Below are 139,008 nucleotides of genomic sequence, written 5' to 3'. Positions count from 1 at the left end.
CTAACAGCCCCCCTACAGGCCTGAGCAGTGGAGGTATACTCCTCTTTGGAGATTACCCCCCCACCCTCCACCGGGTGTACACTGCCTTTTTGGCAACCAGGCATTCCCAGATGTCCTTGGTGAGCCAGGGGGGGCTTTTGGGCACTCTTGCCCCCTTTGCTTCTTGTTGGGATTGTCACCCCTTGGGCCCTGAGTATCGTCTCCTTAAGGAACGACCAGTCATCTTGGGCACTGAGTTCCTCTGCCCTCGAGAACCCCAGCGCCTCTCCCACCAATCTCCTCAACTCGTTGAAGTTGGCCCTCTTGAAGTCTAGGGCTACTGCCTTGCTGCAGGCCCTTGACACCCTGCGCTGGATGATGAATTCCAGCAAGTGATGATTGCTATCACCCAGGTGGTCGTGGACCTGGAGCCCCCTTACCAGATTATTGCCTGTGGCCAGGACCAGGTCCAACAGGGCATTTTCTGTGGTGGGACTGTGCACCTCCTGGGTTAAGTGGAGGTCCTGTATCTTGGCCAGGAACCTCCTGGAACGGTCCGACCTGTCTGACTGCTTCTCCTAGCAGATGTCCGGTGTGGAAATAAGTTTAACCAGGCCTCTTACTTGACTGCCTTGTTTTGTCTGCGTGCAGATGTTAACCTCCTCCTTGCCAGGAACCAAAAAAACCCCTACCCGCAACACTGATAGCTGTTCCCAAAACACAACGTGTTTGCTGAAAAAGTAAACTTCTTACGTGTGACAAACGAATGATCAGCATCTTTCTGTTTCTCTCAAGGTTGCTTTGTCTGAACCCTGCATCTTTTCTCACTGTCTAAAGTATAAATACGCTTGTAGAGGTCAGAGTTCCTTGTGATCACTTGTAGAGCTTTAAATAAACCTAGATGGCTCTGCCAATTCTAATACAACCACAACGCAAAGTTTGATTTCTTCCACACCGGGTAATTTAGATGACCCATGACAACTACATCCGTTGCCTTAAGTGCCTCTGCAAGCTGGCCCGAAAATTCCTGGTCCAGCTCCTCCCCTTGGTTGGGGGGTCTGTAGTAGACCCCCACCATTAAATCTCCCTCCCCATGACACCCATGTATCTTGACCCAGAGCGCTTCAGCTTGCCCCTTCTCCGACCCCATTTTGCTGGCAGAGGATGTGTATTGCTCTTTGACATAGAGCGCCACACCCCCTCCCTTCCTTGAGGAAGGAGGATTGAAGAGGACACCACCTGCACCCCCAGACCCTCTAGCCCTGCTCCCAAATCCCTGTAGAACTTCATGACCCGGCTGGGAGCGCTCCAAGCCATGTCATGCGTGCCCACATGGATGAGGAGCATGGGGTAGTGGTCTGTGGGCTGGAGGAGCTGAGGGATCTTCTCCGCAATGTCTTGGATGCGGGCCCCTAGGAAGCAGCAGACTTCCCCAGCTAAGGCATCGGGGTGGCAGATTGCCCCCTCTGTCCCCCTCAGGATGGAGTCTCCCATGGCAAGGTTAGCTTTGACATCTGGTGTGACCACCAGACTTCTTAGTGTGTCCTGCAGAGCCCCTGCATTACCTGGAATCTTTTTTTTTTACCCCCTATGTATTTAAAAAAGGACTTCTTATTGTCCTTGATCCCAGTTCCATCTTTGCCTTACCCTTCCTAACAGCCCACCTACAAACCCCAGCAATGGCTGTATAGTCCTCCTTGGTGATGGCCCCTCCCTTCCGTTGGGTGTACGTCTCCTTTTTATCCTTGAGACATTCCTGGATGCTTTTTGTTAGCCAAGGGGGCTTTTGAACACTCTTGCTCCCTTTGACCCTTGCTGTGCTGACAAGAAGGGAGTTCCCCAGCCTGTAGGTCTGCTGCTGGGTCTTCTTCCCCAGGCGCAGCACCTTGCACTTGTCAGTGTTGAAACCCATCCTATTCTCATCCGCCCACACCTGTGACATCCCAGTACCAGGTCATGAATAGAGTAATGGAGCTAGACGGGTTCAGTAGCTCAGTGAGGGGCTGGGAGCAGACGCATCCCAGTGACCTGCTTGGAATAGGATGGGACCAATGAGTGGGTGGGAAAGTGGAGGACCAGAAGGGTCCAGGGTGAGAGACTAAAGGGGCTGGCATCCCAGAGAGTGCCTGGGAATGAGACCAAGGGGCCTGGTAGCCCAGAGAGATGTTGTCTGAGGGCCCAAATTGGGGCGAAAGGACACACTGAGGAGTCTGGCATCCCAGGAAGGGTCTTTGCAGAGAGGTTGAGGGCTCCGAGGGCCCAGAGTTGGCTGAGGGAGGCTGAGGGGCTGGTAGGCCCAGATTGGGGCTGCATAAGCCACGGGTAGAACATCACTGAGGATGCTATCTGTGAGGTTTGGGGCATGATGTAGGGGTGGAGCAGAGCCATGCAATTGGCCCCTAAGGCCTTGACTATGGGTTCACTCTGCCCTGAGCCAGATTCGGAAGCAACTCTAATAGGTTTCAGAGATGGTCCCTCCTATCTCTGCCCCCGGCTTGCCCTCTCCCATGCCTGGGGAAGCCCAAGCCCTGCCTGCAGCTTCCTTGGCCTAATCTAAGACAGACTGGCCTCCTAGGTGCTCTTGCCCCTCCCACATCTCTGCTGACCCCAACCAGGTCTGTCTGTGCCATTGAGGACAGGGCCATGGCTGCTGTAGCCAATGGCAAGGCTGTGGCTCCACATCCGGATGTGCTTGGCCGCCCCCGTCTGTGGTTGAGGCTACTTCTGCTTCTGTCTGATGCATCTCTGCTGCTGGGTCATGCAGCACCAGCTCCAGTGGCAAAGGATCTCCTCCAATAGGTCCACAGCCAGGATGGGTGAGAGTGTGATGTACGCAGAGCTGCGGTTCTCCAAGGCCCGCTCAGGACAGAGTGTGACACCCCAGGCACAGGGTGCAGGTAGGAACCAGCACTCTTACACCATCTGCTTCTACTCCTGTCCCAAACCCTGGCTAGCCCCTTTGTTTGCACCCCCTCAGCCCTGGGTGAGGCAGATGGCACCTATGAGACCCTCCAGCTGGACCCAGTGGGCCAGGGACCAGCCAGAAATGGAGTCCAACAGTTCAGCGGTGAGTTTGAGGACATCCCCTGACCTCTCCAGGGCTCCCCAGCAGGGATGGAGAGAGCTCCCAGGGGTGCACAGCTAGCCCGGGTGTGTAACAGGACTGCAGGGGCTGAGATCAGATGTCGGAGGGGCAGGGGATGGAGGAGCTGTCCTGCTCCAGGGCTGAGGGGTGGCTTTGCTTGCTATGCCTGGGCTCCACGGCAGAGTGGGGTGTGTGGCTGCCCCAGGCTCCAGGGCTTTGCTGGTGGCCACATGGGCCAGGAAGGAGTGTCCCCTCTCCCTGGTTGCTGCAGGCATCAGGGTTTCCGTTGCAGCCCTCAGAGATGCTGGGTGCTGACTGCAGAGAGGTGCTGGGCTGCGTGGGTCTGAGCCCAGGGAGGGCTGGAGGCACCATGCACACTTTCTTGTTCAGACACACTCACATACTAATTCATAGACAGCAGCTTCCTGTGTCCGATGCTGCCACCTTCCCTGCAGCCCAGGCCGGGGCGGAGGACGGGGCTGTGCCAATGCTCCTGCTGGGACCAGCCACGCAGGGTCCAGGCTAGAGCATCTTGCCCCTGCGCTCAGGCTCAGCCCAGGACTGCAGTGGGGGCAGGAAGGGCTGGGTCAGGTGTGGGGGGAGGATCTTGTTGCTCCCCAGCCCCTTCCTGCCCTTGCAGAGTTGTTTATTTCCACTGTTGGGGGTAGGGAGGTGTCCCAGGGCTGGGCTGACATAGCTCTTGCCCCACTCCCTGAGACCATCCCCCACCAGGTCTTTCTGTGCCGGGGAAGGCAGGCTTGCAGCTGCTGGAGTCAATGACAGGGCCATGGCCCCGCATCCCACTGAGCTTGGCTGCCCCCCCACCTATGATTGAAGCCATAGTTGTAGGGGCAGCATGGGGTGCAGGTGCCCATGGCTGGTCCCATGTCACCTTGTGTCTTGCAGAGCCTTGGTGGAGCATGCAACCGCTGCCCCTGGGTCTACTGGCAGCCTGTCTGGCCCTGCTGGCCACCACCATCGCCCTGGGGGTCTGCTGTGAGTAGGGCCCTGCCGGGCTGGCAGGAAGTGCAGGGATGGGGAGATGGACAGAGGAAGGGGCAGCAAGGAGGACACAGGGGTTTCCTGGGCCTGGGGGCAGGGGTGCAAACTGTCCCTGGGCCAGGCCAGCTGGAGGAATGGGCAGATATCTGAGCCAAGGAGGAGCCATAGTGACTCTGGAGATGCACTACAGTGTGACTTGCACAGGGTGGGGATATCTGGGCAGAACCAGAGCAGGGATCAGTACGTGTGGGGGCAGCAATGCAGAAGGGCCCTGGCTGGTGCCCTGGAGCCCACCTGGCCCCTGTACCTGGCACCCTGCAGGTGCCCACCCCACTCCTACCAGCCTGTTCTCATGCCCTGACACTGCTTTGGGAGGTCCCACAGCCTGCACCATCCCAATGGCCCCAAGGAGTTGGGTGTAAGTGTGAGCACAGAAGGGGCCTGCTCTTGTCCCGCCATGACTGCAGCACCCAGTCTGGGGTGTCAGGCCCTGGCCCTGGATCTCACAGCCCCATGTCCACAGACTGGCAGCAGGGGCAGCAGCTGCAGCAGGCTCAACTGGAGCTTGCATGGGCACAGCAGGAGGGGAACCACAGCCAGAAGGAGCTGCACAGCAAGGATATGAAGCTGAAGGAAGCCCTAGAACAGTTGACACAGGTGCAACAGGAAGCCCAAGGCCTTCAGAAGAAGCTGAACACATCTGAGAGAACCCTGGCCAATGCTCAAATCTGCCAGATCACAGGTACCCCAGGGCAGGGCATGGTGGGGAGCTGGACACCCCTAGGGCTGGCTTTTCAGGCAGGACAGCCCTTCCCCCTGGGCAGCACTGTGTCCAGTCCCTGTGGGGAGTGCTTGGGGACATCGCTGCTTTAGGAAACCCCAGTTTCCTGGCCTGTTTCCACTGGACCTTTCACCCTCCCCTTCCCCTGCTGCCCCATTGCCTGGGCATCGCCTGGCTCCCACCACGTCTGTCCCAGGGCTGGGATGAGGGCAGAGCTGATGGCTTCTGGGTGGGCCCACATCCCTGGGGCCCTGGCACTGGCTCAGACAGCAGCATGGGTGTGAACAAATGCCTGTGCTCAGATTGCTGACCCAAGACCTGGGTGCTGCACGGCAGGAAGTGCCTGTTCCTCTCCAAGGCAAAGAAGACCTGGAAGGAAAGCCAAGAGGCGTGTGGAGAGGAATTCTCCCGGCTCCTCACTCCCCAGGGCTGGAACAGCACAACCATGCTGGTACGGGGCCATTGGACCTGGGGGGAAAGCAGGAAGGTGGTGCCTGGTGGACATGGGGATTGGATAACTGCCTGGGAGTGAGATGCTCGGGGCAGGATAGGGCAGCCTCCCTAGGGGTATTTCCCTGAGGCTGGGCATAGACAAAGCAATCTGGTTGGTGGGGTGGGGGGAGTCAGGGTCCTGTGCTTGCTGCTGGATTGGCCTTTCTCTGCCATTTCTGGCCCCTGGCTGAAGTTGTCCTTGCAAGGGACTGCAGCCATGACCACCTGGAGTAGATATAGGTGCCCTTGATGTGTGTAGTCACCTGGGGGCAGGTGCAGGACCTCGCGGGGTGGGGGGGTACTATGGGCAGCTCTGACCTTCCTGTTCCCCTCCTGCTGCCCTCCATGGGGAGGTCCCATGGCCCCAGCTGCCCCCTGTCCTCTGGCTCTGGGCTAGGCCTGGGGCCGTTTCTGAGTGGTTGCTCCCTCCCCAGATCTTTCTTGCCAAAATGGACACCTTATACTGGATTGGGCTTCGGAAATATAGGGACAATGGGGACTGGACTTGGATTGACGGGACTCCATACCAAGAGTGAGCTGCGCTACAATTCCTCAGTCTGGGAACCCCGTTCAGCTCATATCACACGTATCATTGGGGGGGGGGGGGGGGGGGGTCAGAGCAGGAGCCGTGCTGGGTGCGCACAGGGGAGGCTGTCAGGACCCTTGATCCCAGGCTGTGTCTGTGCCTGGAGCTGCCTGCATGGAGTAGGCATGGCTCTGGCAGCCCCGCTGCAGCCTGGCCAGGAGCAAGGGGCTGCTCACCAGCCATGTGGGCTGGGGGACGGGGCTGTGGCCCAGGCAGGGCACTGCAGGGGTCAGACTGGCCAGACTGGGGCCTGGGATCTGGCTGCAGCTGGATGGGTGGGGCCTTGTCTGGGGGCCCTGACATGGCCTCTGTCTTTGCAGAGGTCAGAAACTACAAGGTAATGGTCTTTATGGAGCAACTAAAAGGGGCAGCATACAGATAGCAAACTCATATGATTCTCTTCGTTGGGTGTGTGAGAAGCCATTCTGCTGTAGAGACCATCCTTGGGCTGTGAAGACATGAGGCTCTGTAAGTACACAACCAGGTGCCCATGCTGGGCGCTCTCACTGTACCCCAGTGCCCAGGCACTTGTGTGCCCTTCCCCTCCTCTGGCAGCTGGAGCCCTGTGCCCCTATGCAGGAGCATGGCCGGGGGAGAGGGCCTGTGCTCTGCCCCTCAAAAGCCCCAGCTCACCCAGCCCCTTGCCTTCCAGCTCCCTCTACTCCAGCATGGCCCACCTGGCATGCCTCGCTCCATGCTCCCAGCATGCAGCACTGCCTGCTCTCCTGGCCCTGCCCCAGCCTGGCTGCCCTTGCCCAGACACCTCCACCTCCAGCACCTTCATACCACCTGTCCCACAGCCCAGACCCATGCAGGCTTCTTCGTGCATCTGCAACACGCTGTGGACTGCTCCTTGAACCTGTGACCTCCCGAGATGCCCAGGTCCTTCACCGTACCACTGCCCCCAACCTTATTTCCCCCGCTCCGTCCCCATGTTCATGATCCCTTCTCCTGAGGGCAGCACGGTGCACTTGTCCACACTGAACTGCATCCTGTTGGCTCCAGCCCAGCTTTCCAGTCTGTCTACATGCGTCTGCACTGTTCTCACGCACTCCAGCATGTTCACAGCCCTCACAGGGTTGTGTTGAAGATGAAGTTGTGTGGGTTGTCACTGCATCTCACTGGGCCGTGACTCTGCTGAGGGGAAGTTTTCTGTTGCTCCTGGTTGTGTGCCTGAAGTTGCACATTGCTGTGCTCAATAAATGCTCTCTTCAGAGAACAGACTGGTCTCGTTCAAGCATCTAAGAATTCAGTGTCATGACCAAAAGCCTGATGTTCAGTCTGGTAACACAGGCATGTGTAGACAACACGGGTGTTAATGTAGAGCGCCTGAAAATTTTAACGCAGGTTTCTGGATTCTTTTGGTACGATGCATTTTTTGTTTGCATGGCACTGCATTCATGTTTGCACAAACGGTGCTTTTGAGTGAGTTAAGCCCCATGTACCATTCCCTGCCAATGTCAGTAGGGGAGTCAAATACCAATTTGCCTCTTTTAATATCTTTCTTAATGTATTACAGCAGGGGGCACATGTAAACCGCCTGGGCTCCCCAGGCCCCACCCCCAGGCTATCACTGGCCAGTCCTGACTCTCACTGAGGCTCCCCTGGGCACAGTCATGGTCACCCCCACATCCTTGTCACTTGCACCTGCCTGTGCTTGGTTGCTCTGGTCAGTACACGATCCCAAAGACCCCATCTGGAGCAGGGCACTAAGATGTGCCTGCTCCTTACGGCTGAAGAAGCCTGGCCAGGGAGCTCAGCAGGCCAAGCAGAGCTCCCCAGCTGCAGGTTGCCAGGGTAACAGCCTAAGGGAGTAAAGGGCCACACCTGCTGACATCACCTGACCAGCAGGAGGCAGGTGCAGGGTTCGGGGATACAAAAGCAGACCCGTGCGGTCTGGTAAGTAGGAAGGAAGGAAGGAGTTTTTGCCTGTTGAAGCTATCTGAGAGTTGATGTTACCTGTTCTGCTACCTAGGTGCTCCAAGACTGCAGGGAGTCTCCAGGTACCTAGATTAGGGGCATGTTACTCTGGGTGGAAGTCTGTCTCCTTAAAGGGGCAGAGCATTGTTGTTGTTGCTAGTATGTCAGTGATAGCTTAGGGACTTGTGTTTGTGTTCGTGTTCATGTTTACCCCTGGAGGATTGGGATGGGGCTAAAAAGGGAGGTTTGGAGGCTTCATTGGTTCCTGGGGAGAGAGAGAGAGAGAGGGCATATGGCTTGGTATATTCCAGTGTCTGGCACAGTGAGCATAGTGCCAGGGGGGGCACAGTGATCCCAGAGCACCAGGGGATACAGCCCTGGGGGTACAGTGATCCCAGAGCATGAGGGGGGCACAGTTGGAAGGGCTCAGTGAGACCATAGTGCCAGAAGGGCGCAGGTACAGGGTTGGGGATAGTCCGTAGTGGGTCTGTTTTTTGGTTTTGTTGTTCATTGTTTGTTTGTTTGTTTGTTTTGTTTTTAATAGGCCCCCCCACAGCCCTGCCAGAGGGGACCCCCAGCTGCCAGGGCTGTGGGGCCAGGGATCCAGGTCTGCAGCTGCAGCAGAAAGAGCACTAGCTGGCCCCCCCACTACTGCTTGCCTGCTGTGGGCTTGGGCAGGGCCGGCTCCCAGCAGCAGCATGCATTCCCAGGGTTAAGGGTGTGCCCCTCAGATGTGGGCAGGGGAAGGCTGGGTATGCACTGTGGGCTTGTGTTCCTGGCCCTGCTGCCTTCCCCCAGGGCCTCGGCAGGGCACGGTGGGACTGTACAGGAAAGTTGCTTGCAGCAGCTCCCCCCCCCCCCCTGCACCAGGATGCAGGTCCAACTGTGGCTGTGTGTCCATATCTCTCCCACCCTGCTCTGTAGATATGAGCAGTGCTGAGCCCTGCAGTTCTGCTCCCTGCACCTGTTGGCAGCAATAAGGGCTGGGTTCAAGTTTTAAGAGGTCTCAAATAAGTTTAGCTTTGGCTCTAGCCCCCATCCAGAAACCTGGGACAACTGGATTTAAACTGGATGAACAAACTCCCTTGCAAGCAATGTATCAACAAAAGCCAGGTTCCTTACCAGACAAAGGGGAAAGTTACTCTGGGATGCTAAAATACAGCTGCAGCATTCCAGCCACACTTTCTGCTTTCAGACATTAATGCTGAGCACTGAGAAGAACCCCAGATGTGGAAAGAAGTTTCACCAAACAACTGAATTCATAGTCAGTTGCAGGAGAATCGCTGCATGTTTTGCCAGGTTGGGGATGTGGTCTTCAACAGCTATCCAGAACTGCATAGGATCCTCAGAATCTGCAAACCCATCTTTCACAGTCCCTAAATACACTGGCCTTTCCATATTGCACTTGCTGGGCAGCTGATTTCAGCATTTCATAATCTGTACAAACAAAACCAACTTCTTCAGGATCCAGTTCTTGAACAGTGCAGAGAAAATCAAGTACTGGCTGCTTACTCTTCATGCTGTACTGTTTGCTTATCAGCAGCACTGAGCAGCTGTGGATCTTTTCACACTTCAGCTGCTAAGACAAGATGCCCCAACCATGCAATTAAATCCACAACAGTGTTGTACACTTCATGCACTTGGCATTTCTGGGACTCTAAAAAGTCCAGTGGTGTCACCAGGTGTCCACAGTTCTCTGCAACATACTTCACATCATTGTGCAGGTCTGCTCCTGTGAACAGGCTGGCCAGTTCCTGCAGAAGAGCTGTATCCCCTTGTTCTGTTTGTTCAAGTTTCACAAACCCATGGGAGAGCTAGGAGTACTGTGCATGGTACTTGATGCTATTGAACTACGTGTCCCTCCGGTCACAGCTGGTTCTGGTGGATGTGCTGGTGAATCAACAGTCTGATACTCCAGGTACTTTAAGAGCCATGCACGATGAGCTGGAGCTTTTACTAAAAGGGACTTCATTAAAGTTACAAAGCGATTCACTTACTTGAAGGTCTCTCACCAAGTAGTTCCTGCCAAAGCAACTATGTTAGCATAGCAATGAATATGTACACAGTTTGACCACAGACCACAAAGTACATTGTTCCAAACCTTCACCACGTAGTGCACATTGTCCGTTACAAATGCTAATATTCGCTCTAGTGGGACAGCAAATTCCATCAGACAAGAAATCCAGGCTTGTGCAATGGTGGCATGCTTAAATTTCCACAGGCCCACTGGCTTTACTAGCTGTGGTGCGGGAATGTTCGGATGGTTAGGAGGCTGTACCTCGAGCACCTGAAACAAAATGTCGAGAACTGGTCTGTTCTGGAAGTCAGTTGTTTCATCAGCTATCGTGGCAATGAAGTTTCCCCCAAAATCTTTAAGAAGGCACTGTTTTTTCATGTTCAAAAAGAGCTGGTAGGTGGGAATACAATTGGACTGACTTGGGAATGGCACCACTTCCATTAATGTACTTGCTCAAAAAATCCCTGATGACAGGTACATCCATTTTATGCAGAGGAATGTCTGCTTTTAAACATATTCAAATAAAATCCGAAGTGATGGTGTCACGTGGGCTTTGGCAGCTACAGAACACTTGAATGCTGCAGTCACAGCACTTTGGTTCTTTGATGGCCCTCCTTTTTCTGTATCTGCTCTTCATCTCTTTTCATCCTGTTTATGCTTAGCACTTTGCATGTGTTTCATAATCATCTGCCTTTGAATGTGATCTACAGCCTTATTGCATGTAGTGCAGAACAGCACAGTGCCGTCAGTGTGAAACTTATCCTCAGCAACACGGTCCTTAGGTGCGAGTTTCACAGTCTTTAGCATCTTTTCTGGACTAGAATCCGATAGTTGGAGACTGAAGTAAAATTTGAGATGCATCAAACACACAAGCCCTTATACGTAGGGACTAACTCAATTCGTAGTTGTGCTTTTCACGCTTTAATCTTTTTTTTTTTTTTTATACTTATTTCCATGAAAGAAAGCAAGCGAACCCTGCATTTTTGTTGGTGCTGGGAAAACAAAAAGGACTCCCTCATTCTAAACAGAAAAGGTAGGAAGGCTTTGCCACCTACAGCAAAATGTGGCAAGCTCTAATGTAGCCTTGAAATGCAGGGGCAGGGGTCTGGAGGCAGCACAATGGAGGGGTGGGGGCGGGGAGGACTGCCAGGTGCCGGCAGGCACTGCCTGTGGGGCTTGGCCCAGTGCAGCCAGTCAGCAGCAGCTGCTGTGAGACTCCAAGCTGAGGCCATTGCCCCCACTGCAGAGGAAGCAACCCCCCATGGTCTGTACCAGTCTGACCAGGGCAAGTTCATTCCTGACCCACAGCTTCAGTCCGACTCTGAGCCAGATGGGCAAGACCCTGTAGCTAGGACCATCCAGGGTTGAGTGGCAGGAGGAGTATTGGCACATCCCTGAATGGTGGCAGACCAACCTCTTCTTGAGCACCTCCAGTGCAGGAGAGTTCACAGCTTTTATGGGTGTCTGTTCCATTGCCCCCTGCTTCAACTGGGAGTCAAACTGGAACTGAACCAAAACCGAAGAACTGGTTAGAACTGGTGTTTGATTTGGCCCTGAACCATCAACATTTGCCCTGTCCTACTGAACCACAGTGGGAAACAAGCCACCAAAAATCACTGGGGTCACCAGTTAACCTTGTCTCACTGGTTAGAACAGGGTTACTGGTTAAATGGAGGTCAGTAGTTACCCCGCAAGGCAGGTTGAAGTGACCAATTCAGTCTTCACTAAAACTGCCAATAACAATTTATTTAAACTATAAAAACACTGGCTCACATGAAAACACACACAGATAAAATGATATACTCACTGTTACCACAAAGATTCATCTCACTGCTCTACTGCAAATCCTGGGATTTTCTGATTTTGCAATTTCTATCATACTTCTCTTTCACTCCTTTAGTCTATATGCTTTACATACATTTAACTCCATTCTCTGTTAACAGCTGTAAATAAATAGTACTGTTTTCTTAGGAGACTCTTGTTCTTAAATCTTACAAGTACTTAAGGCCAACTAGTTCAAATGCCCACTTCCAAAGCCTGCTTAACACTGTATGCATTTGTAACATGTAGGCAATGGAGAGGGATGGGGGCAGACAGGCTTCAAGGAGCAGTGGAGAGCAATGGGATATGGAGGACATGCTTGCTGTGAAGCATGAGAGAAGGTACGCAAGGTGAAGCATGCCTGCTGTAGGCTGCGGAGAAGTCCCCAGGCAGTCCCACAGGGTGTGAGGGGGCTGGGGCCGCAGCTGAGTACGGTAGGAGTTGCACAAGTTCTTCAGGTCCATTTTCCATTATTCTAGCCCTCCTCCTGGTTGCTGGCCATTTGCTAACGAGCATATTATGGAATTGCAATTAGAGGATTGTTGCTTGTCACAAATGTGGAGGCTTTCTTCTTGGCTGCTGCCCAAGACCTCCAGCAAATTCCCTCCCGGGGTCCGGGTAGTAGGCCCAGGCCTGCAGGGTCTTCGCCCCGCTTTCTCACCTCTGCCTTATGCCTCTCCATTGCACCCTTGTAACTTTGGAATCATTGCTGGCCACAAAGAAAGCTATGCTCGGGAGCTATGACCGCTGCAGTGGCAAAGGGCTCGGGGCACAGGTGGGGCCTTCCACAAAGGAAGCTGAGGCTTGAGTTTCTTTTCTGAATTGTGGAGGCTTTCTTCTTGGCTGCTGGCCAAGACCTCTGGGCTCTGGGTAGTAGGTCCAGGCCTGTGGGCTCTTCACCCTACTAGCCTACCTCTGCTTTACACCTCTCTATTGCTCTGTTGCACCCGAGTAACTTTTGAATCATTGCTGGCCACAAAGGAAACTGAGCTTTCTTTGCTGGCTTTGACCTGAGCCATCAGCTTGATTTGCACAAGTTTTGCAGGCCCATTTCATAGTCTTCTCACCCTCCTCCTGGTTACTGTCCATGTCCCAGGAAATTTGGACTGAGGTACGTATCTTTTGACACCCACCCACCACTCTGTCTGCCCTAGGGGACTGCGCCTGGAGGCCCCTACCTGAGGGGGCCCCTCCTTGCCTGACTAAGCTTTGTGGGTGGGTTTGTTTAGTCTTTTTCTTGCAAGAAATGCTGGCTGCACACTAGCACTGGCCAAACATTCAAACTCCCTCCATCCGATAACAGTCCACCCTACAACTTTCCTGTAATGCCAGGACTCCATAAAAGTTGTGCAGTCATAATCGCTCCAAAAAGCACCCCACCCACCCCACATTGGACATACATGCTATATAGACCAAAAATAAAACACTGCTGGGACACAGTCAGTAGCCAAGAAGAGCCAGTAACCAGGCTGGCTGGCTGCCTGCCTGCCCCCCTCTCTCTCACCCTCTCACCATGCAGCCCTCCATCCATCCATAGCATATCAAGGGATTTCTCAAGGGGCCCTGGGAGCATATTGTGAATTGGTGTTTTATAGAGCTGTGCAAAATTTCGCTGGCTTTTTCATTTTGATGCTGTTTCAACTCTTTTTGAGCTTGACACAGTGAAATCAAAATGAAATGAAGGTCTTTGAAACAGCCTTGAAACAAGATGAAGGCAGTTGAAATGTGTGGAAAGTTTTGAAATGTTTTGAGTTTCAAAGCTGAAGCTGGGCTTGCCTGCAGGGAACCATAAAGTAAGGAGAGGGAGGGAGAAAGTGGGGAAGGACTGCTCTCATTGACTGTGTGTAGCCAGCCAGTGACTCTCATCCTTCCCTGAGGTCCCTTCCAATCCCAATGCTCTGGGGGAGGGATAGAAAAACAGCACAAAAGGCAGCATTGTTTGAACTCCCCTGCTTTCTGCCACCCATGTCATGAGTTTTGCTTGCCAGCAGCCTGAGGTGCAGTATCCCAGAAACTCCTGCACCTATCTCTTGGAAAGCTTGCAAGCTTCATGGCATCAGCAAGAGCCACCATCCCTGCAGTTTTCACCCCACTTCGCCTTAACACACACAGTGTCACCCATGGCACGAGTTTTGCTTCTCAGCAGCCTGAGGTGCAGTTTCTCAGAAACCCTACATCTCTCTCCTTGAAACTTGACAGGCTTTGTGGCCTCAGCAGGGGCTAGTGTACCTGCAATTTTCACCCCACTGTGCCTTAACACACACGTGACATCAGTTTTGCCTTCAAGAATTTGAGGTGCAGTTTCCCAGAAACCACTGCACCTATCTGCTTGGAACTTGATCAGCAACATACCCTCAAAAAGAGCTACCATTCCAGCAAGTTTCATTCAAATCACACATGAACTGACAAAGTTATAGGCAGGTCCCCATTATAGCCTATGGTGAAACTTCGAAAGGGAGAAACTGTTTCCACAAAACGAAACAGAACAGTGGTTTTGAAACCAAACGAGACTCTAAACAAAGCACTGTCCCGTCAAAATGGAACTCGAAATGAAACAGCACTGTTTCACACGGCCCTAATTCTCAGTGGTGGCAGAAGACAAAACACTTGTTCTTAGTGGTTGCAGATGACAGACAAGGTACAATGGTCTCAAGTTGTGGCAAGGCAAGTTTAGGATAGATATTAGGAAAAAACTTTCTGATGAGGAGGGTAAAGCACTGGAACAGGCTCCGCAGAGAGGTGGTGGACTCTCCATGCTTGGAGGTTTCAAAAACCTGGCTCAGCAAAGCCCAGGCTGAAATCACCTAGTTGGGGATGGTCCTGTTTTTAAAAGGGGGCTGGACTAGATGACTCCTGGGGTTCATTCCAACCCTGCTTTTCCCATGATTCCGTACATTGCCTCTCCCACTTTTTTTGTTTTGTAAACACACACACGTGTGTGCACGTGAACAGGTTTGTATAGATGCATGTTAGTGGTTTGCTATTGTCTATAACAAGTACTAGGCATTTTACTTTAACACAAATTAAACCGTATAGTTTCAGCTGCGTGATACTTTATAGGCATTAGGGCTGGAAGGCATCTTGCAAGATCATCAGGTCTAGCACCCTGCTCAAGCGGCAGGAAGTCAGCTGGGGTCAGATCACCCCAGCAAGATAAGCATCCAAGTGTTTCTTAAAGGGATCCAGAGCAGGTGCTTGCGCCACTTCTGGGGGGGGGGGGGGGGGGTGTCTATTCCAGACTCTGGAAACACAGACAGTAAGAAGTTTTTCCTTATGTCAAGTCTAAAACAGTCTTCCAGCAAGGTGTGACCATTACACCTTGCCTTCCCTTGGGGTGCCCTGGTGAATAGACCTTCTCCCAGTTCCTGATGCACACCCCTGATATACTTCTAGGCTGTCACCAATTCCCCCTGAACCTTCACTTCTCCAAGCTGAAGAATCCCATGCCCCTTAGCCTCTCCTCATAAGGCCTGCTCTCTTGTCCTCTAATCATGTGTGTGGCTGTCCTCTGGACTCTCTCAAGCTTCTCCACATCCTTCCTAAATTGCAGAGCCCAGTACTGGATGCAGTACTCCAGCTGCAGCTTCACCAAGGCTGAGTGAAGTGGGAGGAGGACTTCTCGAGTGTTGCTTGAGTTGCATTGGGAGATGCAAGCTGGAGTTTTATTTGCTTTGCTGGCTGCACCATCGCACTGGTGGCTCATGATCATCTTGTGGTCAATCATAACCCCCAAGACTCTTTTGGCCATAGTGCTAGTGACTGTAGCACTGCCAAGCCTACAAGTATGATGCAGGGTTTTTCTCCTAAGGTGGAGCACCTTGCATTTCTCTGTGTTGAATGTCATCAGGTTTTGATCCACCCACTTTGTGAGCCTGTCCAAGTCAGCCTGAATTGCCAGCCTATCCTTTAGCATGACTGCACTTCCCCATAATTTGGTGTCATCTGCAAACATAGCCAGTCTGCTTTTGACACCCATCATTACAGAATATATTAAAGAGTAGTGGTCCGAGTACTGAGCTCTAGGGGTTGCCACTGGTCACCATGCACCATGTTGACTAGGTTTCATCAACTATCACTCTCTGGGTCTGACCATGGAGCCAGTTCCCCAGCCATCATGTAGCAGGACCTGGACTAATGTAGCTGATGTTAACGTAGAGTGTAACAGTCAAATGTAACCAGTCTTGTGTAACAGTCAAATGTAACCAGTCTTGTCCTGTAAGCAACTTGAAAACCCCTTTTTGTATCCTTCTGCTTAACATATGTGAATGAACTCTGCCTAGCTTTTATGTACGAGTGTGTGTAAAAGGGTGAATGGTGAGAGAATGGCGCAGAGACGGGAGAAGAAGATTTAACTGTTTACGTAAGCAACAAGGCGCCACATGTAAGTCACCAGTCAGTTAACTAATTTATGAATGGCTGAAGAATCCCTTTCAGGCCTCGGGCACAAAGAAGATAACTAGGAGCAGGGACGCACCCACCCTGTCCGACTGGCAGTAAGAACACTCCAAGGCTGAGATAAGCTGAAGACAGAAGAAGAACAATGGTAAAAACAGAAGCCAGGTATGGAGAAGCCCCGAAGCACGAAAGCAAAGGATGCCAATCCTTATAAAAGAAGACTTAAAAAAAAATGCCAAGTTGGGTGAGTCTCTCTCTCAACTCCTGTTTCATCAGAGCACAGACATGTCTGTGTCACCCCGCTCCAAACTGTTATCTACAGGATCTTTCTCTCATCATAACCACCCTACCTGCTATCTGCATCTTCTCTCAATAAGGCCGGGGCGGCCACCCAGTGCTATTATTGAACAACTGCTGTTGGTAACTATAATATCTGAATGGAATGGTTGTTTTGTGTTTGTGAATGCCTGTGTGTAAGTTTTGTACATGATGATTTCTGTGTGTTTATATGAGTGGTGTGTCTGGACATCTATGTCTAATTCATGTAATCAATTAAGGGCACATTTTGCCTTATCCCCCTTTATAAGTTCTCGCTCATGATTTGAGCAATTGGCAATTTGTGTAACAATCAGACCATAAGGTTGTTGAGGCCACAGTTCCCCAATTTTACCATGAGGACATCATGGGAGACCAAGTCAAAGGCTTCTTGAAATCTAAATACATGACAACAATCTCTTCTCCTTTGTCCAGGTGATGTGTCACCTGGTCATGGAAGGAAATGAGGTTGGCCAAGCAGGTCATACCCACAATGAAGCCATGTTGGTGATCTCTCTGAACGCTGCCTTCCATTAGTCTGTTGTTGATTCATAGATTCATAGATTCATAGATGTTAGGGTCAGAAGGGACCTCAATAGATCATCAAGTCCGACCCCCTGCATAGGCAGGAAAGAGTGCTGGGTCTAGATGACCCCAGCTAGATACTCGTCTAATCTCCTCTTGAAGACCCCCAGGGTAGGGGAGAGCACCACCTCCCTTGGGAGCCCGTTCCAGACCTTGGCCACTCGAACTGTGAAGAAGTTCTTCCTAATGTCCAGTCTAAATCTGCTCTCTGCTAGCTTGTGGCCATTGTTTCTTGTAACCCCCGGGGGCGCCTTGGTGAATAAATCCTCACCAATTCCCTTCTGTGCCCCCGTGATGAACTTATAGGCAGCCACAAGGTCGCCTCTCAACCTTCTCTTGCGGAGGCTGAAAAGGTCCAGTTTCTCTAGTCTCTCCTCGTAGGGCTTGGTCTGCAGGCCCTTGACCATACGAGTGGCCCTTCTCTGGACCCTCTCCAGGTTATCCGCATCCTTCTTGAAGTGCGGCGCCCAGAATTGCACGCAGTACTCCAACTGCGGTCTGACCAGCGCCCGATAGAGGGGAAGTATCACCTCCCTGGACCTATTTGTCATGCATCTGCTGATGCACGATAAAGTGCCATTGGCTTTTCTGATGGCTTCGTCACACTGCCGGCTCATGTTCAACTTGGAGTCCACTAGGACTCCAAGATCCCTTTCCACCTCTGTGCCACCCAGCAGGTCATTCCCTAGGCTGTAGGTGTGCTGGACATTTTTCCTCCCTAGGTGCAGCACTTTGCATTTCTCCTTGTTGAACTGCATCCTGTTGTTTTCTGCCCACTTGTCCAGCCTGTCCAGGTCTGCCTGCAGCTGTTCCCTGCCCTCCGGCGTGTCCACTTCTCCCCATAGCTTTGTGTCATCTGCAAACTTGGACAGAGTACATTTCACTCCCACATCCAAGTCGCTGATGAAGACGTTAAAGAGTATTGGTCCAAGGACCGAACCCTGCGGGACCCCACTGCCCATACCCTTCCAGGTCGAGACCGACCCATCTACCACGACTCTTTGGGTGCGACCCTCCAGCCAATTCGCCACCCACCGGACTGTGTAGTCATCCAAGTCACAGCCTCTTAACTTGTTCACCAGTCTGGGGTGGGATACCGTATCGAAGGCCTTCCTGAAGTCTAAGTATACGACATCCACCCCTCCTCCTGTGTCCAGGCGTTTCGTAACCTGGTCATAGAAAGAGACTAGGTTGGTCAGGCACGATCTGCCCGCCACAAACCCATGATGGATTCTTTGATGATTTTGCCCAAGATCTTTCCAGGGATGGAAGTCAAACCGATTGGTCTGTAGTTCCCTGGATCTTCCTTCCTTCCTTTCTTGAAGAAAGGCACCACGTTGGCCATCTTCCAATCTTCAGGAACATTTCTCGAGTGCCATGAGTTCTCAAATATCTGCTCCATTGCCCATGTTATGATTTCAGCCAACACTTTTAGCACTCTTGGGTGCACTCCACCCAGGCCAACTGACTTATGGATGTCCAGCCTCTTAAGTTGTTCCCTCACAAGATCTTTTCCAATTATAGGCATATGATCACCCTTACCTCAGTAGCCCTGTGTCCTGTTAGGCAGGGAGATCCCCTTGGGCTGGTGGAAAACTGACACAACGTAATTGTTGAGGAGATTAGCTTTTTCCTGGGTGTCCCTTGTCAGCTGCCTTATTTGGCTCATCAAGGGTCCAGTAGTGGGTTTTTCTGCAGATGTTTTTTCTTTCTTGATTTCCCTCATATTTGAAGAAGGACTTTTTATTGTCCTTGATTCCCATAGCCAGTTTGAGTTCTTATAACCCCCACTTCCCCCACCCCCCAATTACCTCAGCTGCAGGCTGCTCCTCAGGCTACCTCCTCTCTCTAAGTCAGAGGAGCTCCAAGTGCCTTTCACAGTCTGTGTGAACTTGGGTCATCTGTGCATGACCAATATCATCTCCTTCTACAACCAGGTGACATATCACCTGGACAAGGGAGAAGAGATTGATATCATATATCTTGATTAAAAAAAAAAAAAAAAGCTTTCGATCTGGTATCCCATGATCATCTCACAAAAAACAAACAAACAAACAAAAACTGGCCAGCTGTGGCCTCGGCTACATCACAGTCTAATGGCTGGGGAATTGTCTCTGAGGCCAGAACCAGAGAGTGGTAGTCAACAGAAGTCTATCATCATGGTGCGCCGTAACCAGTATGGTCCCCCAAGGGTCTGTCCTTGGGCCTCTATACTCTTTTACATCTTCATTAATGATCCAGACATTGGTATCAAAAGCGGACTGGCCAAGTTCACCGATGACACCAAACTTTGGGGTAAAGCGTCCACACCCAAGGACAGGATGGTGATCTAGGCCAACCCCGACAGGCTCAGAAAATGGGCAGATAAAACGTGACAGTGTTCAACACCAAAAAAATGCAAGGTACTCCACCTTGGGAAGAAAAACCCGCAGCATGCTTATAGGCTCGGCAGTGCTACGCTTGCTAGCATGATGGCCGAAAGGGACCTGGGGGTCATCATTGACCACAAGATGAACATAAGCCACCAATGTGATGTTGCAGCTGGTAAAGTGAGCAAAACTCTGGCTTGCATCCACAGATACTTCTCAAGCAAATCCCGGGATGTCATCCTCCCACTGTACTCGGCCTTGGTGAGGCTGCAGCTACAGTACTGCATTCAGTTTGGGGCTCCACAATTTAAAGAGGATGTGGAGAAGCTCGAGAGAGTCCAGAGAAGCCACACACATGATCAGAGAGCAGGAGAACAGGCCTTATGATGAGAGGCTGAGAACCATGGGACTCTTCAGCCTGGAAAAGCGCAGGTTCATGGGGGACCTGGTGGCTGCCTATAAGTATATAACAGGTGTGCACCAGGATCTGGGGGAACATCTGTTCACCAGAGTGCCCCAAGGGATGACAAGGTCAAACAGTCACAAACTCCTACAAGACTGTTTTAGGCTGGACATAAGGAAGAACTTCTTTACTGTCTGAGCCCCCAAGGCCTGGTGTTGCCGTAGGTGGTGCAAGCACCTACTCTGGACTCCTTTAAGAGACAATTGTACATTTATCTTGCTGGGATCCTATGAGCACAGCTGACTTCCTGCCCCTGGGGAAGGGGACTGGACTTGATGATCTCCCAAGGTCCCTTCCAGCCCTAATGTCTATGTGTCACAGGGCACTTAGGTGCCTGCTCCTAGATGAGCAGAAACTGCCTGGGAAGAGCCAGACAGGAGCCCAGATGCAGGTTGCAATGGCAGCTAGCTAATGAGGAAATTAGCTTGCACCTGCACCTGGCCAGCTGGCTGGAAGGGGCAGAGCCTGGGCCCATATAAACCCCAGGATGAGGACTAGTGAGTCAGTTCTCTGCTGGCAGGCAAAGGGGAAGGAGCCCTCCTGGAGTGAGTGAAGGGAAGAGGCCTAAGTTATGCTCCTAGTAATGTAAAGGGGCAGAACACACATTATGCAGCTTGTGTTAAGTTATAGCCCAGGGGCTTATGTTTGATTGTTGTTTTATAATATCAGTGGTTTGGGAGAGGCTATCGGGGAAGGAGGATGCCTCATTGGGGCTCTGCTATAGTGTGGGGACTCTGGCACCAGAGAGGGCATAGTATTTGGGGTGTATAGACCCTGGCGCTAGAAAGGATGTGGTATTTGGAGTGTACAGACCCTGGCGCCAGACAGGGCACAGTATTTGGGTGGCAGAGAGCCCAATGCCAGAATGGACACGGAGACAGGGCTGCAGAGAGCCCAGGACTGAAGGGCACAGAGACAGGGCTGCGGAGACCCCAGTGAGGACAAGGGACCGAGTTACAGCAAGGCCTGGGAGAGACAATGGCAATACCATCTGTGAGGCTTGGGGCATGGTAGAGGGGCAGTTTTGGAGCCACACATATAGCCCATAAGGCTGGGGTGTCCAGTGACATCTATTTTGAAACGGGACCCACAAGGGGTCTGGGAACCCACAGGGTTCAGGGAAGGCCGTCCGGACCGTGTCCAACCAGACATGAAGGCAGCCTCCCTATATTATATTTACATCAAGACTTGGCAGATGAGAATAGAGGGTGCCCATCGGGCCGAATTGGCATGGTTGAGGGGCCCTAGGGGTTACATGGCCATCCTTGATGACCCCATCCTGTGACACTATGAAATCTCTGAGCCTGTAAATCTTGGGCACCAAGACCTGAGCTCTGGGGGACAGCTCTTCCCCTGCCCCTCCTCTGAGTCCAGCACCACGGAGCTCCAGCTCGCTCTGCTCTGATGGGCTTTGTTCTGCCAGGGAGTGAGATCCCAGCAGCAAAAACCCATGGGGCAGGAAGCTGCCCTCAGCGCTTCACTGAGCAGGACTTGAGGTCAGCAGGGCCATTTCTGGGCCCTCCCATGTCTGGAAAATCCCTGGTGGGCCTGGTCCCTGCCCTCCCAGCAAGCACTTTCTCAGCTGGGTGTAAACCCAAACCAGGGCAGGATGTTGGTGATGCTCAGAAGTCCTCTTGGAAATGGGTGGGTTGATCTAAGCCTGTTCAGCTTAGAGAAGAGACTTTTGAGTGGGGACATGACCATTGTATATGATACTGTTTCCTTCAATGGAGATGTGCTGGGTGCCTAAGAAAACCATAAGCACATAAGAGCTGCCCCGGACTGGGTCGGATCCAGGTCCCTCTTGACTGGTCTCCTTTGTCACACGGCGGCAGAGGGCAGATGCTGGAAGGGAGTGTGACCAGGGTCTGAGCAAGGATTTTCCCCTGTTCCTCTCTCCCTTTCAGCCTCCAGCACTGAAGGTCCAGGCACTTCTAATGTGGAGCCAAAGCCCCTCACTCCCTGCCTAGTAGCGACTTTATTACCAGACTTAACATTAGCCTTTAGGTCTTGACACTGAATTCATAGATGCTTGAACAAGAACAAGAACCGTCTGTGCTCTGAAGAAAGCATGTATTGAGCACAGCAGTCTGCAACTTGCAGCTCACGGCCAAGTACAACAGAAACATCCCCTAAGCTGAGACACATCCCAGTGAGATGCAGTGAGAACACACACAGCTTTTTCTGACCAAAAATGTACTATAAGAAATCACAAATACAACTGAAAGCCTCGCATAGGTCTCAGGTCATCCTGAGGACAGAACGTGCACAAACATCTTTGCTTCCCCATCAGGTCTTCTCCTCCTTGGAGAAGAACAGGCACTTCCCACGGTGCAGCACCCAGGTCTCCGGGCAGCAGTCTGGGCACAGGCAGCTGTTCACACCTGCACCACTGTCAGAGCAGGTGCCAGGGTCATGGACTTCTGCAAGGGATGCAATGGAGCCCCAGGGATGTGGACCCTTCCAGGAGCCATTGGCTCTGCCACCATGCCAGCTCTGGGGTGCACCTGGTGGGAGTCAGACAGTGCCCAGGACTTAGGCAAGGAGGGAGGAACAGGACAGAAGATCTGGGGAAACCAGACTAGGACATTGGGGTTCCCTTGTGCAGCAATGTCCCCACCCGCTCCCAAAGGCCCTGGGCCCAGCACTGCCAGGGAGAAGAAGAGCTGTTCTGCCCAAAATGGACTCTGTGGGGTGTTGCACCCCTCTCCTCTACCCCACTTTGGGGTACCTGTGACCTGGGGGAGGGGGTTAAGGCAGTGTCCAGGGCTCTTGAAATCTTGTTCAGCTGTGACTGCAGGCCCGGACTTCATCTTTCACCTACACTAGCTCCACTTGACCCTGCCCCATGCACTGCCCCTGCTGCCAGTCTGCAGGGATAGTGTTGGCAGTGGTAGGGGCAGGACCCAGCAGCCTCAGCTAGCTGCTGCGGCTCCAGGAGGGGCAAGAACCCCCTGTGCTAACACCTCCACCCAACCCTCCTGAGGTGCAAGAACACTGCAGCCAGCTGGAGCCTGATGACACCAACTTATGGGGAAGTGCAGTCAGCCTAGAGGATAGGCTGGCAATTCACGCTGATCCGGACAGGCTCGCAAGGTAGGTGGATCAAAACCTGATGACATTCAACACAAATAAATGCAAGGTGTTCCACCTTGAGAGGTAAAAAATCACATCATACTTATAGGCTTGGCAGTGCTACAGTTACTAGCACTATGACCAAAATAGACCTGGGGGTCACGATTGACCACAAGATGAGCATGAGCCACCAATGCTATGGCGCAGCCAGTAAAGCAAATAAAACTCCAGCTTGCATCTACCAATGCAACTCAAGCAACACTCGAGAAGTCCTCCTCCCACTTTACTCAGCCTTGGTGAGGCTGCAGCTGGAGTACTGCATCCAGTACTGGGCTCTGCAATTTAGAAAGGCTGTGGAGAAGCTTGAGAGAGTCCAGAGGAGAGCCACACACGATTAGAGGACAAGAGATCAGGCCTTATGAGGAGAGGCTGAGAGGCATGGGATTCTTCAGCCCAGAGAAGTATGAAAAGGGGCTGGGTCTGATTCTTTGGGGAGATGGGATATCTTTTATTAGACCAACAGAGTAGTTGGAAAAAAAGTTATTTGCAAGCTTTCAGGTGCAGTCACCCTTCTTTAGGCCTGGGATTCTCTGCTCTTTTGAGAGTCCAAGGAATGAAAGAAGCAAACAGTGTGACAGGATGTGAGTGAGAATGTAAATAGGTAGAAATTAGGAAAACAAAAGTTAGAGCAGGGGAAGGAGGAAGAGGAAAAATGGGAGGGGAGCAGAACAAGCCAAGGTGAGTAAGCGAGACTTCACAGTAGTTGTAATTCAAGGTAGAAATGAGGCTGTCTATGAAAAAGGAAATTGCTGGAAACTAGGAAGACAAAGGGCAGAAAAAAGAAGGGAGGGGAAAAAAGGGGGGCAGGGAGAAGTGTAAGAAGTCATGTCTGGCATGTACCTGGTGAATCTGATGTCAAGTAGGTTGTGATTTGTCTTAAGTCCAATATCTATATTGAGTCCATGATATTTTGTAACCAGTAGATTTATGAAGTGAAGTTCGTAAGCTCATCTACAAAAGGTGTTTTATAAGTTCTGTTTGAGGATTAGAACCAAGAGGAAAACTGTCTCACTCTTGACACACAAAAAATGACAGGAATGGGAGGAAAGGAAACAAGACCAAGAAATCCGTGGCCTGACACTCCCTTTCACTGCCATGTGTATGCCAGAGAGTCTGTGCATACCAGATGCATGCCAGAGAGTCTCTGGCTCTAGAATTGGCCTTCTTACACATCAGTGATTCACTTCACTTGATCCATGGGAGTGATCATCCTCAACTGTGAGGAACTGCTGCAACTGATGACAAGGTTGGGTAGTCCAGTACCAGGATGATAAGAATAGATCAGGAACACGTAGGTCAGAATATAGAAGAAGCCCCTGGTACGGGGTGGTTTGAGACAACCAAAATAAAGGTGGAATGCAATACACCATTTGTTTTGATCAGAGTAAAAAGGGAGAAAAGGGAAGCAGGAAAATGTTGTAGTGGCCAATGGGACCCTGCATGATGTTGTGCCAACTACCTTGGTACAGGTACAAATGTCTCAGCTTCTGGTCTGATGTACTTGTTAGTTCAAAAATGCAGCTTACAACTATATCAGGGGAAAGCATCAGGGGCTAGATGGACAACTATTCCCCAAAGTGCCCTAGGAGAAAACCAGGAGCAATGATTATAAACTTCTAGAAGAAGGTTACAGACTGGATAGAAGGAAAAACTTATTCATGTTTCTTGTCACCAGACTCTGGAACGGACTCCCAGCACGGGTGGTGCAGGCACCTACCCTGGAGATCTTCAAAAGGAGACTGGATACACACGTTGCTGGGGTTATTTGGCCCCACAGTCTTTCCTGCCCAGAGCTGGGGGGATGGACACGAGGATCTAATATCTGTGAATCTGTGCTAGGCCCATGCTTGTAGACAATGAACCTGGTCAAATCGTTACCACCAAACTGAACCCGTGGTCATTCTTTATAACAAGGTTGGTGTTGCATCTCCTGACTGTGACTTGTCGAAACCATGGCTCCTAAAACTTCAACACGGACAATGCATCAATAATACCCAGTGAGGCCAACAGCAATGATGACACCAGTAATCCCAGATGACACCTAGGATCTCTTGAGTATATATTGACAACATTTCATAGAAGCAGGGTATTGGCTGCCATGGTTCCCCTACTTTCCCTGTGTAGGTTATTTAGAGGTTAATTAGTCTTAGAGGTTATATTATGGATTTATCTGGGATGGTTTGGACAGGGCTGGCAGGGGTTGGACTAGCTGTGGGTCCCTTCCAGCCCCACTGCTCTCGGATGCTGTGATTCTTCAGGTCCTTTGTAAAATGTGGAGCCCAGAGCTGCACACAATGCTGTAGCTGAGGCCGAATCAGTGCTGAGCAGAGAAGCGCAATCACCTCTGGGCCCTGCACCTAATGCTTCTGGTCCTGCCTCTGATGCCTTTGTACAGCCCAGTCATTGCTAGAAGCCACCTTGATTCTTCCCAGCTTTATATCAGGCCTCCTGGGTTAGATCCAGCTGTCACCCCTGCACATTTGAACCAGGTGCCTGTGGTCCCCATGCTTGGGGCATCTTGCCCATGTCAGTGTTCCTTACTGCAGGGCTGTGACCACATTTAAAGTCCCTTTTATTTCTTCACCTCTCCTTCTTCATCTGTGTTGGCTGCAGGCTTTTATTAGCAGCAGGGCCCTGGCCCTGACTGCACTGTTGAATGTTTATCTAAAGTGGCCGTGCATCCCGTGCGGTCTCGGATCACTCAGCCCTTGTAGCTGTTTCACCACCATTTCCTTTTCTCAGCAGAGGTGCACAGCACATCCAAGACTAAGATCATGTTCCTTCAACAGCTCAGATGCACAGAGTCTGACACCCCCATGCTCAAAGCAGGCTTCCAAGATACATGGTTCCCCACATCCATGCACCTGGGCTGCAAGGTACAACCCAGTCACACACTGGTCTATTTGTCCTCTTCCATCTGAGTGTGGGTGGAAAGTCCATGCTTCTCACATAGAGCAGCACCAGTGTGTCTTTTCTGTGAAGGTTTTCCCTGTATCTGAGTGATCTCAAACTGAGGTATCAAACCCATCTCCAGCTCCATCAAACCCTAACCCTAACACTAACTCTCATCTCCTTTGTTGGCACCACTCTCACAGCAGGATAGTTCAAACAGCTCCTTCCCGCCACCAAAGACCATAACCTTTGGGATCCACAGGCAAGAGAACAGAGCAGCCTGACCACCCCGCAGGGGTGAGGCAAGGCCAGGAGCACCCTGCCCACCCCCAGAGGAAACTGGGCCATGGGACAAATGAGAGGTTAGGAACAATGGGCCAGAAGGACTGATGGCAGCCCAGTCAGGGGCTCTCAGCTGAGAAAGGGGCTGAGCCCTGGGCTCTGCCTCCCACACTCATGAGCCAGGCAAAGGGCAAGTGATAGAGGCAGATCTCCTTTCTGATGCTACCCTGCCTGCATCTTCTAGGGATTTGACGTGGTCCCCAGAAGCACTTGCACCCCTTGCTGTCTGCTGCCTTCTGGAGAGAGCACAGCCTCTCTGCCTGCTCTGGCATGGGCGTGGAGTGCAGCCCTCTCCTGGGGCAGCCAAGCCCAGACCTGTGGGGCAAAGCCCAGCACTAAACTTGAGTCAGATCCACCTGTGACGCTGTAGCCAACAGGGCAAATAATAGCTGGGCATTCATCAATCAGTGCATCTCCAGCAAAAACAAGGACTTGATTCTTTCACCCAACTCAGCATTGGTGAGACCACAGCTGGAGTACTGCATCCAGTTCAGGGCACCACATTTTAACAAGGACATGGTAAAGCTTGAGAGAGTGCAGAGGAGGGACACCCCTGTGATCAGAGACTTGCATGGCAAGCCATATGAGGAAAGGCTGAGGGGTCTGGGACTCTTCAGCCTGGAAAAGAGAGGGCTGAGAGGGGATTTGGTAGCAGCTTACTCAGGGGCTCAGTGAACAACTGTTCACCACGGCACCCTTGAGGAAAACCAGGAGTAACGGATACAAAATCCTGGATAACCGTTTCAGACTCCACATTAGGAAAAACTTCTTCACAGTCAGGGTGTCCAGACTGTGGAATAAGCTCCCTCCAGAGGTGGTGCAATCACCAACCCTGGAAATCTTCAAGAGGAGTGTCACGGCGGGGTCCTATAGGAGGGCCATGATCTCCTTAAGGCCCTCTCTCCGTGCCAATTCGGCCCAAGGGTACCCTCTATTTTCGCCTGCCACGTCTTTGCTGTTTAGTATATGTTGGGAGGCTGTCTTGTGACTCCCTGGGCACGGATAGCTGGGACCTCTGTCCCCGTGTGTTCCCGGACCCCCTGGGGGTCTCCCGGTATGATGGGTGCTCCCCAGGCACCCTAGCCTTATGGGCTATGCGTGGCTCCTACCACCCCTAATACCACGCCCCAAGCCTCGCAGATATCCTAGACGTTGGTCTGTCAACACGCCTGCTTCCTCGGGCCTCCTCTGTAATCTAGCCCACTCTGGGCTCTCTCTAATATACAGCCCCTCACTGGGACTCTCATCGAGCCCACTCTGGGCCTTCTCTAAAATAATCTAGCCAGCTCCAGGACTTGCTCCCGAGTCTCCGGTCCTCTAGGCCCACCGCACTGCTACCCTCTCTTATGCAGGCTCACTGCACTGCTATCCCCTTTTGCCGGGGACCACCACAGTACCTTGCCCGTCTCTTGGGGTGCTGTGCTGCTAACCCCTTTTGTCGGGGTCCACTGCAGCACTCTACCCCTGTCTGAGGTCTACTGCCATGCTAGCCTATAACCGGGCTCGCTACGTCCGTCCTGGGCTTCTCAATCTGGCCCCTCTTGGGCCTCTCGCATATTGCCCCTCTTGGGCCTCGCAATGGTCCCCCTTCTCTGGGACCTTCCAGGCCCCCGCTGGGCTCCTTAATAATACCGCCCCCCCCCCTGTTTGGGGCTCTCTATGCCCACCCTGGGCTTCCTAATAAAATCACCCCTCTCTTGGGACTTGCTGTGCCCACACTGGGCTCTTTAAATGCCCCTCTCTGGGCTGGGGTCTACACACCCTGCAAGTTGCACCCCTACTGGCATCGGGGTCCTCACACTCCTGTGAGCCCCCTATGAGTACTGCGCCCTCACTGGCACTAGGGCCCCCACACCCCTGTGGGGTCCCTATGAGGATAATGCGCCCTCTTGGTGCTAGGGCCCCACCCCTCTGGGGTCCCTATGAGGCCTCCTCCAACCCCTATAGCCTCACCCAAACCACCGGTGTAATGCACTAGAACACAAACATAAACTCGAGCTTCCTGGCTATAACCAAACCCCAAGGCACTGGGCCCTAACAATGTAAGCCTCCTGGCTGTAATTTAACAGCATTGCTCCAGCCTCTGGAGCTCTCGCCAGCTATACTTGCTGTTAGGCTTTTCCACCCATCCTAACTGCAGGAGCTCGAGCTCCCGCTCCCGATCCTCTGGCTGCTAGCAGGGAACTGCTAGCCTGGCCTTGACTCTAGGCTTTATAGGAGCCAGGCCCTGCCCCCTACAGGCAGCTGACTCTTATTAGTTGCCCTGGCAACCCACAGCTGTACTCTTTATGGCTGCTAGGGCTTTTCCCCAGCAGTTTTCCCCTCTCTAGGAGCGGGGCAGCGAGGTGCGCCACGACAAGGAGACTGGACAGTCACTTCTCTGGGGTCACTTGACCGCAGTTGTCTTTCCTGCTTGGTGCAGGGGGATGGACCCAATGATCTTACAAGGTCCCTTCCAGCCCTTACAATCAATGCATCTATGGACCATGCTGATTCCTGTGCACACAGGAGGGTGGAAAGACCCAGGAGAATGAGCAGGGCCAGCTCCTGCAGGGCCATGTCACTGCAAAGTCCTAGGGCACACCTCAGCCTCACGCTGCCTCTAAACACTTCCGATGGCTTCTGCGGGAGCTCAGTGCAAGCAAATGGTGAGAAGAGACAGGAAATGGCCAGAGTCACAGTGGTGACATGTGAAATGGGTGTGAGGTTTCCTTGTTGGAAACCAGGGCTGCCAAGCCACAAAACATTTCTCACTAGCAGTAACCAACTGAGCTGACGAGCATACTCTTCCCTGACACAAGTAGGACATGATGCATGTGTTACCTTTCACATTCATTGGGCTCTGGGTTCAGGTTGCATTCTCTGGGGGGCAGGGTCTGCATTCAGGGGGATCTGTGCAGTGCAGAGACCTGGGCTGGAGGCACCCCGTGATGTTGAACAGAGGCAGAGGCCAGGGGCTGCTCTTGGGAAGGGGAACCCAGATGCACTGTGGCTTGGTACTGGCTAGCTGGCAGTGGCACTGCCGAGAAGAGCCTGTGGTCCATGGGGTCTGACTCAGCAGGCATCAGCCATGGATGGGGCTGCACTGACAGCTACCGCAGTGCTGAGCTGTCAGCACTGAAGCCTTGGGCACAGGAATGTGCAGGCTGCAGCCAAACAGGCCTGGTGCTGCATGTTGTGTGCTCAGGCCCTGGTGCATGACCAGCCTGAGCCCCATGTTGTTGTTCTACAGCTGTTGGCAGAGAAGAGCTGTTTAGCTGAGCCCTGCTGTCTGTTTGCTGCACATTTGGGCCTGGCTTGGGGCCTGGCATGTTTTGGGCCTGGCACAGGTTGTTGCTGTTGTAGCTCTGTGGCATCTAGGCAGTGTGGTTGGCGCTAGTTGCAGGTCAGGATATTTTGCTGTTTCCTGGGTCTTGGAGTTTCTTGGTAGTTTTCTGCTCCAGCAGAGCAGGGATTTGGACGAGGGACTTTGCAGTGCACTCTGTGCAGTACATCCCTCAACCGTGTGGAAGTAGAGATTGGTGCCCTACTGCTTTGCAGGGAACAATGAGGGGCCCCTTGCCCTGTGGAAGGACACATGCCCTCAGACAGCTCCCTGTGGAGCAGTGAACCCAAGGCCCCCCATCTAGCCCATTGCGATAGGGCAGGTAGAGGAGTGCAGGCCCCCAGAACTACATTTTGAGGGAGTCTGGACATGGGGGAAGCCTCCCCAAGAGACTGCAACTTATAGACTACACCTGGAAGCTGGGAGTATTTAAAATTGCATTTGGTGTTTTCCTTTGTTTTCTATAATAAACCTGTCCTCTGTGTACACACTGCTTGGGGGACAGGGTTTGTTTATGGAGGACCCCCTGACAAATTCAGTGGCCCCAGATTTCTGGGTGGGGGTCGAGACATGGTAGATACACATCAGGTATCTAAGATTTGAACCTGTGATTGTTGCTGTCAACTGGGGCCCCACAGAAAGGTTACACCTCTATCCATCAATTGTTTTTTAGATACTTAGGGAGTAAAAGGAAGGCCCAGGGAGGAATAGGACCCCTGCTAAATGGGCAGAAGCAATTGGTGACAGATAGAGGGGACAAGGCTGAACTCCTCAACGAGTTCTTTGCCTCAGTGTCCCTAAGCGAGGGGCACGACAAGTCTCTCACTGGGGTTGTAGAGAGGCAGCAGCAAGGTGCCAGACTTCCATACGTAGATCCTGAGGTGGTGCAGAGTCACTTGGAAGAACTGGATGCCTTTAAGTCGGCAGGCCCGGACGGGCTCCATCCCAGGGTGCTGAAGGCACTGGCTGACGTCATTGCAGAGCCACTGGCGGGAATATTCGAATGCTCATGGCGCACAGGCCAAGTCCCGGAGGACTGGAAAAGGGCTAACGTGGTCCCCATTTTGAAAAAGGGGAGGAAGGAGGACCCGGGCAACTATAGGCCGGTCAGTCTCACCTCCATCCTTGGTAAAGTATTTGAAAAAATTATCAAGGCTCACATTTGTGAGAGCCCGGCAGGACAAATTATGCTGAGGGGAAACCAGCACAGGTTTGTGGCGGGCAGATCGTGCCTGACCAATCTAGTCTCTTTCTATGACCAGGTTACGAAACGCCTGGACACAGGAGGAGGGGTGGATGTCGTATACCTGGACTTCAGGAAGGCCTTCGATATGGTATCCCACCCCATACTGCTGAACAAGTTAAGAGGCTGTGATGTGGATGACTGCACAGTCCGGTGGGTGGAGAATTGGCTAGAGGGTCGCACCCAGAGAGTCGTGGTGGATGGGTCGGTCTCGACCTGGAAGGGTGTGGGCAGTGGGTTCCTGCAGGGTTCGGTCCTTGGACCGATACTCTTTAATGTCTTCATCAGCGACTTGGACGTGGGAGTGAAATGTACTCTGTCCAAGTTTGCAGATGACACAAAGCTATGGGGAGAAGTGGACACGCCGGAGGGCAGGGAACAGCTGCAAGCAGACCTGGATAGGCTGGACAAGTGGGCAGAAAACAACAGGATGCAGTTCAACAAGGAGAAATGCAAAGTGCTGCACCTAGGGAGGAAAAATGTCCAGCACACCTACAGCCTAGGGAATGACCTGCTGGGTGGCACGGAGGTGGAAAGGGATTTTGGAGTCCTAGTGGACTCCAAGTTGAACATGAGCCAGCAGTGTGACGAAGCCATCAGAAAAGCCAATGGCACTTTATCGTGCATCAGCAGATGCATGACAAATAGATCCAAGGAGGTGATACTTCCCCTCTATAGGGCGTTGGTCAGACCGCAGTTGGAGTACGGCGTGCAATTCTGGGCGCCACACTTCAAGAAGGATGCGGATAACCTGGAGAGGGTACAGCGAAGGGCATCTCGTATGGTCAAGGGCCTGCAGACCAAGCCCTACGAGGAGAGACTAGAGAACTGGACCTTTTCAGCCTCCGCAAGAGAAGGTTGAGAGGCGACCTTGTGGCTGCCTATAAGTTCATCACGGGGGCACAGAAGGGAATTGGTGAGGATTTATTCACCAAGGCGCCCCCGGGGGTTACAAGAAACAATGGCCACAAGCTAGCAGAGAGCAGATTTCGACTGGACATTAGGAAGAACTTCTTCACAGTTCGAGTGGCCAAGGTCTGGAACGGGCTCCCAAGGGAGGTGGTGCTCTCCCCTACCCTGGGGGTCTTCAAGAGGAGGTTAGACGAGTATCTAGCCGGGGTCATTTAGACCCAGCACTCTTTCCTGCCCATGCAGGGGGTCGGACTCGATGATCTATTGAGGTCCCTTCCGACCCTAACATCTATGAATCTATGAATCCCCTGCCCCCTCATTCCTGGGGCAGCCCCAGCCCTGCCTGCAGCTTCCTGGGCTGACCTAGCAGAGTCCCCCGGATGCTGTTTGTGGCGGGCCAGTAGGGGGCGCTCCTGCATTGAGCCGCCCACCTCCCTGCACCCGACCACCTTCCAGGCTCCGAGTGCCTCCCTGGGGTGCCTCCCGTCCGGCCGACCCCTTCCCTGGAGCACACCCGCTAGCCTGGGGTCCCGCTGCCACCATCCAAGGCTCTGGACTCACTTCTGGCTCTGCGCGCCTTGGAGAACGCAGGCCTGATCGTCCAATGGGTACTAGATCCAATACAAGCACTTGGGGCACTTCCCCAAGTCAGGGGCTTATTAGGAAAGTCTCCCTTAGTCCACAGACCTAAGGGGCCTCCTTGGCATAATTTAGACCCACCCCTCAATAAGTCTCCCACACCGGTCACAAAGGAGAACTTTATTGATTACAGGGGGTAGGGCGGAAACAGGGTAAAAGGTAGAGCAGTATCATAGAAATCTTACAGGAATATCAAAGGAATCCCATAGAGCAAACCAGGGTGGCTGAGGTAGCCGTTTAAACGCATCTGAGTTACTGAAACTAAATATCTAATCGGATCTTTAGTAGCTTACTCACTCTCATCGTCCAGAGGTGGTTGTTGTTTCCTCTGGAGGCAGGGCACTCTTGGAGCATGCGGTGATGAGGAGAGAGCCAGGCTCAGATTCACCTGGATGACCGCATGGCTAATGGCTGACTGCCCCTTCTTCTTGGACCGAGCCCTTAAATAACCTCTCTGACCTCAGCAGCCCGGTCCAATCGAAGCTGCCAATACTGGCCACAAGCCGACCAATCTCCCCAGCATCCCTGGCTACCTGGGCCCGCGCAGGGCCGGGTCTTTCCTCCCTGCCCAGGAGACCAGAGCATCGCCTCCCAGGCGCCAGGCTTTTGTCATGTAGACCAGGTGGGAGATCCCCACCCTGAGGAATGAAACACCAGCCTCCCAGGCTGGCTGAGACAGGTCTCTGGAGAGGGGCACCCACGGTGGCATTTCTGCCACACTGTTGGCCCCTCACCTCCACAGCCAGCCCCCGCCAGGCCTGTCTGCACTGGAGAGAGCAGGGCCATGGCTGCCAGAGTCAATGGCAGGGCCCTGGCCCACATCCAGCCATGCTTGTCCACCCCTGCCTGTGGTCAAGGCCACGTCTACTTCTGGGAGATGCCACAGCACTTCCTGTGGTCACTCCAGCAGCCCCACGTGGCAGAGCTGCCTGCACCGTGAGCCTCTCCATGCCCCACTGCCGGGATGAATAAGGCCTTATGGTTCTCCAAGCAAGCCCCACCCCGAGGCAGAGCACGACCCACTGGGTGCAAGGGGCAGGTAGGGACCAGTACCCCAGTGACACCCAGTATTGCCCCAGACTCTAACAAGGGCCTGTGTCTGCACCCCCACCTCCCTGGGTGAGCCTGACAGCATCTATAAGACCTTCCAGCTGAGACTGGTGGGCAAGTGTCAGCTGACACAGAGCTCAGCAGCACAGAGGTGAGTGTGAGGAATACCCTGCCCTGCCCAGGGCTCTACAGCAGGGGTGCAGAGAGCTCGCAGGGGCACAGAGATTGCTTGGTTATGCAACAGGACTGTAGAGGCCTGCACAGCACTTACAACCCTATACTATTACCATACAGAGCTAGTATACTTACTCACCCCTCTAGAAAGGTTCACTTTGTATCAACAAATGCCCTGATTAGTCAGGTTCGTGCCCTCAAGTTCCAGTTCCAGGGTGCCAGTCAGCAGTTGCTGGCTCACACATGCAGTTCCTCTAGTCTGAGAGACAGATGTGAGCCTCCTCCTCAGTCCTATGGGGAGAAGCTCCTGAGGCCCTGCTGCGCTGCGTGCATTCAGACCCATCCAGCTCCCTAGGAAAGGGTTTGGGTGAGCTCTGGGGCTGGACAACCCAACTAGCTGGGGAATAGGGGAGACGAGTTGTGGTGCATAGAGTGCCCTTCCTCTGGGTTGGAGAATAAGCCATGGCATCCCCAGCTCAGCACCCAATAAAGCAGAGAGCAGATAAACCACAGGCCGTGGGAGATCTTGAGCCCTTCCTGGGCCAAGAAATATTATGCATTTCCTGGACTATCATGGTGACAGCGATGATCCAGCCCTGCTACAGAAACTGTGATGGTCTCTGGTGACTGCATACACAGACCCATGCTCCGGGTGTGGGTGGTGGAGGGGCCTGTCTGGGGGAGGCTGCCCTGTGCCTAGGCACGCATGAGCAGTAATTGGGTCAGGTCCTGCCTTCAAAGGGTCTTTTACACTCCCTCCCATTCAACAAGGGAGCCCCGGAGCCCCAACATGGCTCAGGAAACCCTGGCATTGCAGCCTGTGCCCTGATGACCTGGACCCTGCTCAATCATGGGGTGAAGACAGCTGCCAGCCCCATGTTTTGCTGCTGCTGGGATCTCGCTCCCTGGAAAGACAAAAATCATGAGAACTGAGCTGGCTGGAGCTCTCTCGGGTTGGAGTCAACATAAGGGTGGAAGAAGAGCTGTGCTTTGAGCTCAGGTCTTGGTGATAAAGGTACTATGGGATCCCTCTACCCCCCGCCAGAACTGGGGACAGCTTCGAGGTGGCTCTGAGATGGTTCTTCCATCCCCTACTCTCCCATGTCTGGGGCAGCCCCAGCCCTGCCTGCAGCTTCCCAGGCTTGAGCTGACCCAGCACGGCCCCCTGGATGCTCTTGCCTCCCCCGCCCACCCAGCCCCCACCAGGCCTGGCCATGCATGAGAAGGTGAGGCCATGGTTGTTGCAGCCAATGGCAGGGCTGTGGCCGTGCATCCGGCTGAGTTTCACGTCCTCTGCCTGTGGTCAAGACCACTTCTGCTTGTAGGTGATGCCGCAGTGTTTCTGCTCACTCCAGCAGCCCTGCATCGCAGAACTGCCTTCACGGTGAGCTGCTCTGTGCCCTGCCACCGGGATCTCTGAGGCCATGAGATTCTTCAAGGCCTCCCCAGGACATAGTGTGACCCCCCGGGAGCAGGGGGAAGGTAGGATCTAGCACCTCTTTCCCATCCAATCCCATCCCAACCCCATACCTTGACATGCCCCTGTGTGTGCACCCCAGGCAGGCCCGCACACGGCTGACAGCACCTACGAGATCTTCCAGCTGAGCCATACTGGCCTGTTGCCAGCTGGGTACAGGGCCAAGCAGTGCAGAGGTGATTGTAAGGGCATCCTCTACCATTTCCAGTGATCTCCCAGCCTTTTCTCTTATACATCCTTGTAAATGGCCTGCCTTAGTGTTTGCTCTGCTAACTTCCTGGGGATTGAGGAGAGGTTGATGGGTTTCTAATTCCCCAGGTTCCCTCTTGTCTTTTCCGGGGGGGGGGGGGGATATTGCCCTTCTCCCATCCTCTGAAACCTGACCTGTGTCCCACCACTTGTTCAGTGTCATTGCTAAGGGTCCTGAGGTCCCCTCTGCCCTGCCCTTTGGTGCCTTGGGGTTCAATTCCTGAGGCCCTGCTGATCTGAGTTTATGCAGACCCGTCAGATGCTGTTGGGGAAGGGGCTTGGTGTAGTGATCTTTTGTTGTGTACTGAGTACATTTTGGGAGACAGACCAGAGGAGCTTTTGGGCCTGAAGGGCCTTTCCTGCAGCTTGGAGATATAGCAGCCAGAGCCTCAGGTCTATCCTAAAGACAAAAGAGTCCAGATTCTTGCAGGGCACTTGGTGTGCCTGCTTCTTTAAGAGGTCAGGCAGCCTGAGGTATACCAGGACCAAGGGTGTCTAGGGGCCCAGGAAGGGGCCAAGGAAAACCAGGATCACATGGATCCAGAGGCCCAGAGAGGCAGGGAAGGGAGGATTAAGACTATGTGAAAGCCCAGACAGGGGCTAAGAGGACCAGGACAAAGTGGGTCCAGAGTTTCAGCAAGACCAGGAAAGGATGAGACCAGAAGTTCCAGTGTCCCAGTGAGGGGCTGTGGCAGGCCAGTAGGGGGCACTCCTGTGTTGAGCCGCCCATCTCCCTGCACCTGACCACCTTCCAGGCTCCCAGTGCCTCCCTGGGGTGCCTCCCTTCTGGCTGACCCCTTCCCTGGAGCACACCCGCTAGCCTGGGGTCCCGCTGCCACCATCCAAGGCTCTGGACCCAATTCTGGCTCTGCGCACCTTGGAGAATGCAGGCCTGATCATCCAATGGGTCCTAGACCCAATACAGGCACTTGGGGCACTTTTCCAAGTCAGGGGCTGATTAAGGAAGCCTCCCTTACTCCTCAGACCTAAGGGGCCTCCTGGGCATAATTTAGACCCACCCCTCAATAAGTCTCCCACACCGGTCACAACGGAGAACTTTATTGATTACAGGGGGTAGGGCGGAAACAGGGTAAAAGGTAGAGCAATATCATAGAAATATCAGAGGAATCCCATAGAGCAAACAAGAATGGCTGAGGTAGCCGTTTAAACACGCATCTGAGTTACTGAAGCTAAATATCTTTCACACGCATCGTCCAGAGGTGGTTGGAGTTTCCTCTGGAGGCAGGGCACTCTTGGAGCATGCGGTGATGAGGAGAGAGCCAGGTTCAGATTCACCTGGATGACCACCTGGCTAATGGCTCCCCTTCTTCCTGGCCCGGGCCTTTTTAAAACCTCTCTGACCTCAGCAGCCCGGTCCAATCAAAGCTGCTAATACTGGCCACAAGCCAACCAATCTCCCAAGCATCCCTGGCTACTTGGGCCCGCGCGCAGGGCCAGGCTTTTCCCCCCTGCCCAGGTGACCAGAGCATCCACCTCCTAGGCCCCAGGCTTTTGTCATGTAGACAAGGGAGGGAGATCCCCACCCTGAGGGATTCAACACAAGCCTCTCAGGCTAGCAGAGACGGGTCTCTGGAGAGGGGCACCGACGGTGGCATTTCTGCCACAGGGGCCAGGACCAGTACAGTGGGAGCAAGCTGGTCCAATGACCCAGCAGATGTCATGAATAGAGTATTGGGACTAGAAGGGTCCAGCAGCTCAGTGAGGGGCTGAGAGTAGAAGCAGCCCAGTGACTAGCTGGGAATAGGACGGGACCAAAGAGTAGGTGGGAAAATGGGTCCAGGATGAGAGAAGACTCCAGGATGAGAGGCCAAAGGTAGGGTTAACTTATGTCTGGGTTTTCCCAAAGATGTCCTCTTTTTTGGACTCCTATGCTGTGTCTGGACAGGTTGTTAAAATAAGAGGAAATATTTTGGTTTTCTGTTCTCCCTGTCTGGCTGCTTGGGGCTGGGATCAGCGGGCAAAGTGATTGGTTGTTGGGGGTCACGTGCTCCCTTCACAGGGCTCTGGCAAGCTCCTAGGTAAAAGAGGGAGAGAGAGAAACAGAGTGTGTGTGGGCATGTGCATATGCAATGCAGGAGCTGCTTGGGCAATAGGGCTGGCGGGGCAGGGGCTGCAGGTTGGGAGTGAGAGGCACTGACAGGGCTGGGGGGCAGGGGCTGGGGGTTGGGAGTGAGGGTCAGTAGCAGGGCTTGGAGGGGCAGGGGCTGCGTGTCAGGAATGAGGGGCACTGGCAGGGCTGGTGGAGGCATGGGCTGCGGGTTGGGAGTGAGGAGCACCAGCAAGGCTAGGGGGCAGGGGGCTGCAGGTCGGGAGTGAAGGGCACCTCCAGGGCTGGGAGGGGGTCAGGTGGCTGCGAACCAGGGGTGAGGGGCATGGGGGATGGGACGGGCGACTGTGGGTTGGGTGTGCAGGGCACTGGCAGCGCCAGGGGGCTGCGGGTAGGGAGTGAAGGATACCAGCAAGGAGTGGGGGGCAAGATACTGCTGCTTGGGAGTGAGGGGCACTGGCAGGACTGTGGTCAGTGTGTCTGGAGTGAGGGGTAGTAGCAGGGCTGGGTGTAGGGGTTGTGGCTTGTCAGTGAGGAGCGACAGATATCACTGCCTCCCCCACCATCATATTCCCCCTTCTGTCCCACCCTCCCTCCCCGCACAATGACAGGTGCCCTCTTTTTTAGACCAGGCAATATTGTAACCCTAGAAGCCTGGCAGCCCAGAGAGTGGCGGAGAGAAAGACCCAGGGGCCTGGTAACCCAGGAGGATTTTGTCTGAGACCAAGGGTGTGAGGGCCAAGAGAGGGGCTGGGTGAGAGACCATGGAGTCTGGCACCCCAGGAAGAGGCTGCATGGAGCGATCGAGAGGTCTGAGGTCCTGAAGTTGGGCTGAGGGATGGCGAGGAGTTGATATGCAATGGTAGAACATCGGTGAGGATGCCATCTGCAAAGGTTGGGCGTGGTGTAGGGGTGGAATGGAGCCATGCGATTGGCTCCCTAGAGCCTTGACCACAAATATGGTGGTCACTTCAGTAAGACCAGGGCAGCCTCCTGTACTCTTCAGAACAAGTAACATCATCACCTGACAGCCCAGGAGACCCTGTAATTGCAGCCTGTGCCCTGCTGACCTGGGCCCTGCTCAGCCAAGGGCTGAGGGCAGCTGCCTGCCCCATGCTTTGCTGCTGCTGGTGGGATCTTGCTCCCCAGGGAAGCAAAGCCCATCAGAGCCAAGCCGGCTGGAACTCCCTGTGGCTGAAGTCATTGGAGGCTCTTGCCGTCTTGATCTCCCAGATGCTCTTGGCCTCACCATATCTCTGTCCACCCTCACCAGACCTGTCTGTGGCATTAAGGGCAGGGCTGTGGCCCCACATCTGTCATTCCTTGGCCACCCTGATCTGTGGTCAAGGACACTTCTGCTTCTGGGTGATGCTTCCCTGCTGCTGGGATGTGCGGTGCCAGCCCCAAAGGCACGGGATCCGCTCCAGAAGCCCCGCAGCTGGGATGGGTGAGAGCATGATTTATGCTGAGCTGCAGTTTTCCAAGGCCCCCCTAGGATAGAGCATGACCCCTCAGTCACAGGGGTTAGATAGAAGCCAGAAGTTACCTGGTCTTGCTCCAGCCCCACACCCTGACCAGCCCCTGTGTCTGCATCCCCTCAGCCCCGGGTGAGGCGGACAGAACCTACGACACCCTCCAGCTGGGCAAGGGATCAGCCGAAGGAACCTACGACACCCTCCAGCTGGGCCAAGGATTGGTCAGACATGGGGCCCAGGAGCACAGAGGTGAGTGCAAGGGCAATTCCTACCCTGCCCGGGGCTCCCCAGAAGGGATGCAGAGAGCTCCCAGGGGTGCACAGCTGGCTTGGGTATGCAACAGGACTGCAGGGGCCAAGATCAGATGATGAAGGGGGCAGGGGATGGAGGGGCTGTCCTGCCCCAGGGCTGAGGGGTGGACTTTGCTTGCTGTGCCCAGGCTGCAGGGCAGAGCAGGGTGTGTGTCTGCCCCAAGCTCTGGGGCTTTGCTGGTGGCCACACGGGCCAGGAAGGAGTGTCCCCCCTTCCCCGGTGGCTGCAGGAGTCAGGGTTTTCTTTGCTGCCTTCAGAGGTGCTGGGTGCCAGATGCAGAGTGGTGCTGCGCTGTGTGTGTCTGCGTGCAGGCAGGGCTGGAGGCACCTTGCACACTCATGTGTTCAGACACACTCATGCACTCATTCATAGACACCAGCTTCCTGTGTGTGATGCTTCCACCTTCCCTGCAGTCCAGGTTGAGACTTGGGATGGGGATATGCCAGTGCTCCTGCTGGGTAACCTGTTCCGGTGCTTACTACCTTCCTCGTGAGAAAATTCTTCCTAATATCTAACCTAAAACATCTCTTGCTGCAACTTGAGCCCGTTGCTCATTGTCTGCCACCGCTGAGAACAGTCCAGCTCCATCCTCCTTCAAATCCCTCTTCAGGTAGTTGAAGGCTGCTATTCAATCCCCCTCGGTCTTCTCTTCTCCAGACTAAATTAGCCAAGTTCCCTCAGCCTGTCATCATAAATCATATATGATGAATACATGATCTATTCTTACAGACCAAGTACATGTCTGGGAGAGAGGCCTGAGGAGCTTTGGGGCTGAGAGGGTCTTTTTTTGGGAGCTGGAGCCATAGCAGCGGCAGCCTCAGTTCAATCCTGAAAACCACAGATACCAGATCAAACGCAGTATACTACAGGGCGAAGAGGAAGTCACTAAGGAATTATTACTGACTGTCTCACACCAGCCAAGAACAAAACCAGGAGAAAGGAAGTTTCAAACTTACAAATGAAAGTTCTTTTTTCCTAGCATGTCATTTAGGTATGGAGCTGATAGCCACCAAATGCGCTGGGAACTGAGGGCACTTGGACATGTACTGGGGATTTAGTGCCCAGGATTTTATTCTATGCCCCCAAAATTGAAACTGTGGGTTTAAATTTTTTCTGTCATTATGTACAAAAGTGATAGCTCTTTAATCTCCTAAATTCCAGTGTGCTATTCACAGTAAATTACAACAGGGGGTGCCACAAAACCACTAATCTATGACACACTGGTTGTTCACGTCTAGCTCATAGGCCACTGACATGTACAGCTGACCAAGACTAGTGGAATTTCATTAATGTAATAAATTTAATTAAGTGGCATTTCAGTAATTTCATTTTTTTTTACATGAATTTTTAAACTTCTGTCACATGGGGGAAGGATCGCTCCCCCCCCCCGCCACAGCAGCTTAAGGCTATCCAACCACTGGCAGCTTGCCCCCTGCACGGTGCAGTGGGTAGGTTCCACCAAAAGCAGGATCGGGCCTCTTGCCATGCTTGTGGCTGGTGAGCCTGGACATCAGCAGAAGGGATGGCCCCTGTGCTCTCCCACCCCCCGCAAAGGGGCTCAGAAAGTGGTTTGGGTTTAGGAAGGCTGTCCCAGGGTCTAGAAAGCCTGGGTGCAGGGAGTGGCTGACAGTGTCCAGCTGTGGAGGGAAGGGAAGGGAAGGTCCAGAAGCTGGAGCACAGTCTCTGAGCCCTAGGGACAGGGTTTCTGCAGCACAGCGTGCTTTGGTCGCACAGGCCCGGAGACAAGGCACAGGGGGTACAAGCTGCAGCCATGTGACATCAGGAAGGGGGTGACTCCAAGAGGGGGTGTCTGCATGAGAGTGCGGTTCTCACAGGCCAAGTCAAGGAGACAGGCAGGGTCAGGCTGGGGTGTGGTGGAGACTGGGCTCCAGCTCTGGAGGATGGTGCTTCTGCTGCTGCCAGCCCAGCTGAGGGGTGCTCAGTGGAAGGGCAGGAGCCCCAGGAAAGCTTGATGGCAGGACAGTCATGCAGCAAGGAAAGGGGCAGTGTGGGCCATGCCAGCTGCCATTCCTCCTGGCAACAGCCCCCCATGGCTGAGAGAAACTGCCCAGCCAGCCCAGCTCCCCAGAGTCATCTCTCTTGTCCCCCAGGGAGCACAGTAGATGGGCCTTTGGCCTGAGGCTGGACCCGTCTGTGAGTGCGAGAGCTTTTCCCCAGTGGGGCTGGGGCAGCAGGGGAGAGGGCAGGCAGAGAGCCGGGGGCTGCCAGCAGGGTGAGCTCCCCTGCCCTTGCCTTCCAGTCCCTGTCGCTCCAGGGGCCAAGTCCAACATCTCCCCAGTTCCTGAGGCAGCTCAGCCCATGCTCGTTCTTGGTTGGTTCAGTTCTGTACAAGGGTTGCATGCGAGGGGAAGCTGCCAAAGCTCTGACTCATGTCAAAAGTCGTTGGCCTCCCCAAACCAGGCTATTGCCCAATATTGCTGTTGTCTGTCTGTTTTGAAGTCCTGGTCCCCAGAGGTGGAGAACATCTCCAGTATCGATCCAGCAGGTTTCCCACAAGGTTGAAGTCTGTGCAATCAAACACTTGTGCTAACAACATTCATTGGAAAAGGTTTTCAAAGGAACCTCAAGACTGGCACTGCTTTCGTTTGCCTCACAGCAGTGTATGATACCACTTGGCACTGGTCTACTCATAAAGGGAGCAAGAGTCCTACCAGCATGCGAGACAGATGTTGAATTGCTTCTCCACCACAGAGGGTTCAGGGTGCACGGGGATGAGAGGACAAGTACTTGAAGAAGGGAAGTGAAAGGACTGCCTCGGGGACCTCTGCTTAGGTCAATCAGTCAGCGTGTGTGAAGGGAAAGCCTCAGGCACAGGGAAAGTCTGCCTCAGGGTTGACCCCTTTTCTTTATCTCTTCTCTCCATTTTTCTTGTTCTGGTTTTGGAGTACAATAATCCCATGGGGGTGTTACTCCCTGTAGCAGATGAGCCAGGGCTAAAGCTTAGCAGCTTTGCTGGTGCACTGTGGCCAGGGCTGACACCCAGCACATTGTAGTTGTGGCTGCAGCTTCTTTTGGTTCCAGCCAAGGGTGCGGCTGAGCCCCAGCAGTGCATCTTGCTAGCAATTTTGGCCAGAATTAAAATCCTGGCAGATCTGAGCCAGGCTTCAAGACAGGGTGGGATAATGACATGGGGTATTAATCCTTGGAGCAAACTGCCCAGGAGTGGAGTCCTGGCAGTTCTGGGCCCACATAGACCTGCCCCCCTTGTTGTCTCATAACTTGTTGCGTCCCAGCTAGGGTTACCACATTTCCAGGTTCAAAAAGGAGGACACCTGTCATGGGGGGGGTACATGCCTCTGCCCATTCTATTGCTCCTCACTGCCAAGCTACCTGCCCCCCCCCCCCCCCCCGCACTGCTGCTGCCCCTCACTCCGGACCCACTGACTCCAGCCATACCACCGCCCCTCACTCCCAAGGAGCAGTATCCTGCCCCCCATGCCTTGTTGGTTCCCCTCACTCCTGACCCACAGCCCCCTGGTGCTGCCAGTGCCCTGCACACCCAATCCACAGTCACCAGTCCCATCCCCCCTCACTCCTGATCTGCAACCCCCTGCCTCCCACCCAGCCCTGGTGGCACCGCTCCCTTACATGCCCTGTCCCCCAGCCCTACCAGTGCCCCTTACTCTTGACCTGCAGCCCCCAGCCCTGCTGGTGCCCCTCACACCCGACTTGCAGACCTCCACCTCCTTCTCCAGCCCTGCTGCCCAAGCAGCTCCTGCACTGCACGTGCACCCACTCTCTCTCTGTCTCCTTACCTTCCTGGAGCCAGCGTGAGGAGTACATAATCCCTGACAGCCAATCGCCTTGCCCACTGCCCCCAGTCACAAGCAGCCAGCCCCAGACAGCAGAGGAACAGAAACAATCCCATACATGTTGCTCTTATTTTTAAAAACCTGCCTGGACACAGCAGAGGGGGCCAAAAAGGAGGACATGTCCGGGAAAACCCAGATGTAAGGTAACTCTAGTCCCAGCAGAGCTGTGTTGCTGAGACTAAATGTCCAGGCTGCAGCTGAGCAACCCTTGCACTGTTTTGCTGTGTGCACAGGCTCCTTTGCAGGGCAGGCTGGGCCCTCCTTTGTTGTTTTGCGGCTGTTGTGTCCCAGCAGAGCTGTGTGGCTGAGCCCTGCTGTACACTCACAGCACATGTAGCAGGCTTGCCTTTTGGAGCTTGGGTTGAGTCCCAGGCTTGAAATATTGCTGTTTTGATTGGTGGAGCCCATCCACCAATCAGGAGGCAGCAAGAGGACTTAAGTCACACCCCTTTCCTGAGGGGAGGGGGAGAGGAGCTCCTGCCCCTGCCAGACCTGGTTGAAGACTGCAACACTCAGGTCTGGAAGACTTCAGGGGCGGAGCCCTGGAGAGTATAAAAGGAGCCCTGTGCCCAGCATCAGGGGAACACATAGGGGACAGAGGACAGAGGAAGGTGGGGTGTAGAAGAGCTGAGGGGAGCTGCTCAGCAGGGCAAAGCAGTAGCCGGGAAATGCCCCTGAAGACTTCTATCAGCAGAGAATGGTGGATGGCTCCAGTAGCACGGCTTTTGGTGTGCAGCATGGTGCATGGCGTCCGGACCCTGGGAGCTGTATGAGGAAGCTCAGGTCTACAACCTCTGGCATGCAGCTAGAGACACGGTGCATAGAGTAGGACCTTTGGAGCGCTTGGGTGGCTCAGGTCCTCAACCCCCAGAACGAGGCTGGGAGCTGGTGCAGGAGGCACTTCGTGGAGGGTCCGGGAGTGGACCAAGCCTGGTGCTGCATGAGGCAGCCCAGGCCTCCGACCCACAGCAAAAGGTTGAGTCCAGGGAGGCAGACAGTGCTCGGGCTGCTGAGCCAGCTGACAGGGCTGAGCCAGAGGCCCCAGAAGCCCTGCACAGTGGAGCCCTGGTCCATGGGAGAGCGACCTCCCCCACCCAAAGCCCACTGCAGGCAAGAGAGCAGCTTGGCACAGAGAACGAGGGCCACCCTCCAGGCCTAGGAGCCGGAAGTTGCAGGGAAAAGAGGATTCCCACAGGGGAGGTGAGCCCCCCCTGGTTAGTTAAGGGCTCCTGAAAGTGTGTGTGTTTATATCCATGTTTCTTTTCCTTGTGAAAAGTGAATGTAAATAAATGTGTATATAGTTAAGTCCCCTGGCTGTCCTGGTTGGTTCTATAGGGACGGAGGGAAACTGAGCGGTCTCCAGTCCCCCCACAGCATACCTGCTGGCTAACAATTTCCTTCAATTGGAGCAGGGGGGTATATACCCAGATTACCTGGGCTACACACCTTAGGGCCTGGCTCGGGGCCTGGCATGTTTTGGACCTGGCACAGGTTGTTGTTCTAACTCTTTGTGGCACCCAAGCAGTGTGGTTGGTACTAGTCACAGGTCAGGCTCTTTTTCTGTTTGCTGGCCCATCTTTGAGCTCCTTTGCAGTTTTGTGCTCCAACACATGAATGACTCATGCCCCGTGGGGTGGCAGGGCACGGTAGTGACAGACCTATTGAGGTCCCTTCCAATCCTAACATCTATAAGGAAGTGTGGCAGAGGGAGCACAGTGGTGGTGAGCGGGGGAACTTCTGCAGACGCCGCCAGCACTGGCAGCGGTGGTGCCGGGGGGTGTGTGGCTAGCACTGACCAAGGGTTGGTGACCAGCCGCAGCAGCCACCAGCAGCATCAGCGGTGGCCTGCGGGGGTTGCGGACTGCCCGCAGACGCTGCCGTCAGTGTCAGCAGTGGGGTAGCAAGTGCCAACTGCCTGCAGGTGCCACTAACAGTCTCAGCACCGCCTTTTTGTAGGGGGTGCGCCCCCATGTTCAGGGAGTGCTCATGCACCTGTGTGTACCCCATACACATTGCCCCTGCTCCAACAGAGCTGGGATTGGAACCAGGGATTTTGGCATGCACTATGCTGGTGGGAGCCATGGTTAACCCCTCAAAAGCCACTGCATAGAATTGGATATTGATGCCCTACAGCTTTATAGGGAGCAATGAGGGGTAACTTGAAAGCCAGAAGGCCCTACGCTATTGAGAAACTTCCTCTAGCACAGGGAACCCAAGAAGCAGGTCACAGGACCCTCTGCTGTGGGTCTAGAGGGCAATTATAGTGGTGTAGGCCCCCAGAACTACCGTTTGGAAGATATCCCAAGTATCAGGCTGCCAGGGCATGCAAGAAACTTCCCCCCGAGAGGGTGCAACCTATAGACTACACCTTGGCAGTTATGGGCCCACATAGACTTGCCCCACCTTGTTCGTAGATCCGTAGATGTTAGGGTCAAAAGGGACATGAACAGATTCATAGATTCATAGATGTTAGGGTCGGAAGGGACCTCAATAGATCGTCGAGTCCGACCCCCTGCATAAGCAGGAAAGAGTGCTGGGTCTAGATGACCCCAGCTAGATACTCGTCTAACCTCCTCTTGAAGACCCCCAGGGTAGGGGAGAGCACCACCTCCCTTGGGAGCCCGTTCCAGACCTTGGCCACTCGAACTGTGAAGAAGTTCTTCCTAATGTCCAATCTAAATCTGCTCTCTGCTAGCTTGTGGCCATTGTTTCTTGTAACCCCCGGGGGCGCCTTGGTGAATAAATACTCACCAATTCCCTTCTGTGCTCCCGTGATGAACTTAAAGGCAGCCACAAGGTCGCCTCTCAACCTTCTCTTGCGGAGGCTGAAAAGGTCCAGTTTCTCTAGTCTCTCCTCGTAGGGCTTGGTGTGCAGGCCCTTGACCATACGAGTTGCCCTTCTCTGGACCCTCTCCAGGTTATCCGCATCCCTCTTGAAGTGTGGCACCCAAAACTGCACGCAGTACTCCAACTGCGGTCTGACCAGCGCCCGATAGAGGGGAAGTATCACCTCCCTGGACCTATTCGTCATGCATCTGCTGATGCACGATAAAGCGCCATTGGCTTTTCTGATGGCTTCGTCACACTGCTGACTCATGTTCATCTTGGAGTCCACTAGGACTCCAAGATCCCTTTCCACCTCTGTGCCACCCAGCAGGTCATTCCCTAGGCTGTAGGTGTGCTGGACATTTTTCCTCCCTAGGTGCAGCACTTTGCATTTCTCCTTGTTGAACTGCATCCTGTTGTTTTCTGCCCACTTGTGCAACCTATCCAGGTCTGCCTGCAGCTGTTCCCTGCCCTCCGGCATGTCCACTTCTCCCCATAGCTTTGTGTCATCTGCAAACTTGGACAGAGTACATTTGACTCCCTCGTCCATGTCGCTGATGAAGACATTAAAGAGTATCGGTCCAAGGACCGAGCCCTGCGGGACCCCACTGCCCACACCCTTCCAGGTCGAGATCGACCCATCCACCACGACTCTCTGGGTGCGACCCTCCAGCCAATTTGCCACCCACCGGACTGTGTAGTCATCCAAGTCGCAGCCTCTTAACTTGTTCACCAGTATGGGGTGGGATACCGTATCGAAGGCCTTCCTGAAGTCTAAGTATACGACATCCACCCCTCCTCCTGTGTCCAGGCGTTTCGTAACCTGGTCATAGAAAGAGACTAGGTTGGTCAGGCACGATCTGCCCGCCACAAACCCGTGCTGGTTTTCCGTCAGCATAATCTGCCCTGCCGGGCTCTCACAAATGTGAGCCTTGATAATTTTTTCAAAGACTTTACCAAGGATGCAGGTGAGACTGACTGGCCTATAGTTGCCCGGGTCCTCCTTCCTCCCCTTTTTGAAAATGGGGACCATGTTAGCCCTTTTCCAGTCCTCCGGGACTTGGCCCATGCACCACGAGCATTCGAATATTCCCGCCAGTGGCTCTGCAATGACGTCGGCCAGTGCCTTCAGCACCCTCGGACGGAGCTCATCCGGGCCTGCCGACTTAGACGCATCCAGTTCTTCCAAGTGACTCTGCACCACCTCAGGATCTACACATGGCAGTCTGGCGCCTTGCTGCTGCCTCTCCACAACCCAGTGAGAGACTTGTCGTGCCCCTCGCTTAGGAACACTGAGGCAAAGAACTCGTTGAGGAGTTCAGCCTTGTCCCCTCTATCTGTCACCAATTGTTTCTGCCCATTTAGCAGGGGTCCTATTCCTCCCTGGGCCTTCCTTTTACTCCCAATATATCTAAAAAACAATTTCTTGTTGTCTTTTACTTGGGTTGCCATCCTCAGCTCCATGGTAGCTTTGGCTCGCCTAACTGCCTCCCTACAAGCACGAGCAGAGGAGGTATATTCATCTTTAGTGATCTCACCCTGTTTCCACTTTTTATGTGCTCCCCTTTTGGCCCTTAGGCTGCCCTGGATTTCTCTGGTCAGCCATGGAAGCCTCCTGGCCCCTTTCACTTTTTTGCCTCGCTCAGGGATCGTCTTGTTTTGTGCCCGAAGGATCGTTTCCTTAAGTCACAGCCACCCTTCTTGGGCTCCCATCCCTTCAAAAGTCCTACTCTGCAGTGCGTCCTTGACTAATCGCCTGAGTGCATTGAGATCAGCTTTCCTAAAGTCTAGCACTTTCACCCTACTAGTTACCTTACCCACTCGACGTCTTATGGTGAATTCTATTATTAGGTGATCACTGTCTCCCAAATGGCTACCGATCTGGAGGTCCCCTATCATGTCATCCCCTGTTGCCAATACCATATCCAGTATGGCATTCCCCCTAGTGGGACCGTGCACCTCCTGTGTCAGGTGAAGGTCCTGTACACAGGTTAGAAACCTGCGTGAGCGATGGGACCTTGCTGTCTGCGTCTCCCAGCAGATGTCCGGGTAGTTTAGGTCCCCCATGACTACCGCCTCTTTAGCTTTTATGGTCTCCGAGAGTTGCCTCAGGAGCCCCGCATCTATTTCTTCCCCTTGGTGTGGGGGTCTGTAGCAGACCCCTACCACCAAATCCCTTTCTCCTTGCCCCCCATGTAGCCTAACCCACAATCCTTCTACTTCCTCAACCTCGGATTCTGTCTTGATGAGGGTTGATGTATATTGCTCACTGACATAAAGTGCAGCCCCCCCCCCCCCTTTCTTCCCCACCCTGTCCTTTCTGTACAATCTATAGCTCTCAATATGTACCGCCCAGATCATCAAGTCCGACCCCCTGCCTGGGCAGGAAAGAGTGCTGGGGTCAGATGATGATTGTTGTTTCACAACTGTTCTGTCCCAGCTAGGGTTACCATATTTCCAGGTCCAAAGAAGAGGACACCTGTCACAGGGAAGGTGGCAGGGGAGTGATATGCTGGTGCCCTGCCCCTGCCCATTCTTTTGCCCCTCACTGACAAGCTACCTCCCCAGCCCTGCTGCTGTCCCTCACTCCCAAACAGCAGTACTCTGCCTCCCACCCCTTGCTGGTGCCCCTCACTCCCAACCTGCAGCCCCCTGGCACTGCCAATGCGGTGCACACCCAATCCACAGTCACTCATCCTGTCCCTCCTGCCCCTCACTCCTGATCTGCAGCCCCCAGCCCTACCTATACCCCTCACTCCCGACCCACAGTCACCTGCCCCCCAGCCCTTCCAGTGCCCCTCATTTCTGACCTGCGGCCCCTGCCCTGCCAGCATTGCCACTGTCCCGCACTCTGGGCCCACAGCCCCTGCCCCCCAGTCCTGCTGATGCCCCTAACTTCCGACCCGCAAACCTCTGCCACCACCCCCCTGCAGCCCAAGCAGCTCCTGCACTGCATGTCTGCCCGCTCTGTCACACACACACACACACACACACACACACACACACACACACACACACACACACACACACACACACAAACACACAAACTCTTTCTCTCTCTCTCTCTCTCTCTTTACCTTGCTGGAGCTAGGGTGGGGAGCACGTGGCCTCCAACAGCCAATCCCATTGCCCGCTGCTCCCAGCCCCAAGCAGCCAGCCCCAGAGAGCAGAGGAACAGAAAAAGACCTGGACAGTTTGCTCTTTTTTAAAAAAACCTACCCGGATGCAGCAGAGGGTACCAAAAAAGAGGACATGTCCAGGAAAACTCGGACATGTGGTAACTCTAGTCCCAGTGGAGCTGTGTTGCTGAGACTAGATGTCCAAGCTGCAGCTGAACAGTCCTTGCACTGTTTTTTTGTGTGCTCAGGGCTTTTTGCAGGACAGGCTGGGCCCTCTTTTATTGTTTTACAGCTGTTGTGTCTCAGCACAGCTGTGTGGCTGAGCCCCGCTGTACGCTCACTGCACGTTTGGGCTTGGCTCGGGGCCTGGCATGTTTTGGACCTAGCACAGGTTGTTGTTGTTGTAGCTCTTTGTGGCACCCAAGCAGCGCTGTTGGCATTAGTTGCAGGTCAGGCTCTTTTTCTGTTTGCTGACCCATCTTTCACCTCCTTTGCAGTTTTATGCTCTAACAGACCTGGGATGGGGACCAGGGATTTTGGCGTGTGCTATGCTGGTGGGAGCCATGGTTAACCCCTCAAAAGCCACTGTGTAGAAGTGGAGATTGATGCCCTACAGCTTTACAGGGAGCAATGAGGGGTAGCTTGAACCCCAGAAGGACCCATGCTGTCAAGAAGCTGCCTGCAGCACAGTGAACTCAATTAGCAGGTCACAGGAGCCTCTGCTATGTGCCTTTCTCCCCCCCCCCCCAGCCCATTGCTAGAGGGCAGTTATAGGGGTACAGGCCCCCAGAACTACCCTTTGGAAGATACCCCAAGTATGGGACTGCCTGGGCAGGGGGGAAGCCTCCCCCAGAGGGTGCAACCTATAGACTACACTTTGTAGCTGGGGATGTTTTAAATTGCATTTGGTGTTGTCCTTTGTTTTCTGTAATAAATCTGTCCTCTGTGTTCACACTGCTTGCAGAGAAGGAGTTTGTTTATGTGGGACCCCCCCAGCCAGATCCAGTGACCCCAGATTTATGGGTGGGGGCTCGAGCCACAGTGAAACCTATAAGGCTCTGGAAATTTGAACCTGGGCCTTGTTGCTGCCGTGCAGTGCCTGACAGAAGGGTCAAACCTCCATCCCCTGCCCCACAGTGCCTGGGGCAGCCCCAACCCTGCCTGCACATTCCTGGCCCTGGGCTGACCCAGCACGGCCTCCTGGATACTCTTGGCCCCACACATCCCTGGCCAGTCCCCAGCAGGGCTCAGCCTTTCTTCCACCACAGGCTTACACAGGCCCTTCCTGAGCAACTGCTCTGGTGACTTCCCGGCTATGCAGGTGAGGAGAACCAGGCTATGGGCCTCCTGTTTGTCCCTTCCAGTAAGGGACAGTGCTCTGGCTCTTCTCCCAGCCTCTGCACCTCGCCCATGTCCCACACCCTGGTCAACATTGTTCCCAGGGGCCAGTTCCTTCAGTCTTGTGGGGGAAGCTCCTGAGGCTCTGCCGAGCTGGATGCATTCAGACCCATCCAGTTGGTGAGGAACGGGCTTGGGGTGGGCGCTGGGGCTGGGCAACCTGTTTATCCGAAGAGAGGGGAGAGGAGCTGTGGCCTCAGCTCTGCACCCAATAAGGCTGAGAGCAGATAAACCGCAGGTCGTGGGAGATCTCATGACCTTCCTGTGCCAGGAAATATACATTTCCGGGACCATTGCAGTCACAGCGGTGCTCCAGCCCTGCTGCAGAAACTGTGATGGTCTTTAGTGACTGTGCGCACAGAGCTGTGCCCTGGGGACAGGAGGATGGTGGTGGGGTCTGTCTGGGGGAGGTTGCCCTGTGCCCTGGCACCTGTGAGCAGTAATGGGGTCAGGTCCTGCCTTTGAGAGGGCCTTTTACACTCCCCTCCCCTTCAGTGATGAGCCCCAGGTCCCAGGAGAGCCCAGCATTGCAGCCTGTGCCCTGCTGACCCAGGCCCTACTCAACCAAGGGGTGGGGAGCTGCCTGCCCCACAGGTTGTTGCTGCTGGGATTGCACTCCTGAGAGGACAAAGCCCACCAGAACTGAGACCACTGCAGCTCTCAGGGACTCGAGTCAGCAGAGGGGCAGGGGGAAGAGCTGTGCCCTGGAGCTCAAGGGGCCGTGGGCTGCCCCAGTCCTGAAGTGGGGGTAACTCGGAGGGGACAAAAAGCTGGTCTCTCCATCTTTTGCTTCCCCATGCGTAGGGCAGCCCCAGCCCTACATGCATCTTCCCAGACTTGAGCTGACCCAGCACAGCCTCCCGGATGCTCTTGGCCCCCCACGCATCTGGCTAGCCCCTACCAGACCGTCTGTGCTGGGGAGGGCAGGGCTATGGCAGTTGCAGCCAACAGCAGGGCTGTGGTTCTGCATCCGTCCCAGCTTCACCACCTTTGTCTGCGGTTGAGGCCACTTCTGGTTCTAGGTAATGCTGCAGCATTTCTTTTGCTCGCTCCAGCCTCCCAACACTGCAGAGCCGCCTGTACCGTGAGCTGCTCTGTGCCCTGCAAGCAGGATGTATGAGGTCCTGCAGTTCTTCAAGGCCTCCCCCCCACCACCCCAGGACAGAGTGTGACCCTTTGGGTGCGGGGGGCAGGTAGGAGCCAGCACCTCTCCCCCACCCAGACCTGCCGTAGCCCCACACCCTGACCAGTGTCTGCACCCCCCAGCCCAGCACAAGGTTGTTGACAACTACAAGACCCTCCAGGTGGGCCTAGTGGGCCAGGGGCCAGCTGGCCATGGGGCCCAGCAGTGCAGAGGTGAGTACAAGGGCATCCTCTACCCTTCCCAGGGTGTTCCCAGCCTTTGCTCTTACACATGCTTGCAAAAGGCCTGCCTTAGCGTGTGCTCGGCTAACTTCTTGGGGATTGAGATGAGATCAATGGGTCTATAATTCCCCAGGTGGCCTGTGTGCTTTCCAGAGAGGGGCAATGTTGCCCACCTTCTTTCCTCTGGAACCTCCCCTGTGTCCCATGACTCAGTCAGTGTCATTGCTAAGGGCCCCAAAGCCCCCTCCTTCCAGCACTTTGGTGCCCTGAGGTGCAGTTCCTGAGGCCCTGATGAGCTGAGTTCATGCAGACCCAACAGATGCTGTCGGGGAAGGGGCTTGGTGGGGCAATCTCTTTTTGTTGGGAGAGGTCAGATGATCTTTTGGGGCCAAAGTGCCTTTCCTGTGGGCTGGACTTATATCAGTCACAGTATCAGCTCAGTGTTGAAGACAGCAGAGACTGGATTCTCACAAAGCACTTTGTGTGCCTGCTGCTTTAAGAGCTCAGGCAACCTAGGGTAGACCAGGACCAGAGGGGTCCAGAGACCTAGAGAGGGGCCAAGAAGACCAGGGCAAAGTGGGTCCAGAGTTTCAGCAAGACCAGCAAAGTGTGGGACCAGAAGTTCCAGTGTCCCAGTGAGGGGCCAGGAGTCGTGCAGTGGGACCAGGAGGGTCCAGTGGCCCAGAGAGGGGTCAGGAATAGAGCAATGGGACTGCAAGGGTCCAGCAGCTCAGTGAGGGGCTCAGAGTAGAAGCAGCCCAGTGAATGGCTGGGAATAGGATGGGAAAGCGGAGAACCAGAAGGGATCAGGATGAGACACCAAAGATACTGGTGGCCCAGAGAGTGGCTGGGTGAGAGAATGAGCGACTTGGTAGCCCAGAGGGATATTGTTTGAGGGCCCAGAGTGGGGACAGAGGAGAGACTGAGGAGTCTGGCAGCCCAGGAAGGGTCTTTGCAGAGAGATTGAGGGGTGTGAGGGCTCAGAGTGGGGCTGAGGGAGGCCAATGGGTCGGGAGGCTGAGATGGCTGCATACGCCATAGGCAGAACATCACTGAGAAGGCCACGTGCCAGGGTTGGGGCGTGGTGCAGGGGTGGAACGGAGCCGTGATATTGGCCCCTAAGGCCTTGACCACAAATACGGTGGCCACTACAACAAGACCAGGGCAGCCTCCTGCACTCTTCAGAACAAGTAACATCACCAGCTAACAGCCCAGGAGACCCAGGCCCTGCTCAGCCGAGGGCTGAGGGTGGCTGCCTGCTCCATGGCTTGTTGCTGCTGGGATCTTGCTTCCCAAGAAAACAAAGCCCATCAGAGCCGAGCCAGCTGGAGCTCCCCATGGCTGGAGTCACCAGAGGGGTGGGGGGAAGAGCTGTGTCCTGGAGCTCAGGTCTTGGTGCCTGAGGGGCCGTAGCTTCACCCTGCCTTGAGCCTGAACTGGGCGCGATTCCCAGAGGTTTCAGAGATAGTCCATCCTACCCCTGCTCCCCATGCCTGGGGCAGCCCCAGCCCTGCCTGCAGCTTCCCAGGACTGCGCTAAGATAGCCTGGCCTCCTGGGTGCTCTTGGCTCCCCACAACACCCAACCACCCCGCCAGGCCTGTCTGTGCTGTGAAGGGCAGAGCCATGGGTGCCGCAGCCAAAGGAATGGCTGTGGCTCCACATCCGGCCCTACTTGGCCACCCCCACCTGTGGTCGAGGCCACTTCTGCTTTTGGCTGTTGCTTCCGTGCTGCTAGGATGTGCAGCACCAGCCCCAGAAGCACAGGAGCCGCTCCAGCTTCCCCATGGCCGGGACGGATGAGAGTGTGACATATGCCCAGCTGAAGTTCCCCAAGCCCCCCCCAGGACAGAGCGTGACACCCCAGGCACAGGGGCCAGGTAGGAACCAGTATCCTTCCACTACCTGGCCCTGTCCAGCCCCACACCCTGACTAGCCCTTGTGTCTGCAACCCTCAGACCTGGGAGAGGCTGACGGCACCTATGAGACGCTCCAGCCAAGTCCAGTGGGCCAGGGAGTGGCCAGACATGGGGTCCAGCAGTGCAGAGGTGAGTGCAAAGCATCCCCTGTCCTGCCCAGGGCTCCCCAGCAGGGATGCAGAGAGCTCCCGGGGTGCACAGCTGGATCTGGTGTGAAACAAGACTGCACAGGCTGAGATCAGAGGATGGAGGGGGCAGGGGATGGAGGGGCTGTCCTGCCCCAGGGCTGAGGGGTGGCTCTGCTTGCTGTGCCCAGGCTGCAGGGCAGAGCAGGGTGTGTGGCTGCCCCAGGCTCGGGGGTTTTGCTGGTGGCCACATGGGCCAGGAGGGCATGTTTCCCCCTCCCCCATTGCTGCAGGCATCAGGGTTTCCTTTGCCACCCTCAGAGGTGCTGGGTGCCGGCTGCAGAGAGGTGCTGGGCTGTGTGGGTCTGAGTGCAGGCAGGACCGGAGGCACTGTACACACTTGCTTGTTCAGACACACTCACGTTCTCGTTCATATAGAAGCAGCCCCCCATGTCCAATGCTGCCACCTTCCCTGCAGCCCAGGCTGGGGATGGGGACAGGGCTGTGCCAATGCTCCTGCTGGGACCAGTCCTGCAGGATCCTGGCTACAGGGTCTTGCCCCTGTGCTCAGGCTCAGCCCCAGGCTGCACTGGGGGAGGAAGGGTTGGGGTGGGTGTGAGGGAAGGATCTCGTTACTCCCCAGTCACTTCCTGCCCTTGCAGAGCTGCTCGCTGGCAGTGCTGTGTCAGGAGGTGTCCCAGGCCTGGGCTGACCCAGCACCGCCTCCTGGATGCTCTTGTCTCCACCTCTTCGGCCATTCCCTGCCAGGCCTGTCTGTGCGGGGAGGGCAGGGCCGTTGCTCACTCAGTCAATGGCCAGGCTGTGCCCCACATCTGGCCGAGCTTGGATGCCCCTGCCTGTGGTCCAGGCCAGTGCTCCTGAACGTTTTTTTGTCCCAGGACCTATTTGTGAACATCAATGTCCAGTCCCAACCTAGTAAATAATTTAAGTAGTAATAATTTTTGGCCCCCAAATACTTATTACACACTTCAAGTTAAAGCAGCTCGAGTGTCTTAATTTGAAAGAGAGAAATCAACATCAACAGAAATCATTAACAGCCATGGCAGCCTGGAGACCTCCATTACTCCCAAGTGACATTCGTCATGGTGCCATTTCTACAATGAAAATTGCTGGTGTCCCTCACTCCTGCCTTACAGTCCCCTGGCCTTGCCTGTGCCCTTCAGTCCCAATTCACAGGCCCCCTCCCCAGCCCTGCTGGTGCCCCTCACTCTTGGCCTGCTGACCCCTGCCCAAGCCCCATCCCCGCAGTGTGTGGGGAAGAGGTGGGGCAGGGGCAGGGGTGTGCATGCACAGCTGACACAGGGCTGCAGCCTGGCCGGACCAGCATGAGCAGGAGCACCTCCACGACCCAGCAGACAGGACCTGGAGAGGGGCTTCAAGACTTGTTGCTGCTGCCACCACCACTGCTGGGACCTCCACGCCAGCCATGACACCAGCAGTGTGAGGAGTAACGGATTGGGGGGCTGTACTTCCATCACCTCCTTCCGCTGCCAGCTGCTTGTGCCCTGGGTCACGGCTCTACCCACACCATGGCCAGGACACCACCACTCTGCTTGGGCCACCTCTGCTTCCTGCCCCCCAGCCCCTCTCCAGGGTAGAGCCCCAGGCTGAGGAAAGCAGTGGTGGTGGGAGGAGGTGAGGGCATTATGACCTCCATCCATTACTCCTTGCACAGTCTCGCTGTCCAGCTCTGCCCTCCTCTGCCCCTGGTCCTGCCTGCTGGGCTGTGGAGGCAGCTCCTTCCTGTGTCCGATCTGGCCAGGCTCTGTGGCAAAAATGCCACGGTCTGTGTCCCTCTCCAGAAACCTGTCCCGGTCAGCTTGGGACACTGGGGTTGAATTCCTGAGGGAGGGGGGATTTTCCTCCCTGTCTACATGACAAAAGCCTGGTGCTGAGGTGTGGTCCCTCTGGTCACCTGAGTGGGGGGAGGGAAAAGCCCCTATTCATCTGCCCAGGTAACCAGTGATGCTTTTTAAATTGATTGGTTAGCTGCCAACACTGCTGGCTTCTATTGGACTGGGCTGCTGAGGTCAGAAAGGCGATATAAAGGGCCTGGGCCAAGAAGAAGGGGGAGAAAAGCCATTTTACCAGCATGGCACAAGCATCAGGACACAGGGAGAGAGTCTGATCCATCTGAAATGCTTTCTCTCTAGAAATTTCCGAGCCAGATCTCTACCATCTTCTGGATGATACTTGTAAGTGTTTCTAGAGAGCTAGTCAGCTCCCAGTGATGCATTTGCATATCAAACGACTACCTCAGCCAGACTGTTTTGCTTAATGGTAATCCCTTGATAGTGCTCTACCTCTTACCCTAGTCTAACCCTACCCTCTGTAACCAATACAGTTCTCCTTTGTACCTGGTGTAGGAGACTTATTGAGGGGTGGGTTTAGTTATGCCTAGGAGGCCCTTTGGGTCTGAGGACTAAGAGAGACTGTCCTTTTTTGGCTCCTGACTTGGTGAGGAGCCCCAAGTGCTTGTATTGGGTCGAGTACCCGTAGGACTATTAGGCCTGTGTTTCCCCGAGAACACAGGACCTAGAAGGTTCCTTCTCAGGGTGGTGGCAGCACGGTACCCCCAGACTCTGCAGTGGGGCTTGACAGGGGGTCTGCCAGGGCTTAGGCGCCCCTGGGGAGACACGTGGAGTTCAGCAGGTGGACGGAAGTGGTGAGAGGCTCGATGCAGGAGCGCCCCCTACTGGCCTGCCACACGTGGTGGTAGGGGTGGGATTTGAATACCCTGCTGTATTAGAGGCATAATTTGGGGAAAGGAATAGAGTTATGGGAAACCCTTGAGCAAACAATTATCAATTTGGTATCAGGTCGACTGGACAGTGTAGATAGCCAGGATGCCTGACAAGTATGTCCAAATGACCTTGCCCGAACTAAGAGAACTGGTAAAAGATAGAGGCCTTCACACAAGGAAGGAGCATAAGAAATAAGACCTGATTATGCTCCTGTGTGATGATGATCAGGCCTCATCATCTCCTCCAAACCTCCAACCAGCAACTGCTGAGGGGTCCGGCAGGCCACCCTCTGAGGGGGAGTTGCGGAGACTCTAGCTGCAGCTAGATTTGCAAAAGATGGATCTGGAGGCCCAGCGTGAGTGCGAGAAGGTACATCTAGAGTTGAAAAGGATGGAGGTAGAGGCCGAGTGCCTGGAGAGAGAGAAGACAGCACAGCGGGAGGTGGAGCGCCAGGAGGCAGAGGCCAAGTGCAAGCACGAACTAGAGGTACTCTGTCTGCGGCCCAACGGGGGAGATGTGAGCCCTCTGCAAGTGCCTGGGGGACACCCCAAACCAAACACCTCAGCCTTCTCTCACTACCGAGTCACAGACAATCCTGACGTATTCCTCAGCATCTTTGAAAAACAAGCCCAACAGTGGAAGGTGCCAGAGGAAGAGTTCATGATGCACATGGATGCTCTGGTAGAAGGCAACATGGCCCTGGTCCTGAATAACCTGCCTATGGAGCAAGCAGGTGACTACCAGACCTTCAAGGAGGCGGTGCAGTTGGGGTTTCACCTGGGCCCAGAGGTCTTCCACAACAGGTTCTGTACTACTGTTCCCCAGACAGGAAAGTCCATGCACGAATTTGCGTCCCTGATATGAGACTCGCTCCAAAAGTGGAGGAAGGGGGCTTCAGCAGATACGGTGGAGAAGATGGACATGTTGATTGTGCTTTTCATAGATTCATAGATATTAGGGTCAGAAGGGACCTCAATAGATCATCGAGTCCGACCCCCTGCATAGGCAGGAAAGAGTGCTGGGTCTAGATGACCCCAGCTAGATACTCATCTAACCTCCTCTTGAAGACCCCCGGGGTAGGGGAGAGCACCACCTCCCTCGGGAGCCCGTTCCAGACCTTGGCCACTCAAACTGTGAAGAAGTTCTTCCTAATGTCCAGTCTAAATCTGCCCTCTGCTAGCTTGTGCCCATTATTTCTTGTAACCCCTGGGGGCGCCTTGGTGAATAAATCCTCACCAATTCCCTTCTGTGCCCCCGTGATGAACTTATAGGCAGCCACAAGGTCGCCTCTCAACCTTCTCTTGCGGAGACTGAAAAGGTCCAGTTTCTCTAGTCTCTCCTCGTAGGGATTGGTCTGCAGGCCCTTGACCATACGAGTGGCCCTTCTCTGGACCCTCTCCAGGTTATCCGCATCCCTCTTGAAGTGCGGCGCCCAGAATTGCATGCAGTACTCCAACTGCGGTCTGACTAGCGCCCGATAGAGGGGAAGTATCACCTCCCTGGACCTATTCATCATGCATCTGCTGATGCACGATAAAGTGCCATTGGCTTTTCTGATGGCTTCGTCACACTGCCGACTCATGTTCATCTTGGAGTCCACTAGGACTCCAAGATCCCTTTCCACCTCTGTGCCCCCCAGCAGGTCATTCCCTAGGCTGTAGGTGTGCTGGACATTTTTCCTCCCTAGGTGCAGCACTTTGCATTTCTCCTTGTTGAACTGCATCCTGTTGTTTTCTGCCCACTTGTCCAACCTGTCCAGGTCTGCCTGCAGCTGTTCCCTGCCCTCCGGCGTGTCCACTTCTCCCCATAGCTTTGTGTCATCTGCAAACTTGGACAGAGTACATTTCACTCCCTCGTCCAAGTCACTGATGAAGACATTAAAGAGTATCGGTCCAAGGACCGAGCCCTGCGGGACCCCACTGCCCACACCCTTCCAGGTCAAGACCGACCCATCCACCACGACTCTTTGGGTGCGACCCTCCAGCCAATTCGCCACCCACCGGACTGTGTAGTCATCCACGTCACAGCCTCTTAACTTGTTCACCAGTCTGGGGTGGGATACCGTATCGAAGGCCTTCCTGAAGTCTAAGTATACGACATCCACCCCTCCTCCTGTGTCCAGGCATTTCGTAACCTGGTCATAAAAAGAAACTAGATTGGTCAGGCACGATCTGCCTGCCACGAACCCGTGCTGGTTTCCCCTCAGCATAATATGTCCTGCCAGGCTCTCACAAATGTGAGCCTTGATAATTGCTGGGACAGCTCTATGTTAAGTGCCCGAGGGAGATTAAAACCCTGGTCCAGGACAGAGGACCTGAAACCCTCTGGGAGGCTGCTAAAATCACAGACCAGCTGTTGCTACACCGACAGGCACAGGGGCTGAACCAGAATCCCTCCTACTTTGGGAAGGAACAGAAAGGGGTCCAAAGAGGGGGGGAAGGAGGTCCTGGTCCAAAAGGGGAAAGAGGGCCACCTGCTGTTGAGGACAAGGCAGCCCCAGATTCGGACAAACCACCCAATTTGGAAAAGAGGGGGTGCTATAACTGTGGGGAGCCGGGCCACATCAAGTCCAACTGCCCAAAGCTAGGCACCAAACCCAAGCCTGTCAGACATGAAACAGCTGTGAGCAGTGAGGGGGAGACCTGAGCCACTCTGAGGGGCATGCCTGTTGCTACAGGATTACAAACCCAGAGGTGACGGCCTTCCACCGGACTGAGATAACGGTAAATGGGAGAACCCTTGTTGGGGAACTGGACACGGGGTCCAGTGTGTCGTTAATCAATGCCAACCTTGTGTCACCTGCAGATACAATCCCGGGGAGGACCCTTACCATTCAAGGGGTGGGGTCCCCACCATTTGAGGTACCAGTAACACGCCCCCCCGTCGAGTGGAGAGGCTGCGGGATGTGCACAGAACTGGGTGTGCTGGAAGGGGCTTCTGTCCCCATCCTGGTGGGACGTGATATTATGGAGCTAGAATACCTGCACAGGGAGGAGGGCCACCTCCCAGAGCTAGAGCCCTACCGGGTTAATGTAGTGACCTGTCAACAGAGCAGAAAGGCTAAGGCGGGAGGAGTGGAAACTTCCCAGGGCCTGGTCACCCAATTGGCTACAGAGGCAGAGGGGGAAGAAGGAGAAACTCTGACTCCCTTTGACTGCAATCAGCCCCTGGCCGTTGAGGAAACCGGCGACCTCGAGTTTGGGTTAAGTGACCCAGGGAGGAGTCTGGTCAGTCAGTGGCAGAGGAAACTGAGACTCCCAAGGAGGAGTCCGAGGAAATCCCTGAGGGTGGGGGTGCACTCCTTGCAGGAGCACCCCAACTCCCTATCGAATGCCTAGCGGGACAAGCAGAGTTCAAGCAGGAGGGTCTAGCAGACCCCAGCTTGGAGGGACTCCGGCAGACGGCTCAGGAGTCAGAGACGGAGTTCACCCCAGAAAAGAGGGAACAGGTGATCTGGGACAAGGGGCTCCTTTATCGGTTGTGGGTACCGAAGAACCAGGCCGAAACCTGGGAGCCCTGTCGCCAGCTCGTAATGCCCCGAAAGTTCAGGCAACAATTGCTTTCCTTGGCTCATGATTTACCTTGTGCTGGTCACATGAGCAGGGAATGGACTTGCCAGCGACTGCAGGTGAACTTCTATTGGCCCAAGATTGCCCAGAGCATGACAGACTACTGCAAATCCTGTGAGACGTGTCAGCGGACGGGCAAGAGTGGGGACAAACAAAGAGTTCCCCTACAGCCCCTCCTGATCATCGAACAACTTTTCTATGGAGTGGGCCCGCTGAGACATCGGACCCGCAGAGGGAAGAAATATATCCTGACTCTGATGAACTTCACAATACGGTACCCGGTGGCAGTTGCCTTAACCTCCCCCGAAGCACCCGTAGTTGCGGATGTCCTGACTAAGATCTTCTGCCAGCTGGGTTTCCCCTCCGAGATCTTGGCTGACAGGAGTAGGAACTTCCGGGCCGAGGTGATGAAGTGCCTGTGGGACTGCTGTGGGGTGAAACACCTTAAGACCACAGCCTACCATCCTCAAACAAATGGGCTGGTGGAAAGGTTCAAAGGGACCTTGAAAGGGATGCTAAAGGCCTATGTGGACTCTAATCCCAATGATGGGGAAGAGAAGTTGCTGCATTTGCTCTTTGCCTACCGGGAGGTGCCCCAGGAGTCCACTGGGTTCTGGCAGATGGCCCTGGACCCGGATGCCGTGGCCAAATCTGCCTTTGCCACACCTGTGGGACTTTATGAGTTTACTGTCTTGCCTTTTGGGATGCGCAACTCCCCTGCGTCTTTCCAAAGACTGATTAACAATTTGCTGAACAGTTGTGAACAGTTCACCATGGCGTACATCGATGACATCGCCATCTATAGTTAGGACTTTGAATCGCACCTGACTCATCTGGCCACTGTGTTAGGTAAGATACAGCAAGCTGGGCTTACCATGAAGGCCAAGAAGTGCCAGCTGGCACTACCTGAGGTGGTTTATCTGTGACATCACATGGGCAGAGGCCATATAGCTCCCTTGTGGGACAAGATTGAGGCTATTAGAGACTGGCCACCCCCGCGAACCAAGAAGCAAGTCAGAGCCTTCCTTGGCCTGGCAGGCTACTACTGGAGATATGTCCCTGGATTTGGAGCAACAGCAGCTCCGCTGCATGAGCTGACCAAGAAGGGCAATCCTGACCCCGTGACCTGGAAACAGGAGTGCCAAGAGGCATTTGATACCCTAAAGGCTGCTCTGATCAAGCAACCGATCCTGAAGGCACCAGTCCACAAGAAACCGTTCTCCGTGGCCACAGATGCTTCTGACATGGGCCTGGGAGCTGTACTTTTACAGCAATATGAGGGAAACAAATACCCCGTGGTTTACTTGAGCAGGAAGTTGATCTCATGGGAGCAGAACCTGTCGTCCGTTGAGAAGGAGTGCCTGGCCATTGTCTGGGCACTGAACAAGCCATGGCCCTACTTGTGGGGGCAGCCGTTCATTGTCCTGTTGGATCATGCCCCGCTTCAATGGTTGCAAACGATGCAGAATACCAACGCCAAGCTCCAGCGATGGGCCTGGCAGCTTCAAGAGTTGAACTTCACCGTTGAACACTTCAAGGGGAGCCAGAACATGATAGCAGATGCCCTGTCATGAAAGGACTCTGGGTAGGGGGTCCCCTGGACTCAGGACTACCGGAGAGACCTCTGGTGATCTCTAGTGTGGGGAATACCCAACGTGTTTTATGGGTTTTGTAGGTTATTGCTATAACTCGGGTCAGGTGTCAGGTATTCTTTTTCTTTAAGTGTCCCATGTGAACTCCCCGACCCAACACACCCGGGCACACAGCCCTGAGAAGCCCTGTGCCCGAGCTTTTCAAGGGGGTGGGGGGGAAGCATGGCAGAAATGCCACCGTCTGTGTCTCCCTCCAGAAACCTGTCCCGGTCAGCTTGGGACACTGGGGTTGAATTCCTAAGGAAGGGGGGATTTGCCTCCCTGCCTACGTGACAAAAGCCTGGTGCTGAGGGTGTGGTCCCTCTGGCCACCTGAGTGGGGGAGGGAAAAGCCCCTGCTCCTCAGCCCAGGTAACCAGTGATGCTTTTTAAATTGCTTGACTACTTGCCAACACTGCTGGCTTCTCTTGGACTGGGCTGCTGAGGTCAGAAAGGCAATATAAGGGCCTGGTCCAAGAAGAAGGAGGAGAAGCCATTTTTCCAGCATGGCACAAGCATCAGGACACAGGGAGAGAGTGTGATCCATCTGAAATGCTCTCTCTCTCTGGAAATTTCTGAGCCAGATCTCTACCATCTCCTGGATGATACTCGTACGTGTTTCTAGAGAGTTAGTCAGCTCCCAGTGATGCATTTGCATATCAAATGGCTACCTCAGCCACACTGTTTTACTCAGCGGTAAGCCCTCAATAGTGCTCTACCTCTTACCCTATTCTCACCCTACCCTTTGTAACCAATACAGTTCTCCTTTGTGACTGGTGTAGGAGACTTATTGATGGGTGGGTTTAGTTATGGACCTCTCTGGACCTCTTCAGCCTCCGCAAGAGAAGGTTGAGAGGCGACCTTGTGGCTGCCTATAAGTTCATCACGGGGGCACAGAAGGGAATTGGTGAGGTTTTATTCAACAAGGCGCCCCCGGGGGTTACAAGAAACAATGGCCACAAGCTAGCAGAGAGCAGATTTCGACTGGACATTAGGAAGAACTTCACAGTTCGAGTGGCCAAGGTCTGGAACGGGCTCCCAAGGGAGGTGGTGCTCTCCCCTACCCTGGGGGTCTTCAAGAGGAGGTTAGACGAGTATCTAGCTGGGGTCATCTAGACCCAGCACTCTTTCCTGCCTATGCAGGGGGTCGGACTCGATGATCTATTGAGGTCCCTTCCGACCCTAACATCTATGAATCTATGAATCTATGCCCAGGGTCACCACAGATACCTGGGAGGGGGGTGGGGGGGCAAGTGTCTCTCTGATGCATCACCTGTGCCCCACTACACATCATCTATGCCCTCCTATGCCCCACAGACTTACCTGTGGGGAGCTGCGGGAGCTGCTCTCACACTGCCTGGCTGCAACATGCATATGTGCAAACACGGGTGTATGTGGGACACCCATCCTGATCACCCTCCTCCCAATCCCCCTGCCCCAAGCAGCCCCAGCCTGCAAGTGGAAGCCCTCTGTATCCTGTGTTTTTCTCCTTTAAAGGAGAATATCCATGATTTTACACCTTTTTCAGTGATTGTTCATAACCCTTTCATATAATCTTGCAGCCTAATTTATGTTGTGAGCCACTAGTTGAGAAACACTGATCAAAGCCACAGGCATGGTGGGACGTGGGAGCTGCAGGTGCCAGGGCTGGTCCCAAGGCAGCTTATCTGTTGCAGAGCCCCGGTGCAGCACGCAGCCCCTGCCCCTGGTCCTGCTGGCAGCCTGCCTTGTCCTACTGGCCACCACCATCGCCCTGGGGGTTTTCTGTGAGTAGGGGCCCACAGGGATGGCAAGGGGTGCGGGGTGGGGGGAGATGGGCAGGCATTGGAGCATCATGGGGACACAGGGTGGCCTTGCCTGGGAGCATGACGTGTGCAGGGGGAAAGGGCAGCTGGGGGGAAGGGGCAGGTCCCCAAGTCAAGGAGGAGTTGTAATGACTCTGGAGATAGCCCTGGTAGGTATTTGCACTGGGGGGGTGTCATCTAGGGACACCCAGTGCTGGGGCCAGTGCCCATGGGAGGGGGCAGCGCAGAGTGGGCCTGGCTGGTGCTCTGGTGCCCGGCTGGCCCTGGTGCCAGGCTGCCTGCAGGTGTCTGCCAGGCTCCCTCAAGCCTCTGCCCGTGCCCTGGCGCTGCCTTGGGAGACTCCCCCTGGCTGCCTGGTATCCATGTCCACAGGGGCTGGGTGGAGGTGTGACCACTGGGGCCCTGCCCATGTCGTGGCCACAGCACCTTTGCCCACAGGCTGGCAGCAGGGGCAGCAGCTGGGGAAGGCAGATGCAGCATTGATGAGGATCCAGAAGCAACAGAAGCAGGCCCAAGCAGGGCAGGAGGGGAACCACAGCCAGGCAGAGCTGCATGAGACCAGGGCGGAGCTGGCGCAGGTGAAGAAGTATGCCCAGGACCTTGAGCACAAGCTGAATGCATCTTCGAGAGCCCTGGCACAGATCTGCCAGGTCACAGGTACCCCAGGGTGGGGCAAGGAGGGGAGTGGGGCACCTCCAGGGATGGAGGTCCAGGCTGCACGGCCCTTCCTCACCTGGGCAGCGCTGAGCCCAGGCCCTGCGAGGAGCGGGTGGGGGCATTGCTGCCAGAGGGAACCTCGGGGTCCTGGCCTGGCTCTCCCAGACCTTCTGTCCTCCCCTCCCCTGCTTCCCTGTGGCCTGGGTGCTGCCTGCCTCCCACCACATCCAACCCACGGCTGGGCTGCGGGCAGTCCCTGGGGCTCCGTGGCACCCTGGCAGCAGCCTGTGGCCCTGGCACTGACAGCGGTGAGGGTGCAAGCAGCTGTGTGTGCACAGACTGCTGCTTGGAGCCCTGGGTGCTGTACTGCGGGAAGTGTCTGCTCCTCTCCAATGAGAAGAAAACCTGGACAGAAAGCCGAGAGGCGTGTACAGGTCAATTCTCCCGGCTCCTCATCTCCCGGGACTGGAACTGCACAACCACGCAGGTATGGGGCCATGGGGTCTGGGGGAACAGTGGGAAGGTGGTGCCTGGTGGAGGCTGGGATTGAAAACCTGCCTGGGAGTGAGATGCTGGGGGCAGGGCAGGGCAGGGCAGGGCAGGGCAGGGCAGGGCAGCCACCCCAGGGGCATTTCCCTGGGTCTGGACACAGCTAAAGCATTATGGAGGAGCTGGTGCAGCGCTGGCTGCTGGGGTGGCCCATCTGTACCACCTCTGTCCATTGGCTGCACTGTGTCCTGCAAGGGGCTGGGGCCAGGAACAGCTGGAGCTGATGCGGGGGTCCTTGATGTGTGCAGTCACCCAGGGCAGGTGCGGGAGCTGCTGCAACCAATGACCCTGCCCTGCTGTTCCCCTCCTGCTGCCCATCCATGGGGAGTATGGCCTCAGCTGCCCCCGTCCTCCAGCCCTGGGCCAGGCCTGGGGCTGTTTCTGACAGGTCACTCCCTTCCCAGAGATTCCCTGGCAGCATATATGCCATGTACTGGATCGGGCTCGAGTACAACAGGTACACTGATAGATGGACTTGGATCGACGGGACTCCATACCTAGGGTGAGCTGCATCCGGGTCCTTGGCCTGCGATAACACTCAGCTCCTCTGACACATGTTGTGCAGGGAGTGGAGTCAGGGCGGGGGCTGCGCTGGGTGGGAGGACAGGACCCGTGCAGTGCGGGCAGGGGGTGCTGCCAGGAGCCTGGATCCCAGGTTGTGCCTGTGCCTGGAGCTGCCCGTATGGACTGGGCTTGGCTCTGGCAGTCCCGCTGCAGCCTGGCTATGATCGGGGGCTGCTCAATGCAGGGGCCATGCAACGCCTTTTGGTTGGGGGCACCAAAGAAACCAACCAACCCCTGATCCCCCCTGGCCCCTCCCCCACAGCTCCCACCGCCGATTTCTTACTTTATGTTTTATGTTTTTTCCTGACGTCCTGAATGAGTTTTTGTGACATTAGCTGGGACATACGCACAGGCAATTTACATAATGACATGCGTCGGTCAGAAATGTCATGTCAGGCACAAACAAAGCAGAAGTATAGCTTGCTATTTAGCTAGCTATGCAGTTAAAAAATAGGTTTACAGTTTTAGCCTGAATGACAAACACACATTTGTGGGTTATATAAATGAACGTGCTAAAGGTTGGCCGGGCCGTGGCTTGGGTGGCCCACCCCGTTCCGTGGCCTATGGCTGAATGGCCCCATGGGCTGGGGGAGTGTGGTCGGACCCAGGCAGGGCGCTGCATGGGTCAGACTGGCTGGAATGGGGCCTGAGCTGTGGCTGCAGCACGATGGGTGGGGACTTGCAGGGGCTGGGATGGTCTGGGGTCCTTACCTGGCCTCTTTCTTTGAAGAGGTGAGAAACTTCAAGGTTATGGTTCTTATGGAGCAATTAAAGGGGGCAACATAGAGAAATCCGGCTGGTCCAGTGAAAAACTCGGTTGGGTGTGTGAGAAGGCAGCCACTTACACCCAGAAAGCTGCAGAGACCGACCGCAGGGTATGAGGACAGGAGGCTCTGTGAGTACGAGAGTGTCTGCCCATGCTGGTGCCCTCACCACACCCTGGCACCCAGGCACTCCTGTGCCTGTCCCCTCCCCTGGCAGCGGGAGCCCTGCGCCCCCACGCAGGAGCGTGGCCGGGGGAGAGGGGCTGCGCTCTGCCTCTCAGCAGCCCCAGCTCACCCTGGCCCTTGCCTTGCAGCTCCCACTGCTCCAGCATGGCCGCACCTGGCGTGCTTCCCTCCACGCTCCCAGCACGCAGCACTGCCCGCTCTCCTGGACCTGTCCCAGACAAGCTGCCCTTACCCAGCCACCTCCTGCCTTCAGCACCTTCATCCTGTCCATCCCACTGCCCAGACCCACATGGGCTTCTTCATTCAGCTGCAGCACACTGCAAACTCCTCTTGAGTCTGGCACTTCCTGAGATGCCCAGGTCCTTCTCTGTAGCGCTGCCCCCAGCCGTGTCACCCACTCTGTGCCTGTGCCCATGATCCTTCCTCCCAAGAGCAGTGATGTGCATGTGTCCGCTCTGACCTGCATCCCGTCAGCTTCAGCCTGGCTTTCCAGTCTTTTTGAGGTCTGTCTGCATTGCACTTGTGTCCTCCAGCATGTTCGCAGCCCTTCCCAACATCATGTCGTCCATAACTTGCTCCAGAAACTTTCTGTGCCGGCATGCAGACCGTGAATGGACACGCTGAGCAGCCCCAGGCTCAGGACAGACCCCTGTGGGGCTGCACTTGAAGCCACCAGCTATCCTGACATGGACCCGGTCAAAACTACCGATCCCTTTGCTGGAGGTGATGGAGCCAGTTGTCTGCCTACCGTATAGGAGTTTCATGCAGCCCACAATTCTCCCCTTGGTTTATGAGGAGGTTGTGCATGAGCTTGTACAAAGGCTTGCTGAATTGCACACACACGACACCCACACACGACACCCACAGCAGGACCTTCATCCACCCCCACAGTTACTCTGTTGTAGCAGGAGATCAAGCTTGTTGGACATGATTTGTTGGTTGAGACCAGCCTTTCCTCTTCCACATGTTTGCATATGGTCTTCCTTAGTGTCTGCCCCCTACCCCTACCCCAGGTAACTTCCTGGGGATCGAGTGGAGGGTGATTGTTACCTTTTTTGTTGGATTTGTGGTTAGGAGAGAGACTGATTGATCAGTGAGGCTGCTGTAGTCTTAACTTGATAGCTGCATTAGCATAAAGATTTACTGGTACTAATGAAGATAATGCTTATGCAGCCTTGGGGTTGGAAAGAGCAGGTGTGCTACCCAGGTCTCTGCTTCTTTGGGGACTCCCACTGAACTGTTTGGTGGGTTTTTTGCTAAGGTATAGGAAACATTCAGTTTGCTGCCCCAGGCCCAATATTTATGAATGGTTGAGTTGACATGTTAATTATTAATCTGTCATTGGCTTATTTAAAAGTCTTTGTTTCACTGGGACCTTTTGAACAGGCTGGAACCAGATTGGAGTGGTCCTGGGAAAGGGGTCAGGGGATCAACTTAGGTAAGGCTCTTTGTTTGTAGGTGTCTGACCCCAGTCTGTTAATCATCTGGTAATCCTTACTGTAATCAAGATAATGTTCATCAATTGTAAAGTATATTTATGAGATAGCAGAAGGACAGATTTCCCATCTCCTTTATGGCTTGCCTTTTGACCCTTGCTCTGTTATCTACTAACTGTGGCCTGACAAGGTGGCTTCACTCTTTCCATCCTCAAGGCTGCCTTTGTGTCTAGGATCATTTGCACATGTTAGCAAAAATACACCCCATATCGCACAATAACTATTAATGCATTTGCTCACCTGAGTTATTCATGTTTTAGGATGTAATTGTAACATGGTGTATATCGGATACAAGCTCTCGGCTTCACATTCCTGAAGCTTTGATTTAGGTTCCCTGAAAACAGCCAAGCCTTCACACTTCCCCTGCAATTTGGTTTTGCTTTGGCTAGCACGTGTTTGATGAAGTAATAGTGCTCTTGGTCCCCCATAGCTCATGCTGCACAGGCCTCTGCCTGACTACAGTGACTGCTCTTTAATCCCCCAGGTCCCTGCTGTGCTTTTTGGTAGATGGGCCCCATGTTGCCCTTCTTGTGTCCTCTGAAACCTCACCTATGTGCCACAACTCTCTCAATGTCATTTCCAAGGCCCCCGAGGTCCCCTCTGCCCAGCCCTTTGGTGTCCTGGGGCGCAGTTCCCGAGGCCCTGCTGACCTGTGCTCATGCACACCCATAAGACACTGTCTGGGATGGGGCTTGGTGGGGCGATCTCTTGTTGTGGACCAAGTCTGTGGCTAGGAGAGAGGCCAGATGAGCTCTTGGTGCCCTTTCCATGGCAGCTGCTGCCCCAGCTCAGTCCTGACAACCATGGAGACCCAACAAACCACAACGTATTGCAGGGGGAAGAGGAAGTCGCGACAGATTTATTACTGCCTCTCTCTCACCAGACACGAAGGAGGGGCACCGAATGAACCCTCAGTCTGGAAGTTGAAAACTGACCCAAGGAAGCTCTTTTCCCCGCAGTGTCTCTTTACCGAGTGGAGCTCGTGGCCCCCAGGTGTGGTGGGAGCTGAGAATGCAGCCAGATTCACCAGGGGAATGGACACGTCCTTGGAGAAAAGGGACATCAGTCGGTGGCAAAGACCTGGCACAATCAAAACACGCGTGTGCTGGAGACAGAGCTAAGGGAGCAGGGCAGGGTCCCAGATGGCTTGGGCTGGGGGACCAAATGTTAGCGGAGAACTACATTTCCATTTGAAGGCAGAAGCTGTAAGAGGTGAGACTGGAGTGTCTGAGAAGAGACAGAGACGCTGAGTGCATGCGAGTGCTGCTCTGCTATAGGGGAGGGCCGTGCTATATGGGACTGTGGTCTGGGCACAGAAGAGGGGAGAAGAGTGTGCGGATTCACCTATAAAACCCCAGGCAGGGAGGATGTCTGTGGGGGACCTATGGACCCCCAGAAGGACTCTCTGATCCCCGGGCTGTGAGGACACCTCTGCCCTTGGGGTTACATGAGACCTATGTGAGGCTTTCTCTTTTCTTTGTGGCTTCCTGTATAGCATTTCCAATCAGACAAAACTGTGTGTGTGGTCACTGTGTCTTGCTGGGCCCTGTCTCAGCTTAACGGACATTTCTATTGTTCTTGGTTGTGGGCTTGAAGTTGCAGGTTGCTGTGCTCAGTGACAGTTCTCTTCAGAGCACGGGCTGCCCTTGTTCACGTATCTATGAATGCAGTGCCATGGCTTAAAGTCTAATGTTAAGTCTGGTAGCTCAATGACTACTGACCAGGGAGTGAGGGCACGGCCTCTGCATCAGACCTGCCCAGACCTGCAGTGCTGGAGGCTGCAAGGGAGAGACGAAGAGGGGAAAACCCTGCTCAGACCTGGTCGTTCTCCCTCCAGCCTCCGCTCTGCTGCTTGGTGACACAGGAGATATGGCAAGATGGACCTGGAGCGTGACCCAGTCCAGGGCAGCTCTGATGCGCTTATGGTTTTCTGAGACACCCAGCACACCACTGTGTAAGGTGCCATTTACAACAGCCACGTGTGCCCTGAATTGTCTCTTCTCTAAGGACAAAAGGCCAAGATAAACCCAGACATTTCCAAGAAAGGTCCACCGTGTTTCATAGTTTCATAGTAGCTAGGATCAGGAGGACCTGAACAGATCATCTAGCCTGACCCCCTGCCACAGGCAGGAATGGATGCTGGGTTCACAAGCCCCCAGACAGGTGATCGTCCAACCTCCTCTAGAATATGCCCATGGTAGGGGCGAGGACCACTTCCCTGGGAAGTTGGTTCCAGATTTTGGCCACCCTAACTGTAAAATATTGCCTTCTGATCTCCAACCTAAACCTATTCTCCTGATATCAGCTTATGACCATTGTTCCTCGTCACCCCAGGTGGTGCTGGGGAGAAAAGGGCTCTGCCTATTTGCTGTTGATCTTCCTGATGAGCTTGTCGGCAGCCACCAGGTCCCCCCTCAGCCTCCTCTTGCGGAGGCTGAACAGGTCCAGGTCCCTCAGTCTCTCCTCGTAGGGCCTGTCCTGCTGCCCTCTCACCAAGCGGGTGGCCTCCTCTGACCCCTCTCCAGGCTGGCCACATCCCTTGTGAAGTGCGGCGCCCAGTACTGGACGCAGCTCCAACTCACGAGAAGGCTGGACATGCACCTGGCCGGGGTCATGTGGCCCCAGCACTCGTTCCTGCCTATGCAGGGCGTCGGACTCGATGATCTGTTGAGGTCCCTTTTGACCCGAGCATCTATAAATCTATGAACTCTTTAATTTAGACCCAAGACAAACTTGTTATTCATGAGTGACACGTTCTACAGAGAATGTCATTAGCTATGCATAGTTACTAATTAATATGTAAAATGTTATCCTGCATCAAGTACGATACCTCAAATGAAGATCAGAGGAGGATGGGATTATGGGGCAAAATACCTCTTGGGGCACCCCAAACTTCTTGTTAATGCACCAGACACTTTCTCTGGTCTGAAAACTCTGGGCTGGCTGCAGTTGTCACCAGAGCTAGCTGGGCTCTCCTCTGTGTATCATCTCTCGTCTGTGGAGTCTATCCACTCGGTCCACCCAACTGTTTCACCAGCAGTGTTAACTATCTTATTCATAGAGTCATTGATGTTTGGGTTGGAAGGGATCTTAGCAGATCTTTGAGTCTGACCCCCTGCCCAGGGCAGGAAAGAGCGCTGGAGTCCGATGACCCCAGCCAGGTGCCTGTCCAGTCTCCTCTTGAAGCCCCCCAAGGATGGGGTGAGCACCACCTCCCTTGGAAGCCTGTTCCAGATTCTGGCCACCCTGACCATGAAGAAGTTTTTCCTGATGTCTGACCTGAATCTGCTCTCCGTCAGTTTGTGGCCGTTGTTCCTAGTTACCCCAAGGGGTGCCCTGGTAAACACAGCATCTTCTGTCTCTTGCTGCCGCACCTGATGAATCTGTAGGTGGCTACAAGATCACCTCTCAGCCTTCTCTTGCGGAGGCTGAAGAGATCCAGGGCCCTCAATCGCTCCTCGTAGGGCTTTGCCTGCAGGCCCCTAACCATACGAGCGTCCGTTCTCTGCACCCTCTCCATGTTGTCCACATCCCCCTTGAACTGCAGCGCCCAGAACTGGATGCAGTACTCCAGCTGCGGCCTGACCAGTGCCACATAGAGGCGAAGCATCACTTCCCTGGACCTGTTCATGATGCACCTGCCAATGCATGATAAAGTGCGGTTAGCTTTACTGATCACTTCATCACATTGACGACTCATGTTCATCTTGGAGTCAACAGCGACTCCGAAATCCCTTTCCATGGCTGTGCTGCTGAGAAGGTCACCCCCAGCCTGGAAGTGTGTTGGTGATTCCTTCTCCCCAGGTGCAGCACTTTGCACTTGTCCTTATTAAATTGCATCCTATTCTGTTCTGCCTCATTTCCAACCTGTCCGGATCCTTCTGGATTCGTTCCTTACCCTCTGGTGTGTTAACTTTACCCCATAATTTGGTACCATCTACAAATTTGGACAGAGTGCTTTCCATGCCCTCATGCAAGTCACTGATGAAGACATTGAGCAGCACTGGCCCAAGGACCGAGCCTTGTGGGACTCCACTGCCCACATCTTTCCATGTCGATACCAACCTGTCCACCATCACTGGCTGGGTGTGACCCTTAAGCCAACATGCCACCCAGCTGACTGTAATCACCTATGTCACAGCCGCTCAGTTGATTTGATGTTCCAGCGCATGGCTCGTGGTGTGTTGATCCTAGGTTCTCTCTTGTGACATTGATCACATTGATGTGCATATTTTCTATCTTAAATACCATGTAGATGATGTCAGCAAATTAACACCGCTCCCGTTGCGTGGTGGAAAGATGAAGATACCTTGACCCCACACTGAGCCGAGTGCAAGGGCGACGGGTGGGAGATGATAATGGGGGTGGGGGAGGGGCCATGGGGGCCTAATGCCTGAGGTGTCTGGTTTCCGTTCAAAGTGTGCGAGTCCCTCAACAGATTTTTTTTTTCCCCACTTTCAGTTAAAAAATATGATGTTCAACTTGCAGCAAGTTGAGCAGGGGGAGGGGAGACAGCAGCCAGGCCCAGCGCCCTTCTCCTGCTTCTGCCTATGGGAGCCGGGCAGGGGCGGGGGGCATGGAGCACAGGGCAGGCGGGGGGAGAAGGCAGAGGTCAGGGTACTGGGAGTGAGAGGGGAGGGGAGCATATGTGTGTGCGTGTGTCTTGAACTCATGGGTTGTGTGTGTGTGTGTGTCCTGGAAGCCTGGGTCCTGTGCAAGTGTGTGTGCATATCAGAGAAGCATGCAGTCTGCATGTGTGTGCATGTGTATGTCTGCATGTGTGGGTGCATGTATGCATGTCTGGGAAGCCTGGGTCTCTGTGTCTGTGTAAGTGGGTCTGTTTGGGTCTGTGTGTACACAAGCATGCAGGTGCTAGAAGCCTGCAGTGTGTGTGTGTGTGTGTGTGTGTGTGTGTGTGTGTGTGTGTGTGTATGCATGCGTGTGTCCTGGAAGATGAGGCTTTGTGTGTGTCAGTGTGAGTCTGCTGAAAGACAGGGTTGTGTGCGTCTGTGTGTCCATGTGTCCTGGAAGACTGGCTTTCATAGATTCATAGATTCATAGATATTAGGGTCAGAAGGGACCTCAATAGATCATGGAGTCCGACCCCCTGCATAGGCAGGAAAGAGTGCTGGGTCTAGATGACCCCAGCTAGATACTCATCTAACCTCCTCTTGAAGACCCCCAGGGTAGGGGAGAGCACCACCTCCCTTGGGAGCCCGTTCCAGACCTTGGCCACTCAAACTGTGAAGAAGTTCTTCCTAATGTCCAGTCTAAATCTGCTCTCTGCTAGCTTGTGGCCATTGTTTCTTGTGACCCCCGGGGCGCCTTGGTGAATAAAACCTCACCAATTCGCTTCTGTGCCCCCGTGATGAACTTAAAGGCAGCCACAAGGTCGCCTCTCAACCTTCTCTTGCGGAGGCTGAAAAGATCCAGTTTCTCTAGTCTCTTCTCGTAGGGCTTGGTCTGCAGGCCCTTGACCATACGAGTTGCCCTTCTCTGGACCCTCTCCAGGTTATCCGCATCCCTCTTGAAGTGTGGCGCCCAGAATTGCACGCAGTACTCCAACTGCGGTCTGACCAGTGCCCGATAGAGGGGAAGTATCACCTCCTTGGACCTATTCGTCATGCATCTGCTGATGCACGATAAAGTGCCATTAGCTTTTCTGATGGCTTCGTCACACTGCCGGCTCATGTTCATCTCGGAGTCCACTAGGACTCCGAGATCCCTTTCCACCTCTGTGCCACCCAGCAGGTCATTCCCTAGGCTGTAGGTGTGCTGGACATTTTTCCTCCCTAGGTGCAGCACTTTGCATTTCTCCTTGTTGAACTGCATCCTGTTGTTTTCTGCCCACTTGTCCAACCTATCCAGGTCTGCCCGCAGCTGTTCCCTGCCCTCTGGCATATCCACTTCTCCCCATAGCTTTGTGTCATCTGCAAACTTGGACAGAGTACATTTCACTCCCACGTCCAAGTCACCGATGAAGACATTAAAGAGTATCGGTCCAAGGACCGAGCCCTGCGGGACCCCACTGCCCACACCCTTCCAGGTCGAGACCGACCCATCCACCACGACTCTCTGGGTGCGACCCTCTAGCCAATTCGCCACCCACCGGACCGTGCAGTCATCCACATCACAGCCTCTTAATTTGTTCACCAGTATGGGGTGGGATACCGTATCGAAGGCCTTCCTGAAGTCTAAGTATACGACATCCACCCCTCCTCCTGTGTCCAGGCGTTTCGTAACCTGGTCATAGAAAGAGACTAGGTTGTTCAGGCACGATCTGCCCGCCACAAACCCGTGCTGGTTTCCCCTCAGCATAATCCGCCCTGCCGGGCTCTCACAAATGTGAGCCTTGATAATTTTTTCAAAGACTTTACCAAGGATGGAGGTGAGACTGACTGGCCTCTAGTTGCCCGGGTCCTCCTTCCTCCCCTTTTTCAAAATGGGGACCACGTTAGCCCTTTTCCAGTCCTCCGGGACTTGGCCTGTGCGCCACGAGCGTTCGAATATTCCCGCCAGTGGCTCTGCAATGATGTCGGCCAGTGCCTTCAGCACCCTCGGATGGAGCTCATCCGGGCCTGCAGACTTAAAGGCATCCAGTTCTTCCAAGTGACTCTGCACCACCTCAGGATCTACGCATGGCAGTCTGGCGCCTTGCTGCTGCCTCTCTACAACCCCAGTGAGAGACTTGTCGTGCCCCTCGCTTAGGAACACTGAGGCAAAGAACTCGTTGAGGAGTTCAGCCTTGTCCCCCCTATCTGTCACCAATTGTTTCTGCCCATTTAGCAGGGGTCCTATTCCTCCCTGGGCCTTCCTTTTACTCCCTATATATCTAAAAAACAATTTCTTGTTGTCCTTTACTTGGGTTGCCATCCTCAGCTCCATGGTAGCTTTGGCCCGCCTAACTGCCTCCCTACAAGCACGAGCAGAGAAGGTATATTCATCTTTAGTGATCTCACCCTGTTTCCACTTTTTATGTGCTCCCCTTTGGCCCTTAGGCTGCCCTGGATTTCTCTGGTCAGCCAGGGAAGCCTCCTGGCCCCTTTCCCTTTTTTGCCTCGCTCGGGGATCGTCTTGCTTTGTGCAAGGCTTGTGTGTGTGTGTCCTAGAAGACTGGGTTGTGTGAGTGTGTATGCCTGTGTTTGTGTGCTGGAAGACTAGGGTGTGTGTGTATGTTTTGGAGGACTGGGTTCTGTGTATGTGTGTGTGTACTGGAGGATTGGTGCGTGTGCATGTGTGCGCATGCATGCATGTGCTAGAAGACTGAGGGGGTGTACTGGAAGACTGGCGTGTGTGTGTGTGTATGCATGTATGTATGTATGTATGTGTGTGTGTGTGCGTGTGCATGCTGGAAGACTACATTATGTGTGTGCATGCCCTGGAAAACTGGGTTGTATGTCTGTGTGTGTGTGTGCGCCTTGGAAGAGTGACATTTGTGTGTCCTGCAAGCCTAGTGTATGCATGTGTGTTTGTCCATCCTGGAAGACTGGGTTGTATGTGTATGTCTGTGTGTGTCTGGGAAGAGTGGTATTTGTGTGTCCTCAAAGACGTGTGCGTGTGTGTCTGTGTGTGTGTGTGTGTCCTGGAAGACTGTGGGGAAGGTATCCTGGAAGATGGGATAGTGTGTGTGTCCTGGAAGACTTGAGTTATGCATCTGTGTGTCTCCTGGAAGACTGGTGTGAGTGTGGGGGTGTGGGTAAGGGGGTGACCCCTTGAAGACTGGTGTGCATGTGTCTCCTGGAAGACTGGCTTCTGTGTTTCCTGGAAGATTCATATGTGTGTGTGTGTGTCCACAGGAAGACTTGGAGGAGTGGGGTTGTCCTGGAAGATTGAGGGAGGGGGGAGGTGTGCGGAGAGACTGTGTTATGTGTGTGTATGTCCTGGAAGATTGGGTTGAGTGTGTGTGTGTGTGCGCGCACGCCTGGGAAGAGTGGTGTTTGTGTGTCTTGGAAGAGTGGGTTGTGGGTGTGCTTGTGTGTGTGTGTTTCCTGGAAGACTGGTGCGTGCATGTGTGTGTGTGCTGGAAAAATGCATTCTATGTGTGTATGTCCTGGAAGACTGGGTTATGCATCTGTGTGTCTCCTGGAAGACTGGTGTGTGTGTGCATGGATGTTGGCTTGAAGACCGGTGTGTGTGCACACATGTGCGGAGAGACTGCATTCTTTGTAAGTCCTGGAAGACTGGGGTGTGTGTGTGTGTGTGTGTGTGTCCTGGAAGAAGGCCTAGCGTGTGTGTACATGTGTCCTGGAATAGTGGGTTGTGTATGTGTGTGTGATGGAAGACTGATATATGTGTGCATGCTCTGGAAGACAGGGTTGTATTTGTGTGCTTTTGTGCCAGGAAGAGTGGTGTGTGTGCATGTCCTGGAAGAATGGGGTGTGTGTCTCTGTGTGTCCTGGAAGACTGGTGTGAGCATGTCTTGGAAGAGAGGGTTGTGGGTGTGTTTGTGTGTGTCCTGGAAGACTGGGTTTGCCTCTGTGTGACTCCTGGAAGACTGGTGTGTGTGTGTGGGTGTGGAAGACTGGGTTTTGTGTGTGTGTGCGCGTGTCACAGAAGACTTGTGTGTGTGTGTGTGTGTGTGTGTCCTGTAAGACTGTGGGTGGGCCACGGCCCAGCCCCAGCCAACCGCTGCAGGGAACCTGGCTGAAGTTGCTTCCTTACTCCTTAATCTACACCCAAGAAAAGCTTGTTATTCCTGGATGACACATTCGACAGAGAGATAATTGTATTATCTATGCATATTTACTAATTAATGCGTAAAATAATATCCTGCATCAAGTACAGTGCCCTAAATGAAGATCAGATGAGGATGGGATTATGGGGCAAAATACTTCTGGGGCCACTCCAAACTTCCTGTCAATGCCACAGGGGGACTATCCCGAAAACCCCTGATCGCAGCCCTCCCCAGCCTAAAACGTGGCTTGGCCGTGCCAGGCTCCCAACAGACCCCCCCACTTCCCCCTGTCCCCCCACTGCGCTAAGTATATTGGCTCAATTAAGGGACTGATTTTGGGTTGGATCATGGCTGGACATCCTTCCTGGGCCACCCTACACCGTGCCTCTGTGGCACTGGGGGACTCTTCCGGATACCACTGCCCAGAGTCTTGTCTGGCCCAAAGCGCAGTTTGGCCGTGCCAAACAAGGTGTGGGGTTTCCTTTCTGTGGAGGAAGGACCAGGAGCATCTACAGTCCTGACACAGGCTGCTCAGCGACCCACCTTGGAGGAAGTGTCGTGTGCCTACAGCACGGCAGTGGTAACCCTGGGATTTAAGATGCACCCGGCTCTTCCTCTGGTCTGAAAACTGGGCTGCCTGCAGTTAATATTATTAGCTGGGCTCTCCAGTGAGCGAGCAAGCACGCACACACACACACACACGCACCCCAGTCTTCCCCTTGTACTGCATGAGTGCAGGAGCTACACATGCGCTGCATGAAGCCCACACACCAGCGGGCGCTGTGCCAGGATTTCCCCACACGCTGCCACAATCTCTGATGCCCCACAGAAACCACACACCCACATCCTGTCCCCACAACCTCCGCCTATCTCATACCCTATTAACCCCACAGCTACACACACACACACACACACACACACAATATACAAAAGTAAGACTACTTTTGACTGATTATGCAGTCATCTCTATATACAGGATGCAAGCAAAATAATAATAAAATTAAAATTGTAAAGTAAGTATTTGACTTGTAGTGTATGATTCTTTTTTTTTCCCCGGTCCAAGAGGGCAACCTCTCCTCAAAAAGCAGTATTTTCAGGGTGTGTGCAGAGGTCTGTGCAAATTCCAGGCAAAAACAAAAAAGTGCTTGGATGCCTCCACAGGACCCTAAGGGCGAGGTGCAGGCGCCACGGGGCTCTGCTCAGCTGTGGGAGCAAGACACAGGAGATGCAGCAGCTGGAGGGATGCAGCACGGGGCAGGCACTGACCTGGGGCCAGCCCCTGCACCAAGGGGACGAGATGCCCCTTCCCAGCTCACCACCACGGTGCACCGACTCTACTCCCAGCAGTGCTCTGGGTGCAGCCCCTTCCCTGGACACCCCCACTCTGCCCCTCTCCCCGCAAGGAGCAGAGGGGCTGCTGCAGACCCAGACATGCTCGGCCTCATAGCAGCCTGGATTGGGGTGACCCGGGCTCCCAGGGCTGGCTCAGAGAGGGGAGGCATCTCCTTTGGGGGGTCCCTCAGGCCAGAGCCCCTTGCACTTAGTTTTGGTTCAGGTGCTGAAGTAGACATTGCTCCCTGTGCAGGGAGAAACGACTGGAGTTAGTGGGGTGTCTCCGGCCCCATGAGATCCTCCAGCCCCATCCTGCACCTCCTATCCCAGGCTCAGGAGAGCCAGGTGGGCACAAACTGCTGCCAGCTCAGCCAGGAGGGTCTTTGCACTCACCCTGTCCTGCAGCCAGTGGGGACCAGGCACTGGCCATGTCATGGGGCTGGTAGCTGCACCTCTGAGCTGGCCCCTGCCCCTGCCCCTTGCCCAGGGCTCGCCCTGAGGTGGTGGGATTGCCTGCAGCCCAATGGCCAAACATCCAGTGAGACTTGCCGGCTCCACAGGAGGGAGATGACACCTGACCCCAGCCCAGAAAATAGCCCTGCCCCAGCACACAGGAGCCGGGGCAGGGGTGAGGTACCCCCACAGGACAGGGTCCAGGAGCTGAAAGCAGCCTCCAAGAACGAGGTGCAGGAAACCCCTCATCCCCAGGAGCCACCGAGCTCCTGGCTGGACCAGCACTGGCACCCGGGCACGGAGGGTACAGACAGCGCCTGCACCACGATGCTCCCTCCCTAACCTGGTTCATCACCCTTCAAACCCCAGGGAGCTGAGATCCAGCAGGACTGCCTTGCCTTGAGGCAACTTCCTGGACCCTGCCCACAGCCCCCCATTTTACCCACTACCCCAGTGCCCCCCACCCCTGGGTCAGGTTCATCACAGTGATACTCACGGGAGATCCCCGAGGATTCACTCTCCCGGGCTTCGCAGTCTGAGAGAGAAGGAAGATGGGTCAGTACTCCCTGAGTGCAGGGACTGGTTTCCCCAGTGCAATGCCCCCCATCAGCCCCTGCCCGCAAGACCTGCAGACGCCAGGTGACGGGCATCCTTGTGACTCCCCAGACCGGAGCGAGGCCCAGGGCTCTGCCCAGCCCATGGCACCACCTGGCAGGCGCAGGGAGGCAGCTTGGGGCTGGATGAGGCCGTCTGCCCAGGGGCTGCTCTGCACAGAGCCCACGGCACCGGGGCGGTGGAGACAGGAGGGGGGTTCACACTCATTGCACACTGCTTTGTAGGTGGGCAGTTCGTAGGACATTACTTTATTTCATGCTGCCTGTCTCCCTGCAGCGAGAAGGCAGAGGTCAGCAACTGCAGCTGCTTCCACGACCGCGGACGGCTCCGACCTGGGGCCACAGCCCAGAAAGGAGCTGCCTGCGCAGCACGGAGCCGGGGGGTCAGACCAGGACGTGGGGCCAGGACACCCCCATGGGGGAGGGGGACGGGCTGTGGGGCACGGTCCATGTGGAGCCAAGAGCAGTCTTCGGGACCCCCAGCAAGGCAGCCTCGCAGCGCTGGGCTGGGGTCTGGCTGCTGTGGTCATGGGTGCACGTGGGCCTGGGAGCCCAGAGCAGCCGGACGAACACCTGTCCTCCCAGGTCCCAGGCACGGCCGTGATGAGCCCTCCCCACTTCCCTCCAGAGGTGACGAGCCCTCCCTACCCTCCTGCCCCAAGGACTGGGCATGGCTTGGCCCTAAGGGCTTCGTCCGGCACTTACTGCAGAGGGTAACAGCTGCCACTGAGATAGCAAAGACCAGCACGACCAGCAAAACAACACCGGTAACAATACCCATAATCATTGTTGGGTCGTACTCTGGAAGAGGGAAGGGGCCTGTGGGCAAGGGGAACCCTCAGACCTGCCCCCAAAGCTGCACAGGCCCAGTGTCCCCTCCCCATCGGAGCCCCCTGCATCCTCCAACCCCCCAGTTTCTTCCCCACTTAGTGGGGTCACTCAGCCCTGCTCTCCCTGAGCACCATGTTTCGTCTCCCTCCCCATGCAGGGGTCACTCACCTGTCCTGTTCTTGTCCCAGGACACACTCAGGGCTGCCCCCAGGCTCACGTGCACCATGCTGCAGGTATAGTTGTGGTCGCTGCTCGTGTCGATCTCAATGGTGGCCCAGGTCTGGAAGGTCCCGTCTCCGCTGGGAAGAACCCCCGAGCGGGTTGTCTCCTAGGTCTGCGCCTCCCCGTTCTTCACCCAAACGACAGCCACATCCTTGAGGTAGAAGCCGTGGACCCGGCAGGACAAGGTGGTGCGTCCATCCTGGGACGGCCTGTCGCTCACCTGTGCCATGGGACGCTCTGGGAGGGAGGAGACACCCATTAGAGCGACCATCCCTGCGGGACCCCCAGCACCGTGGCCAGGAGCCAGGCTGGGCCCTGCACTGGGCCACACAACCTGGCTCCAGCGCCCATTTCAGGCAGGGGCAGACAGTGCTGGGCAGGAGCACAGGGATGGGAGACACAGCTGCACTGGGCTCGGGGCTGCAGGAACGGGGTCCCATACAGCTGATCTCTGGTTCTCAGACACATGTCCGGGGCACGGACACCCCGTGGGCTCTGCAGGGCAGGGACTGTGGCGGGCCAGTAGGGGGCGCTCCTGCGTGGAGCCGCCCACCTCCCTGAGCCCGCCCACCTTCCAGGCTCCGAGTGCCTCCCTGGGGTGCCTCCTGTCCGGCCGACCCCTTCCCTGGAGCACACCCGCTAGCCTGGGGTCCCGCTGCCACCATCCAAGGCTCTGGACTCACTTCTGGCTCTGCGCACCTTGGAGAACACAGGCCTGATTGTCCAATGGGTCCTAGACCCAATACCGGCCCTTGGGGCACTTTCCCAAGTCAGGGGCTTATTAGAAAGTCTCCCTTAGTCCACAGACCTAAGGGGCCTCCTTGGCATAATTTAGACCCACCCCTCAATAAGTCTCCCACACCGGTCACAAGGAGAACTTTATTGATTACAGGGGGCAGGGCGGAAACAGGGTAAAAGGTAGAGCAATATCAGAGGAATGTCAGAGGAATCCCATAGAGCAAACCAGGGTGGCTGAGGCAGCCGTTTAAACACACATCTGAGTTACTGTAAGCTAAATATCTAGTCAGATCTCGAGTAGCTTACTCACTCACATCGTCCAGAGGTGGTTGGAGTTTCCTCTGGAGGCAGGGCACTCTTGGAGCATGTGGTGATGAGGAGAGAGCCAGGTTCAGATTTGCCTGGATGACCGCATGGCTAATGGCTGCCTTCTTCCTGGCCTGGGCCTTTAAATAACCTTTCTGACCTCAGCAGCCCGGTCCAATCGAAGCTGCCAGTGCTGGCCACTAGCCAACCAATTTAAAAAGCATCCCTGGCTACCTGGGCCGGTGAGCGGGGCTTTTCCCTCCCCCCCAGGTGACCAGAGCATCCGCCTCCCAGGCACCAGGCTTTTGTCATGTAGCAGGGAGGAAGATCCCCCTCCCTGAGGGATTCAACACCAGCCTGTCACGCTGGCAGAGACAGATCTCTGGAGAGGGGCACCGACGGTGGCATTTCTGCCACAGGGACAGGGGCACCAGGTCCCACAGCAGCGCTGGGATTTCTCCCTGCCACAGGACTGAGACACAGCACTCACCACCCAGGACACAGGGGATGAGGCAGGTGTCCCTTTGGGGGTGGACTGCTGCCCTGGGCAGTGACACCGGGACTCACTGCTCTGCAGCGCTGCCTCCCCGTGCGGCAGGTTCTGCCACGGACACTCGATGCAGGTCTCCTCCAGGTAGGCTCTTGTAATCTGAAGAAGGGCCTTCTCCTCATTCCAGCTGCGCTGGGTGACCTGGGCCTGTGTGGGGGCTGCTACCCAGGTGCACGTTCCCAGGTCATAGCTGATGAAGTCTCCCCCATCATAACCCAGCTGCATGTGGCCTCCAGTGCTGCCGTCTTCACGGAGCTCGCAGCCGTACGTGAGCTGCAGAGTGTGAGACCCTGAAACACAGATCCAGGTCCCGGGTCAGGGTCACAGCCCAGGGAGCAGGTGCCATCCTGGGCTGCCAGGTTGGGCAGGGGCAGAGCCCACCCCAGGGGGCAGGGGCAGCATTGGGACCGCTCGGGGGCTCCAGTCATGGAGAACAAGGCTGAGGGGACACAACTGTTGTCCCCGCGCACCCTGGGAACGCAGGAGCCCCGGGCTGGGGAGGAGGGTGGGAATGGCCCCTGGATGGGGAAGGGGAGGTCAGGGGAAGAAGGAGCAGGTGAAACTGCTTGGAGAAGTCCAGGCTGGAAAGCAGAGCGGTGCTTCAGGGGCTCTCAGCAGGAGAGAAGACAGTGCTGAATAGGCCCCGGGACAAGGAGCAGGAGGCAGGGTGGGGGTTGGGCTGGGCAGGGGTGCAGGCGGGAACCCCGGGAGTGGGAGCTGCAACCCTTGCCCTTACTGACGGCACCGGTCACGCAAGCTCCTTGTGCCCCAGCCCAGGAGATCCAGCTGCACAGGGCTGGTGACACAGAGCCCTGCAGCCAGCTGTCCTGGGCACCGCAGGCCTGCATGGCCCCTGCCCTCTCATGTCTGTCCTCCCTCCACAGCCCTGGTCCTCTGTCCTTCCCACCCTGTCAGTCCCTGCATGCAGGACTCAGACCACTTGGCCTGGGTCAGAGGGGCCATCGGGGTCTGGGTGACCGAGGGGCCTGGAGCCCCTCCCGCAGCACGGGGGTCGCAGCGCTCTTCTCACCCCAGTGCACTTACACTGCGACAGGGACAGGCTGGTGTGTAGACGGGTCTGGGGGACCGGCTCACAGGGGGCTGTGGTGGGCTCACTCATGGGGCACACATGCCTCTCCCCTCCCTGCTGCATGTCGGAGCTGCCAGCACGTGGCAGGGCAGCGACAGCCCCTGGCTGACCCATCTCAGGAAGGCAGAGTGGGTTTGGAGGCTGCCAGCACCAACCACAGCTCACCTGTCAGTGACACCGACGTGCTGGGGCAGGGCTCGGGGAGCTCAGGCAACAGGACAGGGCGCGAGCTGGGGAGCTGTGCACTGACTCATGGCAGGACAGAGAACAGTCATTCCCACCGCTATCGGGCTCACAAGGTTTCCCTCCGTTCATCGGCCTGGACAAGGGCTGGGCTTCTGCTGCAGGAGTCAGACAGCCTGGGTGGGAGGGGAGTGGGGTCTGTGTAACAGGTGCCGAGGCACTGACCTGCCGGGGCAGGGAATCACCAGAGCCTCAGTCTGCTGGGCACAGGACAGGGGATGCTGCTTGCAGCACATGCACGGGGTGGGGGGAGTGCTGCCCCCGCAGCCCCCTGACCTCTTGGCTGGAGACTGAGCAGGTGCATGGCCCCAGCTCCTGCACCAGCCCCAGCCCCTGCCCGAGGCGACTGCAGGGAGGAGCTGACAGCAGGGACACATGGACCAGACACGAGATGATGTGATGCCCTCCCGGCTCCCCACCCTGAGCTGCTGATGGGCAGGTGCCTCCCTGATGTCCTCATCAGTCAGCCAGGCCCCGAAGACCCACAGCCTCCTGCCCACACCTGCCTGCTCACACTCACCCCCGGTCTGGTTGTAGCGATGCTGCAGTGTGAGCAGGTTCCGTTTAAATCCATCCTGCCAGACCCGCAAGGACCTGATTTCCCGGTCCCAGAAGCCTGGTCCAACGGCCCCCTGCACCCAGTCCCCACACGGCTCCTGTCTCCGTGTATCACTGTCATAGTGCAGAATTGGCTGGTTGTCTACGTAGCTCATGGCAGTGAAGGCGGGCACGTCTCAGCTGGGATCCGACACCCCCGTGTAGAAATGCTGGTAGGAGTGGGAGCCTGCGGGAGTGACGGGTCAGCACTAGTGGGGCAGATACCAGTGCCCCCAGTACTCACTGCCCCCTCCCGGAGGGTCCACAGAGGATGAACATGGGGCTGCGCCAGGCTGGAGCAGAGGTGCAGAGTGAGGGACCTGTGGGGCCAACAGGACAGGGCAGAGCCGGCTGGGTGAGGGGCAGAGGCCAGGGAGGAGGGACGGGATGACCCAGAAGGGCACAGGCCTGGCCTGGAGGGGCCACACACCATGTCCCACAGCCCAGTTGTGCTGCCCCTCACCCCCCGTCCCAGGCACGGCCCTGCACAGCCCAGGCACTCAGTCCACCCTGCTCCTGGGGAGCTCTTGTGTGCCCGTGTCGGGGCCTGGGCTCAGCCCCTCTCAGGTCTCGGTCCTGCTGTGCGGTTGGGGCTGGGGCCGGAGGGACCCTGCAGAGCAGATGAGGGTCCGGCTGGACAAGCCGGTTGTCCTTGGTTTGCACCCACCTGCCTTCCCCATTAGAGGCAGCGCAGGAACGGCCGCGCTGGGAGAGGGGAGGCGCTGGGTGCCCGTCTGTGGATTCATCTCCTGACCCGACAGGGAGTGCTGGAGGGGTGGGGGGTAGGGGGATCCTGCATGGCTCTGTGGGGTCCGCCTGCCCCAACCTGACCTGACCTGACCCCCGCCTGCTCCAGACCAGATGCAGTGGCCCTGAATGGCTCCATGGGGACCAGGGTTGCTGCTTGCCGAGCCCCCGCTGGCAGGTCTCAGTGCTGGGAGCTTAGTGGGACCCCGCAGCCTGGACCCCGCACATGGAGGGAGCAGGACTCTGCATCAGGACTCATCTCTGTCCCACCCCCGGTTCGGCTACTCACTGGCGCTGGTTCCTGGGTCGGCCGCGGTGCCCACGAGCAGCAGCAGGAGCAGCAGCATCAAGCACAGCGCCCTAAAGGAAGATCAGATGAGGATGGGACTATGGGGCAACACATTTCTTGGGATACTCCAAACTGCCTGTCGATGCCACCGGGGAGCTGCCCTAACTCGGTATGTAGTAGCTAGGTCTTGTGTACTGAGCTGGTCCCCGAGTGAATCATGACTGATTGGTAACTGGTAACACAGCAGCCTAGCAACCAGGCCTGCAGTAGTTCCCCCCCCCCACACACAATACCCCAAGACAGACACAGTCGCACAAGCACCCATGTCACGAGTTTTGTCTGTCAGCAGCCAGAGGTGCAGGCCCCAGAACCCAGCCCACAGCCCACCTGCACCGATCTCCTCCACAGCTGGCAGGCGTCGTGGCCTCAGCAGGGGCCACCATCCGTGCAGCTGCCACCCCACTGCGCCTCAACACACGCAGGGTCACCCATGGCACGAGTTCTGCTTGTCTGCAGCTTGAGGTGCAGTTTCCCAGAAACCCTTGCACGTATCTCCTTGAAACTTGGCAGGCTTTGTGGCCTCAGCAAGGGCTACCATCCCTGCAGTTTTCACCCTGCTGTGGCTTAACACAAACATGTGATATGAGATTTGCTTTCAGAAATGTGGGGTGCAGTTTCCCAGAATCCCCTATACCTATCTCCTTGAGGCTTGGCATACTTTGTGGCCTCAGTAAGAGCTCCCATTTCTGCAGTTTTCACCCCCCCCCCCCAAAGGCATAACACACATGCATGACACAAGTTCTGCTTTCAGGACTTTGAGGTGCAGTTTTCCAGAAACCCCTGAATCTATTACCTTGAAGCTTGGCACACATCACGCTCTCAGCAGAGGCCACCATTTCTGCAAGTTTCATCAAAGCCAGCCAAAAGACAATAAACTTATATATAGTGTCCCATTAACAGATTGTAAAAGTCCAAATGAAATGAATCATACATAACAACATTATCAAAGCCAAATGTTTCTACATGATGGAGAGGTTTCAGCATCAGCAGTTCAAAACAATATTTTAACTTTTCCCAATTAAAAAACAAACCATGAAGTAGACTTGGACTTGTGAAATAGTTTGATTTCTGTAAAGATCAATTGCTGACAGAAAACTGCCTTCCTTTGTACAGGGGGTGCACGTGCACCCACACGCACCCCCCCTACAAGTCGCCAGCGTCACCCAGATTCCCCAATTTACGAGCAACAAGACTGCTCCTGTCACAGCCGCTAACAGGGATGTCTTTGTTCAATGAAGTTTGCACTGCTGACATGATGGATACAAGGGCGTCAGCCACTTCTCTTTGCCTGTGAACATTTCCTCCCATTGTTATTCCCCCGGTGGTTTCCATAGTTCATCACCCTGTGGGCCCGGGAACGATGAAAACAAAGCGGGGCCAGATTTAGACGAATTGGGGGTGGAAACTTTTCTTGGGTAGCCCCAGACTCACCGCCCAAGCATCATGTCCAGCCTCATGCCCAGGCTGCTTTGCAGGGGCTGCGGGTCACGAGTGAGGGACACCAGGAGGCCGCGGGGAGGGGGACCCAAGCGTCCGGGCTCCCAGCTTCAGCCAGCTCCGAGCCCCGCTGGGGCACCCGGCCCGGCCCGGCCCGGCCAGCGGCACAGCCCCCGCGCCGGGTGCGAGCGGGGCCCGCTGCAGCGTCTTCCAATCCTCCAACAGGTCGGGGAGCAGGACGGGGCTGCATGGCCCCGACTCCGCTTTGCATGTTCACGGCGAGGCAGAGGCCGGCGGAGAAAACCCCCATCGCCTCGCACCCCTAGCTGGCTGGCTACCCGGCTTTCTCCGACGCAACCAGCCTGCCAGCAACCAGCTAGGTTTCTCTTAGCCTACAGCCCTTGATGCCCGAGGGCTGCGGGGCCAAAGTGCAGGGCAAGGCAGGGCGGGGCAGGCGCAGTGAAGCTCGGCGCTGTACTAGCCGCTGGAAGGAAAGTCTTTCCCCCTGCGGACCCGGGCACACAGCTCACTACTCCAAGACCAGAGACCTGCGCGGTGAGTGCCTGCAAGTCGTCCTCGGGCTCCAGGGTCTGCTCCCCCGCCCCTCCTCCCAGACAACTCAGGGGTCCGGCCCCCAGACCCCTCCCCTCCCGAGAACCCGGGCCCCCAGCCCCCCTACTCCCACCCCTCAGCAGCCGCTGCTCTTCCCGGCGGTGGGGGGAGGCTGGCCGTTGAGTGCGAGGCTGGAAGCAGAGCTGCAGAGAAATTTCGGGGCTGCACCCCTCCCAGTGCCGAGCCCAGCCCCCGCCGAGATCAGCCCCGGCTCCAGCCGCAGCTGCAGCACCCCGCAGAGCCGGGGGCACGTGCCCCCCCCGCCCGCCTGCCCGGGCTACGCACAGCGGCAGGAGCTGCGCACTCCCACGAGCCACGGGTACGTCCCACGCCCCCCACGTCCCGGCTTGGCAGTGCCTGCCCCTGCTCCCTCCCCCATCGCGGGGGTGTTGATCTGCCCCCCAACGCCCCTTCCATCACAACGGATTTACCAGCTGGAAGCAGCTGTATTGGTTTCAGCCCTCAAAAGCTCTGTCAATGTACCCCTGGTAGCTTCATCTTTCAACCAACACGGGTGTGGTAGATTGCTGACATCATCTAAGTGGTATTTAGACTAGAAAACGTGCACTTCAAGTGATCCATGCCATAAGGTAGTTAAGACAGCCAGTGAAACAGTGGGTGGATCCAGTGGATAGGCTCCACAGAGGGCAGCATGTTGCACAATGGAGAGCCCAGGTAGCTCTGCTGAAAACTGCAACCAGCCCAGAGTTTTCAGACCAGAGAAAGCATCACGTGCATCTTAAACCCCAGCGTGGACAGGAGCACCACTTACCACTGCCGTGTTGTAGCCACACGGCACGTCCTCTAAGGCGGGCCACTGAGCAGCCTGTGTCAGCACTGTAGATGCTCCTGGTCCTTCCTCAGCAGAAAGAAAACACCACACCCTGTGTGGCACTGCCAAACTGCTCTTTGTGCTGGGCAAGACTGGGCAGAGGAGTCCAGGAGAGTCCCCCAGTGCCACAGGGGCCTTGTGTGGGGTGGCCCAAGAAGGATTTCCGGCCATAATCCCAGCCCAAGGCCAGTTCCTTATTTGAGCCTTTATACTTGGGGGGCGGCATTGGGTGGGAGCCTGGCAGGGCCAAGCCATGCTTTGGGCTGGGCAGGGCTGCACTCGGGGGTCTTCAGACCAGCTCCCTGGTGGCAATGCCAAGAAGTTTGGGGTGCCCCAAGCAGTATTTTCGCCCATACTCCCATCTTTGTCTGATCTTCACGTGTAGAATCATAGACACTAGGTCTGGAAGGGACCTCGTAAGATCATCAGGTCCAACCATCTGCACAAGGGCCAGGAAGTCAGCTGAGGTCAAAGGATCCTAGCAAGATAAGCATCCATTGCAAGATAAGCATTTAGGGCACTGTACTTGATGCAGCATATTATTTTACACATTAATTAGTAAATATGCATAGCTAATGAAATATTCTCTCTGTAGAATGTGAATTCATTCCTAATAAGCATTTTTTGGGTGTAAATTAAGGAGCAGGGAACCAACTTCAGCTCCATTCCCCGCAGCAGATGGCCGGGACCACACCACAGTGGGAATCTTGGGGCCTGAGCCCAACTCACACGGCCCCATCTCTACTCGCACCGTGCAGTGACCCTACAGCTCCCTGCGAGAGGCACTGCATCCTGGTGCACCTGTCGCTGCACGGGATGGGCTGCTGCGCACGGACATTGCGGCTGCAAGCGCCACAGGGAGCTTCTGTGAAGGTGGTGCCAGGCTCCCGGCTGCTGCTCCTGTTGCTGCTCGTGGGCACTGCAGCTGTGCCAGGAACCAGCGCCAGTGAGTAGCAGTGCCTGTAGCTGGGCTGGGGGTAGGACAGCTGGGTGCCGATGTAGGGAGTGCGGGTGTAGCTGGGCGGGAGGCAGCCTCGCTGCTATACCAGGCTGCAGGATCCTGCTCTGCTCCACATGGGGAGCCTGGGCTGCGGGGTTCCCCTAAATTCCCTGATAGTGGGACCAGCTGCCAGGAGCTCAGCCAGGAGTGACCCCAGTCCCCATGGGGCTATGCAGGGCCACTGCATCTGGGATGGAGAGGGGAGGGATCAGGTCAGGTTGGGGCAGGTGAGCCCCACAGAGCCAAGCAGGACCCCCACTCCCTCTGCCACTCCCTGTCGGTTCACAAGATGAATCCACGGACGGGCCCCCAGCACCTCCCCTCTCCCAGCGCGGCCGTTCCTGGCTGGGCTGCTGCTGCCTGGGGAGCTGCTGGTGGCCAGGAAGAGGGGGCCTGCTGCCTCTGACAGGGAAGGTGAATAGGTGCACACCAAAGAGAAGCTGCTTGTCCAGCTGGACCCTCATCTGCTCTGCAGCGTCCCTCCAGCCCCAGACCCCGACCGCACAGGAGGACCAAGGCCTGATTGGGGCTGAGCTCAGGCTCTTGCTGCAGGGCCCAGGCCCTGAGTTGGGCTCCGCCAGAGCAGGGTGAGCCAAGTGCCTGGGCTGTGCAGGGCCCGTGCCTGGGACGGAGGGTGCGGGGCAGCACGACTGGGCAGTGGGACATGCCGTGTGGCCCCTCCAGGCCGGGCCTGTGTCCTGCGGGGTCGGTCCTGTCCCTCCTCCCCGGCCCCTGCCCTTCACCCAGGCGGCTCTGCCCTCTCCTCTGGGACCCACCGCTCCCTCACTCTGTGCCCCCACTTCAGCCTCACACAGGCCCGTGTCTGTCCTCTGCGGCCCCTCCGGGAAGTGGCACTGGGCACTGTGGCACTGTCATCTGCCCTGCTAGTGCTGACCGTCACTCCCGCAGGCTTCCACTCCTACCAGCATCTCTACACGGGGGTGTCAGACCCTGGCCCGGACGTGCCCGCCTTCACTGCTGTGAGCTACGTGGATGACCAGCAAATTCTGCACTATGACAGCGAGACACAGAGACAGGAGCCACGCGCGGACTGGGTACTAGGGGCCATCGAGCCAGACTTCTGGAAGGGGGAAACCATGTCCTTGCGGAGCTGGCAGGATGGATTTAAACGGAACCTGGTCACGCTGCAGCATCGCTACAACCAGACCGGGGGTGAGTGTGAGCAGGCAGGTGTGAGCAGGAGGCCGTGGGGGACCCTGGCACTGCGAGTGACTGAGGAGAGCATGGGGCGGGGGGAGGGGGGACCTGCCCATCTGCAGCTTGGGGCGGGGAGACGAGAGGGCGTCACGTTGTCTCATGCCCGGTCTCTGTGTCCCTGCCAGCTCCTCCCTGCAGTTGCTTCGCCCAGGGGCTAGGCAGGGCCCGGGGCTGGGGTGCAGGCGCCTGCTCAGTCTCCAGCCAAGAGGTCAGGGGGCTGCAGAGGGAGCCCTCTCCCCCTCCTGTGAACCTGGTGTCAGCGGCATCCCCTGGCCTGTGCCCAGCAGACTGAGGCTCCGGTGCTTCCCTGACCCAGCAGGTCGATGCCTCACAGAGCTCCCCCCCATATCCCCCAGCTGTCTGGATCCTGCAACAGGAGCCCAGCCCTTGTCCCCAGGCTGGAGCCCCCAGGCTGATGCATGCAGGGAAACCCCATGTGCCCGATAGCGGTGGGAACGGCTGTCCTCTTTACTGCCATGGGCCAGCACACATTCCCCCAGCTCGTGCCCTCTGGTTGCAAGCAGCTCCTTGAGCCCTGCCCTAGCACCTTGGTATCACTCACAGGTGATGTGTGTTTGAGGTTGGCCCTTCTGGCCTCCAGACCCTGCTCTGCCTTCCTGAGATGGGTCAGACAGGGGCTGTCGCTGCCCTGCCACGTGCCGCCAGGGCCGTGCCGCCAGCTCACACATGCAGCAGAGTGGGGGAAGGCGTGTGCAACACCCCGTGCGGGCAGCCCATCCCAGCCCCCTGCCAGCCGGTCCCCCAGACCCGTCTGCACACCAGCCTCTCCCTGTCGCAGTGTAAGTGGGCACCGGGGTGAGAAGAGCGCTGCGACCCCCATGCTGTGGGAGGGGCTCCAGGCCCCTCAGCGACCCCAGCCCAGACGGCCCCTTTGACACAGGTTGAGAGGCTCCAATTCCTGCGTGCAGGGGCTGATGGGGTGGGCAGGATGGAGGCCCAGGGCTGTGGAGGGAGGACAGACGTGTGAGAGGGCAGGGGCCATGCAGGCCTGCAGTGCCCAGGACAGCTGGCTGCAGGGGTCTGTGTCACCAGCCCTGTGCAGCTGGATCTCCTGGGCTGGGGCACAAGGAACTCACACGACTCATGCCATCAGCGAGGGCAAGGGTGGCAGCTACTGTTCCCAGGCTCCCTCCTGCACTGATCCAACCCCCTTCCCACCGTGCCTGCTGCTCCCTGCCCCGGGCCTCTGCAGCTCCGACTCTGCTCCTGCTGAGAGCCCCTGAAGCACCGCTCTGCTTTCCAGGCTGGACTCGTGTCTGCTGGTTTCACCTGCCCCTTCCTCCCCCAACCTTGCCCTTCCCATTCCAGGGGCCATTCCCATCCCCAGGCCTGGCCTCCTGCATTCCCAGGGTTCATGGGAGCCATAGTTGAGTCTCGTTCAATATGAACGTAGCCCCCCAGAAGTCCCAATGCTGCCCCTGCCCCCTGGGGTGGGCTCTGCCCCTGCTCCCTGGGCTGTGACCCTGACCCAGGACCTGGATCTGTGTTTCAGAGTCTCACACTCTGCAGCTCATGTACGGCTGCAAGCTCCGTGAAGACAACAGCACTGGAGGCTACATGCAGTTGGGCTATGATGGGGGAGACTTCATCAGCTATGACCTGGGAACGCGCACCTGGGTAGCAGAAACAACACAGGCTCAGGTTACCCAGCGCAGCTGGAATGAGGATAAGGCCTTTCTTCAGATTACCAGTGCCTACCTGGAGGAGACCTGCATCGAGTGGCTGTGGAAGTACCTGCAGTGCGGGGAGGCAGTGCTGCAGCGCAGTGAGTCCTGGCGTCACTGCCCAGGGCAGCACTGACCGGGGCACCCCCTTCCTCCCCGGGCAATGCCTGCCCCATCTCCCTGTGTCTGGGGTGGTTAGCGCTGCATCTCGGTCCTGCAGGAGGGCAAGATGCCAGCGCTGTTGTGGGACCCAATGCCCCTGTCCCTGCCCTGGTCAGGACTCCCAGCTGGGCAGAGCCCACGGGGTGTCCGTGCCCTGGACACGTGTCTGAGAACCAGGGATCAGCTGAATGGGACCCCGTTCCTGCAGCCCCAAGCCCACCACAGCTGTGTCTCCCATCCCTGTGCTCCTGTCCCGACACCATCTGTCCCTGCCTGAAATGGGCGCTGGAGCCAGGTTGTGTGGCCCAGTGCAGGGCCCAGCCTGGCTCCTGGCCACGGTGCTGGGGGTCCCGCAGGGACGGTCACTCTAACGGGTGTCTCCTCCCTCCCAGAGCGTCCCATGGCACAGGTGAGCGACGGGCCATCCCAGGGTGGACGCACCACCCTGTCCTGCCGGGTCCACGGCTTCTACCCCAAGGACGTGGCTGTCGTTTGGGTGAAGAACGGGGAGGCGCAGCCCCAGGAGACAACCCGCTCTGAGGTTTTTCCCAGCGGAGACGGGACCTACCAGACCTGGGCCACCATTGAGATAGACCCCAGCAGAAACCACAATTATGTCTGCAGCGTGGAGCACGAGAGCCTGGGGGCAGCCCTGAGAGAGTCCTGGGACAAGGGCAGGACGAGTGAGTGACCCCCGCACGGGGAGGGGGAAGAAACGTAGTGCTCGGGGAGGGAAGGGGTACCTGATCCCGCTAAGTGGGGAAGGCACTCGGGGGTGGGAGGATGTAGGGGTCATCAATGGGGAGGAGGCACTGGGTACGTGAAGCGTTGGGGGCAGGTAGCAGGTTCCCCTTGCTCAAAGGTCCCTTCCTTCTTCCAGAGTCCGACTTGATACCAATTGTGGGCATTGTTATCGGTTTTGTTGCAGTGGCCATTGGGATCATTGTCTGTCACTTGTACTTTCCTGAGTAAGTGCCAGGAGAAGTCTTTGGGGCCAGGCCATACCCAGGCCTTGGGGCGGGGAATGCAGGGAGGGCTCATCACCACCGTGCCTGGGACCGGGGGGGACGGGATTCGGTCTGCCCTGGGCTCCCCAGATGATGTGCCCCTGAGTGGCAGCCGCCAGACCCCAGCCCAGCATAGATTCATAGCTTCATAGCACCGTGTCTTTGCCTTGCTGGAGCCCAAGGGCTGCTCTTGGCTCCACATGGACCGTGCCCCACAGCCCATCACCCTCTCCCATGCTGGGTGCTGCCGGGGGGTTGGGCAGAGCCCTGAGCCTCGCTCCGGTCTGGGGAGTCACAAGCGCTCCCATCACCCTGGCGTCTGCAGGTCTTGTTGGCAGGGGCTGGTGCGGGGTATGGGGGGCATTGCGCCGGGGGAACCAGTCCGTATGCTCAGGGAGTACTGACCCCCTCTTCCTTCACTCTCAGCTCGTGAAGCCTGGGAGAGTGAATCCTCGGAGAGCTCCCGTGAGCGTCACTGTGATGCACCTGACCCAGGGGCAGGCACTGGGGCCTGGGGCGGTGGGTAAAGTGGGGGGCTGTGGGCTGGGCGCAGGAAGCTGCCTAAGGCAGGGCAGTCCTGATGTGTGCTGGCCCAGCCGGGAGCTCGGTGGCTTCTGGGGGTGGGGACGTTTCCTGCACCTCGTGCTTGGAGGCTGCTTTTAGTATGTGGACCCCTGCCCTGTGGGGGCTACCTCACCCCTGCCCCATCTCCTGTGCGCTGGGGCAGGGCTGTTTCCTGGGCTGGGGTCAGGTGTCACCTCCCTCCTGTGGAGCCAGCAAGTCTCACTGGGTGTTCGGTCGTTGGGCTGCAGGCAATCCCACCCCCTCGGTGCGAGCCCTGGGCAAGGGGCAGGGGCAGGGGCCAGCTCAGAGGTGCAGCTACCAGCCCCATGACATGGCCAGTGCCTGGTCCCTGCTGGCTGCAGGACAGGGTGAGCGCAAAGACCCCCCTGGCTGAGCTGGCAGCAGTTTGTGCCCACCTGGCTCTCCTGAGCCCAGGGTCCTGCACCCTCCAGAGGTGCAGGATGGGGCTGGAGGATCTCATGGGGCCGGAGACACCCCACTAACTCCTGTCCTTCCTCCCTGCACAGGGAGCAATGTCTACTTCAGCACCTGAAGCAAAACTAAGTGCAAGGGGCTCTGTCCTGAGGGACCCCCCAAAGGAGATGCCTCCTCTCTCTGAGCCAGCCCTAGGAGCCCAGGTCACCCCAATCCAGGCTGCTATGAGGCCGAGCATGTCTGGGGGTAAGGTGACCTGATCTCTGCTCAGAAAAATGGAGGCAAAGAAATTGTTAAATAATTGTTTTAATTGTATTATTATTTGTGCTTGAATACTGTACATAGAGATGACTGCATAATCAGTCAAAAATAGTCTTTTGTATATTGTGTGTGGGGTGCGGTTGGGTGTGTGTGTGTGTGGTGGGGTGTGGCTGTGGGGGAGATAGGGTATGAAATGAGGGAAGGTTGTGGGGACAGGATGTGGGTGTGAGGCTTTTTTGGGGCGTGAGGGATTGCGGCAGCATGCAACTCCATCCAGTGCTGCAGGCAGGGGCTTCATGCAGCAAATGTAAAGCTCCTGCACTTGTGCAGTACAAGGGGAAGACGTGTGTGTATGTGTGTGTTAGGAGGGGGTGGGGATGTGACATGACCTGTACTCTTGGTAGAAGTTCGGGGAAGGAGTCTGTGTCATGGGAAATGTGGAGGAAGGACCCCGGGGGGAGAGCCTGGTTCTCCAGGGTCCCAGGAAAGGGGACGGGGCAAGCGGTGCCTTAGGAGCCCGGACGCCTGGGCTCTCTGGGAGGGGAGGGGCTGGGGTGAGATCATGGGGCTGGGGGCCGCACACCTGGGCTCTCTGGGCACTGGGGGGCCGGGGGGTGAGAGCAGGGGGTCCCGTAGGCAATGGAGCGGACCCCAGAGCCCCAGCGAGAGCCACAGACACTCACCGCGTGGGTCTTCAGTCCTGGACTAGTCAAGGAGTGTGGAGGGGGGCCGTGGTAAGGCTGCCTGACCCGGCACGGCAGCCTCATCCCCGGGTGGGGGGTGCCACAGGCCTCCCCTCCTCTTCTCTCCAGCCCACGTTGGGGCCAGATGCTCTCCACCGCCGCCTGCATGGATCATAGCCTCCATACTCCAGGCCAGGAAGGACCGGGACAACAGAGGCCCCTGCAACAGGACTTGGACTTCATTTAATTATTATTTTTAAAGGTTTTTTTTTGTGTTTTAAGCCAAATCAGCCAAATCAAGTCCAAATCTGTGAGTCAGTCCAGAACCATAAGTGGCCCTACAACCGGCAAACATCTTCCACCTCCATCAGGGGCTTCATATATTTCCAAAGTCTTTTGGCAAGCATCCTATGTGCAGGCTCAAGCCCAGAGGCTTGGGGTTCAGATGCCCCCAAGTTTCACGTGCCCTCAGCCATACGGCTGCAGGAGCAAACTAGGCAGGAGCCTCCCATTTCCATAAAATGGGCTTCAAGCCCTAACACCTCAGTGGGTACTAAACTACGCTAGGAGAATAGTTATCCCCAGGAACGCTTATAAAGAACTGCCTTCATGGACTCAGATACATGGTGTTTCCTCTGCCAGCACACTCACGCTTGAACCTCATCCAGTTTTCATTCCAGTCACTGACAACTGACTACAGCATCTGGCGCAGCTTTGAGCTCTGCTTCTCATGCTCGGCTTCCCCCCCCTGCTCTGCACGGCTAATGCAATTCTCTCTCTGTACAACGTGGCATTCATGATGAATAACAAGCTCTGTGTCCAGCCGTCCCCATGCCCCCAGTGCCCCTCACTCCCACCCCCAGCAGCTGGGAGCCTGGTGCCACTTTCGCAGCAGGTTCCTGCGGCGCTTCCAGCTGCAATGTCGGCGCAGCGGCCGATCCTGCGCAGCGATGGGCAAGGGGCCGCGGCACAGCCCGCAGGGCACTGCAGGGTCACCGCACGGTGCTGGGGGAGACGGGGCCGTGTGAACCGGGCCCAGGACCCAGGACTCGCGCTGTGGTGCAGCCCCAGCCATCCACGGCAGGGGACGAGGCTGAAGTTGTTTTGTTACTCCTTAATGAACACCCAAGAAATAATAATAATAATAATAACAAGGTTTTCTAGTGGAGCAGGGGCTGTGGGTTGGGAGTGAGGGGCACCAGCAAGGCTGTGGGGGCAGGGCTGCAGGTCAGGAGTGGGGAGCCAGGGGCGCGAGTGGTGGGGGAGGAGGCTGTAATGTGATCTCTCAACATAGGTTTATTTTTGGTACTTGGCTCAGCGTTTCATTGAAACTCTGGTTACAGTTTGCAGAAGGGGGAAAGTAATGACAAGCCTGGTACCGGAGTCCCACGCGGTGAGTGCCTGCTGGCCCGCTCCGTTGCCTACCGGACCCCTTGTGTTTACCCCCAGGCCTCGAGTACCCAGAAAATGCAGGTGTCCGGGTCCCCTGCTCTCACCCTGACTCCCTCCCCACGTCTGGGCTCCAGCCCCCTGCTCTCAACCCTCCCCTCCACTCCCCTCCCCGAGAGCCCAGGCACGATAGGGTGTGACCCAGGACTTCCCAGAACAGAAAGTCAGTGTCATGTTTACCACCACATGTGCGCACGCGCACACACACACACACACACACACACACAGAGCCCCAGCACCCTGACCTCTGCCTTCTCCCCTATCCCGGGCCTCCGTGCTGTCTCCCCTCCCCCTGCTCAACTTGCTGCACGTTGAACATAACTTTTTTTAACTGAAAGTGGAAAAAAGACCATTGAGGGACTCGCACCCTCTGAACGTAAAACAGGCACCTTATCCGTTAGGCCACACAGCCTTCCAGGAGGTACTTTGTGCACCCCCCACCCAGAATAATGCACAGTGCAGAGCCCAGCAGCAGTACTGATAACTGCAGCCCACCCAGTTTTCAGACCAGAGGAAGTGTTGGGTGCATCTTAAATCCCAGGGATACCCCTGCCATGTTGTAGGTGCAGGGCACTTCCTCCAAGGTGGGTCGCTGAGCAGCCTGTCAGGACTGTAGATGCTCCTGGTCCTTCCTCCACGGGAAGGAAACCCCACACCCTGCATGGCATGGCCAAACTGTGCTTTGGGCCAGAGAAGACTCTGGGCAGGGGTGTCCAGGAGAGTCCCCCAGTGCCACAGAGGCACGGTGTAGGGTGGCCTAGGAAGGATTTCCAGCCAAAACGAGTTTGTTATTCGAGGCATTATACTTAGTGCGGGGCGGGGTGGGGGCGGGGAGGGGGGAGGCATCAGTTGGCAGCCTGGCAGGTGCAAGCCACATTTTAGGCCGGGCAGGGCTGCACTCAGGGGTCTTCAGGACAGTTCCCCGAGTGGCATCAACAGGGAGTTTAAAGTGCCCCAAGGAGTATTTTTCCCATAATCCCATCCTCATCTGACCTTCATTTAGGACACTATATTTGATATGGGATATTATTTTACATATTCATTAGTGAATAGGCATACATAATGCAATTATCTCTTTGTCAAATGTGTCATTCATGAATAACAAGCTTTTCTTGGGTGTAGATTAAGCAGTAAGGCAGCAACTTCAGTTCATCCCCTGCAGCTGATAGTTGGGGCTGCACAGCAGCAGGAATCCCGGGGCTTGGGCCCACGTCAAACGGCCCCGTCTCCCCCCGCACTGCGCAGTGACCCAGCAGCACCCTGCAGGCTGTGCCATGGCCCATTGCACCTGCGGCTGCACAGGACCGGCTGCTGCGCACAGATGTTGAATCTGGAAGCTCCTCAGGAAGCTGCTGCGAAGGTGGCACCAGGCTCCCAGCTGCTGTTCCTGCTGCTGCTCGTGGGTCCTGCAGCTGTGCCAGGAACCAGCGCCAGCGAGTGGCAATAACTATTCAGACTGGGGGTAGGACATAGCTGAGTCCCAATGCAGAGTCCTGCTCCACTCCACGTGTGGAGCCCAGGCTGCAGAGTCCTACTGAGTTCCCAGCAGAGGGATCAGCCGGCGGGGGCTCGGAGAGGAGCGATGCCAGTCCTCGTGGAGTGATGAGGGCTACTGCATCTGGGATGGAGCAGGGCAGGGGTCAGGTCAGGTTGGGGCAGGAGGACCCCACAGAGCCATGCAGGACCCCGCCACCCTCTGCCACTCCCTGCCGGTTCACAAGATGAATCCACGGATGGGCACCCAGCTCTTCCCCTCTCCCGCAGTGCTGCGGCTGCCCGGGGAGCTGCTGGTGGCCAGGGAGAGAGGATCCGCTGCCTGTGACAGGGAAGGCAGGTGGGCACAAGCCAAGGAGAAGCTGCTTGTCCAGCCGGACCCTCATCTGCTTTGCAGGGTCCCTCCGGCCCCAGGCCCTGACCAAGCAGCAGGACCGAGGCTGAGAGGGGCTGATCCCAGGCCCTTGATGCAGGGCCCAGGCCCTGACTTGGGCATATGAGGGCTCCCCCGGAGCAGGGTGGGCCGAGTGCCTGGGCTGTGCAGGGCCCGTGCCTGGGACGGAGGGTGCAGGGGAGTGTGACTGGGCTGTAGGACATGGTGTGTGGACCCTCCTGGCCAGGACTGTGGCCCGCTGGGTCAGTCTCATCTCTCCTCCCCGGCCCCTGCCCTGCACTCAGCCGGTTCTGCCCTTTCCTGTTGGCCCCACCGCTCTCTCACTCTGTGCCCCCGCTCTGCCTTGGCGCAGCCCCGTGTCCTTCCTCTGCGGCCCCTTTGGGAGGGGGCAGTGACTACTGGGGCACTGGCATCTGCCCTGCTAGAGCTGACCCATCACTCCCGCAGGCTCACACTCCCACCAGCATTTCTACACGTGGGTGTTAGATCCTGGCCCGGACGTGCCCGACTTCACTGCTGTGGGCTACAAAAATGACCAGCAAATTCTCCGCTACGACAGCGAGACGCAGAGACAGGAGCCGTGGGAGAACTGGGTGCAGGGGGCCACTGGACCAGACTTCTGGGAGGGGAAACCAGGGCCTTGCAGCGCTGGCAGGGGATATTTAACTGGAACCTGCTCCCGCTGCAGCATCGCCACAACCAGACCGGGGTGAGTGTGAGCAGGCAGGTTCAAGCAGGAGGCCGTGGGGCCCTGGGGACTGGGTGGCTGATGTGGGTGTCAGGGAGGCACCTGCCCATCAGTAGCATGGGGTGGGGAGCCAGAGGGCATCGCATTGTCTCGTGTCTGGTCTGCGTGTGCCTGCAGCCCCCTCCCTAGAGCTCGAGCAGGGCAAGGTGAGTCATAGATGGATAGCAGTTCCTCTGGCAAAGCTGTTCAAAAAGTTGTGGAACTCAGGAATGGTCCCAAATGACTGGAAGAGGGCCAAGGTGGTACCCTTCCTTAAGAAAGGGAAGAGGGATGACCCTACAAATTATAGGCCGGTCAGTCTGAGTTTGGTCCTGGGAAATGTTGATTGACCACAAGATGAACATGAGCCCCCAGTGTGATGCCAAGGCTGGACAAGTACCTTGTTGAGCTTGTTTGAGCGGTGGAAGAAATCAAACTTGGCGTTGTAGTTGTATCAGAACTGGCAGAGCCATCTAGGTTTATTTAGAGCTATACAAGTGATCACAAGGAGGGTTCTCAAAGGAACTCTGACCTCTACAAGTTTACAAGCATATTTATACTTTAGACAGTGAGAAAAGATGCAGGGTTCAGACAAAGCAACTTTGAAAGAAACGGGAAGAAGTTGGTCATTCGTTTGTCACACGTAAACAGTTTACTTATTCAGAAACACCCCCCTCCCCCCCCCCCCCCCACTGTGTTTTGGGAACAGTTATCAGCTTCTGGTTCGTGGGAAAGGAGGAAGTTAACATCTGCACACAGAGCTTAATATATCAAGACAAAACAGGGTATGAAAGTTTTTCCTTATCTTAGAACATTTTGAAACACATAGCACCAGCATCAGCATCTTTTTCTCTTCCCTTTCTCTCTCTTTGTCTCTCCTCTTAGTCAAAAAGAGGCCTGGTTAAACTTATTTCCACATTCCCCCCTTTTGGGCCTTTTTTGGCCCAACATATTAGATATTTATAGCCACGAGCCTTTTAACTTTTACTTTTTCTTTCTCTTTACCTTTTCGCTATTTTAACATACATATCACAAAAGTCAGCCCAATTAAGGGATAAAGCAATCGTGGGCACCCCTGTCATTGTACTAGGAGGCAAGTGGGAACATACCCAACATTTAGAAACACTTAAATCCTTTGCATATTGATAAGACAGTTGAAGAAAAGCGTTTTGGTGAGCATGCCAATGTGGGAGTGATCTGTTTGACCTGTTTTGAAGTCTAGTCTGATTTACAAAGTTTCTTTTAGCTGGTGAGTCTTTAAGTTCATATAAGATGATCCAAAAGGAAAGACTGAGAAGTACCCAAGTCACGACTAACCAACCCCACCTCGGGAACCAGGAACTAGGTAGAGGCCTTTTTCCTTTCCCGAAGGGCATAGTGGTGTCGTTGGGGTACATTTTCTTCTAGTGGTGAATCCTCTTTGCTTTGTAGTGGCAAATCCTCTTCGCCAGTAGGCGCTTGACTCGCTACTGGTCTTGAGCTCTCCTGTTGGCAGGCGCTAGGCTCACTACCAGTCTGTGAAGGCTGATTACAAGGTTGATATGGAGGAGACTCTAGGTCTAACGGGGCTGATGTTTTCCTAGTGTGTGAAGCGTGGATCCACGGTTGGAGTCCTTGACACTTTATAGCAGTGCTGGTTGTCAGGAGTACCTGGAATGGGCCTTTCCAGCGGGGTTCCAGCGATGACTTCCGTTGATAGACTTTTACATGAACCCAATCACCAGGCAGGATGGGATGGCATGGCTCATCTGATTCCTTGGGGAGAGTTGCTTGTACCTGTGAATGAAAAGCCTTAACACACTTCATTAGTGCCGTAATCTAGAATAATATCATCAAGTAAATGTATATCGCAAAAGTGGGAGGCCACAGGTGATTAGGCGGGGAGCCTCGTGGGTCTTCTCATCAGGATTTAATGTGGGCTAAGTCCGGTCTTTCGATTGACAGTAGGTCTTATACTCATAAGGGCTATAGGAAGTGCATTTGGCCATGTCAGGTGAGTCTCAGCACAAATTTTGGCCAGTTTATTTTTTAAAAAGCTATTTTGGCATTTCAGTTGGCCCGAGGCCTGTGAATGGTACAGGCAATTAAAGTTTTGCGGGATTTGCAGGACTTTGCAGACTTCTTTCATTATCTGCCAAGTAAAATGAGTTCCTCTGTCGGAGTTTATGGATAAAGGAATACCAAACCTTGGAATAAAGTCTCTGAGGAACTTTTTGCTCACAGTGGTGGTATCAGCTTTTGCACATAGGTAGGCTTCTACTCATCCAGAGAACATACATACAATAACAAGAACATATGCTTAAGAACAACATTTCTGCATTTGAATAAAATCTATTTTTAAATTTACAAATGGGGGATGTGCTGCTTTTTTTGTTTTTGCAGGCTTTCCCACATTATGGGCTTGACAAATAGGGCAGGTATAAAAGTATTGTTGAGCCACAGATGGAAAAGTTGGAGCAAACCAATCAAGCTTAACAGTTTCTATCATCCCCTCCTTACTCATGTGTGCTATGCCGTAGTGTATGTGAGCAAGATAAGGAAGAAGGACCATTGGGGCAACCAGGTGGCCGGGGAGCACCACAAACGGTCAGGGTGTAACAAACACCCAGCCAGTCTCCACGTATATTTTTCTGGTTCTGGAGCCTGATCTTAGAATCACAGAAGTCGGGTCGGAAGGGACCTTGTAGATCTTCAGGCCCAAACCCCTGCCTGGGCAGGAAGAAAACTGTGATCAAGTGACCCCAGCCAGGTAGGCATGGAGGCGCTTCTTAAAGCCCCCAGGGTAGGAGCCAGCACCACTTCCCTTGGAAGTTGGTTCCAGGTCCTAGCCGCCCTGACTGTGAAGTAGTTCCTATGGATGTCTAATCTGAACCTACTCTCCAACAACTTGTGGCCGCTATTCCTTGTTATCCCGGGGGCACTAGGGGAAACAGGGTCTCCCCCAAACCCTCCTGGTCCCCCCTAGTGAGTTTATAGACGGTCACCAGGTCCCCCCTCAGCTTTCTCTTGTGAAGGCTGAACAGGTTCAGGTCCCGTAGCCTCTCATTGTAGGGTCCGCCCTGTTGTCCCCAGATCATGCGGGTGGCCTCCTCTGGACCCTCTCAATGTTGTCCACATCCCTCTTCAAGTGGGGTGCCCAGAACTGGACACAGTACTCCAACTGTGACCTGACCAGTGTCACATAGAGGCGGAGGATCACCTCCCTGGATCTACTCGAGATGCACCTGTGGATGCACGATAGGGTCCGGTTAGCCCTGCCGACCGTGACCTCGCGTTGTAGGCCCACGTTCATCTTGGAGTCAATGATGACTCTGTGGTGAGCCAGTAGGGGGCGCTCCTGCCTTGAGCCACCCACCTCCCTGCGCCCGCCCACCGTCCAGGCTCCGAGTGCCTCCCTGGGGTGCCTCCCGTCCGGCCGACCCCTTCCCTGGAGCACACCCGCTAGCCTGGGGTTCCCGCTGCCACCATCCAAGGCTCTGGACTCACTTCTGGCTCTGCGCACCTTGGAGAACACAGGTCTGATCGTCCAATGGGCACTAGACCCAATACAGGCACTTGGGGCACTTCCCCAAGTCAGGGGCTGATTAGGGAAGCCTCCCTTAGTCCGCAGACCTAAGGGGCCACCTTGGCATAATTTAGACCCACCCCTCAATAAGTCTCCCACACCGGTCACAAGGAGAACTTTATTGATTACAGGGGGTAGGGCGGAAACAGGGTAAAAGGTAGAGCAGTATCAGTGGAATATCAGAGGGATCCCATAGAGCAAACCAGGGTGGCTGAGGTAGCCTTTTGATCTCGCATCTGAGTTACTGTAAGCTAAATATCTAGTCTGATCTCGAGTAGCTTACTCACACACATCGTCCAGAGGTGGTTGGAGTTTCCTCTGGAGGCAGGGCACTCTTGGAGCATGCGGTGATGAGGAGAGAGCCAGGCTCAGATTCACCTGGATGACCGCATGGCTAATGGCTCCCCTTCCTCCTGGCCCGGGTTTTTTTATAACCTTTCTGACCTCAGCAGCCCGGTCCAATCGAAGCTGCCAGTGCTGGCCACAAATCAACCAATCTAAAAAAGCATCACTGGTCACCTGGGCCGGTGAGCGGGGCTTTTCCCTCTCCCCCCCAAGGTGACCAGAGCGTCCACCTCTGAGGCACCAGGCTTTTGTCATGTAGACATGGAGGAAGATCCCTGCCCTGAGGAATTCAACACCAGCCTCTCACGCTGGCAAAGACAGATCTCTGGAGAGGGGCACAGATGGTGGCATTTCTGCCACAGACTCCAAGATCCCTTTCTGCCTCCGTGCTCTCAAGAAGGGAGTTTCCCATCTTATAAGTGTGCTGCTGGTTACTACTGCCCAAGTGCAGCACCCTGCACTTGTCAATATTGAAACGCATCCTGTTTTTGTTAGCCCACCCCTGCAACCTATCCAGGTCTCTGCAATCTTGGATGTGGGCAACGTCATGAAGACTTCCAATGGAGAGTGGTTAGTCAAGATAGACAAAAACACAGGTGTAGCCTGAGGAGTAGAAATAGCCACAGCTTTGGCAGTGGAGTCTGCCAGAGCATTCCCACGTGTAACATTACCATAAGGGTTCTGGTGAGCTTGGCATTTAATAATAGCAACAGCAGAAGGTAACTGTAAAGCATTTAACAAGGCATTCACATATGGATCATTACTGATTTTTGGCACCTCCTGAAGTGAGGAAGCCTCTTTGCTTCTAAAGTTGACCATAATCATGTACAATACCAAAGGCATAGTGAGAATCAGTGTAAATATTAACAGAGGTACCAGAGGCTAGGGTGCAAGCCCTGGTAAGGGCCACAAGCCCAGCAACTTGAGCTGAATACACATTGGGCAAGTGATGGCTTTCTATAACATCAAATTGGGAACATACAGCATATCCTGCAACAAGAAAACCTTTTGAGTTTCTTTGACATGACCCATCAACATAAGATACTAGATTTGGGTTTTGCAAGGGGGTGTCCTTTAGATCAGTGTGGGGCATTGTTAGGTGGGCAGTAACAGCAATACAACCGTGGAGTTCACCATCTGAAGGAGTAGGCAACAGGGAGGCAGGGTTTAAAACAGGGCATCTAGTTATAGTAATATTTCCAGCAGAAAGAAGCAACATTTCATACTTAGTCAATCTAGCATTTGAAAGGTGTTTGAGTTTTAGTTTTTAGTAAAAGGGCTGCTACAGCATGTGGGACAGCAACAGCAAGGGGAGAGCCTAATACAAGGGTACAGGACAGTTTAACAATAATAGCAGCTGCAGCTACAGCACGAAGACATGGAGGAAGTCCAGCTGCAACTGGGTCAAGAGCAGAGCTATAATAAGCAGTGGGGCAGTGCTTGTCTCTACGTGCTTGAGTGAGCACAGCAAGTGCAAATCCGTCTTTTTCATGACAAAAAAGAATAAAGGGTTTAATATAATCGGGAAGGCCTAGGGCAGGAGCTTGTGACAGAGCTTGTTTAATAGAGGCAAAAGCGGCTTCAGCTTCTGAAGTCCAGGGCAAAGGCTTAGGGGTATTAACAAGAGTCAGGTTTTTCAGGGGCTTGACTATAGAGGCATAGCCAACATCCACTGGCGGCAGTAGCCAGCCATGCCTAGGAAAGTATGCATTTGGGACACAGTAGTTGGTCTAGGGATTTTAGGAATAGCTTCTATCCTGGAAGAAGAAAGCAGTCGTTCTTCAGCGGAAATATCATGACTCAAATAGTGGACATGAGGGAGACAAAGTTGTAGCTTTTCTTTAGATGCCTTATGGCCTTTTAGGGCAAGAGAGGTGAGGAGAGTTAAAGAATCAGCTTTATAGGCTTTAAGGGAGGTAGATGCTAAGAGCAGATCATCAACGTACTGCACAAGCACAGAATTTTCTTTAAATATGATGTCATCTAAATCCTTCTTCAGAATTTGAGAAAAAAGAGAAGGGGGTTCAGTATAGCCTTGGGGCAACCAAGTTCAGGTATACTGAAGTCCCTGATAGGTAAATGCAAAGAGAAACCAGCTATCAGGGTGTAGAGGGATAGAGAAAAGTGCAGAACACAAGTCAACAACAGTAAAATAACAGGCATTAGGAGGAATACAGGACAAGATAGTGGCTGGATTTAATCTAATTTTTACAGGGTGGGCAGTATGGATTCGTCCTACTTCATTAGCATGTTGGGACCAGAGAAACGGAGGGACAGCCTTTATGATTTCCTCTTGCAACACAGAAAGATTAGGGGACTCAGGCTCAGGAGGTGAGCTAGCTAGTGTAGCAAGTACAGCCATTTCATTAACACAGGGAACATCTAAATAAACACCATTAGGAGAACAATAAATAGTACAGCTGAGTTTACAAACCAAATCTCTGCCTAACAAATTAACAGGATAACAAGGACTGAGGAGTGTCATATTGAATGAAATAGTTTGAATGTTTGTAATAGTTGCCCATTAGCCAGTTTAGGAAAAAGACAAGATTTATCTCCTTATCTAGGCCATTGTTTTGGTCTACATGCGGAAGGTCCTGACTTTGCTCAAAGTCTTAACTCTTGAATTTTATCTTTAGAGGCCTTTAACAAAGTTAACCTAAAAATGACCCTTAAGCAAACATCCCACATTCCGAGAAATCAAACCTAGGAGCCTTTTAAAAGATTGGAAATAAAAGTCAATTCAGTGATATGGAAATTCCTCAAAGTAATTAAAATGATCAACAAAAGAAACTGATTACCAAGCAAAAGAATCTGTTAAGTAAGATCTGAGCCCAAATTTGGGAGTAGTGACAGGTTTGGGTAGGAGGGGCCCAAGACGGCAACTCGCTCAATAAAAACTGTAACCTACTCTTCCAATTTGGAGGTAACCTCACTTGCAGAACAATGAAGGAAGAATCGGAAGTGTAGGCCGGATCAGACTGATCATCTGAACCACCCTCTCCGTGAACACGAATTTCTTAGTTCACGCTGAAGCTGCGGAGCACCCAAAAGAGACTGAAGGAAGGGGGCTTAGTCCTATCAGTATTGAGGCCAGCCCATTGACTCGTATTGCTGAGGCGAGCCCATTGAACCATACTACTGAGGCCAACCCATTAAATTGTACTACTGAGGAATGAAACCATATTTTGGTGTTTGGCTTCTCGGAATTCTAGGCTTGTAAGTATATTATGAAAATAATAGTATTGATTCAAATTTAACTTTGAGTTGTAATTGTAATGGTTATAAGGAAGTGCATTTGGAGCATTGTTTCTTAAAGCTAAGCAGTGTTATATGTGTAGCAAAGAATTTTAAAATAAAATTGTGTTGTATGAATTAAGTGTGTAATCATTGTGAAATCATGCAAGTAGCTAAAAATGTCCCCAGCCAGTGCATCAAACACATCAGTAAATTGTGTGGGAACTTCTCTATTCCATAACCCACTAGAGACAAGGAGAAAGGCATGTTGATCAGAAACAGGGCCAAGAGAAACATGTAAGGGTTGGGAAACAGGATGAGGAACTATCTGATTAGAAATTCCTACAGCGTTTACACAGCAGAGGAGAGGGGGCTGTAGAAAATTCTTCAGCTCGGAGAGGAGAGCAACTTGTGCCGGTGTTTACTAAACAATTTGTAGGAGTACTGCTTATTAAACAGGAAATGAAGGGATCTTCTTGATTAAGTGAGAGAAGCAGGGCTATGATGATGTTATCATTCCTCAGGCTTTCCTAACAGGAGGCTTCTTGATTCGGGACGGAAAATTGAGAGAGAGGAGGTGGTGGCTGGTTAAACGTCATCCCTGGCTGGCCAGGCCGGTAAAGACATTAGCTTAGTTTCTGTGGTTTCCTTTTTCTTTTCTTGGCAGGCTGTACAGTGATTAGCAATGGTGACTAATTCTGTAAGCATCTTGGTTTGCCAACCTACAGCAATTATACGCAGCTGTTCCTGGACTTTAGAAAGAAGTCCTTGGACAAAAGCAGCCGACAACTGCTTCTGGGGCAGTATCAGCTGTATTTTCAATGCCAGAATGTCTTTCAAATACGAGTTTTAAGCAATCCATGTAGTCTGCTGGGGATTCTCCTTTGTTTTGCTTACAGTTATTTATTATGGCCCAGTCAGTTTTCCTGGGGCAGATTTTAAGCCCGGCCTCAAGGTGTTCTTGGGCACTTACTAAGCGACTAGCCCATTCCGGGTCTTGAGGAGGCCAATTAGCCTGTGCGATGAGGCGGTTACAGACCTTGGAGGGCAGAACACTTCTCATTAATTGGTTTAAATCCACCCATGTTGGCTCATAACAATTGATTACAGTTTCCAATTTCATTTCTAAACTTCTGGGGTTCTTCCCTGATATTGGGAAATTGCTTAACAAGGTTTAGGAGGTCTCCTAGGACTGGTATGGGGGTGGCACACTAAAAAATCAATTATGTCTTCTACAGATTCATTCCCAGTCAATTGTGGATAAAGTTGTGCTGGTGCTGATGGCGCTGTTGATGGGGGATCCCCTATTGGTGCTTTTTTTCTGTTTTAATTCCTTTATCTGAGATTTTAGTTTTTCTTGGAAGGCCTAAAGGCTCCGAACTTGAGATTCTTGACTTCTTTTGGAAGCTTCTGCGTACTAATCAAAAAATGTGTCCCACTGAGTCTGTGGTGTTTTACTGCCTCTTGAGTCAAGGGCTCTGCGGAGATGAAGGATTTTACTTAAATCAAATGTTCCCTCCAGGGGAAACTGCAAGCTAGCATCATCCCTGGTATACCAATGCCATTTGTTCAGAAACTTACAACTCTTATGGCCATAGTGTGTGTACATGTACAATGCTGGAGTCCCTTTTGGTGGAGCCAGTACGTCTTTAGACCCTCCGCTCCCCATGTCTTTAAGCTCAATTCACACAGGTCTTTCACACAGGAGAGGCTTATTGAGGGTGTCCGGTCAGGTCGTGAGATTTGCTAGCGGCACAGGAATGCTGTGGCTAATGTTCAGACACAAGACTCCACAGCAATGGCACACAACGCAGTTACTCACTGTTAGACACGGGTCATTCATGAGAGTGGGGGTAGGGCAAATTCATCACACAACCCCGATCTCCTTCAGTCTAAGAGTTTCCACCTTGCACCCTTGCTTTCGAAGGGCACACAGAACAAGTCTGGTGTCCTCGGGGTGGCTGCACAAGGTGTCCACTCCCAGCTTCAGAAAGACCTCCTAGTTCTTTACAGAACTTAACTCAATTCACACGGGGAAACACATTCACTGACAACAGCAACACAGTTTCAAACTCTCTTCTACTCACAGTTCCTACTTACATAGTGGGTCTGACAATTCTGGCAGTAAAAGGGTCAGATAGGGTAAGCCTCAAGCAGCGAACAGGAAGACCCACAAGCAGTCTCTCACTGAAAAGCCCCAGTAGAGATTTCAAAAGGTCTCTTACCTTAGTTTGGTACCGGGGCATCAGTGAGGAGACGGTCTGTATCTCAACTGATCACTCTGGGTGTCTCTATTCGAGTCACAGCACTGAATTGTGGAAGAAATCAAACTTTGCGTTGTGGTTGTATCATTTTGGCAGAGCCGTCTAGGTTTATTTAAAGCTATACAAGTGATCACAAGGAAAGCTCTCAAAGGAACTCTGACCTCTACAAGTTTACAAGTGTATTTATACTTTAGACAGCGAGAAAAGAAGCAGGGTTCAGACAAGGCAACCTTGAGAGAAACAGAAAGAAGTTGATCATTCGTTTGTCACACGTAAGCAGTTACTTATTCAGAAAAACAAAACAAAACACTGTGTTTTGGGAACAGTTATCAGCTTCTGGTTCGGGAGAAAGGAGGAGGTTAACATCTGCACACAGAGCTTAATATATCAAGACAAAACAAGGCATGAAGGTTTTCCCTTATCTTAGAACATTTTAAAACACATAGTATTAGCATCAGGATCTTTTTCTCTTTTCTTTCTCTCTCTTCTTAGTCAAGTAAGAGGCCTGCTTAAACTTATTTCCACAGGATGAAAGGGATGTACAGAGATACCAACTGGCCCAGAGAGACAGGAAGAGGGACCAGAAGAAGAGGTAGTCCTGTGGACTGCACAGAGAGAAAGAGAGAGCTTGAGCCCAGGAAGGACTAGGTACTTGGGAGAAGGTCTGGTGGCTGTGGGGGGACTAGGAGAGTCCGGTGCCTGGGGGGACTCGGGTGCAACCAGGGAAGTGTCAGTACCTGGGGCTGTCTAAGGGCAGAGGATGGGGGAAAACGGCCCAAGCACAGAGAAACGGTGGTGTGTCAGCTGGGCTATGGAGTTCAGAGGTCTGGAAATCAGGAGGGGTGAGGCCTGGATCGAGGAGCCCATCACTCATGAGGGGCAGATGTTAGCAGTTCACCTGTGTGTCATGAGAGTGCGTACTGCGGAGGATGGAGCCCACAATATCATAGGATCATAGAATCACAGAAGTCGGGTTGGAAGGGACCTTGTAGATCTTCAGGCCCGACCCCCTGCCTGGGCAGGAAGAAAACTGGGCTCAAGTGACCCCAGCCAGGTAGGCATCGAGCCGCTTCTTACAGACCCCCAGGGTAGGAGCCAGCACCACTTCCCGTGGAAGTTGGTTCCAGATCCTAGCTGCCCTGACTGTGAAGTAGTTCCTACAGATGTCTAATCTGAACCTACTCTCCCACAACTTGTGGCCGCTATTCCTTGTTATCCCGGGGGGCGCTGGAGGAAACAAGGTCTCCCCCAAACCCTTCTGGTCCCCCCTAGTGAGTTTATAGACAGTCACCAGGTCCCCCCTCAGCCTTCTCTTGTGAAGGCTGAACAGCTTCAGGTCCCATAGCCTCTCAGTGTAGGGTCTGCCCTGCTGTCCCCGGATCATACGGGTGGCCTCCTCTGGACCCTCTCAATGTTGTCCACATCCCTCTGGAAGTGTGGTGCCCAGAACTGGACACAGTACTCCAGCTGTGGCCTGACCAGTGTCGTGTAGAGGGGGAGGATCACCTCCTTGGCCCTACTCGAGATGCACCTGTGGATGCACGATAGGGTCCGGTTAGCCCTGCCGACCGTGACCTCGCATTGTTGGCCCACGTTCATCTTGGAGTCAATGATGACTCCAAGATCCCTTTCTGCCTCCGTGCTCTCAAGAAGGGAGTTTCTCATCTTATAAGCGTGCTGCGGTTACTACAGCCCAAGTGCAGCACCCTGCACTTGCCAGTATTGAAACGCATCCTGTTTTTGTCAGCCCACCCCTGCAACCTATCCAGGTCTTGCTGTAGTCTTTCCCTCCCTACTAGCTCACCCACCTCACCCCAAATTTTGGTATCATCAGCAAATTTGAACAGGTTGCTTTTCACCCCATCGTCCAAATCGCTGATAAAGAGATTGAACAGCGCGGGCCCAAGGACCGAGCCCTGGGGGACTCCACTGCCCACTTCCCCCCAGGACGAATATGAGCCATTCACCACCACCTTCTGAGTACGACCCTTCAGCCAATTAGCAATCCATCTGACCGTGTAGGCATCGATGCCACGGTCACCTAGTTTTTTAATGAGGATGGGGTGGGAGACAGTGTCAAAGGCCTTGCTGAAGCCCAGAAAGACTACATCCATGATAACACCTGCATCCAACGCTTTTGTGACTTGATCATAAAAGGCAATCAGGGTGGTCTGACATGACCTGCCCCTAATGAAACCGTGCTGGTTGCCCTTGAGCATCATCCCCGATGCCGGCCCATCACAGATGTGCTCCTTCATGATCTTCTCAAAGTTTCCCCAGGATTGAGGAAAGACTGATGGGCCTATAGTTGCCAGGGTCCTCCCTCCTCCCTTTTTTAAAGTTGAGGACCACATTGGCTATCTTGCAATCATCTGGCACCTGGCCCAAGCACCACGAGTGCTCATAAAGCCGTGTCAAGGGCCCTGCAATAATCCCTGCTAGCTCCCTCAACATCCTGGGGTGGAGAGCATCCGGACCTGCTGATTTGAACACGTCCAGCCCCTCCAGAAGTACTCTAACCCGGTCCTCCTCAACCTTAGGTCTGGAGGCGTTCCCCTTGAGTCCGTCTTGAATCACTGTGGGGGAGTCCCGGTCCCTGCACAAGAAAACATTCAGGGGTGCCCTTAAGGCAGTGACCACAAACACTTGTGGCCCTAAATGTTAGACCAGGCTTGGGAAACCCTGGGGCAGTCTTCCTTTTCTCAGAAGGTAATAACACAAAGGTGCAGTGGGCAAGTAAGGGTGAGAGCATCCCAAGGGGATCCAGGATGGCACAGGCTGAAGGGCAACCAGGGCACAGTATTACCACCCCTGGTAAGATTACTGGGAAGGGGCTCGGTAGGGTGATCTCTTGTTGTGGCCCAGGTCCGTGGTTCGGAGAGAAGCCAGATGAGCTTGTGGTCCCACAGTGCCCTTCCTGCGGGCTGCAGTCATAGCAGCAGCAGCCTTGGCTCAATCCTGATGACCACAGAGATGTGATAAACTGCAGTGCATTACAGGGGGAAGAGGAAGCCACCAGGGATTTGTGACTGACACTCTCTCACCAGGAAACAACTAGAGAAGGAAACCAGTAGGTCAGAAGTTGAAAACCAAAACACTGAAATTCTTTTCTTCCCAGCACATCATTCAGTGTGGAGCTCATGGCCATCAGTTGTGGTGGCAGTGCAGCCACATCCTCGCAAGAAAGGGGCATCAGCTGTTGGCAAAGAAGTGGCACAATCATCACAGGTGTGTGCTGGAGACAGAGCTACGGGAGCAGGGCAGGGTCCTCGACTGCTTGGGCTGGGGGGGACCAAAGAAAGTGGAGAACTACATTTCCATTTCAAAGCAGAACCTGTCAGAGGTGAGACTGGAGTGCCTGAGAAGAGGCAGACACTGAGTGCATGAGAGTTGGATTGTGCTATAGGTGTGGGCCGTGCTATATGGGACTAGGCTCCAAGCACCCAAGGGGGAGAAGGAGGTGCAGATTCACCTATAAAGGCCCAAGCAGAGAGGAGGCCTGTGGGATCTCCACTCCAACACCTAAGATGACCTGCGCATCCCACATAAGGACTCTCTGAACCCCTGGCTGCAAGGAGATGATCTGCCCTCAGAATGACATCAGAGCTATGTGAGGCTTCCTGTTGTCTTTGTGGCTTCTTCTATTGCATTTTCAGTCAGACAAAGTTTTGTGTGTTGTGTGTTGTCACTGCATCTCACTGGGCCATGTCTCAGCTTGGGGGAAGCTTTGTTTTGTTCATGGTTGAAGTTGCAGATTGCTGTGCTCAATAAATGCTCTTTTCAGAAAACGGGTGATTGTTGTTTAAGCACCAATGAATTCAGTGCCATGATCTGAAGTCTAATGTTCATAGATGTTTATAGATTCATAGATTTCTAGGGTCAGAAGGGACCTATTAGATCATTGAGTCTGACCCCCTGCCGTGGGCAGGAAAGAGTGCTGGATTCAGCTGACCCCGGCCAGATGTTTGTCCAATCTCCTCTTAAATACGTCCAAGGAAGGGGACAGCACCAGCGCCCTTGGAAGCATATTCCATATCCTGGCAACCCTCACCATAAAGACTTGTTTTCTGATGTCCAATATAAATTTGCTCTCTTTCAGTTTGTGGCCATTGTTTACAGCTATCCAGATGGGTGCCCTGGTAAACACTGTATCCCCTATTTCCTGTTGTCCCCCCCAGTGACTTTGTAGATAGCCACAAAATCACCTTTCAGCCTCCTCTTGTGGAGGATTAAGAGATTCAGGACCCTCAATTGGTCCTCATAGGGTTTTTTCTGTAGGCCTTTAACCAGATATGTGAATTAGTGATCAATGCCACATACATATATATATACACACACACACTCACCAGTTCACACACATACAACCCACCTACACATACACACAGGTAAGTTTCTAACTTGGATGGTACAGTGTATATGCATGTGCTTGGGGTACCTGGGATACTTCAGGGAAGGTTCAGGAGAGAGAGAGAGTTAAAGTGTAGGGAGTGAAAGTTGCCAGAACCAGTAGACTACAGAGAAGCTAACTGAGGAACGGGTTAACTTAAGGTAGACTGGTGCTGGAAACTGAGGCAGACAGCTGAGATATTGGGGGTGGGGGCAGATAAGTGGTAGCAAGGAGGAGACAGCCAGGAAAGAAACTGAGGCAGAAACCTGGTTGCTCAGGGGAAACGGAAAAGGCAGTGGGGATGAGACAGTGGCAAAGAAACAGGGGGTTTGAAGGCAGAGATGAGCTCAGGATAGGCATTGAAGGTGGCGGTGAGCCAGAAGCAGGAGCGGGAGAAATGAGACAGAAGTTAGAGAGGCGAGGAGCAGAGATTGGAGCAGGGCCAAATCATAGTAAAGCAAAACCCAACTTAGGGGTCTAAATAATAGTTTTATTACACAGACAACACACTACACAGCCCCATGAAGTTATTGGCATACACACACACACACACACACACACACACACACACACACACACAATGGCAGTGGGAGAAAGAGACTCAGTGGAAGGGCTGGAGTCCAGGTAGGGAAGAGAAGCAGAGTCCAAATACTTGGTTGAAGAGGGGGTGGGGGGTGATAGCTACCTATCCAGGCTGGAAAGGGGTCCTTGTCCAGGAGGTGTTGTCTAGAGGCGGGTCGCCAGCAGAGCCTCTGGGTGGATAGGTGGTGTGGCATGGTGCTGGTCCAGATAGAGAGGGCATCCCCCTGGGTCTGTCTTCACTGCCCCTTTTTATAGGGGCAGACCTTGTGTGACCCTAGTGACAGGAGGCATGCCCAGGCAAGGGTCAGCCCCTGGCGTACTGAGCATGTGTGCTCCATGCAGGGATGTGCAGTTTTGGGTGTCTGTAATGGTGGGGTACAATGGCAGAGTCGCTGGTTCTGCAGGGTCTTTTGTCTTTCAGATGCTGGGTTCTTGTCTCTGTTCCTGGGTGAGGTCCGTGGTTCTTAGATGAATCAATGCGCGGTGATGGGCTGGTCATTACAGGCCACTCAGTAGAGGCCTGCTACCATTGTATTTCAATCATTCTCAATCAGTCTTATTCATACGGGAACCAATTTACATGGGAGGGGTACATGACTCATACAGTTACCCCAGATGGTGCCCAGGGGAACAGGGCATCTCCTATTCCCTGCTGATCCCCCCCTGTTGAATTTGTAGATGGCCACCAGATCCCCCCTCAGCCTTCCCTTGTGGAGGCTCAACAGGTTCAGGCCCTCTAGTCTCTCCTCGAATGGCCTGCCTTGCTGCCCCCGATCATGCAAGTGGCCTTCCTCTGGACCCTCTCAATGCTAGCCACATATCTCTTGAAGTGCAGTGCCCAAAACTGGACTCCAACTGTGGTCGGATCAATGCTGTATAAGGGGATGGATGACCTCCCTGAACCTGCTTATGATGCATCTGTGGATGCATGACATGGTGTGGTTAGACTTACTGACAGCTTCCTCTCATTGGCAACTCATGTTCAACCTGGAGTCAGCAATGACTCCAAGATCCCTTTCCACCTCTGTGCTGATAAGAAGGGAGTTCCCCAGCCTGTAGGTGTGCTACTGGTTCCTACTGCCCAAGTGCAGCACCTTGCACTTGTTCACGCTGAATTCCATACTATTCTTATCTGCCCAGCTCTGTAACCTGTACAGATCTAGCTGGCACTGTGACCCATCTGACTGTGTAGGCATCAGTGCTGCAGTCATCTAGCTTTTTTAATGAGAATGGGGTGAGAGACAATATCAAAGGCCTACTTAAAATCCAGGAAGACAACATCCACCCCGCCCCCCACCTTCATCCAATGACTTTGTGACCTGATCATAAAAGGAAATAAGGTTAGTCTGACAGGACCTTCCCTTAATGAACCTATTTTGGTTCCCCCTGAGCATGATCTCCCCTACTGGTCCCTCACAGATGTGCTCCTTGATAATTTTCTCAAAGATCTTCCCCAGGACTGAGGTACGACTGATGGGTCTATAGTTACCTGGGTCCTCCTTTCTCCCTTTCTTGTAAATGGGGACCACGTTTGCCTTTATCCAGTCATCTGGCACCTGGCCAGAGCTCCGTGAGCGCTCGTATAGCCGTGCCACGGGCCCTGCAATGACCCCTGCCAATTCCCTCAGCACCCTTGGATGAAGAGCATCTGGGCCTGCTGATTTGAACACTAACCTTGGGCCTGGCAGTGCCTCCCCTGAGTCCTTCCATACTCCTGGTGGGGGACATGGCCCAGTACCTGCTCAGAAAAGTGGAGGCAAAGAATTTGTTAAAGAGGTCCGATTTTTCATTTGCAGCAATCACCAGATTGCCAAGTGCATCCTGCAGGGGCCCTACATTACCCACTGCCGCCTTCTTGCTCCCTATGTATTTGAAAAAGGACTTTTTGTTATCCTTAATTCTGGTCGCCAGCCCCAGTTCCATCTTAGCCTTGGCCTTCCTAACAGCCAACCTACAGCCTCGAGCAACAGAGGCGTGATCCTCTTTGGTAATAGCCCCTTGCTTCCATCAGATGTACACCTCCTTTTTAGCCCTCAGGCATTCCTGAATGCCCTTGCTGAGCCATGGGGGCTTTTTAGCACTCTTACCCCCTTGGTATGCATTGGGACTGACTCCCTTTGGGCTCGGAGGATCGTGTCCTTGAGGAACAACCACCCATCTTGGACTCCCATCTCCCTGAAACTTTGGGATCCCAAAGCCTCTCATACTAGTCTTCTTAACTCATTGAAGTCGGCCCTCCTAAAGTCAAGGACTTCCACCTTACTGCTAGCCCTTGACACCCTGCGCTGGATAGCAAATTCCCGCAGGCGATGATCATTATTGTCCAGGTGGCCGAAAACCTGCAATTCCCTTGCCGGTGGCAAGGACCAGGTCCAGCAGGGCATTTCCCCTGGTGGGACTGTGCACCTCCTGGGTTCGATGGAGGTCCTGTATCTCAGCTAGGAACCTACATGAGTGGTCAGACCTAGATGACTGCTCTTCCCAGCAGATGTCTGGGTAATTCAGGTCACCCACAACTACCACATCTCTTGACAGCCTCCATGAGCTGTCCTAAAAATTCTCAGTCCAGCTCTTCCCCTGGTTGGGTGGTCTGTAATAGACACCCACCATTAAGTTCGTTTGGTGCACCTCAGTCAGCCCCACTTCTGACCTCACTTTGCTCATCCAGGATGTGTATTGCTCCTTGATGTAGAGCGCTACACCCCCTCCTTTTCTCCCTGCTCTGTCCCACCTGTAGCCCTTAGTCTACTGCCTGTACAGCCTGTAGCCCTTAATATCTACTGCCCAATCATGGGTAGAATCCCACCAGGTTTCTGTGAGCCCTACTATGTCTGGATTTATGATAGCTAGCAGAAGGGCGAGCTTCTCCTGCTTATTCCCCATACTTCTAGCATTAGCGTACAGGCATTTAATACCTCCTGTGGGTGTTTGTGCCTCCCTTTTGTTCCTAAGTCTATCGTGGCCCCTGTCACTTACTTGGGTACATTCTGTGCTCGACACTTGGCTTGATGGTGAAGTGTCCTCCTGTGCCTCTGTGGTCCCATCCCCCAGTGAGACTAGATAAAGCCTGCTGTACGATGTCAGCAAACCTGGTAGAAAAGACACGTTTACCTTTTGGGGAAAGATGAAGCCCATCCCACCTGAGCATGCCCACTGCGCAGCAATGCGGGTCGTTGCCAAAGAACCTGAAGCCCACCTGGTAACACAAACTCTGAAGCCACCAGTTGACCTCAGCAATGCAGGCCTTGTGGCACCATCCATGTCCACTCATGGAGAGACATAGAGGAGAATACCACCTGCACCCCTGTCTCCTTAAGCTTGGACCCCAGAGCCTTGTAGTCCTTCATGATGCGGTCTGGACTGCTCTGGGCTGCATCATTCATTCCCACGTGTATCAGGACCATGGTGCACTGGTCAGAGGGTCAGATGAGGTCTGGGATCCTCTCTGTGACATCCTGAATCTGGGCCCCAGGCAGGCAGCAGACCTTGTGTGCCATGGGATTGGGGCAACAGATGGTCCCTCTGTTCCCCTCAGGATGGACTCTCCGATGATGAGGACTCTGCATCTCCTCTTCTTGGTGCTCTGTCCTTGCTCAGTCCATGCATTGCCTGGAGTCGCTCCATCTCCTCCAGAGGCATCCACATCAGCCCCCACCCCCAAGGCTGCCAGGACCTCGTATCTGCTCCCCAGCTGTACCTGGGCAGCTGACACTGCACTAGCCTGGGCAGGCCTTGTTCTGGTGGGTACCTTCTGCCATGCCCCTGCAGTGCATCCTACTTGGGGGGCATCTCCGCTTGATTTCTGACCCTGCAGAGAATGGAAATAACCATCAGTTTTGTCCTTTGCATCCCTGATCCCCCACAGCCTGCTCACCTTGGCCTAGAGCTCCCTCACCTGCTCCTCCAGGGCCCATAGATGGTTACAAGAGGGACAGGCAAGGGAGCCCCCAGACCCCTCTCCCACTCTGATCACAGGGCCCCTGCCAGGCAGCCCCCACAGACAGGGGGGCTGGGTGCTGCTGACCCCACCATGGGCTCCGTCTGGGTCAGGGGCGAGCAGTCATTTTCGGCAGAGGGCCGCTTACTGAGTTTTGGCAAGCCATTGAGGGCTGCATGACAGGCAGCCCAGGGCAGATTAATATTCATTTTCTAAAAATTTTAGAGGCCCTGTGGGCCAGATAGAATGGCCTGGTGGGCTGCATCTGGCCCCCAGGCCACATTTTGCCCAACCCTGGACTCTGGGTGGATGCCTCAGAGGAGCCCAGGGCAGGTGATGCTGCAGGTGCAGGGTCCCTAGCAGCAGCCTGCCGCGTCCTTACCATGCCCGTGGAGCTCCGAGCCTTCCTCTCTTCCCTGTTGGAGACTCCCTCCTGGCTTACTCCTGTGCACCTGCCTAGTGCAAACTCCAGCGCAAACACCGGTGTGCCCTTATAGAGTGCGCCTGTTTGCACACACTGCACGTGGCTTGGGATCACGGCTCCCTGCCGGCTCAGTTAAGAGGGACCTGGAGGACTTCCCTTCTGGATCCTCTACAGCTGTCGGCTTCTCTGCCCCACTCACCTTCAGAAGATCTGCCGCCACTGCCTCTGCCTCTGCCACCACTGCTGCCAGTGAGTACAGGAGGCACACGTGTGCTGGTGGCACACGTGCACCCACTCCGGACTCAAGCCTCAACTTCCGGGGGCTTGATCAAACAGTGGCTTTTATGGGCTCCGGTTTGAATTACCTGCGCTGGCCAAGCTGCCAATCAGGCTGCTGTGGGCTGACTTGGCCAATAAGGCCACTCCAGTGAATGCTGGTGAATGCAACGCACCATTTGTTTTGATCAGCGTAGAAAAGGAGAATAGGGAAGCACGAAAATGTTGTAGTGGCCAATGGGACCCTGCATGGCGTTGTGCCAACTACCTTGGCACATGTACAAATGTCCTGGTCTGATGTACTTGTTAGTTCAAAAACGCAGCTTACAACTATATCAGGGGAGAGCATCAGGGGCTAGATGGACAACTATTCACCAAAGTGCCCTAGGGGAAAACCAGGAGCAATGGCCATAAACTCCTAGAAGAAGGTTTCAGACTGGATAGAAGGAAACATGTATTCATGTTTCTTGTCACCAGACTCTGGAAGGGACTCCCAGCATGGGTGGTGCAGGCACCTACCCTGGAGATCTTCAAAAGGAGACTGGATACACACGTTGCTGGGGTTATTTGGCCCACACAGTCTTTCCTGCCCAGAATTGTTACCATCAAACTGAGTCTGTGGTCATTCTTTTAGACAAGGTTGGTGTTGCAACTCCTGGCTGTCACTTGTCAACACCATGGCTCCTAAAACTTCAACACAGACAACACATCAATAACACCCAATGAGGCCAACAGCAATGATGACACCGATAATCCCAGATCACACCTAGGATCTCTTGAGTATACATTGACAACATTTCATAGAAGCAGGATATTGGCTGCCATGGTTCCCCTTCTTTCCCCGTGTAGGTTATTTAGAGGTTATTTAGTTTTACTTAGAGGTTATATTATGGATTTATCTGGGATGGTTTGGACAGGGCTGGCAGGGGCTGGACTAGCTGTGGGTCCCTTCCAGCCCCACTGCTCTCAGATGCTGTGATTCTCCAGGTCCTTTGTAAAATGTGGAGCCCAGAGCTGCACACAATGCTGTAGCTGAGGCCAAATCAGTGCTGAGCAGAGAAGCGCAATCACCTCTGGGCCCTGCACCTAATGCTTCTGGTCCTGCCTCTGATGCCTTTGTACAGCCTGGTCACTGCTAGAGGCCACATTGATTCTTCCCAGCTTTGTATCAGGCCTCCTGGGTTAGATCCAGCTGTCACCCCTGCACATTTGAACCAGGTGCCTGTGGTCCCCATGCTTGGGGCATCTTGCTCATGTCAGTGTTCCTTACTGCAGGGCTGTGACCACATTTAAAGCCCCTTTTAATTCTTCACCTCTCCTTCTTCATCTTTTTTGGCTGCAGGCTTTTATTAGCAGCAGGGCCCAGCCACCGATTGCACTGCATGGTGTTTATTTAAAGTGGTCATGCATCCTGTGTGTTCTCAGATGGCTCAGTCCTTGTAGCTGTTTCACCACCATTTCCTCTTCTTGGCAGAGGTGTGCAGCACATTCGAAACTAAAATTGCATTCCTTCAACAGCTCAGATGCACAAAGTCTGACACCCCTGTGCTCAAGGCAGGCTTCCAAGACACATGGTTCCCCACATCCGTGAGCCTGGGCTGCAAGGTACAACCCAGTCATACACTCGTCTATTTGTCCCCTTCTATCTGCGTGTGGGTGGAAAGTCCATGCTTCTCACATAGAGTAGCACCTGCATGGCTTTACAGTGAAGGTTTTCCCTGTATCTGAGTGAGCTCAAACTGAAAGTCATCGAACCCATCTTCAGCCCCACAGAGAAGGAGAGAGGGCACTTTTTGTAGCTCTTAATCTCCATTGTTGGTACCACTCTCACAGCAGGACAGTTCAAACAGCTCCTTCCCCCCACCAAAGACCATAACCTTTGGGATCCACAGGCAGGAGAACAGAGCAGCCTGACCACCCCACAGGGGTGAGGCAAGGCCAGGAGCACCCTGCCCACCCCCAAGGAAGCTGGGCCATGGGACAGCTGAGAGGTCAGAAACCATGGGCCAGAAGGGCTGATGGCAGCCCAGTGAGGGGCTCTCAGCTGAGAAGGGGCTGAGCCCTGGGCTCTGCCTCCCACACCCATGAGCCATGCAAAGGGCAAGTGATAGAGGCAGACCTCCTTTCTGATGCTACCCTGCCTGCATCTTCTAGGGATGTGATGTGGTCCCCAGAAATACTTGCAGCCCTCGCTGTCTGCTGCCTTGTGGAGAGAGCACAGTCTCCCCGAATCTTTCTGCCTGCTCTGGCATGGGCGTGGAGTGCAGCCCTCTCCTGGGGCAGCCATGCCCAGACCTGTGGGGCAAAGCCCAGCACTAAACTTGAGTCAGATCCACCTGCAGCCAGCAGGGCAAATAATAGCTGGGCATTCATCAATCAGTGCATCTCCAGCAAAACCAAGGACTTGATTCTTTCACCCTACTCAGCATCGGTGAGACCACAGCTGGAGTACTGCACCCAGTTCTGGGCACCACACTTTGACAAGGACATGGTAAAGCTTGCGAGAGTGCAGAGGAGGGACATCCCTCTGATCAGAGACTTGCATGGCGAGCCATATGAGGAAAGGCTGAGGGGTCTGGGACTCAGCCTGGAAAAGAGAGGGCCGAGAGGAGACCTGGTAGCAGCTTACTCAGGGGCATGCATCCAGGGCTCCGTGAACAACTGTGCACCATGGCACCCTTGAGGAAAACCAGGAGTAATGGATACAAAATCTTGGATAACTGTTTCAGGCTCCACATTAGGAAAAACTTCTTCACAGTCAGGGTGTCCAGACTGTGCAATAAGCTCCTTCCAGAGGTGGTGCAATCAGCAACCCTGGATATCTTCAAGAGGAGACTGGACGGTCACCTCGCTGGGATCACCTGACCCCAATTCTCTTTCCTGCTTGGTGCAGAGGGATGGACCCAATGATCTTACAAGGTCCCTTCCAGCCCTTACAATCAATGCATCTATGGACCGTGCTGATTCCTGTGCACACAGGAGGGTGGAAAGACCCAGGAGAATGAGCAGGGCCGGCTCCTGCAGGGCCATGTCACTGCAAAGTCCTAGGGCACACCTCAGCCTCACGCTGCCTCTAAACACTTCCGATGGCTTCTGCAGGAGCTCAGTGCAAACAAACGGTGAGAAGAGACAGGAAATGGCCAGAGTCACAGTGGTGACATGTGAAGAGGGTGTGAGGTTTCCTTGTTGGAAACCAGGGCTGCCAAGCCACAAAACATTTCTGACTAGAAGTTGCAAACTGAGCTGACGAGCATACTCTTCCCTGACACAAGTAGGACATGATGCATGTGTTACCTTTCACATTCGTCAGGCTCTGGGTTCAGGTTGCATTCTCTGTGGGGCAGGGTCTGCATTCAGGGGGATCTGTGCAGTGCAGAGACCTGGGCTGGAGGCACCCCGTGATGTTGAACAGAGGCCAAGGCTGGGGGCTGCTCTTGGGAAGGGGAACCCAGATGCTCTGAAGGTGAAGGCCTGCAGAAGCTCAGCACAAGCAAGAGGTGAGAAGAGACAGGAAATGGCCAGAGTGGCAGTTGTGGGATGTGAAGGGCAGGGCTCCCTTATTGGCTGAGAAGACCAGTGTTCCCAATGCAAAAACAAACCAACAAACAAAAAACAACAAAAAAATATTTCTTACTGGCAATTGCAAACTGTGACCTGCTGACCAAACTCCTTCCTGACACACTTAAGACATGATGCACTTGTTGCCTTTCAAATTCATATGCCTCTGAACTCAGGCTCCAATGCCGGGAGGCGCTGCAGGCATTCTGGACACACATTGAGTGGGCTGGGTGAAGAGCAGAGACCTGGGCTGGAGGCACCCCGTGATGTTGAACAGAGGCCGAGGCTCTGGGAAGAGAGCATCCCAAAGGCTGCTCTTGGGAAGGGAACTCAGATGCACTGTGGCTTGGTACTGGCTAGCTGGCAGTGGCACTGCCAAGAAGAGCCTGGGGTCCATGGGGTCTGACTCAGCAGGCATCAGCCATGGATGCCTGGGGGTGTGGGTGTGGGATACCCCACACCACCGCAGTGCTGAGCTGTCAGCACTGAAGCCTTGGGCACAGGAATGTGCAGGCTGCAGCCAAACCGGACTGGTGCTGCATGTTGTGTGCTCAGGCCCTGGCGCATGACCAGCCTGAGCCCCATGTTGTTGTTCTACAGCTGTTGGCAGAGAAGAGCTGTTTCGCTGAGCCCTGCTGTCTGTTTGCTGCACATTTGGGCCTGGCTTGGGGCCTGGCATGTTTTGGGCCTGGCACAGGTTGTTGCTGTTGTAGCTCTGTGGCATCTAGGCAGTGTGGTTGGTGCTAGTTGCAGGTCAGGATCTTTTGTTGTTTCCTGGCTCTTCTTTGAGTTTCTTGGTAGTTTTCTGCCCCAGCAGAGCAGGGATTTGGACGAGGGACTTTGCAGTGCACTCTGTGCAGTACATCCCTCAACCGTGTGGAAGTAGAGATTGGTGCCCTACAGCTTTGCAGGGAACAATGAGGGGCCCCTTGCCCTGTGGAAGGACACATGCCCTCAAACAGCTCCCCATGGAGCAGCGAACCCAAGGCCCCCCATCTAGTCCATTGCTATAGGGCAGGTAGAGGAGTGCAAGACCCCAGAACTACCCTTGGGGGGAATCTGGGCATGGGGGAAGCCTCCCCAAAATACTTCAACTTATAAACTACACCTGGAAGCTGGGAGTATTTAAAATTGCATTTGGTGTTTAACTTTGTTTTCTATAATAAACCTGTCCTCTGTGTACACACTGCTTGGGGGACAGAGTTTGTTTATGGAGGACCCCCTGACAAATTCAGTGGCCCCAGATTTCTGGGTGGGGGTCGAGACATGGTAGATACACATCAGGTATCTAAGATTTGAACCTGTGCATTGTTGCTGTCAACCGGCGCCCCACAGAAGGGTTACACCTCCATCCCCTGCCCCCTCATTTCTGGGGCAGCCCCAGCCCTGCCTGCAGCTTCCTGGGCTGACCTAGCAGAGTCCCCCGGATGCTGCTGGCCCCTCACCTCCACAGCCAGCCCCCGCCAGGCCTGTCTGCACTGGAGAGAGCAGGGCCATGGCTGCCAGAGTCAATGGCAGGGCCCTGGCCCACATCCAGCCATGCTTGTCTACCCCTGCCTGTGGTCAAGGCCACGTCTACTTCTGGGATATGCCACAGCACTTCCTGTGGTCACTCCAGCAGCCCCACGTGGCAGAGCTGCCTGCACCGTGAGCCTCTCCATGCTCCACTGCCGGGATGAATGAGGCCTTATGGTTCTCCAAGCAAGCCCCACCCCGAGGCAGAGCATGACCCACTGGGTGCAAGGGGCAGGTAGGGACCAGCACCCCAGTGACACCCAGTATTGCCCCAGACTCTAACAAGGCCCTGTGTCTGCACCCCCACTGCCCAACAGAACCTTCAAGACCCTCCAGCTGAGCCTGGTGGGCAAGGGTCAGCCAGATACATAGCCAAGTCACATATAGATGAGTGCAAACGCATTCCCTGCCCTGCCCAGGGCTCTCCATCAGGGATGGAGAGAGCTCCTAGGGGTGCACAGCTGGCTCAGGTGTGGAACAAGACTGCAGGGGCCAAGATCAGATGATGAAGCAGGCAGGTAATGGAGGGGGCAGGTGATGGAGGGCTTGTCCTGTCCTAGGGTTAAGGTTGTGGGCTTTGGTTGCTGTGCCCATGCTACAGGGCTGAGTGGGATGTGTGGCTTCCCCAGGCCCTGGGCCTGTGCTGGTGGCCACGTGGGCCAGGAAGGAGTGTCTCCTTTCCCGATTGCTGCAGGAATCAGGGTTTCCTTTGCCACCCTTGGAGGTGCCGGGTGCCGGCTGCAGTGTGCTGGCCTGTGTGGGTCTGAGTGCAGGCAGGGCCAGAGGCACCATGCACACTCACCCATTCAGACATGCTCACATGCTCGTTCGTAGACAGCAGCTTCCTGTGTGTGATGCTGCCACCTTCCCTGTAGCCCAGGCTGGGGCTGGGGCTGTGGCTGGGACTGAGCCAATGTTACTGCTGGGACCAGCCCTGCAGCATTCTGGCTTCAGGGTCTTGTCCCTGTGCTCAGTCTAAGCCCAAGGCTGTACAGGGGGCAGGATGGGCTGGGGTGGGTGTGGGGAAGCATCTTGTCTCCCCAGCCCCTTCCTGCCCTTATGCAGTTGCTTGCTGGCACAGCTTGGGGAAGAAGGGCTTCCCGGTCTCTGCCCTACCTCTAGCATTGAGGCAGCGTGGGATGCAGGTGCTGGAGCTAATCCCATGGTGCCTTGTCTCCTGCAGAGTCCTGGTGGAGCACGCAGCCCCTGCCCATGGATCTACTGGCAATCTGCCTGGCCCTGCTGGCCACCACCATTTCCCTGGGCATCTTCTGCGGGTAGGGGCCCAATGGGCTGGCAGGGAGCAGGGGAGGCGGCATTTGGGCAGGAGTGGAGGCAACTTGGAGGACACAGGTATAACCCAGGTGTACCCAACTATGTGCTCCCCCCTCCAAATAGAAGAGGTAGGAAGCTAGGCAGAAGTGCTGTGAGAGGAATCTGTAAAATACTGGCCAGTTCCACCTGTTCCCTATAGAGTCAGACCAGGACCAGGAATAGCTTAACTATATACACATTTATTAATGTTTATAAGGAACCTTAAAAAGATAGCTAGTAATACACAACAGATACAGATACTTACAGATTTATAAGAAAGTGTTGGTAAATACGTGCACCAACAACAGGTAAATATAGCTAGGCAGATCAACACAGGTATCAACAGGTAAGCTCAGGCAAGAGCAATAACAACAATTAGATACAGATAAACCTCAACTTGCTGACATAACCCAGGCCACATTGGAGGATATCTATCTATCTATCTATCTATCTATCTATCTATCTATCTATCTATCTATCTATCTATCTATCTATCTATCTATCTATCTATCTATCTATCTATCGAGATACAGAGCAAGCATGAGGGTGGATCTAGGATCAGACCCAGTCCATGGCAGCTCTTATGTCCTTATGCTTTTCTGAGGCACCCAGCACATCACCATATAAAATGACTACGTCCCTCCTTAAGTGCCTGTTCTCAAAGCTGAACAGGCCTGGTCAACCCAGCCATTTCCAAGAGGACTCCAGTGTGTCACCAATATCCTGCCCTGGTCTGGGATCACTGAGTCTGTTGTGACAGCACTATTGCTCTGGCGTTGCTCTGTAGTCAAGAAACCAAAGGAAGCTAAGAGCTGGCACTGGCTGAGGGGCCCCAAGTCAACCAAGGCTGAGAAGCCCACAAGGTCATACTGAGTTGTGGGCCAGGAGGAGACTCTTTCAGAAACAGTGTTAAAATACTCTGAGATCCTGCACGGAGCTGATACTTATGTGTGGCTGGAGGATTTGGTCCCAGTGACAGGATCTAGCTCATGGCAGAGGAATGGGATGCAAACACCAGATCAGGAGAATGTAGAAGTGTGGGGAATTGATAAGGAAAACCAAAGACATTGTGGTAATGGCCATGCCTCTTGGGGCTGGACACCAGCAGAGGGGATGGGCCCTATGCTCTCCCACCCTCCGAAAGGGGGCTGAGAAACCTGTGAGATCAGGAAGGAGCTCCCAAGGGCTAGAAAGCCTGGCTGCAGGCAGTGGGTGATAGCATCCTGCTGTGGAGGAAAGGGAGGGTCTAGAGGTTTGCACACAGTCTCTAGACCCTGGGGTCAGGGTCTCAGCAGCACAGTGTGCTTTGTTCCCACAGGTCTGGGGACAAGGCACAGGGGGTACAAGCTGCAGCTGGGCAACAAGAGGAGTGGGTGTCTGGCATGAGGGGCTGGCACAGGCCATGCCGGGGAGGCTCTTCCTGGCTTGGGCAGAGCCAGGCAGGGTCAGGCAGTGGTGTGATGGAGACAGGGCTCCATCTCTGAAGGGTGGTGATCCTACTGCTGCCAGCACAGCTGAGAGGGCTCTCAGTAGAAGAGCAGGTGCCAGGTCCTGCAGGGCATTTCCCTCTATGACTTCCTTATTCCAGGCCAGAAAAGCTTGATGGCAGGATGGTGTACCATTCCTCCTGGCAACAGCACCCTGGTGCTGGAAGAAGCTGCTCAGCTGGCCCAGCACCCCAGCACCATCTCTCTTATCCCCTGAGGAACACACTAGATGGGCCTTTGAATTGTATCACCTTTACAATGTACCGGGCGGTCTCCTGAGTGAATGTGAGTATGTGTGAGTCAGTAGGTAACTGAATGACAAGCAGGGAATACAAAGCAGGAGCCTCTGGCTCTTAATTGACAACAGCCTACCCAGAGGAACCTCCCATTACAAAACTCTATTCTACAAGCCATTTTAAGCTAACCAAACCAAAGAACTGATTCCTAGAACCTGCAAGACACAACCATTGAGTCAAACAAGTCAAGGGTGGACTCCAGAAACTGCACCATTAGGCGGACCCCCCAGTGACTGTGACTGACAGCTGTCACGCTCTACTGAAGACCCATGTGGGACAGCAACCTCCGGATTGGGCAGCCAAGATGATGCTGGGGAATCAGAGAAGTCTGCCAGAGAGGGATAAAAGACCATGAAGCATGACCGTCAGTGGTGCCCTCTTTCTTTGATCAGTACCAGAACCTATGGACCAGAAGGACAAGCCAGTGAACCCCTTCTGGAGAAGACATCGTCTTGGAGGAAGCTTTGACTGGCCATCAATAGCAGACTCCAGCACCTCAGATAGGTAGATATACAAACACCAGTGCTCTCTGTAACAGAGTCCTGGCTGCAACTCTGTTACGAAGAGGGGCAACAGCTGAAGACAATTAACAAGGCCGGGGAGAGATGCACCACACACCCTGGAGCCAATGAATCTCAGGAAGGAGGGATAAGAAGGGGAGAAGACCCTCCAGAAGCTGCCCTCAGGCACCAACAGATTGTGAAATGCCGGCGAGGAGCTCCATGACAAGGGATCCCGAGGAGAACCCAGAGGCAGGGGCTCACCCTCCCAAACGGAGATGGGAAGCCAGGACCGAGCCTTCCCTCCTCGCTAAGTACCTGAAACTCTCAACACCTCTGGTGAGTCCCAGAGAGCAGAGCAGCAGTGTGGAGAAAAGCTGTGGCTCCCTGTCGAGACGCGGCAGGGTTAACTGGGAGGGAAATGGGGACGAGTGACACCTGACCCAGCCCTGAAGAGACAGGTCCCCAGCACCCTCACCTGGAGGAGAGAGGGTGGGGGACAAAAGACTGAGAATGAACCGTGAGCCCCACGCCAGCACAGAGTGCGGCAGGAGGATCCCGGTCCCGACAGCAAGTAGCCGCTAATGAGGTAATTGGCGGTGGAAGACTGGGACACCGCGAGGTAGTTACTGCCTGAGTAAATTGATGGGGATCAGCCTGAATACACAGGGGGTTTCCATGGAGGGTCCACTGGGCTGCCTCCTCTTCCAGGTGTGCCTGGAAAGAATAATACAAAGACTGAGAGTAATAAAGTGCCGCTAACCTACACTGATACAGCTTGGTCCTTCCCACGGGTACCTGCACGGTCAACATTGCCTTCCTCCCCATTATTTCTTTAAGATCAAAAGTCGTGGCAGGCAAGAATCCCGGGGCTAGGGGGTACCCGACACAGACATGCTGACACTCTCATAACCACTACAACAGCTACTATGTAAGTTTGAATGAATGAGTGCCTGTGTGTGTGCATGTAGGAATCTAATATCCCTTTTGGTTCCAGTCCTGTGCAGGGTATAATAGTTGCACACCCCCATACAATAAACTTGATATTGGATGTCCCACTAGTTAGTCTTAATCACCAACACTGTCACTCCAGGGAGCAGCTGCAGTGCTGGCCTGTACCACAGCACATCACCTCCCAGCACCTGGGATGCAGCGGACCAGAACCTCTCCAGAACCTTTCACAGTTCCTGAACTTAACAAGGTTTTGGGCACTCTCAAGTCTGGCACCACCATGGTCTATGACAACATCTCCCCCAGTTCTTGAAGCAACTCAGCCCGCACTCATTCTTGGTTGGTTCAGTTCTTTACAAGGGTCACATGTGAGGGAAAGCTGCTGTGGATCTGGCTCATGTCAAAAGTCACCGGCTCCTCAAACCAGGAAATGACCAAACCAGATGTCCAGCTATTGCCTGATATCACTGTTGTGTGCTTTGAAGTACTGGAGGGCCTGATTCTTCAGCACAGATCCCCAGAGGTGGAAGTGGAGAGCATCCCCAGTATTGATCAAGCTGGTTTCCCACAACATTGAAGCAGATGCAAATGAGCACTTGTGCTAACAACATTAATTGGAAAGGGTTTTCAAAGGAACCTTAAGACAGGTAGTTCTTTCATTGGCCTCACAGCAGTGTATGATACCACATGGCACTGGTCTGCTCATAAAGTTAGCAGGAGTCCTGGAGCAAACTGCCCAGAAGTGGAGTCCTGGCAGTTATGGGCCCGCATAGGCCTACCCTCCCTCCCACCCCCCCTTGTTGTTTCATAAATGTTGTGTCCCAGCAAAGCTGTATCACTGAGACTAAATATCCAGGCTGCAGCCAGACAGGCCTGGCTCTCTTTTGTTGTGTGCTCAGGCCCTGGACAGGACAGGCTGCACCCCAGTCTGTAGTTTTATAGCTGTTGTGTCCCAGCAGAGCTGTGTGGCTGAGCCCCGCTGTACGTTCACTGTATGCTTTGGGCTTGGTTTGGGGCCTGGCACATTTTGTGACTGGCACAGGTTGTTGTTGTTGTAGCTCTTTGTCATATGTGAACGATATGGTTGGTGCTAGTTGCAGGTCAGGCTCTTTTGCTATTTGCTGGCCCACCTTTGAGTTCATTTGCAGGGGTTTTTTTGCCCCAGCAAAGCTCGGATCAGGACTATGGGTTTTAGGGTGCACTATGCTTGTTGGAGCCACAGTAAATCCCTCCAAAGTGACTGAGTAGAGGCAGAGATTGGTGCCCTACAGCTTTCCAAGGAGCAACCAGGGGTCACTTGCACTGCAGAATGATATACACCAGGCTTGTCCAACATATGGCCTGCAGGCCACCATGCAGCCCTCCAAGCTATTTACTGAGGCCCGAGGGGCTGCAATAGGAAACAAAAGTAAACACAGTACTTTTGTTTTGGGGGGTGATGTGATACCACTTTCTGTGAGGTCTTTGAATATGGCTCACCGGCACACTGGGTGATAAAATGTTCATGATCCGGCCCCACATCCAAAAAGGTTGGACACCCCTGATTTACACTCTCGAGCAGCTCCCCACGGCAGTGACCCCCAGGAGCAATTCACAGGACCCTTTGGAGTGTAGCCTGCCCCTCCAGCCCATTTCTAGAGGGCAGGTACAGGGGTGCAGGACCTCAGAACTACATTATGGGGGATCCCCCAAGTCCCAGACTGCTGGATTGGTGGAGGCCTCCCCAAGAGGGTGCCACCAGTAGACTACATTTCATGGCTGGGAGAGGTTTAAATTGCATTCAGTGTTTTCCTGCTCTGGTGACTTCCCAAGTGCAGAGGTGAGGGTAATTGGGCTGTAGCTCCCCAAGTACCCCTGCTTGTCCTTTCCACTTAGAAGCATTTTACTGGCCCTTCTCCAGACCTCTGAACCTCACCCATGCCCCATGACCTGACCAGTATAGTTCCCAAGGACTAGTTCCTTCAATCCCATGGGGGGAAGCCCCTGAGGCCCTGTTGAGGTGGATGCATTCAGATCCATCCAGCTGCCTAGGAAAGGGTTTGGGTGAGCTCTGGGTATGAGTGACTGGTGCCTCCTGAATCAGGGCGGGGGGGGGGGGGGCACACGCAGAAGACACTGACCCTGTCCCTGCTGACAGCATCAGTGTTGGCTGCCGGGGGGGGGGGGCACGTGCACCCCCTACCAGTCACCTAAGGCTCTGGGGCTAGACAACACCACTAGCTGGTAGCTTGGGGAGAGAAGTTGTGAAGCACAAATCACCCTTCTTCTGGGTTGCAGAATAAGCCATGGCATCCTCAGCTCAGCACTCAATAAAGCAGAAAGCAGATAAACCATGGGCTGTGGGAGATCTTGAGCCCTTCCTGGGCCAGGAAATATCACGCATATCCTGGACTATCATGGTGACAGTAACGCTCTGGCTCTGCTGTAGAAACTGTGATGGTCTCTGGTGACTGTACACAAAGACCCATGCTCCGGGTGTGGGGGCACGGGGGGCGTGGATGGTGGAGGGTCCTGTCTGGGGGAGGCTGCCCTGTACCTAGGCACCCATGAGCAGTAATGGGGTCAGGTCCTGCCTTTGAAGGGTCTTTTACACTCCTTACCATTCAGCAAGGGAACCCCAGAGCTCAGACATGGCCCAGGAAACCCTGGCATTGCAGCCTGTGCCCTGAAGACCTGGACCCTGCTCAACCATGGGGTGGGGACAGCTATCGGTCCCATGTTTTGCTGCTGCTGGGATATCACTCCCTGGAAGGACAAAAATCATCAGAGCTGAGCTGGCTGGAGCTCCGTGGGGTTGGAGTCAGCATAGGGGCTGGGGAAGAGATATGCTCTGAGCTCAGGTCTTGGTGTCCAAGAAGCCAAGGGCTCATCCTACCCCCAGCCTGAACTGGGGACAACTTCAATGGGGCTCAATGATGGTTCTTCCATCCCCTGCTCTCCCATGTCTGGGGCAGACCCAGCTTTGCCTGCAGCTTCCCAGGCTTCAGCTACCCAGCGCAACCTCCTGGATGCTCTTGGCCCTGCCCCCTTGCCCACCCATCCCCCACCAGGCCCGTCGGTGCTGGGGAAGGCGGGGCCGTGGCTGCCGCTGCCAATGGCAGGGCTGTGGCCCTGCATCCGGCTGAGCTTCAGAGCCCCTATCTGTGGTCAAGACCACTTCTGCTTCTAGGTGATGCTGCAGCATTTCTGCTCACTCCAGCAGCCCCGCACCACACAGCTGCCCTCACAGTGAGCTGCTCTGTGCCCTGCCACCAGCATGCATGAGGTCGTGCACTTCTCCAAGGCCCCCCCAGGACAGAGTGTGACCCCCCAAGAGCAGGAGAAAGGTAGGAGCCAGCACCTATCCCCCACCCAATCCTATCCCAACCCCGCACCTTGACATGCCCCTGCATGTGCACCCTGTGCAGGCCCGCACACAGCTGACAGCACCTCCGAGACCATCTGACTGTGCCTGATGGGCCTGTTGCCAGCTGGGTACAGGGCTGAGTAGTGCAGAGGTGACTGTGAGGGCATCCTCTACCATTTCCAGGGCTCTCCCAGCCTTTTCACTTATACTTCCTTGCAAATGGCCTGCCTTAGTGTCCGCTCCATTAACTTGTTGGGATTGAGGAGAGGTCAATGGGTCTATAATTCCCCAGGTTCCTTCTTGTCTTTTCCAGAGAGGTGGGGCTATTGCCATTTTCCCATCCTCTGAAACCTCACCTGTGTCCCTCGTCTTGGTTAGTGCCATTGCTAAGGGTCCTGAGGTCCGCTGTGCCCTGCCCTTGGGTGCCGTGGGGTGCAGTTCCCGAGGCCCTGCTGACCTGAGTTCATGCAGACCCATCAGAGGCTGTCAGGGAGGGACTGGGTGTGGTGATCTCTTGTCGTGCACTGAGCACATTTTGGGAGTGAGGCCAGAGGACCTTTTAGACTGAAAGGGCCTTTTCTGAGAGTTGGAGATGTAGCAACCACAGCCTCATTTCTATGCTAAAGACAACAGAGTCCAGATTCTCGCAGGGCACTTGGTGTGCTGCTGATTTAAGAGGTCAGGGTTCAATGGATCGGGGGCAGGGTACTGCTGTTTGCGAGTGAGGACCTGGAAATATGGTAACCGTAGGGGGCTGGAAGTCCAAAGAGTAGCTTGAGAAAGACCAAGGGGCCTGTCTGTGCCATTGAGGGCAGGGCCGTGGTGGCCACAACCAATGGCAGGGCCGTGGCCCCACAACTGGTGTTCCTTGGCCACCCCCACGTGTGGTCAAGGGCACTTCTGCTTCTGGCTGATGCTTGTGGGACATGCAGCACCAGGCCTAAAGGCACAGGCTCTGCCCCAGGAGCCCCACAGCTGGGATGGGTGAGAGCACGATCTATGCTGAGCTGTGGTTCTCCAAGGCCCCCGTAGGAGAGTGCATGGCCGCCTCAGGCACAGGGGGTACATAGGAGCCAGGAGTTACCTAGTCTTGCCCCAGCCCCACACCCTGACCAGCCCCTGTGTCTGCATTCCCTTCAGCCCCAGGTGAGGCCGACGGCACCTATGAGACCCTCCAGCTGGGTGATGGATCAGTTGATGGCACCTACGAGACCCTCCAGCGGGGCGAGGGAGCAGCCAGACATGGGACCCAGCAGTGCAGAGGTGAGTGCAAGGTCACCCCCTGCCCTCTCCAGGGCTCCCCACAAGGCGTGGAGAGAGCTCCCAGGGGTGCACAGCTGGCTAGGGGATTTAACAGGACTGCAGGGTCCGCTATCAGATCATGGAGAGGGCAGGTGATGGAGGGGCTGTCCTGTCCCAGGGCTGAGGTTGTGGGCTCTGCTTGCTGTGGCCAGGCTGCAGGGCAGAGCAGGGTGTGTGGCTGCCCCAGGCTCTGGGGTTTTGCTGGTGGCCACACGGGCCAGGAAGGAGTGTTCCCCCATGCCCAGCTGTTGCCTTCAGAGGCACCGGGTGCTAGCTGCACAGAGGCGCTGGGCTGCGTGGGTGTGAGCACAGGCCGGGACGGAGGTACCGTGTAGACTCGTATGTTCAGACACGCTCACACACTTGTTCATAGACAGAAGCTTCCTCGGTGTGATGCTGCCGCCTTCCCTGCAGCCCAGGCTGAGGGAGGGGACGGGGATGTGCAATGCTGCTGCTGGGACCAACCTGCCCTCACCCTCGATGCTAATCTGGGTGAACACAGTCCCCGTGCTCTCCTGGGCTGTGTGCAGTGGCAGGAGCCACCTCCCCCTGTCCCCATGTGCTTCCCGGACAAGCTGCTCCTGGCTCCATTCCACGCTTCACCCTGGCTGTGCAGTGCCTGCCCCTGCCCCAGCTCCACTTCCTCCCTTTCCATGGGGGCCTTCATCTTCCCTCTCACTATCCCTTCCCTCACAACAGATTAGCCGGACACCTGGGTTCTGTGCTGGGCTCTGCCAGGGGAATGGTTTTTACATGTTTTTGTGTCTTGGCTGATGCAGCTGTGTACGCAGGCATTTCCTGTCTGGAGTGTGTGTGTGTGTGTGTGTGTGTGTGTGTGTGTCTGTAGGGTGGGTGTGTCTGTACTTGTGAGTGTAGCTGGTGTGAGTGTATATGGGGTCTCTGGATGTGTCTGTGGGGCTGGGGTGAGCCCGCCTGTCTGTGGGGTGGGTGCATCCTTGCTCGAGCTCTGTGTATACACCTATGTGCATGGGGTTGCATCCTGAAGATGTGTGATATGATGTACATGTCTGGTGTGACTCCCCCCGCCCCCACCTTATGCCTATCCCTGGGCTCCTCTGCCCCTCCTTCCCTCTCATGGCAGGTTCTTTCCCCTCCCCAGCTCTCATTTCCCCGAATGCTGTCCCCGATGCTTGTGAGTGCTTGTGCAAGCCCCGCGAGGTGCGGACACACCTTATCTCTCCAAGCTACTCTTGGACAGAGCCCTGCATCCAGTCACAGTCTGAGCTGCCTACTCCTTGCATATGGCCTGGGGGGGGGGGTGGGGGTGGAGAGGGGGGAGGGTTCTGATCCACTCCCGAGGGATTCTGCGGGCATTAAACCTCCATGGCACTGCCCACCCTCAGCCATGCCCAAGGGCACGTCTCACTCAAGCCAAGTCGGATCGGAGCTGGGTGTGAGCATGGTCAGAAGGATCCTGCTTCGTTCATGGTGTGTGTGTTTGTCATGGAAACCCTCCAGGGACATCAAGGAACCAATGTGGGAGAGAACCAGGGATCCTGGTTTTCCCTGATATAAAATCCAAAATTCTCTGATTAAAAACCCATATATTCTCTCATAAAAATACCCAAAAGTCTGTGATTAAAATTAAAGGCTGCCCACAGCTCCACGCCCCACCTCCCCCAGCCCTGCTCGTAATTCTTACTCCCCCTAACAGCCTTCCTGGTTCTCCTCATCCCTCACCCGCAGCCCCTGCACCCCCAGCCCTTCAGGAGAAGGCCCATAGCTACTGGGGCTATAGACCAGGGTCAATACACCCCTGCCCCACTCCCCCCTGCTGCCTGCTGTGTGTGGCGGGGAGTCGCTGGCTCCCCACCTCTGTGCACACTCCTGAGCGGGGCAGTGGGGACCCTTGCCCCCCTGATCTGTGCATGGGGCAGGCAGGTTCAGGCTTCTGCCCTGATTGCCTCCACCAGTGCTTCTGCAGCTCGGCAGGCATGACCCTATGTTGCAGGGAAGAGCGGGCCTGTGTGGAGAAGCTGCTCACCGCTGCAAGGTCAGCGCTGCCCTGGCAACACACCTCCTGTGCATGCCACTGCTTTAAGGGGTGCAACCCTGCACCGCTGCTGCCACTGCACCCCTGCATGCAGGAGGCGAATTGCCAGGGCAGCACACAGCTCGTCTTGCAGTGCATGGACCAGAAGCGGCGTGCTATCTGACTGAGCAGGCTCTGCCCTTCTCTGTGCGGCTTCCCCACTTACCTTAGGCTCCAGGAATGAACAGTGAGCCTGAGTCTGATCTTGAGACAAGCCCTGGGTGGCTGAGAGTCTCAGGCCCCACCTTTTCCCTCTCTCCCTCAGCCTCCAGACAGGTTTGGGGGTTTCCCACCCTTTTTGCAATTAGCTCTTGCAGGCTGGAACTCTGACACCTGCAGAGCTCTTTGCAGAAATGGGAAATCCACGGGTATCTCTGCTAAAAGGGAAAATTCATTTTTTTCTCTGATAAAGTTGGGAAATCCATGGGTTTGTCTTTTTTTTTAACATGGGAAACAGAAAACCAGGATCCCTGGGGAGAACCCAGGCAGCCTGTCTTCCAGCTCTGCCCTGCCTGCTCTGCATACTAGATGCCACTCCCACCCAGAACCGGGGAGAGGATGCAGGCATCCTGGCTCCTTACTGCTGAACAGAAAACTCCCCAAATAAGGAGGCTCTGTGCTCTGGTCCTCCCCTAGGATGGGGGGAGCCCAGGGCTAGTCCCAGCCCTGCTAGGCTGAATTAGGATTAAGAACAAGGTCTGGAGGGGGAGGATTTCCTGTCTGCCCTTATAGGGGCTCCAGCACATAATGGTTCCCTTCTGACACCTCCTCTGGCCCTCTGCCCACCACCACTGGGGCCTCACTGCTTCCACTCAGCGCAGGAAGTGTGCTGGGTGGGTGGGTAAGATGGAGCCTGGGAGTTATGAGTCCTGGGTTCTCTCCCCACTTTGGGGTGAGTGAGGTGTAGGGGGTTAAAACTGTGGGGCTGGAAGCCTGCATACCTGGGCTCTCCCAGCTCTGGGAAGGCAGTGGAGCCTGATTTATAAAGCCTACACACACACCCCATATGCTGTGTGGCTATACCCCTCCCCCCCTCCACACACACATACTCTCTGGCTGAGCATCCTGGTAGTACAACAGGATGCCTGGGTCCCTAGCTCTGTGTGCCTCTCCACTGGGCTGGGAGGTGGGGGGTGGTGGTGCGGGGGGGATGCTGTACATCTCCCCAATCTCAGCCAGGCCTGGGGCAGGGAAACAGTGTGGTGGGTGGGGTTAGGGCTAGGGATGTGGGTGTGGGAGTGAGAACCACTGCCCAGTTGTGTGTGAAATGGTGCTGCCCCCTGCTTTGTGCATGGGCGTATGTTCCCCACTGCCTTCTATGTCTGTGTGTGTCCCTGCCCCCTGTGTGTGTGCCCCTCTACCTACTAAGCCTGTTTGTCCCCCCAGCTGTGTGTGTGGGGGTTTGCACACCCTGCCACATATGTGCATGTCCCTGAGCCTATGCCCCCCACAGCCCGCATGTACATGTTCCCCATGCATCCCTTACCCTGTGCACACCTCACTCCCCCCATCCGCCCCCCCCAGGTGAACCAGCCATGCCGGTGCAGCACTCCAGTTTAGTGGGAAACACCAAGGCACTGACACGTCCAATGGGCATCATGCACCTGCTGGAAGCCCTTTTCACCTGCATTGCCTTCAGCGTGGTAGCCAGCAATAGGGGCTGGTGGCAAGCCAACATCACTTGGTGTATGTTTTCGTGGTGCTTCTGCTTCTCTGTGACACCTGTGGTGCTTCTGGTGGAGACTGTGGGGCTCCAGCACCGCATACCTGTCTCCTGGAAGGATTTCCGCTTCACCTTCACCATGTACGCCAGCCTTTTCACCCTCTCGGCCTCTGTCACCTATCCTTTCACTGAAGTCAGAAATGAACTATACTGCGTGGAGCAAGACTACCGCATTGCTGCCACTTTCTTCTCCTGCCTTGCCTGCATGACCTACTCCGTGGAGGTCACCATGATCCACACCACACCAGGCGAGGTCACTGGCTTCATGGCCACCATGCCTGGGATGCTCAAGGTGGTGGAAACCTTCATTGCCTGCATCATCTTTTTCTTCATCTTCAACACAATGTTTCACGATTGGCATGGGGCCTTGAAGTGGTGCCTGGCTGTGTACTGTATCTGCTTCATCCTTTCACTGGTTGTCATTGTGCTGTGCATCAGCAAGTGCATCAATTGGATGTCTTGTGCCTCCATCAAGATCCTCAGTGGATACACACTCCTGGCTGTGCTCCTCTACATCTCTGCCACCATCCTCTGGGCCCTCTACAACTTTGAAAGTAATCACAGGCAGCCCATTTGGGCCAGAGACTACTGGGATCACACCTTCTGTACCTGGGACAAGCCAATAGCCATCACTGTGCTCACTTCCATCAACCTGGTGGTCTACATCACCGACCTGGTCTGCTCTGCCCACCTCATCTTCAGACAAGCCTAGGCACTGGTGCTGGTTGGCGGAAAGGATGGGGAAGGAGCTGTGGGACCTGGCACCTGCTCCTTGCTAGGTGGGTCCCACCCTGAGCTTCCTGCTGCCTTCAACCCCTTACCCAGTCCTCCTGGGGACTTGTTCTCTCTCACTTCCCATCTGTTCTCTTTGCCTCATTCATTCTTTTTTCTGTGTTCATTTTCCTTCCTTTCTTATCTTCACTTCCCTTCATTCATTCTTTTCCTCCTTCATTCTCTCTTCTTCTTCCCCTCCTCCCCCCATTTTCACACCTAAATACTTTGGATGCCCAACCTGCTCATCACTTCAGGGCACTGTTGGGGCAAGCACACACAGTTATACAAATATAAATTTGCCTATTGCTTTTCATGTTATGTATTTTCTTGAGTTTTGCATTGCCTTAAGAAACTCCATTTTGTACTGTTACCTAGCTTGTCATAAGTGTTCAACCTTTGTATGCTGTATGTGTGAGAGATTTGGTGAGAGTGTGCCTGTGGAAAAGGAAAACATCAGCTGGTGACTTGCTTAAGAATGCAGGCAAATAAAAGACCGGACAAGAAGAATCTGCCCCAAAACAACAAGAGAACAATGGCAATCACCCTTCAAGGAAGAACACAGTGATAACACAGCAAAGCCCAGAGGACTAGGTGAATTGACAAAGCTATAAATGATGGAGTGGGACATATTGATTTTGGGTTTGTTTTGGATGTCATGGAGCATCGGTTCATCTGACGAGATGGACCGGCACGATTCCGGCTCCTACTTGTAATCAACTTGGCTGGCCACTAAGTTGATCTGAGCACTGATAAGACTGGTAACAGAACAGCACAGAACTGAAATTGGGGTATGAATGTGGTGTGTATGCGTATGAAGTGCTTAATTAATAAACGCAGCATCTTGCCTTATCCTCCCTCATTAGGTCTTGCTCATGATTTCAGCAATTGGCAATTTGTACAAGAACACAAGTGGGGCACTAGCAGGACTTTGGGGGGTGCCCACTCAAGTGACCGCCAAATTTCCAGCAGGAGAAAAGACCCTCATCCCCACTCCCCAAACTGCTTCTCAGCTCCAGTCCCAGCCCCAACAACAAGCTTTTTTCTGCAATTCTTGTCTGGCCTCAGTCCTTGGTAAACATACAAATCAGTGGTCCACCCAAGTCACCCTCCCCACCCACCTTGCTCTCCCCTGCCTGCACATCTTGCAATCCTGTCTTGAAACACACCATCGCACCAGCAGCAAGGTGTTTTTTGCAGCACACACACAACTGCACTGTACAGTACAAACACATTTATTTATAGTATTTTAAGCAACAACCAACAAAGAAACAAACAAAGAAGCAAACAACGATGGTCATTAAATAATCAAGCACAAAACAAGGTTCCCTCATGGAATAACTGGAAATCATGATTTTCACTTCTGTCAAAAATACAAATTGGGAACTGTTATGATGCCTCTTGATTAAAACGGTGCTGCTGCTTTCTGTGAAAGAAAGGAAGAATTGAAGGAATTTTGCTTTCATCTCAGCCTACATACTTGTATAATTTAGATTTCCACAACTTTTCAGTATTTAATATCTACGTAATTAATCACTGTCTTGATTGATAGTATTATTCTTTGGCCTCGGTTGTGGCATTGCACATTGACGGGTGAGGAACAGCTGGGAGGGGAAATAACATTCAGCAGTTAGCCCATTCCCAAATCTCAACTAAAAATCAGTGGGTTTTAAGACTTGAAAAGTACCACACAATCAGAAAACTTACCAGTGTCCAGCACTCTGATTCTTGGTCTTTGCCCCGAAACACCGGGTGGTGGTCAGAGGATTCCAACTGGTGCAGTGCTGGGAAGAGGTGGGGACACGGGGTGTGGGGCCATCTACACAGTAGTAGTATGGACTAGAACCACTGTCGGTGGCATTAGCGCCAGCACTCTTTGAGTGGGTATGGATGGAGGAGTGCGTGCCCATGCCTGAGGCAGTGGTAAACATACTTTGTTCATGAGGTGGCTTGGGTGAATGAGGCTTTGGGGGCGGTTTGGCCAAATTGTCCACCCTGCCCTCCTAACTGCGTTGAAATCCATGGGGTAAGTCTTTGGTTCTGTGGCTTGGCTGGTGTTTGTTCAGTTCTGGTGTTTTATGTTCATAGATTCATAGATGTTAGCGTTGGAAGGGACTTCAGTAGGTCATTGAGTCCGACCCGCTGACCTGGACAGGAAACAGTGCTGGGGTCAGACGGCCTCAGCTAGGTGCTTGTCCAGTCTCCTCTAGAAGACCCCCAGGGTAGGGAAGAGCACCTTCTCCCTTGGAAGCCCATTCCAGGTTCTGGAAACCCTTACTGTGAAGTTCTTTCTAATGTCCAACCTAAATCTATTCTCTGTCACTTTGTGGCCATTGTTCCTAGTTATTCCAGCAGGTGCCCTAGTAAATGGAGCATCTCCTATTCCCTGCTGCCCCTCCCCCACCCCCGATGAATTTATAGGCAGCCACAAGATCACCTCTCAGCCTTCTCTTGTGAAGGCTGAAGAGATCTGGGTCTCAGTCTCTCCTTGTAGGGCCTTGCCCACAGGTCTCTGACCATATGAGTGACCTCTTCTGAACCCTCTCAAGATTCTCCACATCCCTCTTGAAGTGTGGTGCCCAAAACTGGATCCAGTACTCCAACTGCGGCCTGACCAGTGCCTCACAGGGGAGAAGTATCACCTCCCTGGACCTGCACGTCATGCATCTGCTAATGCATAATAAAGTGTGGTCAGCCTTGATGATCACTTTGTCACATTGATGATTCATGTTCATCTTGCTCTGCTATGACACTGGCCAATTCTTTCAGCACCGTTGGGTGAAGTTCATCTGGCTCTG

At 54.5% G+C, this 139,008-nt stretch overlaps 4 protein-coding genes and 3 long non-coding RNA genes across 30 annotated transcripts in view; 4 read left to right on the top strand and 3 right to left on the bottom strand.

The window, feature by feature from the left end:
• The first annotated feature begins 7,830 nt into the window (after nt 1-7,830).
• Nucleotides 7,831-11,833, top strand: LOC109282770 (uncharacterized). Of its 2 annotated transcripts, none has more exons than XR_002089789.2 (2): nt 7,831-7,928; nt 9,041-11,833. It is a non-coding gene; the product is annotated as an uncharacterized LOC109282770 (long non-coding RNA). The 2 variants fall into 2 exon arrangements; XR_009461216.1 differs by having other exon boundaries at nt 8,878-11,833.
• A 41,536-nt stretch (nt 11,834-53,369) lies between these two features.
• Nucleotides 53,370-67,915, top strand: LOC106737675 (killer cell lectin-like receptor subfamily F member 1). The gene is made up of 8 exons (XM_059725392.1): nt 53,370-53,522; nt 53,601-53,690; nt 63,327-63,416; nt 63,894-64,112; nt 64,451-64,599; nt 65,066-65,163; nt 65,956-66,120; nt 66,304-67,915. The coding sequence occupies exons 1-7, from the start codon at nt 53,429-53,431 to the stop codon at nt 66,104-66,106; spliced, it is 891 nt and encodes a 296-aa protein (XP_059581375.1). The 5' UTR covers nt 53,370-53,428; the 3' UTR covers nt 66,107-66,120; nt 66,304-67,915.
• A 594-nt stretch (nt 67,916-68,509) lies between these two features.
• LOC109280186 (major histocompatibility complex class I-related gene protein-like) lies at nt 68,510-87,048 on the bottom strand. 13 transcript variants are annotated; one of them, XR_009461209.1, is made up of 10 exons: nt 86,898-87,048; nt 84,745-84,980; nt 84,358-84,428; nt 83,245-83,508; nt 82,647-82,840; nt 79,744-81,681; nt 79,450-79,545; nt 78,757-79,015; nt 78,627-78,665; nt 68,510-71,309 (listed from the first exon to the last, which is right to left on the bottom strand). XR_009461209.1 is itself a non-coding variant. In XM_059725393.1 (4 exons), exons 3-4 carry the CDS (start codon nt 83,435-83,437, stop codon nt 81,188-81,190), a joined length of 687 nt encoding a protein of 228 aa, XP_059581376.1. In that variant the 5' UTR covers nt 83,438-83,508; nt 84,358-84,428; nt 84,745-85,725; the 3' UTR covers nt 80,659-81,187. The 13 variants fall into 13 exon arrangements, 1 of the variants encoding a protein (XP_059581376.1); XR_009461211.1 differs by lacking the exon at nt 86,898-87,048 and adding an exon at nt 86,540-86,826; XR_009461210.1 differs by lacking the exon at nt 86,898-87,048 and adding an exon at nt 85,849-85,936.
• LOC106738591 (major histocompatibility complex class I-related gene protein) lies at nt 86,253-93,684 on the top strand. 10 transcript variants are annotated; one of them, XR_009461201.1, is made up of 9 exons: nt 86,253-86,409; nt 87,939-88,244; nt 89,208-89,471; nt 91,030-91,302; nt 91,756-92,046; nt 92,244-92,331; nt 92,797-92,889; nt 93,183-93,302; nt 93,462-93,684. XR_009461201.1 is itself a non-coding variant. In XM_059725386.1 (8 exons), exons 1-7 carry the CDS (start codon nt 86,259-86,261, stop codon nt 92,801-92,803), a joined length of 1,380 nt encoding a protein of 459 aa, XP_059581369.1. In that variant the 5' UTR covers nt 86,253-86,258; the 3' UTR covers nt 92,804-92,835; nt 93,462-93,684. The 10 variants fall into 10 exon arrangements, 7 of the variants coding, with proteins under 7 accessions (XP_059581369.1, XP_059581368.1, XP_059581367.1 ...); XR_009461202.1 differs by lacking the exon at nt 93,183-93,302; XR_009461200.1 differs by having other exon boundaries at nt 93,183-93,684.
• Nucleotides 93,685-98,826: 5,142 nt separating this feature from the next.
• On the bottom strand, nt 98,827-108,037 carry LOC132249676 (uncharacterized). The gene is made up of 2 exons (XR_009461215.1): nt 107,750-108,037; nt 98,827-107,002 (listed from the first exon to the last, which is right to left on the bottom strand). It is a non-coding gene; the product is annotated as an uncharacterized LOC132249676 (long non-coding RNA).
• A 22,131-nt stretch (nt 108,038-130,168) lies between these two features.
• Nucleotides 130,169-137,072, top strand: LOC132249674 (myeloid-associated differentiation marker homolog). Of its 2 annotated transcripts, none has more exons than XM_059725382.1 (3): nt 130,169-130,341; nt 131,502-131,624; nt 135,241-137,072. In XM_059725382.1, exons 1-3 carry the CDS (start codon nt 130,272-130,274, stop codon nt 136,149-136,151), a joined length of 1,104 nt encoding a protein of 367 aa, XP_059581365.1. In that variant the 5' UTR covers nt 130,169-130,271; the 3' UTR covers nt 136,152-137,072. The 2 variants fall into 2 exon arrangements, with proteins under 2 accessions (XP_059581365.1, XP_059581366.1); XM_059725383.1 differs by lacking the exon at nt 130,169-130,341 and adding an exon at nt 131,267-131,345.
• A 357-nt stretch (nt 137,073-137,429) lies between these two features.
• Nucleotides 137,430-139,008, bottom strand: part of LOC132249675 (uncharacterized) — a 3,664-nt gene continuing 2,085 nt past the window's right edge. Inside the window, exons 2-3 of the long non-coding RNA XR_009461199.1 lie at nt 137,918-138,357; nt 137,430-137,636 (exon numbers count right to left, since the gene is read on the bottom strand). This is a non-coding gene — a long non-coding RNA (uncharacterized LOC132249675). The remainder of the gene's footprint in view (nt 137,637-137,917; nt 138,358-139,008) is intronic.

The sequence above is a fragment of the Alligator mississippiensis genome, chromosome 3 (genome assembly GCF_030867095.1).
Source record: "Alligator mississippiensis isolate rAllMis1 chromosome 3, rAllMis1, whole genome shotgun sequence".
In the NCBI taxonomy this organism is placed as follows: Eukaryota; Metazoa; Chordata; order Crocodylia; family Alligatoridae; genus Alligator; species Alligator mississippiensis.
This window is presented reverse-complemented; position numbering and strand designations above follow the sequence as displayed.

Excerpts from the sequence above, each read along its gene's own strand:
- LOC106737675 (XM_059725392.1), top strand. The coding sequence starts at position 53,429 with ATGGCCGGGACGGATGAGAGTGTGACATATGCCCAGCTGAAGTTCCCC. Across the intron at positions 64,113-64,450 it reads ACAGATCTGCCAGGTCACAG|ACTGCTGCTTGGAGCCCTGG; the intron begins GTACCCCAGGGT and ends GTGTGTGCACAG. Across the intron at positions 64,600-65,065 it reads GGAACTGCACAACCACGCAG|AGATTCCCTGGCAGCATATA; the intron begins GTATGGGGCCAT and ends CTCCCTTCCCAG.
- LOC109280186 (XM_059725393.1), bottom strand. The coding sequence starts at position 83,437 with ATGAGCTACGTAGACAACCAGCCAATTCTGCACTATGACAGTGATACA. Across the intron at positions 81,682-83,244 it reads TCGCTACAACCAGACCGGGG|GGTCTCACACTCTGCAGCTC; the intron begins GTGAGTGTGAGC and ends TCTGTGTTTCAG.
- LOC106738591 (XM_059725384.1), top strand. The coding sequence starts at position 86,259 with ATGCCCGAGGGCTGCGGGGCCAAAGTGCAGGGCAAGGCAGGGCGGGGC. Across the intron at positions 86,410-87,938 it reads CAAGACCAGAGACCTGCGCG|GAGCAGGGAACCAACTTCAG; the intron begins GTGAGTGCCTGC and ends GTGTAAATTAAG. Across the intron at positions 91,303-91,755 it reads GGAGGCAGTGCTGCAGCGCA|AGCGTCCCATGGCACAGGTG; the intron begins GTGAGTCCTGGC and ends CCTCCCTCCCAG.
- LOC132249674 (XM_059725382.1), top strand. The coding sequence starts at position 130,272 with ATGCATGAGGTCGTGCACTTCTCCAAGGCCCCCCCAGGACAGAGTGTG. Across the intron at positions 130,342-131,501 it reads CCCCCAAGAGCAGGAGAAAG|CCCCAGGTGAGGCCGACGGC; the intron begins GTAGGAGCCAGC and ends CATTCCCTTCAG. Across the intron at positions 131,625-135,240 it reads TGGGACCCAGCAGTGCAGAG|GTGAACCAGCCATGCCGGTG; the intron begins GTGAGTGCAAGG and ends CGCCCCCCCCAG.